Raw genomic sequence first — 106,413 nt, 5'->3', positions numbered from 1 at the left:
AACAGAAATGAGTTTGACAAGACCTGTTTAGCTTTGAACCGTGAAGCCCTTTCACTTGTAATTTGCGGATTTTGGTGAAACCCAGTGTCAAAACACCTGGCAAGCGTAGGCGCTGTAAGGCATTCGTCATGTATGTTAATAGTGGCCCGGTGACATGTACAAAGGCTCGCTGGATCCTTCGCAGCTGTATGTTGAGAGGGCACAGGAAATATTTACATTGAAGGCATCAAAGGAGTAACTGTTGAGTGATGGTTCAGCAGCTCCCGCTCAGTGAACGCCGCCATGTGTTCCTCTTCACTCACACATGTCTCAGAGGTAAAAGGACATCAGAGCTATTCCAGCCCTTCACATTCATCCTTCTGTGGCGTGCACATTAGGCACATGCCTCACACCTCTGGCTTTAGAGAGGCTTTGTTACAATAAAACTAATCCCTCAACAACCCTTGTCCATTCCTCTGGACTTTTATCAGTGGTATGCTTCTTGCATTTCCTGAATACCACAGCCACCTATCGTCAAAGCAGTTTCTGGGAACTGGCCTTCACTTTGCTGATAACACTGTAGCATAATGCCCCTATGTGATAGCAAGGAAATAAATCACTCACTATTGTGTTTTTAAGCATTTATATTTAGCTTTGTAAGCACACAAACAATTCCAAACACTATAATCAATTTAAGCTGAAATACTGGAGCAACAACATCACAAATCCTGAATTAAATAGATAAATATTGCCACCTTCTTTGACTTGCTATTTTTTTTATTATGCTAGGACACCATTCTTCTTAAAAGTAAGTGTATAATTCAATAATCCAGTGGTAGTCATCATACTAACACAACAGTAAGTATGACGGGATGATTCCAGAAGAGGAGAGATTTTTGTGATGTAGGGGAAACACAGAAAACATGCAGGAGACAAATCCATCTTCTTTCTTTCAGTCAGCAGCACAGACCTCTTTCTTCTTTTCCTCTTTAGGAACTTGAGCTGCAAGCCAGGAACACAATTTAAGATACAGAGGCCTCAATACGTTTTATAAAGAAAATACATATATTTGGCTCTTCAGCGGCAAAATGCATCACCATGTGCACCAGCAAGTCACTACATGTTTGTCTGCTGTTTCATGTAAAGGAGCTATATCGATTATAAAGACTTTGAAAATGTTATACTACATCAAAACAAGTACATTTAAACCTTACAAAAGTGTATCTCGATAGGATATGCTAAGAAGAGGTTGATATCAGAAAGTTGTCTTTACACGATGATTTGACAAATCCTTAAAGCTTTGAGTAACACAGCAGTGGGTGAGGTTTGGTCTTACGCATGATGAGACAAAACATCACGTCAGTAAAGTGTGAGAGTTAAAAGAAGGTGGGAGTAGCTCATTTAGACTAGATGGATCATCCTTTTCAGATCTAATTAAATCCTTAAAATGTGTTCATAAATATATGTCAATAATGCTAATATTGGGATTTTGAACAGTTTGTTGTTACCATAGATACTGTTGTATAATGTAGATTCCTATTCTTTTAACATTTCATCTTACAGGTCACTGATTTCCCAATATTTCCCTAGAATTTATCTCTGAAAGAACTACGTAATTGGCATTAGGAGACAGTGTTCAGCTAATACTCTAGAAGTTCTATATTTAGTACAAACTGAAAAAATATCCAATAAGATCGTCACGAAAGATTGGTGGTTGAAGATTTCATGAACAACCAATATCTCATATCTTACTTACATTTACACTAAGACATGTTTTCTTTATAACAGACTGACATTATTTTATATGGACTTGCATGATCTAATATATTTTCTGATGAAAAGGAGTGTGGGGAAAAGGATTTATTATTTAAGTGGGTCATGAAAAAAGGGCACATGCATTTCTGTTTCTGTATCACCGGCAGAATACTTACGGCGGACCTCCAGTTTACACTCCACTATATCTTCTCCGCTGTCGTTGACTGCTCTGCACATATACACCCCCCCGTCGAACGTGCAGGGCTTACGGATCTCCAGCGTCAGAACACCTTGTTTGCTGAGCATCCTGTACTTGGCTTCATTGGAGATGTCCATCTTGTTTTTGAACCAGGTCACTTTGGGCTAAGGAAGGAAAAAGTTACACTAACTAAAATATCAGATGATACGGTAACAATCACAATCGCTGGGTTTATCTGGTGGATACAGTTTCAATGAGGATACATTGTTAATTACTTGCTACTAAACCCAAACAATGAGGGGGGTGTGTGTTTGTTTATGTGTCAGATGGTGAAGGTATTGGTTTCTGTTGGTCTCAGTAAACTTCCCTTCGCTTTTACTTAGTAACTTTGTATTTTTTTATGATAAACATTTACAAGAGTTCAAAATGATTTCTTGGCTCTCAACTGTATGGTTGAAAAGTCCAAACAAAGCTGCTAGGTGGTCCTTGAGTTTAAGTAACCTTGGACAACTATTTCCAGCCCTGTTTTCATTTGACATGATTCTAGTTTATAAGTGTGATTAGATCTGTCATTTAATCTGATAACATACACCCATTGGTTATTTTGTGATGAGCTGACCGACCTTGGGTGAGCCTCTGACGGAGCAGCTGATGGTGGTGCTGTATCCTGCGATGATGGACCGGTTCACCAGCGGATGTGTGAACTTGGGAGCCTGCGAGAAGTCATGGTCCTTGTAGCTGGGCGGCTTGTACTCCATAGCTGAGTAGAGAGACAGACAATTTGGTATTGTTATCTTCACAATAAACAGTACAAACGTTAGTGCTTTAATTTAAAATAACATAACTCAATTGAACTGCTTTGTACTGATAATACATGTGCCGTCAGAGCGCACCTGTTTTCTGGATGTAAGCGCTGTCTGTCGTGTTGCACGGCTCCAGGCTGAGGCCCACCTGGTTGATAGCAAAGGCTCTGAAGACGTACTCATTCCCCATGATGAGGTCAGACGCAACGCAGTTGGTTCGCCTGTATTGCTCGTAGACTGTAAACCACTCCTTTATGTGAAAAAAAGGAGGGTTTAGTTTTTAAATTCTCAATATTTGTGTCATTAAATAACAGATGATGCAGATACAATGTAAAAACTGAGGATATTTGACAATTTGGCTGGCTTGTGCTGCAGTCACTTTAAACTAAATACAGTGTGATAAAAAAGAGTGAGAGTGATGTTGAGCTGAGTGGGGAGAAGTCAATAGGAAATAACATGTATCTATTTAGGTACACAGATGAAAAATGACATGGGTAGATTGAAACATCTAACAGGTACACAGTGCATCGTTATTGGTAACATGATAATCAGCATCCCAAAGCATGCAAGCTAAATTAATTTGATCTAATAATGACTACAGTGAAACATGAACCATCAGCTGAGCGGCCAGAGAACAAGGCCCCGCGTCACCCTACAGACAATCCGCTCCAGGTCAAGGCTGCGAGGATAAGATTAGGACATTCCTGTCCGACATCGTTCCTGGCAGCGCGAGGTGCAAGGCGGTGCCAGTTAGAAGTGTTGCCAACGGGCCCATAATGCACCTCTCCTGGCCCACAGAGAAGACTGTGTGCTCAGCATTGGCTGATTACTGTTTATGTGTCAGAAGGGCGGCGAAAATATCTCTCTGTGTCCGTGCAGCATTCATCCTCACACATGTACAGACACACACATTCATGTCAATGGAAAGGGAGGTTTGCAAATGTGGCTTCATGGAAACCAAGTGGTTGCGGTTGTCGAGTAAAACTAAAGGGCCAGCAATGGACCAGTGAACAAAATCATGAATAGCTTTTCTCCTGAGAAGACCTCTGCAAGTCATATTTTGCACTTGGTTTTTACAAACTATGACCTGACCTTAGACTGGAGTTATACTATGTTCATGTTACTTTTAATTTAGTCAGGTTGGGAACTGGCAATATGTCTTAAACCCAAAAGAACCATAGCGGATCATCTGTATCATTAACATGACTAAATAAATGTGCTTTTTCGGGAAACAAGTTAAAAAAAACATTACTAAGCACTCAAATGCTTATGCTCATTATTTGGATTTGATCTCTTAAAATTAGCAAAAAAGATTAAACTACATTGGGTTCAGGTATGTTTTAAATCCAATTTGGGTGTTGTTAAAAAAAACGTGTAAGCTTTGCTGCAAGCAAGCGAGGGTGTAGAGTCTCACCATGGTCTTCTTGTCAGCTTTCTGAATGGTGTAACCAGTGATTTCACAGTTACCGTTGTCCTTCGGGGGCTTCCACTCCAGGGCCACGTTGAAGCCCCAGACATCTGTGATCTTCAGAGCCTCCGGGGCCCCTGGGAGATCTACAGAGGAGATCATGAATTGTGAGTAACTGTCACCTACAGATTTTGTATGTATTCCCAATAACAAAACCCACAGACAGCTTTCCATGTGTTCAGTCCTGCTTACCCACAACCTGCAGTGTGATACTCGCTTTGTCTTCTACATTTTCAATCTGCACCTGGAGATCATACTTCCCCGAGTGTGTTCTCTCGGTCTTGCGGATGAAGAGGATGGTATCCACTTCGCTGTTCCTCACACTGGCGAATGTAGGACTCAGAGGCTCCCCGTCTTTGCTCCAAATGACCTTTGGCCTGGGCTTACCCTGTAAGACGAGAAGAACAGTCTTAATGTCCTCTTTTGGTTATTTTAAGTCAACCATCCCAAATACGATAAGATATCTTCTTGGCATCACATTTACAAACAAAGCCAAATTAAAGAAACACATTAAAACGTTATTTGTGCACCCACATCATTTAAGTTATTATATGCATATACATCATTTAGAATAAATTGCAAATAGCTGAATAACAAAAATACTTAGCAATACAGGATTTTTTCAAATGGTCTTTGCTTTTCTTAACGTTATAAGTAAAGCATCTTTCTATTTGAATGATGGTTTTGAGAAGGTTTATACTGCCTACTGCACCTGAAATTTGATCATAAGGTTAACAGTGTCTCCAACTGTCTTGACGAGAGTCTGACGCAGATTTCTGGGGATCATAATTCTAGGACGTTCTGAGAAAGAAGAAAACACAGCAAAATGTAAGGCAGGAATGAATAATGAAAGACGATCAAGACTCTAGGATGAGTTTAATTTAGGAAAGATATTTAGCTATATGATGCGTATTGGTAGACAGAAAGATGTCACAGTTACTCCTATCTAAAAACACTGACGCATTATCTCTCTGATGGTAACAGGCTGGGCCAGAGTGGAGGCAGCACTCGGCCCCGCCATGTTGAAGGCCCGCACACGGAACAGCAGCTTGTCTCCGGTGGTGAGATCTCTGATCATCAATGACGTCCGGTCAGTCAGACCCGGAATGGCTGGTATCCATTCATCCGCTGTGATAGAAAACAACGACAGAAAAAACTGTTCATAACAGCAAATGAAATCAACACCATTTATAACTTTAATACCAGTCATTACAAAGGTTAATGTGATCATATAATCATCCTGCTGTCGGACTAGAAGCATCCCTATAGCCAAATGAATTGCAAGAAAGTGGGCTTATCTATTAATCTAAACTGACATGTTAAAAGCAGCATGAAAACGTTAATGCCTCTTGCATTTATTTTTGCCTGACTGGTTGCTCTTAGCTAACAGATTCTGAAGTCTAACATTAATTAATTAATTAATTAACTTTGTTTACATGTTGCAAATAGACTAAACTGTCTGGAGGGGTGACTGGGGTTGTGTGAGAGGTTATGTGTTTTAATAAACTGATCCAGATTTATTTTTAAGTTTTATTTTTAGTTTAATTATTTAAAAGACATATTTTATGTATTATGTCTGTTCTTTATTAGGAACCTGTTGGTAAAGACACAGAGAGGGGTTTGACACAATGCTCCTTAACAATTAGATGTTATCCTTACTGACTATAGATTTTGCTAATCTGTCCTGTGTGGGCTGTTTCGACATTATACTGGGATTAATTGCTGGTGTATAAAAACTTTGATGATATAAAAAAAAGAACTCCTTATCAAAAGCATGCAGGTGGTTGGCTCCAGCACTTACTGCCCTCCTTGCAGTACTCAACCCCATAACCCTCGAGTTCAACGGAGCCGATCCTCTCAGGCGGACGCCACTTCAGCGAGATAGTAGTGTCACTGATGTCGTCCACGCACAGTCCGATGGGCTCACTTGTTGGTGCTGAGAGTCAGACAGAAGACAGATAAATGTCTCTGTTAGTCACTAACAGCATTAGGGAAATGCTTTCAGGATGAATTACTGAACAGGTGGACAAACCTGATTAGGAATGAGCAAATTATGTTAAGTAACAAAACATTTTGTGATGGCTTCTTAGTACTTACCTTCAGGCAACAGAAAAGATAATTGAAGTTTAACTTAGAGGGACGTAAATGAGGACAGATGAAATCTAACAATAGACTGCTAAATCTTGGCAACAGTCCTAATTCATATAAAAGCAGAGACGACATCAATTTCATTATCAGAGATGTGTGGTTGTGTTATCAGTCTAATAGCATGTAAGCCTGCGTACGTCATCCCGGGAAAGATGAGCTGTCTGACCGACCTGCAGTCCACAGCAGGGCCGAAGTCTGAGTGCCTGCTGCGCTTTCCGTCTCACAGTGGATAAATGACATGATTTAAGTTTACTTTGGTTTATCAGCCCAAGCATTGCTTTCACCAAAAAAGTGCCAAAAGCAAACAACCAGTGTCACAAAATAAGTTTGCTGCATATACTGAGATGCCTTGTTGTAAAGATATAAAAAGAAAATAAATCTATATATATATTATCACATTATTTAGCATTGGGATGTAGGACCAAGCTTAATTATGTGTATTGTGAAACTGTAGGGGGCAGCTGTAATTATGGAGGGGGAGAAAGGACATATAATTGCCTTCAAGAGATGAATTGTGGTTGTGGATTATTATTTATAATAATGAGAAACATTTCTACTAGTTTTAAATTAAGAAATAAATAAATAATTACTAATAAGATATTATACCAGTGATCAATCATATCAAACACAGTCCATGCAATGGGGCTACTTAAACTTCTGGTTTACCGGATTTCACCAATTTTGTTCAAAATGTCGCTGCCTGTGCCCAAGTTCACAATACCAACTACTAATGCTTGAAGTTTGATGATTCAGGGCAGGTAACAAACACGTACTACAACTAGTTGTGCATGGTGAAGGGTGCTAGTAAAGAATCCTCCAAAATTGCATCAGTTGGCAACACTTCCAAGGTAATATTTAGTCAACCACATATTTCCATGTTGTTGCAACAACTTGATGACAAGATGTGGTCTTACTGGAGGTGATGATTTCTAGTTGTGGACTTGTTTTGACCAAGGCCAGGACTTCATGTCACAGGGCACAGGTTAAGTATTCAGTGCCACCCAACGACGGGAACATCAATCAAAGGTCAAGTGTTTCCATGTTTGTTAAATTCACAAAAGGAGAGACTATTTTCAAAGTAGCTCAGGAAGGACAAAAGGTGCAGGGCAAAACAACTCATTCAGATATGTTTTTAAAGTAAATCATCAACAGCGTGATGACTATACCTGGCTTAACAATGTCAAACACATACACTGCTGAAAAATGAGGGGCTGGGATATGCATTTCCCATTGCTGTCACATGAAAACATTCCAAATGCTACATGAATATCTAAATCTCAGAGTAAATAATCCTACTACCAACAGGTTGCAGCTCTATCTCTGGCTCAGCAGCAGGAACAGGCTCCACAGGGGTCACCTCTGCCGGGGGAGCGCTCTCTGTTGGGGGGACACCCTCTGCTGATGGTGTCTCTTCCTCAGCTGCAGCTCCCGGTCCCCCGCTGGGCGCTGCCTCTGCGGGGGCTGCGGCTGGTTCACCATTGGCTTCCTCTTCCTGTTGGACCACAGGGGGTGCATGTGTCTCTGTCTCAGGCTTGCTGGCTTCCACCTCTGCCGATGCCTCCACTGGCTTCTCTTTTTCGTCAAGTTCCTTCACGGGCTTCTTCTCCGCTGTCTTTGGAAGTTTAGGCTTTGCCATCCTTTCCCAGTGTGTAGCAGTACTGCTGCTGAAGCCAGTAGTAGTGTGTGTGCCTCTTCTACCAGATGCCTCGCTCGTTAACCTATACTGTCTTTCTCTCTCGTGCACACATACCTTCTCCGTTCTCTATGTTGTAAGGACAACAATGCCTCCACAGTAGCGTGAACCTCTCTGTGTTAAGCAGCTGGTCAAGCAGAGCAGAGCGCTTCCAGGCCATTATTTATAGAGAGGGATGCCATGGATACCTTAGTAATAGGCTGTCTTACAAGCAAATGGCCATCTGGATAAAATGATGTTTCCTCTCCGATCAACAAGTAGAGTACAAGATGAGAGTTTAAAAGTCAGAAGGGGCAATCAAAACCTGAGCCTCATTACCTATTGGATGGATAAATTCCTCATCAAAAAGTTCTTAAAGCCATCAAAAATGATCTAACATTAAATATGAATCGCTTAATAAGCAAGAATGAATGTTTATTAAATATATTGATTCATTATTCCTTCTCTGATTACTTTAAGAGCGTGATTATCAAAAAGATGTCATGTGATAAGACCAATAAGGCTTTTTAGACTTAACATGATGCTATGCTGTGAATGCTATTGTAGATATGAACGGTTCTCTGGACTGCATACACAGCATTTGAACTTTTACAGTACCTCAAGTGCCATCATTCACTCAAGCACGCTCGAACACTGATGATAGTGAAGCGATCATAAAAGGTACTTAAAAGTGATCTCCACTCTTCACATAAATGTCTGCTTAGAGGTCTAGTAAAATGGTTCGGCATATGTGAGAAAAAGCTGTATAGAGCCTTTTGTGACTCCAAATGAAACTGTAAAGGTGGATCGCCTCAATTGTTGTCTATTGAGTCAACAACAGATAGGGATGAAGACAAAGTAAGAAGATATATATCATTTAAAGTTTGGAGATGTGTAGTTAGAAAAGAGTGAATGTTCCAGACCTCTGTGGCCCCTTCATTTGATGCTAGTCATTAAGATCTACATTAGCAGCTACTACTGCTAGCATAACCTGTGCACTGAAAATTACCACCAGTTCAGTCAGAGGCTGCCAATGCATGGTAATGTTTGAATGACCAACCCTGCTCTACCTGAGCAGCAGCCGCTCTTCAACAAGTTAACACTGTATGACTTTGTTGTGCTTTTTCCTCAACATCTGGTCCATGTGGTGACCTTTATATAAACATTCTATGTGACTGAAACACACAGCCGACATAACTCAGAAATGACCTGTGGATCACGGATGTGAAAGCTAGTGTATATGTGTTACACAGACAATCCACGGACGTCTTGGATTACAACAAACCTACAGCAAACATGACCCGGTCCTCTCATGGCCACAAATCAACCAGGCCCCATGACCAGAGTGAAACCTTAGACTGTGCGAAGCAGGCAACGTGACACAACCCAGAGTCACCAAGAGACACGTCAACTTCATCTCCGTCTAACAATGCAGCTCTTAATCATCATCTTCATGATACTGTAGTGTGACAGTTGTAAAAAAAAAAGTGTTTAAAATGTATTTTAATGTATTTATTTTAAAATAAGATCCTTCTTAGGAGATGTTGCCACCAACACTATCACCTAATTGTAATGTATAGTAAATTATTTATTTTTCATACTACTGATATTTTAATGTACCCAAGCCAGTTGAAGAACAAACCACTCAGCACTTTTATTAAGACTGCCACTTACAGTAGTCAAATGGAGATGCCATTTCCTTTTTTCGTGTGTGTATTAAAGGTAGGGTAGGTAAGTTTGAGAAACCGGCTCGAGATACACTTTTTGTTATATTCCATGGAATGCTCTTAACATCCCGATAGCAATGAATATCTTAAGTGCTTTGACAAAAAATCCATACAAAAATGTCATCTGTGGAAGCCGTAATACTGTAAAAAGTACGACCAATCATTTTAGCCGGCCCGGCTAAAATAACTGGATGGCCTACCTGCCTGTCAGCCTTCCATCGGGGAACAAACTTATCTTGTGCCCTCATTGGTCATGTGCGCGTTCGTGTGTGTTGGAGGAGGGGCTCTGTAAGGAAGTGGCAGATTTTTTCGGGCTGTGTATTTTCAAATTTTAGCTGGTTTCTCCAAAATTACCTACCCCACCTTTAATTGTGTGTGTGTTGAGTGTTATTTTACTTGCCAGTGCCAAAGACAAATTTCCGTTTATCTTTATTTAATTGACAATAAAGTATTCTGATTCTGAATTGAATCTACTGATACATGCATGATCTTTAGTATGGAACAGTTTGGGAAAATGATTAATTGACTCATTTCACGTGTGATAGGAGCTGGTATAAAACTAAAGACTTACCGACTGGCACGAAAGGCTGTGAGGCTGGACTGTGGCGAGACATGCCGATGCCGTTGACGGCATAGACTCGCATCTCGTACTCCATCCCCTCAATCATCCGCTTGGCTTCATAGGTAGTGTCAGGGTAAGGGTCAAAGTTCAGTCTCATCCACCTGTAGCTCTTCTTCTTCTTCCTCTCCAGCACATAGCCTGGTAATTAAAATGTTGATTCACTTATCTTTTCAGAACAAGACAAGGAGGAGAAGACTTCCCTATAATATGAACAATTAAACATTTTTTTACCAATAATTGGCTGTCCACCATCAAAAAGAGGGGGGTCCCACTGAACCACACAGGATTCCTCCCCCACGCTGAGGACTCTGGGAGTCTGGGGAGGGTCTGGAACATCTGGGGGAAACATGGCATGTGTTTAGAGAAAAGACACATATATTTACACACAAATCCAGCCAAAGAGATTTACAGTTGTTAATTATTTAAAGCCATTCTAGCTCTATGATTTCATGAAGTGATGCTGCTACTTTAATTTGTTTGTGTGGTAATTACATTACATTAGTACATGTCATTAGTTAGACGCTTTTATCCAAAGCGACTTACATACTCAATACTGTGGACAATCCCCACAGGAGCAATTTGGGGTGAAGTGTCTTGCCCAGGGACACAACGACATGCTGACTGCAGTGGGACTCGAACTTGCTACCACCTGATTCGAAGTCCAGCACACTACCCACTGAGCCACAGCCTCCCTATTAGCAGTGGGGTCAGTCTTACCGACAACTTTCACATTGATATCAGCAGTGTCCTCCCCGGCCGGGTTTCGAACCACAACAGAGTATAATCCCTCGTCCTGCCTCTCCGCCCCCTCGATGGTGAAGATACAGTGTCCTTTGGTGGTTTCAACATGGACCCTGCTGTCTCCCTCTGTGACGACCTGCCGTACACAATGACAACCAACGGACAGTTACTGGACTGAGAAACAGGAAACTGATCAATAGTAGCGTTGCAGGTTCTAGAGGTAAAGACGCTGGTAAACGACATGTAGTATATTAACATCATGCCACATTTTGAAGGATTTCAATACCGACTTTCTTGAGGTATCAAGGGAAGTGTTTGGTAGAAAAAACAAACAAATGATGTCCTCAAATGTATTGATTGATTGATGAAAACTAATATTGTTAATATTACATATATTTATCTGTTGACAGTAAATAGTCACTAAAATGAACTTTATAGAAACCATAAGCATGCAGGGAAAACCAATCACATTAAGATATGGTGGACTCCTCTCTACTGTCACTGTTGGATTTTGCCTCCTGGAAATGTAAAGTAATCTAGCACAACATCATCAATCTTTATTTGGTTAGTCAATGAAAGTAAAGATTGTTTCACATAGTCCCTTTCTATAGAAACATACTTACCCAGTTCCCTGTGACCTGTGTGTCCGTAGTGAGATTCAGAACAGGCTCTTACCTTATTGACATGGATAAATACTGACCCCATGCACTGTGTTTCTAAAGCTATGTGAAACTGACATGAATAGAAAAGGGCACTCATACATCCTTAAAGATGCTTGTGTGTATTTGTCTGGTTCTGTTTGTCGTTGTTACTGCTGCAGCCTCATCTTGCTCCGGGGTAGTAAGGCAGTAAATCAATTTAACCCACAACCTGTTCAGTCAAGTAGCCGCACCATCAATTATCTTGTGCCTTGAACTCAACTTGTTACACAGTTGCAAGTTTACATAAGGTCAAATGCTCTTGGCTATAGTTGTACATCCAATACACTATAAGCCCATCGTTTTCTTTAGGTACAAAGAGGTAGTAAACTACAGTCGGTGTCTTGTATTTCAGTCTAGTATGAACAGGCATATATTGATAGTGGACATGCACACTTACTTCCCCATGATTCAGGGTCCAAGAAGATGCCGGCCCTTCTGTCTCTTCTCCGTCAGGTTTTACAGAACTAGCCTATATTCAAGCAGAGCAAAGCGGTAAAAGCCAAAGGGAACAGAGAGGGTCGGTAACCCTCTCTGTTCTCTGTTAGTAGCATTGTACTTTATTTATTAGCAGCGAGGAATGCATTAGTAGCTAAATACCCAAACAGTTGTATTATCCTCAGCTTGCATTACAATATAATTCCATTGCACATTGTTTACATTTGCTCAGTTTAGGCTCAGTTTTCAGACTTACCTACTGGCTCTGGATAAACAGTAGATGTCAGATGAAGAGTGCAGCTGCCGAATAACATAAGTCTATCTGTCTGTTTTACCTTGTCTCCTTTGGTCCAGATCACTGTGGGAGCAGGGTCTCCAGTGATGGGGACATCCAGACGCAGTTTGTTGCCAGCGACCACCACGATGGTGGAATCGGCCGTGCGGCCCATACAGTCCAGGTGGATCTTAGGAGGATCTAATAGAGGAAGAGAGTAATGGTTAAAATGAACAGACCCTTGAATTGAAGTAAATTTGGTTTACTACATGAGAGTACGTTTGTCTTACCCTGGCGTGGCACAAAATCAATCTTCACGTCTAGGAAAGGAGAGAAATAAATTGTTCGAGAAAAATTAAGCTTGTGAAACTATGAATGATATTGATTTTGAATAGTAAATGCAAAACTATCAATATTACCCAAGAAATTGAGTTTAGCAGAAAGGTTGAAAGCGTGGCCATCTGGCACAAAAGTGTAGTCTCCCTCATCCTCTGGTTTGACGTCATCAATGGTCAGTTTGTGGTTCCTACATTTTTGTTCAGAAGTTTAGTTCATTTAAAATATTTAGCATTTTTAAAGCATTTGTATGAGAGTTCTCACCTGCCAATGTGCGTGATATTAACTCTGGCATCGGGTTTGACTTCCACACCGTTCTTGTACCAGGTTCCTTTCACTTTCTCATCCGACACCTCACACTTGAACACCGCTTGATCTTTTGCCTTCACTGTGAGGTCTGCAATGCTTTGGTAGACCTCCAGGTCCTTCTCTACACGGTCAGGGAAAAAAAACATAAACTCAGATTTCAGATAATAGAAAACTACGGAGGCCTTCCGATGAGGTGCTACAGTATCAGGAGGCGGAATAAGATGCAATAAGATGATGACGTGTGATGATAATGAGATAAAAAATCAGATGCAGCTATTGTATGTGAGGATAATTTAGTAATAATATGATCGAGTGGTGGGTGTTCATTATCTTTGTGTAGCCTTTTTGTGTTGTTTCTTAGCAACAGGCACAAGGGGAATAGTTAATTGGATTTAGGGTAGAAAATAAAGTGGGAGGATGTGAAGACCAGATGCAGGAGCAGCTCAATACTGTATATCTTAAGAAATAATGTATACAGGAGTTATTAAAGTTATCCCAGATAAATTGTTATCTGAGAGAGATAACTCACACCACGCTCCTTGTAAAGGTTACAGGAGTTTCACATCAGCTCGCTGCCAGTGATGGCACATAAGGTGAGAATGGTACTACAATGGGAGTTCAGCTGTGGACTGAGGTGTTGGACACACACACACACACATATCACACATACACATGAATATATATTCAAAAGTAAGAGTATATATATTCAATAAATAACCAGGACTAAATTATAGCGTCTACAAGGAAAGGTCAAGATGGCTGTCACGTGATGATTTCCCATTTATTCATAATGAAAATCTTTGTTCTATGAGATCATGGTACTAAGATGAAATGGTTACTGAATGGTAAAAAAAGAGGGTAAAACTAGCTGGGGTTTTATTTTGCCTACGTCCATGTACGGATGAGTTTGAACCGTCCCCATCCACCATTTTTAGATCATCTGTGAATTGAAATTAAGCATATTGATCCAACATAAACAACTGCAAACCATGCCACGTCTTTAATTCATTAACAACTTCACATTATTGTAAAAATAAAAAATAAGAGTCAGGGTACTATCAAAGAATCACACTCCAAAAAATGTGAGGGGCCCAGTGCAGATCCTTGACTTAGTTCGATAAGATAATCTATCATTTAATAATAAAACCTCAAGTCTTTATATAAAATAAAGACTTTAATTTTTCATACTTGTGGGAAATTTCCCTTGCAGGAAATGGAAGACTTTTGCAGCAAATGAAAGATAAGGTTGCTGCAACGGTTCACTGAGCATCATGACAGTGTAGCATTACAAGCGTCAACAAAGAGTTTGGTTTGACTTTCGATGATGATGATGCAGCTTTTGAATGAAGCTGTGTTGAATTAAATAAACACAACAACACACCAGAAAGAGAAACTTGGTCACCTGTGCCCTTCAGGTGAAATGTGGTCTACTTCTTCTAACTTTAGCTGGCATGTGGATTGACGTGGCTGCAGTAACCTTGGCAGAATAATGTGGCCAAGAGCCACTGTGTCCCAAAGATAGACAGCATGCCAGAAGAGGCAAAGTCACGCCACTATTGTATGAGAATGTACACTTGGAGCGTTCATCACTGACAAACGTGTCTTATACTCTGCACACATGACACTCACCCTGCACCAGCAGTTCAGCCATAGACTCGCCACCATTGGTTTTAACCTTGTAGTGTCCGCAGTCTTCTTTCGTGGCCTCATTAATGATCAGGACATGTTTGCAGCCGTCTTTCTTGAACCGGTACTTGAAAGACTCGTCTCTTGTCAATTCCACACCGTCCTTCTCCCTGCACAAAATGTCACACAGCAACCATGAGTAGTGTTCCTTATACTCGTAATTAAAGTTCCCTAATATAACTTTTGGTCAGGTCTTTAAAAAGCAGGTTAATACTTTAAATCTTTCACCCACATCTCATGTTGTTATGATATCCCGCCATACAGTAGATGACTACTTTTATGAGACAGAAACCCCGCTGTTAGGCGAAGTGATGACAACTAAAAAAGCTTATTTTTCAAATTGAAGTTATGTTTGGGTGAAAGCTTAGAAACCTAGCAACCCAATAAACATGACATGTAGCCAACATCATATCTTAATATCCTTGCAGAGACTAGAAATATCATTGTAATAATAATGATCAGAAGTGCTTTGTAACGATTATGAGCACATTACATTTTGACACTGTGCATAGATGCTTTGTCAATACAAGATGACACTTTCTGCAATGATAAATGTATGGCTTTTTCACCTTTAACATTTCAATTTTATTATTATAAATATTATGTTTATTATTTGGCACTCAAACCAGAGCCCCTTAAGCATTTGCAGCTACTTTCTCCTTTAGATAAAGGTCACATGGGACATATAGTACTACAATGCTCATGTGACCTTTTCATTGAGGTGATAATTTACAGCCTGCAGTCTGTCACAGAGACAGAGCTCTGTCTGTGGACATGACACACTCAAATGCCATCTGCTGGGTGTCTAAGAAATAAACAGTGTGTAAGGCTGACTGAACATTTGCTTTGAATTTAAATAAAGTTTGATTCTACTTTTTTCAATCCAGTCATGGCTCACTGACTTTATATCTTAGTATGTCAGTAACACCAGATTTAGCTTCAAGATTAATTATCTAATGGCGTGAAAATGTAACTCCAAACAGACTGTTGATTTGTGAGTGTAAAGAAAAATATCTAACCATTTCACATTGGCTCCTTCCTCTGAGACTTCACACATTAACTCCACCCGTTCACCATTCATCACCATCTGATCCTCCAGATTCTTCACGATCGTGATGGGAGGCTCTGCAGAAAGCAGATGAGCACAAGACATTGAACTGCATCCCTCAAACATGATATTATCGGGATTTGTTATTTCTCTAAACTTTCAATACCTTGAACAAAGAGCTCAGTGGTGCATTTCTCCTCCCCCACCACGCAGCTGTATGCTGCATCGTCTGCCAACGTGCAGTGGTTGATGGTGAGGTAGCGCATGTTGCCAACACTCTCAAAGATGTACCTTAACAAAGGCAAGGGAGATGGTTTCATAGTAAATACTTTTTCCCAGGGCCGTAACAGAGCTTGAACTATTATGATATTCGACACTTACTTGCTATGGATATAATGAAAGTTGATGTTAATCCAAGCCGAGACGTAGGAGAGAAAAGAGAATATAAATAAACATCATCAAACAGTGCTCCTATATTTGTTATTTGTGCATTTTGCAATGAGTTAAGGGGAATAGTTTCCATCATCAATATCTAACCTTCCAGTTGGTTGAAGGTCTACTCCATTCTTCAGCCATTTCACCTCAACATCTTGATTGGCAACCTCAATGGACAGTTTTATTTTATGTCCCTTTTTCACTTGGTAAGCAGGATCCAACTTTTTGGTGAAAGCTAAGTTTCAGAGGGAATGAGGAAATGCAAAAACCTGTTATTTGGGTCAACGCTTTACTGTTGTTTGTGCAGCCTATAAGGAACAACTCTGGACAAACCTGCACTTTTCTTCTCCTCTTTCTTCATCTTCTTCAGTCTCTTGAGCATCCCTCTCAGGTCGGTAATGCCATTCTCAAAAGCGATCTTCTCATACTCTGAAGAAGGAGCACTGCAGAGAATATTCCAGACGTCTGAGTCCGGCTCTGCGTTCACCTGCACGGCTCTGAAACACGTACAGCATACAGAAGAGGACTTTAAAATCAGTCACTTGGCACAGATGGAAAAAATGTATACTATGAATATAGAATAGAAGAAGTAGGCTTTAAAAGAGGTGCAGTAACATCGACATAATGGCTCATTAACATATTTCAATTTTCTTACTTTTTAGTTCAATATAAATTGATTTAATTCAATTTGAATTCATGGTTAACTATTAATGTCTTATTAAACTTCATTCTTTAACGTAAAAATGGGGGAATAAAGATGTTAACAAGGGTTTTCTATGAAAAATTATACTTTATTGCATGACAAAATAAGTGGTATGATGTAATGTTATTTCTAATGTGGCAATGAAGTTCCTTAAAAAATATACATGTCATGTAAATGTGTTTGTTAATCCCTAGTTTATTTAGAGTCTAATCCCAGTTAGTCTGAAATATGGACAGAAAAAGTGCAAGCACAAGGAACATAAGTTAGTCTCTCCTTCCTCCATCTACCCCATTTTATGTTTTTACCACACCTGTCCACTAGGTGGCCTCAGCCAATCACCTGAGATGCTCCCTTCCTGCCTGTGAAGCTGTGTTGTTACATTGTTGCTAAAAAATAATCCTGGCTAACCAAGTGAGTAAAATGCTGTTTAGTACTATTCTGAGCTCCTTGGTGCACCTATATAACAAATAATAACCATTAGTTAACTGACTGTTCAAAACAATGTATGTACACTATTTAATAAATACATGTTTTCCATTATATTTCTATTGTTTAATCATCAAATAATTGCTTCATCTTTAGCTGTTATAATGCAATAATACAATGAAATGTAAACTGTTTTCTCCTGTAGTAAATGAATGCATGCAACTTGAAAGGACTGAATCCCGACAGATGAATGCATGCAAAAACAACGTTTTCCAGCGACACTCAGTATGTCAGCAGCTTCTTACCGATTTGAGGATTTTAAGAAACTGCTGCTCATTCAAAGGTAGAACCCAAGAGGCAAAACAAACCAAACAAGTTAAACAAATAATTTAAACAGTAACACAACTATTAGAACATATGCCATTCAAACAAATTAAATAAAAGCAAGCATGCAGACATTAGGGCAAAATAGCATTATTCTTTAGTTGGGGCTGGACATGATGTCCAATGTTCTTCTGTACAGTATGGGGATAGAAAGTATCTGGTGATGGTGTGTGATGCACAGAGGTGATTTGTGATGTGTTGTGAAGGTGACTTATGTTTCCGAATGCAGACTATAAAGTTTGCATACCATAGTGGGACAACCATCAACAATAAGGGGGCAGAATAGCTGATTTTATTTTTGCCAGATTGAAAGATAAAATGCTTGTTTAGTTATAGTTATTGTGGTAAGAGAGGGTGGCAGCGAGGAAGCAATATTAGTGATCACAGGATGAATTGAGGATGAAATGAGTGTTATAATAAAAGTTAGATATGATAGGGTGACTAGTTTCTTTTTTAATATGGGAATTTGGAAAAGGTTGCATGTTTTAACATGGCAGTACATCTTATTTTCACTGGTATCGATATTTAAAATGTGAAAAAACTTAAAACTATGCCAAATTCATGGTCAAGTTAAATTCTGAGACAATCACCCTAACATATCATTGTGTTGGGTTATTTCCCTGCAGGTAAGTGTAATCAGGTGATCATTGCAACTCTTAGCTTGCAAATGCAGAAGTAGCTTACCCTCTGAAAATGCAGGATGATCCAGAAAGAATGACAATGAGACAGAAATAGATTATGAAAACTGGAGGAAAATGGAGCCGTTATCTAAAAAGTTTTAAATTAACTGTCATATGTTGTGCTTACCTCTTTTTTAATAAGGTACTGAAATCCAGCTCTCCTGAGTCCTCTTTTCCATCTGCACCACTGCAGAAACATCAGCCAACAGCAGCAGAACATCATCAACAGTAGGCAACAACATCAGTGTTAAATAAAAGTATATACATATTTTTAGGCCTTGATCAAATATGAATAATTTCCTGTTTACTCATGCTCAAATATGCAAGTATTTGTAAAGTACAGCACCATTCAGATATCTCTTTATACTGAATGGTACTGTGCTATACAAAACCTAAAATCAAGTAATCAAAAAAGAGAATTTGGAGTCGTTCTGAAGACTGAAAGGAAAAGAGTGAAATTATGGATAAAGGAAGTGCATGTACAGGCAGATGGTTTGCTGGAGAGACAGTTGTTGCTATGTTCAAAGAAACACTTTGGCACTTTGGGAAATACACTTGTTTATTAATACCACTATAATGGGGGTTTTAACTGCAACCAGAGCTGCGTGTTGATAAGTTTAGCATAAAGACTAGAAGCCATTTCTGATTCATCCCATAAATACCTGTTTCTTCCTTTTTAAGAATAAAATAATAAAGAAAGAAATGGAACAGAGGACCCCTGCAGGAATCAAACTGGGTATATAGTAGTTGTATCTACTGTCCACCTTTCGAACCGACGCTCCCGTTAGCTAGCCAAGCTATGTGTTAACCGCTGCCTCCAGGTTATCGCCTCCTGGCTCTGCCCTCAAACTAAACACGGTCATATGAAATGGATTCAATCTCATCTACTGTAAGTCCCAGATTCAGAATAACAGTGAATAAGCATGTTTCCCAAAATGCGAAATTGTTTCCTCAGGACATGAGCAGCAGCAGCCATCCGAGCAAGAACAATAGAAAACACTCAAGGTTAAATCAGTGGGATGAAAGATAAAGAAAGGGCGTAGACTTGACAGTGTGCTCGTCTCTTGCCTCTGATCCTACACGAGGATTAGCAGCTGAGTCTCTGGTTTATGCGGTGAAGTTACAACACACCATAGCTGCACTTCCTCTATGTGGCAAGTGGCAACCCTGTGGAAGAGCTCATTTACTGAAAAGCCTGTGTGTCTTAGCACATCCTGCCCTTTCAGTACGATCAAACCACCGTCAAAGCTCACTCTCCCGGGGAGCTGTTTGTGCAGCTGGCCCTGCTGTTTTGATCAAGGCTCAGGAGTAGATCAGAGAGAACTGATGGCTGCAACCAGCGCATGTTACTTAATAGTTTAATAAGCAAATCTTAACGTATAGAGATCTGCTGAGTCAAAGGTTAACACAATGACAGCTACTATAGTTAGTGACTACAGCCAGGAGCTATAATTTGACACCTGTCAGCTCTCTCATGGTCTCCGTCCTGTGGTCCTTCCCTCAAAACCCAGCAGCGCGGCTGGACACTGGTTCTGTTGGACGTGATTCAGAGAGGAAACAGGCCAGGAGAGACCGGCTCTGATCCTGGTCCTGGTTTCTCTGTGTTTTAACAACCAGAATTCTCAGGGTCTGAATATGAGCCTCCATTGCTGCGACAAACCCTCTTTGCTACCTTGATTGTTGTCCACTTCTCTTCTTACTGGCTTCGCTCCTAATAGGTTAGCATTTCCAAAATGATTCGTTACACAAACATGGTAAAATGAACACTAAATCCTCAATTGAGTCTGAAAACATACTAACTAATTACAGTTTTTCTCCAAATAAACTTACCTATCAACCATAAGCAAGTAAAATATGTTTAAACGTTATTAACAATACGTCTTTTTAGAACTAAAATGGCTTTTGAATTTGAACTTTAATAGCTTAATAATCCCTAAAAGATGCAAGTTTATCAAGTATTTCACTCTTAAAGTTAAAGGGGTGTGCCTATAAGTCCTGTAAGGAAAAGTAAAAGAAAAGGTTGACTTTTGCTGTGTTTCATGATTGATGAATTGTGTCCTGGGACCAGCCGTCACACGCTTAAAGAAACTAATATACAAAAGAAAATTGGTAATCAATAAGCCTATAATACCTTTTAATGTGACCAAAGGTATTTTGTGTTTCATGCAAAGAAATAAAGTGTTATGAAACTTACGTGCGCCTAAAGGCTGTTCGAATATCGAAACCTTCAGTTGCACAGGCCTCTGAAATGTCAAAGTGAAAAGATAGAATCTTATTAATGACTTAAATTAAGATATAAGTGACAATATTAATGATGCTACAAACAAAGAAGCAACAGGCCCACTCACCATGTACAGCCAGGTCAAAGTTACAGCTGTCAAACTTGTCCCTGGAAGCCACCTCACATCTGTACGCTCCAGCAAAGTTTGCCTTCGCTGCGATGATTTGCATTTCAAACGTGTATACCTGCAACCACAAGCATGCGGAGAGATGCGACAAGGATTACATGACACATAGGCTGACGTCTTTGCTTTGAAACATATGCTTGTGTACATATGCTTCATATCATATGTATAAAATGATAAGCCGGTTTCAGATTTGTGATCTTTCTTAAGTGTTCCACAGACTTTCCCTGCTCACTTTTCTTGTAAAAGTGTGTTTCTCCCACTTGTTTTGACATTTTCATGGGTAACATGTCTTGTAGTCTCTGCATAAAATTACCTCTGTGTGCCTGTGGTTCATAATGCTATCAGGATCAGTGACTGCGGCAAGAGCTTGCAAGGCTCAGCACTGAGACTTTCAAAACTAAAAAAGCTAATTGTTGCCTATTGCAATTTTTAACAGATTTAATGCCAAAATACATATCAAAGGCAATCGATCAACGGCTCTTTAAACGCAGCAATAAGATCCACATATTAACATTATGTGCCACAAGACATAAGAATATGACGTTTCTGTTTCAGTGCCTGCAGTATGAGTCTACCTTGGTGCTGCGGTCATACGTCTCCTTCAGCTGAAGGTGTTTTCCACACTTGCTGGCGAGGTCCATCCACTTCCCTTTGAACCATTTAATGGTGGGTTTCTTCAACAACGACTCAGCACAGACTTTAGCCACAAATGTGATGTCTTCACCTGCACCAAAGAGGCATTTTCATTTGTTTTAACACTTTATCCTTAACATTCTGATGTCCAATGCAATATGGAATTCATGCAATATGCATTGAACCAAAAATACATAATAATACACTTCATATTTCCAAAAAATATAACACCAACCTCTTATCATGTTGTTATCTTCCTGTAAGGTTTTATTGACACATATCTTAGGGTCATATGGGGCTGTCTTTGAAACCACTCACCTACAGTGACGTCCCCACCGGTGGGTTTCTCTGTAAAGAGTCCAGTCAGGTCCTGCCTGGTGTCTGGAGGCTGTGCATCTGAAAATCCAACAGGTTCAGAGCAGGAAGCAGCAGAATGGAGTTAAGGGATTCAAGTCCAACCAAATGTAATTCAAATGAACATCAGAGCAGCAAAACAAAATAAAATATAAAGTGTATAAAGGGGGAGGATATATGCAGAGCTTCCCTTTGTAATTGGGTTATTTTTTTATATTTTTAAAAGGTAACCAATTTGGTGCATGACACATCTTACACAGAAAGATGTGAGAGAAATCAAAGAAGAAACCAAGCAAACATATGGTATGGAGTGTATAGGTCAAAACTTGATGAAAGCTTAAAGGTGGGGTAGGTAAGTTTGAGAAACCGGCTCGAGATACACTTTTTGTTATATTCCATGGAATGCTCTTAACATCCCGATAGCAATGAATATCTTTAGTGCTTTGACAAAAAATCCATAAAAAAATGTCATCTGTGGAAGCCGTAATACTGTAAAAAGTACGACCAATCATTTTAGCCGGCCCGGCTAAAATAACTGGATGGCCTACCTGCCTGTCAGCCTTCCATCTTGTGCCCTCATTGGTCATGTGCGCGTTCGTGTGTGTTGGAGGAGGGACTCTATAAGGAAGTGGCAGATTTTCTCCGGTTGTGTATTTTCAAATTCTAGCGATCTCGAGCCGGTTTCTCAAATGTACCTACCCCACCTTTAATTCATGCCTTGTCTTTAAATCTTAATCTCTGTGGCATATCAAACAGTCTGTGATTTTTTGGGCCATTTTCAGAAAAGCTTTACTAAAATATGTTTGGTATGACTGTTAAACAGTTAGTACATTCATTTATGAACAAAAGCAAGACTGAGTATACTGACCCTCAGCTGGAGGAGCATCTTGTGCTGGGACCACGGGCTGCTCTCCTGTTGGTGCTGCTGCAGGTGGAGCAGGATCAGTGGGTGGAGCAGGATCAGAAGGTGGAGCAGGATCAGAAGGTGGAGCAGGATCAGAAGGTGGAGCAGGATCAGCGGGTGGAGCAGGTCCAGGATCAGCAGGGGCCTTTTCTGGTTCTACATCAGACTTCCCAGGAGCATCAGCAGGGGCCTGAACGGGAGCTCCTATGAAACCACGAAGATAATAAGTAACAAGTAGGTGGAATAAAAAAAAAAAATTCATTCCATTTTTATTGATTTTTTATTAAAACTTTGAGCAGGGGACTTTACATTTTGATATTTAAATATTTTACAATGTTATCTCTCTGATTTTCTCTCTTTGGCCAAGACAAATATTTTTCACACAAACATTTCTTCCGTCTTATCATCTTTGAATGGCTGAATGATTTTCCATGTGTTATCAGCTGCCTCTCATGGCTATCCTGAGCGCCAGTCAAGTGGTGGTTACTCATGAGGAAATAATGTGCTGGTGTGAGGGTCAAGGTCTCTGTGCAGACAGAGTAAGGGTGCCTATGATATGAGCCACAGACAGCTGTGGGACGTCTCTCGTAGCACGCTGGGCCATTAGTCTGCTGCCTTTCTTCAGGATTTGTTTCCACCTTATCAAGTCCAAACAAACAACCTCAGCGGGGTCACACTGACAGACTCATGGCACACAAGTTGCTCCGTGACACACTTTGCACACAGTTGTTGCGGCATACAGAACACAGTGCTCTATAGTTGTGAGAAAGTGCTGGGCAAAACGATTGTGATGAATGCAGTGATTGCAGTTATCCAGATCCTAAAGGAATAGTTTGACATCTTAGATGATCTAATGTCTGTATGATAAACATGAAGCGACCAGGGGACAATTAGCTTTGTGTAGCATAAAGACTGGAAGCAGGGGAAAATAGCTAGCCTAGCTCTGTCCAAAAGGGAATTAAACATATTGTCTTATGTCATTTAATGTAAGTCTAGTATAAAAACTAGAAAGATATGCCTGCATATTCGTGTTTCTCTTAGTGGCCCCATAGTCTTTACATTGGGATGAAGCCATGCACGTAAAAATGAATTTCTAACATTTATAATACAAAGGGAAAATACTTTGTTTGCATTTGGTGGTGTCCGTTCAACAGTTTAATGTAATTATGTGAAGGTAATGGTTATAATGGGGAGAATGCTATTTGGGATGATTTATTTCCATTGAAGCACCTTGAGTGGCATCTAAGGTACATCTGCAGGGAGGTTCAGTTGGATGCTGATCCATTATTACATCTACGGGTTGTATGTGGGACTGTAGTGACTTTCTGTTTTAAACTTCGAGATAAAACGTGTTTCATAGTGACCTTTAGAGTCGGTGGATTGGATCGCTTTTGTACAAGGACAGGCTTACTGTTTTCATACCTATAGGTCTTTATGCTTAACTATGCTAGCTGGCATACAGGGTAAATGACTGTTACCAAACATACAGATTTGTAGGGGAATTGGAAGAGGTTTGATTTGGAAGAGTTAGTTCCATTTTATCCCTGCACAAAAGCTAAGAAGCTTTTCTCCCTGAATGTCAAACTATTCCTTCAAGAGCCAACTTTCCCCGTGAATAGACAACACAAAGCCGTCTCAGGGACTTGTTGTGGAGCAGCTGTCAGAGTGAGCAGAATGTGAGTTCAATTGCATGCAGTGCATCACGTTTTTACTGCCTCAGTGCTTTCCTGCATTAAGTGCTATATTTGAGCTTTGTGCCTGGGGACAACACAGCCTGTAGTGGAACAAGCAGAGACCTCAAACGCACAACTGCAGCATGAAAGTCTCCCACCTGGCTTAGATACGACCTTCAGGTCAAACTTGACCTTTGACCCCCCAGCAATCACTGCATACACATTGGCATCTTCCTTGGTAATGGCTTTTATAGCGAGGGAATGCTTGTTTCCGGCAGCTGTGATCACATATTTGTCGCCAGTGGCAATGTCCTTTGAGTTGCACTGCCATTTTACTTTGGCATCAGGCTTCTCGGTCTCTGCTTCAAAGAGCACAGAGGACCCCTCCTCTGTCTCCTGAGTCTTTGGTTTCTTGGCAAATGCTGAAACTGAAGAGGGGGGGTGGGTTCAAATTCAAAGTAAGTCTTCTGAAGTTTCAATTAGACTTTGTTTGACAATTATCTTTTAAGGGGTCAAATCTTGAGGAGAAAACACACATGTTATAATTCCTGCTGAGAGGACATTTGATAATACTTATGTGAGAAAAACAAGTAACGGGTACCAGTAGGCTTATTATTTGCATCTTTCAAAAAGTAAATACTGATAATGATATATTATTTTGTGTTATTCCATTTTAAAACTAATGTCAAGCTTGAAGAGCAGCACATGTACAGCAAAAGAAGAAGGCTCTTCATCAAAAGAAGTACACTGTTATACAGTCTGCAGCACACTGGGTGGGGCTAGTTGAAAAACAATGAATTTGCCTGTTTCCACACCCTACAGAATGTCTCAAAACACCAGCAACTTCTTAAGTCTTATTTGTGCAGTCATATTCTCTTATATCATTGGAATGGTTATTAAGGCTACTGCACTGTCTGATAACAGAAGTTGATTAAGTATTAACCACTGTTATTTAAGCAAAAGTATCACTACCATATAAAGTCAAACGGCCTGCATTTATAACATAGAGGTATTATCAGCTACTGTAGATATACCTCAGTATTTAAAGGGAAATAAGTCATTATGCAGAATTGCCATTTCACACTGTATTTTTATTTAAATTATTTAATTATCGATGAAAAAACATAACAGCTGCATTTAAATGGTGTATCTTTTGTCAATACAACTAATTGTAAGTAATGTATGTAATGTAAATGTTGTAGTTTACTCTATACAATGGCTTTACACCATATACGCTGATATTACATTTTACTGTATATACATGTTAAACATTTATTTGCAAAGTAACTTTAGAGGCTGGAAAAGAATCACAGAATAATGAACTAAAACTTGTTTTTACACGTAAAAAATAAAGTAGAAGTACAAAATATGTACTTAAGTACAGCACTGAATTGATATCCTTCGTCATGACATAACACACAGAACATTGTTTTTCATTAATAAGCAATCAATCAAAACGTAAGCTTGTTTTGATGGGACGTCGGGTGAAATTAAAAAGGCCAACAGAGACACATCTGGATCTGTAACAAACTGAACAACATCACACAATAACCAAACCCTCGAAACATATCACAGTCATGGATCATGATCCTAAAGAAATGAATACATGATGTCTACAGTCAGTCTATTAATAGTGATAGGTTTTACACTCATTGTGTGTACCACCAGCTGTTGCCTTTGCTGCTGTGAAGAGATGTGTTGTTATCTTTGGAAAAGCTATAAAATGTGCAGAGAAATCTAATACAAACATAAAAATAGTGATAGTGACTGGCAGCCCTGAGTGTAGACATGTGTAACACCAGTTGTTTGGAATAATGAAATGCATGTGGGCGTGATTCAGATGCTTGGTCTCCTGGTTTGAGTCCTGAATAGTTCAACGTACAGGAAAAAAAAAAAAACCTCCATGTGTTGCAAGATGACCTTATGGGTGTATATATAGGATGCCTATGTACAGGACTAAAAACATGACGTTGGAGGGCTTCAGCGGCAGCGGGGGCGCAGGTATCAGAGTCGAGGGATTAACTGGACTCTATTTTTGTGACTCTGGAAGCACAGAATGAATAATGTGCCCTCGGTCTGTCTGCAGCCAGCGTCTCTGCTGTTACGACACCTCGACATGTTGTCAGTCACGCTGCCCCACATATCACACCTTTATCACATTTAAAGTAAAAAGACACTCCTAGTTTAAGTTAAAAGACGGACGTATCCAAGGAAATGTTTAGATAGTTCAACTACTTTGTTCAGAAAGGTTAGAAATTAAATAGTAACAATATAACACATAGTGTTGACATAGTTTATAGTAGCCATAAATAAGCATTGCAGACAGGCCATATTGTTATTTAGAGACTGTTGATCAGTTTATCTTTGTTTGTCTAAGTACATGAGGCTGTTGACAAGCTATACAGATAGCAACAGACTCCTTCATTGATTTATAACCCCAACATCTAAGTTGATATCTAACAAGGTTAAAGCTGATATTAATAATGTAGAGATGACTCGTGTGTTGTTTGGCCCAAAATACCTTCAGCAGTAAATCAAAGTCTGACCTTCTCGTGACTTTTCGTAGTTCTGAAGAATATAATATATATTTGTTTTTTCAAAATGTCAAATACTATTTCATTGTATTATTTACAAATGTCATCTAAAAATGATTGTTCATACGTGTTTCACTTAAGTTAGTTTAATTGTACTGTATATAAGTAGGCCTAACCTAAAATGTGTCCAAAAACTGCAAACTAATTTTATTGAACATTTTAGGACAGCAGAACAAATCTTTGAACACGACACTGACAAATCACCACCTTAAGTTGATGTTAAACTTGTTAGCAAAGCTTCATCATCTTTAAATCCAAAAGTTATCGAGCAACAAAAGCATTAATCTATAGTGATGTTCGTGGCCAACAAATAAATGTCAGTATGTTACCTCTCTATAGCTCTGTCTCCTAAAGAAAATATCTGGTTTTATGGCTTTTTAATAAAAAACGATGCCATGTGAGTGGTGAGACTGTATGGAAACAGTAGAGTTGTGGGTCAGGGAGCTAAACAGTGAGCTTGATCTCACTGAGCTGAGAAAAGCTGCAGATTCAGGTGATAATTCTCCGCAGGTTCATCACTACTAGCCCCTTCACATATTGGTCATGGGGGCTTTTACATTAACTGAACATTTGACGGAGCAAACCATGCTTATAGCAATACTTCAAAACAATCAAAAGCATCCTGTTTACTGTAGAGAGTTAATAATAGTTGATATTCATTCCGTGGTGGCAAGATGATCATAGCTTAATAAATCCACTACACTAAAGTCTTAGCACACACATGCTTGCCATTTGGGATGCAATGTGTCATTTGATATGTGATGTCGTGCCTCCAACTCCACAAACATCCATCCATCCCCCGAAGAGGGAACACACAGACACGTTTGTCAAGTTGGAATCCTGCAGAGCCTTTTTGGATCAGTTGTGCATTTTGTGAATGATGCTGGAATGTTTCCACCTGGATCAAGTGTTGTGTTCCCGAGTTCCCTGACACGACCAACAGAGGCTTAGAGAAAACACTTTTAACTAAGGATGGATTATTGCACGTATTATGTTGTGGCTACAGGAGCATTTGTACTAGGCCACGTTAAATGTGATATATTTGACAGTTACTTTACTGATCTACTGCTTTGTTATGACATGGAGGATTTTTACTTGTTCAGTATCATTTCTGTTTTAATAAACTTTATAATTAATATTCCTATTCTTGTATAAAGGATTTAGCAAATGTTTTGTAGTTTTATAATACCGAAATGTAACTTTCCTACCTCTACTGCAACTACAATTTTCCTGTTTTAAATATTTATTTCGGTATTTCATTTCTCTGCTTTAGATATGTTTTTGTCTGGAAACATAATAAATAATACAATTATTGTGGCATATATTTAAAATAACCTGGCAGATGGCAAAACATTGATTTTGATAGTGACAAAAATAACCAAAACAGTAACTTAATAAAAAGAACAATTCGGTTTCACAAATAACAAAAACATAAGGAGGACATTTTGCAATCACATTACTTAGCAAACAAAGAGAATACTTAATATCATGAGAACAACGTGCAGGTCTCACATGAGCCTCAGCTTGGTTGTGGTTTGCAGTTGCTTAAGAGAGGGGTGTGTTCCAGCACGGTATGTTTTCTCACACATATTGTAATTTCACATTGTCAGTTTCTTAGAAGAAGATTGTGCTTTTGAGAATTTTACATAAAGTATGTAAACTATACGACTACATATTGAACCGTTTTGTACGTTATGTACATGTATTATAAGCCGTTACATTTTAAGGTGTTAAAGAAACCTTTCCCTGTAGCTGAATGAATGCACTTACCTGTTTTTTTGACTGGCTCTGGCATCCTGAATGCTCTCTGTCCTCTACAGTGTGACTCACTGTTGCTACAGTCTGCCGTCTATCTGGACCCCGTGCCTTTAATACTGTGCTGCTGCCAAATCCCCCCCCCCCCCCCCCCCCCCCCCCCGCGCCGCTTCCATGAACCATCCCACCTCTCCTGCCTTCTTTTTCCTAGGCCCAACGCAATGTCCCAAAACACAACAACCACCCCCACATACTCCCCAGCCCACCCCTGCTTACGCCTGACCCAGGCTATATTTCAACCATCCTTTCCTCCAACACCTCGGCTGAATGATAGGCCTTGAGAGGGAGGGGAAGGGATGCAAGTTAAATTTAGAGCCCTGATTCCAAAAAAAGTCTCTTTGCTTTCCCCACATCTGTGCTGCACCCGGTCACCCTGTAAATCTAAAGGTATACGAGAGGATGTTGGAGAATACAAATCTATAGGTGTGTTTATCTGTGGGCAGAGATGAGTGTGTTTCCCTTTAAAGAGTCATTCTAATCCTTTAGCAGAGTTTAGGTTTATTTTGGTTTTCTTAGTAGTATTTATTTACATTTTTACCTTTCCCTATACAGGCAAGTCTGACTTATCATTTTTATCAATTTAAAAAGTGTTAAAGCTGCCAGGAACGCAAAACTAAACTAGAACTTTTTGTTATGGTACATACTATATTTTACAATATTATACTATACTAGACTATATTATTCTATACTGCATTATACTTGCTTTACTGCACAGTACTATACTATGCTGTGTATCTCTGTATTATAATCATACTGTACTATGTCATCATATAGTTTACTGTAGCTTGCTATAGAACAGTAAACTCAACTATGCTATGTTTACCTCAACTGTTTGTGCTATGCTATGATTTACAATACTATACCTGGTATAGTATACCATACTATATATAATATAATATATAAAATGTACACTATACTATACTATATCAAATACAATACTCTACTATAGATCACTTCACATCACTACTGTGCTATACTGTATATTGTACTGTGCTGTTGAACTATACTACAGTTTACTCAGTTTACTCAGTTTACTGTGGGAGGTTGTGGCTCAGTGGTAAGTGCGCTGATCTTCGGATCACGGGGGCACTGGTTCGAATCTCGCTGCAGTCAGCATGTCGTTGTGTCCTTGGACAAGACACTTCACCCCAAATTGTTCCTGTGGGGATTGCCCACAGTATTGAATGTATGTAAGTCGCTTTGGATAAAAGCGTCTAACAAGTGACATGTAATGTACTCTACTGCACCATGCTATGTTACGTTAATCAACTATCCTATGCAATATTTTACTTTCTTATTCTATGTTTTACTATAATCTACTATATTCTACTTACTGTATGTTTACTTTACTATACTAGACTACACTTATTTAACTATAGCAGCAAAACATACTACTGTATATCTACACTCAATAATAATCTTCCAAAAATATATCTTAAACATACATTTTTGACTGGTACAAAAAAAGCAAGAGACGATGAGAGGAAGAGGATCTCCATCCTCTCACAAGTGTTGAGGTGTTGCAGCCCTAATCTCAACCTTAACTGTTCTTGCTGAGATCTTAATCTGGAAACATGCACTGTACTAACTGCCGCCTGCAGCTCGTCCACTCTGACCACAGCAATGACAAGTTCTGTATTCTGAATCTATCTGAGAGCCACATGTGTTGCCTTTGTTGGTTTACCGCTGAGCCTTGTTGTTGATGTGGTCAATGACACTTACATCTGTAAATGAGTTTGTCCTTTTACGTTCTTTTCTGATAAGGTTTCCAACACACTTACATGTAAGTCATGTAAAAGTCATATTGATTATCTTGCTCTGGTGAAGTTACTCTATATTGTATTGTATAGTATTGTACTGTATGGTGGCTCTATTCTATTCTACTCTATTCAAGGACATTTATTTTCATCTTCTCACCTGTCATCTCTGGGCATCAATTATAACTCCACCATTGAGGGGAGCTGTTGGCTCTAGGGACACCATGTGTTGTAGTTTTTTTATATTTAGATACCCCCCGTTACATTTTTAGTTAACTTTTATTTTCTATGAGGTTTTAAGTGTTGTTTTATGTAATTGTATTGAACTGAATTTCATCTGCAGAAGTGGTTTTTAGATGTGTTATTGTAAAAGGGAAGTGTGATAGTAGAGGCATTGATAAGCATTTTCAAAAGCATCTCTATGTAAAGACTGCTTTGTCTAGGAAAACGGTTAATGAAACACTAACTATGATACCAACGCCAAAACAATATACAGAATGTTTTAACACAATTAAGCCACTCAAGAAAAGGCATTCGATGCAGAGAAAAACCTCCAGAGGAGCAGCTGCAGTACTTGTATAGACTATCAACCTATTAACTCCAGATGTGTCTCTCTGGGCTTTGCCTTAATGAGTGGAGAGCGGGCGCCTGCAGAGTGTCAGGATCACAGGCAGATATAAGGACTGGGTGACAGGCCACTTCACCCCCCGCCCCGCTCTGCATTCACCTCATAGTTCCTCATACTCAGCAGTTATCTTTGTAGCCTAAAGGAAATGTGAGCTAATTGTAAACCTATAACTATAGAAGTTTATGAAATGTTTACTTCCTCTTCTGCTTTGTATTTTACCCCTTGTGTGCGATGTTATCGCTCACAAACACTAACCCCAAATTCGGTATTTGCACATTGCTCAGCACTTTAAGCACTTTGTGACCTTCTTTTATATTGTTTTAATTTGTTTTTAATAACAGGGAGTTCCATCTTCCTTTCATTGTACTGCAAATAACTTCAATGACATTAGCATATCTTATCTTGTACTTTTATGAACATTTATTCATTACAAGCATTTTTTTAATATGAGATACAGAGTTTCATGTATTTTTACAAAACATTTGTCATGTAAGTAATCATAGTAATGGTTTTATAATGGTCCTCAAAGGTTAGTCTATCCCATTAATGACTTATTTGTGTCTCCTTACTGTTTTAAATATGAATTTGCAATTATATATACACACATAGAGTAGTACATAGAGTATTACCCTGAAAGAGAACTTAAGCCTGTCCAAAACAGGGAGAGTCAAACCCAGGCGGCAGAAGCCCTTCCTGACCTCATAGCTAAATTTATGACCTCATAGCTACATGTCATAAAACACAACTTGGACCCAGGTATTGAAAATGTATAAACAGACAGTTACTTAAAGAAATTCCAACGATTTGTATGTGCACCCACATTTAAAAATGCATACAGGGTATCACAGTAAACCCAGGGTCGAATATGCATACTGTGTAACCTTACATCTCTTCCCGTTTGAGCTGTCTGTACAAAATTATTGGTCCCACAGTAGACCAGTAATGTAACTATTCACAAAATGCAAAATAACACATTAGCAAGTTTGATTAAATGTCTTACATCAGAAACTACTCCTCAACATTTTCCACGAGTAAATCGTGACATTTGAGTACTCATCCTGCCTACATGAATTTTCTCTCCAGATGACTCTTCCCCAGCACCTCATCACTGAACTGGTAGGTCAGCTTCTTCTTGATCTTTTTCACCTCTCCAGTTTTGCCGTAGTTACGTAAGGCCCGGGCCATCTTCTGATAGGTCATTTTTTTGCGGTTTCCCTTCTGGAGCCCCCAGCGATGTGCCAGAGCCTCCTTGTGTTTGGAAGAAAACTGGAATGCACCCTTGTCTCTGTCCACCCACCAGATACTGTCCTTCATATCGCCATCTCTTAAAAGATCCAACAGGAACTGGTATAAACGAATCTTCTTTTTATTGCCTGTTCAAAAATATCAGAGAGTTGCACTGTTATTAAGTATAAACACACTTTAGACTAAATAAGAAAATAAAAAAAACCTTGTAATTCTAAAAAGACAGCTCAATTTATCTTTAATAAAAGGTAACTTCACAAGACAAGACAGTGATAACAGAAGGACATTCTAAAGAATACTATCAGATGCAATCCGACATGAGTCATTCTTTTAGTATTGTCCACATTGTCATGGTGCTACGTGATAACCGTAGTTGATGATAAATGAAATTATGAAGGTTATTAAATATTACGATTTTCACATCCCTTTATAAATGTCTGTCTACAAATGAAGAAGAAGTAATCAAACTGAACGTTTTCAGTTCTTACTTCAAAGACAGATTTAGAAACAAAATGAATGACACTGTACTTCATAACAACATAAACATTTTAGTTTTACAGAAAAGTAACTCCACAGTCAAGTTATCACAAGTCCCATTGACAGTAAGGTTTGTAACCAGTTCTCTGAGTCTGAAGACTTGCCCCACTACTTGTTTCATATGCTGGTGGTGTGCAGTTGGGGGGGGGAGGGTGCTCTTTAAGACACCTTTGGGTTGCCATTGCATAACTTGCAAATACATGATCATGTAAAGACCATGCATGTTGTTTGGAGCATGTCTGAGATGCCCTGAGCCATACAGATGGCGTCACAGTCGGAGAACCATGTTTACTTTTTGATTCGTGTGTTCTCTGTTGATCTCGCCATATTCCAAATGCAAAGGGATTTTGCAAGGTCATGTTCAGTTCAAAAGTGGTCTTACTTTAACAAAAATGCTAAATGCTGACTTGATGTGGGCAGGGTAAAATAAGTACAAGGGCTCACTGAGGTGCTTGATTAAAAACTGAGTTCATTTCCTTAAAACCATTCGGCTATAGGCCCTGGAGAAACCGTTTCAGAAACAGCTCAGGCTCTGCTGTAATATACTGGCCAAAAGAGGAAGTAGAGAGCGAGCATATGATCACAACGGGATGTGTCCCCCGCGTTCATGTGACACATGGAATTAGTTTTCCTCTCAAAACATTTCTATAATGAATATATATCATATAATCCTCCATATGGTCCGGCAGTGGCTCAGTCAGTAGGGGCTCGGACTGTGAGCTGTAGGGTCGCTGGTTCAAGTCCCCGACCAGACCTAAATATGGAGTGTGGACTGCTACTTGGAGAGGTCCCAGTACACCTCCTGCCCTGCAGTGGTGCCATTGAGCAAGGCACCGGACACCCCCCTTCCCCCCTCACTCCCACTGCTCCTACTAGTTAGGATGGGTTAAAGGCAGAGAACAAATATCACTGTGTGTGCTGTGTGCTCTGCATGTGTGACCATTAAAGAGGGTTTCATCCCTCCGATTCTATCTCTATATCCAGTGTTAAATTGTTGAAATGTCAACACAATATGTTTTCCATTTTCCTTTATAGAAAAATAATTTGTTAAACATATTCTGAAAAATAGACTGCACCAAGAAATGCTAAAGAAATATAAAGGTTTTTATGCAGACGAAGAAACCATACAATGCAAAGTTAATAAAGAAGAAAAAAATGTGTATTGCAAATAAAGTAACCTAGGATTTAAAAGAAATCCTCCCTAGCCCACTTGTGTGTGGGTGCACCAATTACTAACTTAAACACCCTGTTAAGAGTTATTCTTGTGCTCTTGTCATAATTTTCCATTCTCACTCTGTGAATTATGTAAATGGGTGACTGTTATAGCCTAGCCCTAGACGTTGCTCTTTTATTGCGCTGTTGCTCAACTTTGACGCAGTTATCTGATGAGTATATGTCAGTGTCACAGGCTGGAGGATGATCTGAGTTTCTCTCAGTCAGTTGTCATTTTTTTTAACCGTGTCTGTAGTTTGTGTGTCCGTACACCATGACGATATATTGTAAATGGTGTTCAGTCAATTGAGATAAGTCCAGAAAATCTCTAAAAAGGGGTTTCTCCTCTGAAGGCCCAACATGTAGTCATATAGTCTGACTTTCTTTCTTCACCTGCTGGATATTTTTCACGATTCAACAAACAAATCCAGCCTTGGACAACGAAAACATTTATAACCTTTTTTTTGCCCACTTGACCTAAAGATGCATAACCAGCAATGTCAAAGCTATTGTGCAACCATTAGCTCATCCTAAAAGTGCTTCTTAACTTGTCAGCAGAAAACAAAGCTGACTTGGCTTTTTCCAAACCTCCACCAGAAGACGACACTGACCTGCTGCAAACAATACTTTATTTTTTTTAAGACTGAAGAATCTAACGCGGATTATGACGATGACCTGGATGATTAAGAATCCTCACTAACCAGCACAGTTTGCCTTAAAGAACGTGTGTTCACTTCTCAGCAGAGGGCTTGAGAGTTCCCCTGCTGCACGCGTGAAATGTTTTGTAAATCTTTATCCTTACCCAGCTCTCCTGTAGTGACATACGGGACCCGATCTCTCAGACATTCCTCATCAGATACCTCCAGCACCAGGGGACTTCGTGCCCCATGCTCCTCATCATCAGAGCTGCGCTGCGACACATGTGGTGGATACACAGGCCGAGGGAAATATGCTACCTACAACACAGGAGTCAAAGTTAGTCCTAAATCAAAACTTCTGCAGGAGTTTAACCCAATTTCCTTCATGTTGCTCCAAGATTGTAGTAAACAATACTGTATGAGAATGCTACATATATTGATAACACACACACACAAAAGTGTGTACCCCTTAACAACATTTGTTTATCAGCTTTTATATACGGTTTTCCAGGTCAGGATTTTTTATATATAAACCATATGAGCACTAGAAAACATGATGCATAATCTAACAAACTCTTTGATGATTTAAGGTTGTTTTTTTGTATGGAATTTTGTACTGTTTTTAATTCAGAAATATTATTTTGAGATATACAGTATATTACTGTGCCTAACATCTGACGCACATATGTGGGTTTGCATTCAACACGAGTAGTGAGACTGAAATAAACATTTATAGAGTTTTAGTGCATGGGTTGATTTGTGTATTTAAGTGTATTTAGTTGTGCCCCATGCTTTAAGGAACACTGAAAACTGGAATATATGGTCTTAAAATGTAGGGAAGAAGTTTCAAATTTGAAAATGTTGACTTGGCTAGAGATACTGCACTTTGATGCAGTCCAGAACCAGATATCTCTGTTCTGGTTCACTGGTTCAAGACCGGAGGGGTGGAGCTTGCCATTGTGACACCGTTAGCGTTGCAAAGCCTTCAGACTCTATTAAAAGAAAAAAATGTTTTTACTGAAATAAAAAGAAGAAAAAACTAAATTAAAGTTTTTCTTGTAACTCAGAGATTCACTTCCTGATTTTTCTCCACAGGACCTTAAAAGGCCTTTGACTCCCTGAATGTCTTCTCTGATTTTAAACCCAACTTTGAGGACCTCTGCAGTGAACTAAAAGGATATTTGGTGATTGAGAGGTGTTAAAGAAGGTCATTAAGCATCAATCAACTTTTTTATGTTTGTGGAAGGAGTTTAGGAAACCCTTACTTAACTTGTGTCTTTAGTCATCTCCGTCTGTAATCATTGTCAACTTGACAGTTTAAGTTTTATGCATTTTAATCTGATGTAAATGTATATTTAATTTATGTTTTTTGCACATTGTGTGAGTGTGTGTGTGTGTGTGTGTGTGTGTGTGTGTGTGTGTGTGTGTGTGTGTGTGTGTGTGTGTGTGTGTGTGTGTGTGGTGTGTGTGTGTGTGTGTGTGTGTGTGTGTCTTGACTGCATGTGTTTGTTTTCTGACAGTGGGACTTACTGGCTGCTGTAACACGTGTGGATGTGCCCCAAGGTTTGGATCCTGCAGGTTTTCTGCGTCGTACCGTATGGCGTCGTGTCGTATGAGGCTGGGCACGTGGAGAGCGTGCACACTCTGCAGCTCTGTGAAGTTGGCCTCTTGGAGGTTTTCAAACTCTACGGAGTGAGGGTGAGGGTGAGGGTGAGGGTGGTATTCCCAGTGATCTGGGGAGAGAGAAAGAGAGATGAGAAAACAGCGTAATGGCTGCAGCTTCCTGTGGTTTCAAGAAACAGACAGACTGTTTGTCAAAAGAAGCAAAAAGAATCGTTATAAAATATCTAAGTTCAAACCAACTAGACTTGACAACTAGCTGCTTACTCATAGTGCTTTAGTTTGCATAAACCGGGTGAAAGAATAACAGAGAATACAGCATGAAGCTCTTTCCTGTTTGATGCCTCACTGGCGAGTGTTGCTACAGTCGTTACTTCAAATTTGTTGGCTTTTTCATGTTGTCAAAATTGATTCATAAATTAAATAACATGGACTTTTCAAGTTTTCTATGGTTCAAGTGTACTTATGGAAATAAAGGACAAACAATAGAGTCAGATAATAAGTTAATAAGTATTTAAAATGCAAACTACTGCTACTATACAACTGTATCTACTTTTAAAAAATTGAGTCAAGCTACATTATAAAGACACGTCAGATAGAAGTTGAAACACTGAAATTATATTACTCTATGTCAGTATATGTAGTGTTTGAATGTATATGTTTTAAGGATATAGTAAATGAGATATTTAAATATTAGAATAAGATATTTTTATCAAACGACAACTGGCACTTTCTCAGTGGTGGCGCCTTTTGTTATAAAGGTCAGGAAAAGTTCCCCCAATAATAATACATTGTTTTGGTGCAATATTCAAAACTGTTGATTAGAAGAGAAAGTAAAGCACCTCTCTTGAATCAACAAAACCCCATGGGGCGAAAGTTTGTTCTATGTCTGTAGGTTGTAGCGGCCGAAAGAAATGGCATCTGTTTCCTGTGTTCCATCCACCCAATGTGGTGCGCTCCAGCTGCACTCTTTATGCACAACGCACCAGAAATACAGTGTCACCGCATCAGGTCATGGTGACTGATTCCAAGGTTCAGAATAGAAAACTTAAATGACAGTATTTTCCTTTGAATTTTAAATAAAAGCAGTGTATTAAATGTACATCCTAGCCCCACAATCATCATCATTCATTTCCATCTTAAAATGTCTTTAATTGTAACATTACTCAATGTATTTTAATAGAACAAGCTGCCGTTCTCATTGCACATGAGACAAAATGTATTTTGAAGCAAAACTCACCTGTATGGATATCTGCGTCGAGGACATTACCATAATTATAATATTCTGCAATGTGATGTCTGTAGATCTCAGGGTCGTACATTTCTTCTGAGTGCTGCAAGAGCAAATAAAGACAGTTTCAGCCACAAAATCATGAAAGAAGATACCAGATACCACATTAAATCAATGTGAATCTGATCTTTGACTTTGATAAAGTTCACATTGTATCTAAATACATTTTCTTTTGTAAGTCAGAAGAAGCATTAGTAATATCTGTGCTATAATAATGACTTTTTTTTTCTAGCCCCTTCTCTTCTGAAACTCTCAAGAAGTCTTGAGTTTCATTTTCATGTTGCCCGTAGTATAAAAGACTCTTACAGTTTGTGTGCTCTATTCAAATTGTAGTAGACTCACATTAAGTCATCTAATCTGACATAACACACATTGTCCAACCTCTTGACTAATAAATGTGTTTCTGTTGAATGCTTATTATAAACAATTTAGTCAAGGTAGGCTTGATGCTTGAAAGTCTCCCCAGAGTTTATATAATAATACAAATGAAAGATACTTACAGGCGGGATGAGGTAGCTCTCCATTCTGTATGGATGCAACATGGAGACCTCTTCTTCAACGGTCCGACTCAGACGTTTTGCAGACAAAAATACTCTCACAGCCTTTCAAAACTTTTGCGGCACCATTGCACAATGTTTCAAAATTTCCTCTCACTCAACGAAAAACCCTACAATTTCTCTCTCTCTGATTGTATAGCAGACACTTACGACCTGAGCTTCTCTCGGAGGCCTTCAGCTGAGTCAAGTTAAATCAAATAAAGTAGGCCCGCAGTTTGACTGTAAAATGAAAAGGGAACTTTTGACTTCTGTAAAATGTATGTGGGTGGGGGCAATAGAGTGTGTCTGCTACAGGTTCCTGGCCATTGATGATTTGTCAGGGGAGACCATGAAACCTCACATTTATCAGGGTCTATATACTGTCCCCTCCCTCAGCAGCCAATCATCATAAAGCTTCTCCTCACTATCAGTTTCTCCCCCGATAAACAGGGTGCCATGAGCTGTAATATTTAAAGTGTTATTTTCGTTGTATTGGCATGGTTTGTTCTCAACAGCGCTACAGTTGTACTGTGCACACATGTGGTTATTGCAATACAGGGCATAATGTGTACCATTCAGCAAGTGTATGCTACACAGATAGACAGTAGAACATATTGATCCCCACAAATACATTAACTTGTCATAGATGATACATTAAAATCTACTGACAAGAGCAACTGTACATTAATACAGCTAAAGGTGGGACTCAACTAAATAATGGATACAATTGTTGTTAATTGTCCAGTCAAGTTTCAAATAAAGTCAAAATAATGAAGTACAGAGAGCAAGGTAATTCATTCAAAGAATTGCAACAGAGTAGTAATAGAGTAGAAAAAAGATAATTCTAGTTAAAAAGCATTTGTGATCATGTACAGTACACCTAAGTTGTCTGATTGACCTGCTATGCAGAGGAAAAACTAAATAAATCTAGTTTAAGAGCAGTATATTTCCTCAAATGATGAGGACAATGCAATATATGCTGTAGAAATGTAGTACCTACATATAAGGATAGGTATTTATAAATGTTTTCTCATCATAAATTGACAATATGGTAATAATATACATATTTCTTCATCAGATGAGGAAGTTTTGATTAATATTTAAAATAAATTAAAACAAAAATGTTCTTCTGTTTGTATTTGTTTGCTTATAAAAACTGTATGCTGTAAACATGTATATAATATAGAGCTTTGAAGCCAGTATTCAGTAAAATCAGCATCAAAATAAGCTTTTTAGATATGTTGGAGCAAACAATGATTTTGACTCTTATGTACAGTAGTGTTTAATGAACTCACAGTTCAAATAAAAAGCACTAGAAAGCTTAAAGATGTTTTTAAAATATATATATTTATTTAAAATATATGCTATAAATTACACCTCACATGTACAGCAAAGACAGGATTTACTGAGACACATATTATTTTTAATTATCAGCACCTTGTGTGTGAAGTGAAGTGTCTCACTGTAAACAGTATACATCCGGCTCTGAATGCAGACCTGAAAACTGACAGACTTATAATGTATCAAAAAGGACTATACATGTTAAGTTGGTGATGTAAACACGACGGAGGACAAATGTTGACAGTCATACCCACAGACACAATCACACCGACATGCAGCTGGAAGATAAGATAAATGTGCAGTGCAGTACCTGTGTTGAAACCACACTGGGGTTAAATGAAGATTATCACTACAGATAGATGAGATACTGTAGAAAAGCTCCTGGGGGGTCAGTGTGTCCCTCTGCGATTAGGAAACTCAAACAGTTGGTTTGCTTATGTAATATGCGTTTGTTATGCAATATACTTTATATATACTTTAAATTAGGGCAAAAATAAAAGTTAAATATTTAGTTTTTGGCAACTGAAACAACTCAAAATATTTCCCAGCTGCAGAGATAACTGTTAAATAGTAAAGCAACAGTGAAGCCCAAATCTGAGTGTTTATTGTTAGCGCTGTCTGTTTAAGAGGAAGACTGCAGCATTGTGATAAGGCAATGCGCTGAAAATATTACTTTCTGTAAGATTACATTACTGAGGTTAGTTGTTGATTCCCATGGGTGCTGAGATCTCAGATACACACTCAAACATGGTCAAAGCATATTTCAAATACTGCTTTCATATTTATTGCAACATAGTCCGATACATTCACAAGCACAGAATCAGAGGACATGATTGTTGGACAGCAGTACTTCAACTTCTTATCCATATATTTATGATACATGCTGTTTGAAAGAACTGTAGTTGGTTTACAGTAGATCATTCTGTCTTCATGTCTGTTGTTATTTCAATGGCTCTTCTGTTTTCCTTGCTTATGGATGATGATCAGAGTCTCATTTTGGGAGCTGTTAAAACCACACAGGCTGTGGGCAACCTCGACCGGCCCCATCTTAATCACAGCTGGCTGAACAAAACTGATGACATTTACAGTAGCATTTTACGAGAGTATTAATACACAAAGAGCTGCAGCACGCCAACCACTATTTCCATCACAACTGTTGAGAGAAGTCAAAGGATAACGTTTTTTTATTCATGCTGTGCAAGAAAATGATTGACAAGCAGCTGTTTAAAAACGTTTTCTTTGTTTAACTTTGACTATTTTAATGTGTTTTAAATGAATCCAACTTGCTGTAAAATCACAAGTTTGATCATCTAATTGATTAATGTGTTAACGTGGATGACATTATTAAATTGAAATGCTAGTTAACCTGTTAAGCCCGGTAGCCCACGCCGGCAGGGGCTATCACAACAATATTCACGAAACTGTGTCTCAGGGCTTCTTAACATTTAACAACCCATTAATGTGTCATACCCACTGAACGGGAAGACACTCAGCTAACTGACGATATGAAACATTTTTACCGAAACAAACACATGTCTAACGCCAAGCCTCTGAATTAGCACTAAGAGAAAGAGTGCTAACGCACTTGGCACATAACTGACGTTAGCGATCTTTTATACTTCATCGGATCTGCACAAACAAGATATCATCTGAAAGCTGAGATTCCACAGATTCCAATGGTATAGGTATCATCACTGATCGATCAAAACCCGCGGCAGCGAAAGCTGGCAAAGACAACACACAACTTCACTTTACTGGGCCAAAACGGCAAATATGTCTTACCTTTGCTGTTTTCTGATCAAAAGTTGTGTTCAATGGCAGTAAAACGCATATACACGCTGCTGAAGGTTAATCCAATGTCACTGTGTCACTTTGAAATGATTACTGATAATCCATCATAATATTTATGTCAATAAGCCTAGTTTTCAGTTTTCAGAGCGTAACATAGCTTTCGGTTTGGGCAAACTGCGTGCGCATCACTCTCAATCCAATGGTAACGTGTAGGTGGATTTAGGAACTTCCCCTCGATTCTATTGGCTCTAACGGTTCAAAAGAGGTGTCAATCATCAAAATCGACCAATGGGTTCCAGAGATATGGCAAATACACCCAAATGTTTTTTTTTCTTCTAAACCTCTCTAAAAAGGTCAAATGTCACTTGTTTTGCATCAATCTTGATACAGGGTACTTATTATATGTTATAGTTTGGATTCCTAAAGCTTTTTGTCTACTATCCCATCATTCAAGGGTGGTTTTCACTATAAGTAATGGGTTTTCTTTGGACGGAAACTATCATTTACATTTTTTTCTATGTTCAATCTGAATTTACTTTAAAATAAAAACATCTATATTGATTCTGACTCTTCTACATCCAACTCACAGGTGTATCATTGCTTTGAGAAAAAAGATTATTAATGTACCCCTTTTAGAAGTGAAGATATAGTCATTTGTTCTGGGCAGTGGCGTAACAAGGTTGTGATTGGCCCCGGTGCAAATATTGTTTTGGCAATGATGGTGGTGAGCTATCGTTAGCCTCCGGCTCCGGCTGCCGCTTCACGTCAACATTGCTAATGTTAGCGCTCGATTTCGAGGACGATGTATGACAAAATAAACTGTCTAATTTCGTCAGTTTAGCTGTTACATCTCCTTGTTCTCTCTTGTCCTTTCTCTTTTGAGCGCCGCTCTTGTGCTTTGGTTTGCTGTACATTATAAATGCAAGCTATTACATTTTTTATAATGCTGCCGAACTTGCTGCTGCTAGCTACAGTACAGTACAGGTTGATTAAACGGTTTGCTCGTCACGCAAGGTATCACATGACATGAAAGGGAGTAAGGTCATTGGACAGACAAATTACAAATTTATTTAGGTTGCTTGGTTACTTTGAAGACTGCGTGAACCGGTCAATGCCATTGGGGCCCCAAAAAATAAAAAGATAAAAAATATATATTAAAAAAATATTTTTTTATTTTGTATGGGCCCCTGGCCGGCTCTGGGCCCCGGTGCGTTCCACCGGCTGCACCGTCGATAGTTACGCCACTGGTTCTGGGCATGTCATTTTCGAGCCTGAGACCTGAAAAACAGGCTCAGGGCTTAACAGGTTAATGTATTGTATGTGGTGGAGAAAAAAACAAGTACCTCAAAGCTGTACTGAAGTTCAAATAAGAGGTAATTGCAATGCTGATCATTTTATATGAAACCTTTCAAAGAAACACTACTCAATCTTTGAATTTAAGCAAATGCAAGTCACAGCGCCCCATCAACTGCTGTGGTGACCGAGGAGAATACATACTCTTTTTCAGTCTTTTGTTCAAATGTGTGAACTATTTATATTTATCCTTCATTTATACTTAAAAATGCTTTGGTCCTCTGAACTTTTAACACAAGCAGCAACATTTATCCTAAAGTCAGCCTGCCTATAAGACTTTGGGGAGTGCAAGAACTTTAAATAACTAAATTAGGAAATAATGTAATACAACTGATCAGATTTGAACTCATAAAATCAGTTTGACAAGGTTTGTTAGGTTTCTCAACTCAAAGACCTTCCCACATTGAGTACAAAAACAAAACAGAGAAGTAAAAAAAAAAGTTACTTGAAAAATGCAATAAATAGTTCACAAAAGCTTTAAAGAAAGATTTAGTTGATGCCTTACTTTACCAGGCGTGAATCTGTAGAAGTATTGAATAAAGAAAATATTGTTTAAATTTGATCCCTGCTGCATCTGCTGAGTGTAATTTAAAACTGTACTGTATGTAATTGAAGTTCAGTTCAGTTGTTGCCGTTACTACCTAATTTCTCAGCTAAACATTAACTCAACATTAACTCGGTGGTTCTCTTCTTTGTGTCTCTGATAGCTTTTAAAGACTATACTCAGAACAGTACTAGTCTCAGGCTGTTTGTCTGTCTTATGGCCTGAAAGATTAAATACATTCAGAATAAAGGATATGCATTGATATACTGTATTATTAAATGAGGAACCAGGAATGTGCCTTTCAGATTCAGTTCCTTGAAGGTTGAATGGATCCATTTACGTGTCAGGATTATCCAGAGATCTGTACAGGTCTGTTGCTTTGTTAAAGGAAACTAAGTGTTGCATTGTGTCAAGGATCTTTCAAAATTATCAGACATTGGTAAACATTATGAATGTCAATGTGCAGTTTAAAAGATAGCTGCTGTATACACACATAATTACCAACTAAAAAGTGTGACAAATTAACATTATTTTGTAAGACCTATTAGAAACTACAACAGAAGAAGTTTGGGTTTAATTACAAGAAAATCATTTCTGTTCAAAAACTAACTACAGGTACTGTCACAAACCCATTCCTTTTTTAAATCCTTACAAACCAAAAGTAGAAAAAACCCTGATTCATTTATTTTAAGCGTTTTTGATAAATCCTTTAACTCGTCTGTTTCACTTTCTGCAGGCAGATTACAACATCATAAAAAGACCCTGAAAGATCATTCATTGTTTTAGTTAAAAGAAACGCACATTATTTGATATACTTTGGGCCTATAATACACTCAGTGACAACTTTATTAGGTCAAATTCAACATAATGTAATCCAATTAACACCACTACTACTCAATAACATTTCTTGAATTAAAACATTTATTAACAAAAAGTAAACATTATAATCTTCATAAATGTACAATTGGTGGCAGATCGGTTTGATTGCATGATACATGTACTGGTGTTTGAACTCCTTTAACCAAAGAAACAAGGATCCTGCTATATTAACTGTAATGTTTCAGTGGTGGACCCACTAACACTTGCTTAATATAGTTAAATCCACGTATTAGCCCTGAACAACATGTGACTCTTACAATGTCTCGTTTTAGCTAAGTCTGTGTTATTTAACCTCTGTTATTCATGCACCCACACTTGTTCACAGCTGATGAAATAACAGAAAAGCCTCACAATATAAGGTTAGCAGAGGTGGAATGTAACTAAGCACATTACTATATCTACTTAAAGAAATCTTAGATAAGTTTAGTTAATCAACAGCAACTGTCAATTGCAGCAATTTAGTGTCAATTGCTGCACATTGTAACACAACTGGAAATTAATCATAAAATTGACACTGGCTCAGTAATGTCAGTGAAACAGCAAAGCCTTTTATAATTTTGGTGACATTAGTTTACATTAGCCAACATAAAGGCTAGCAGAGGGGGGGATTACATGACTGTGTATGTATTGGCCAGTTGTAGCGGGTAAGTGAGCTTCTGAAGGCGCTGGTACACACATTTTGTCAACTTTGGACAGATGTTGTGGGAAGTAGCAACAATTGAAGAACCAGGAAAACCATACAACACACTGACTATAGCCTGAACTAAAGAGCTAATGCATTGGATTTCCTTATAATGAGCAGGTTTTTCAAGTGAATATGTCAACATGCAGGGACTGAATAGACTTCTTTCACTCTATAAAAACATCTACATAACAGTAAAACATTAAGTTGACAACATTGTTATATTTGTTCCGAAGTGTGAAGTTACATTATAGAGACCTGCAGTAGCTCCGAGTGTTGCTTTCTTGCACCTATACTGTAGCACCACAGTGTGTAACTGAGCCGTTTTCTGTCTGAATGCAGTCACGAGATACGCATCTTGATGGTCAAAACACGTAAACAGTTATATTGTCACCTCTTCATTTACGGTCACATAGTGTTCTTTGGCCCCTCGAGTGTATAGAGGTGTCAATGTTCTCATCACTATCTTCATATGCACTTCTATTAGGAGCCTAGTAATATTCTGGAGGAAGCACTGTAACTGCTACAGCCTACTTAACACTTTAAACACAGAGGTTATTCAATGAAAAATATCTGTTATTTACTGTAGTCTTTCTTACCAACTGCTAGCAAGAGAGACTAAAGTCAGTCATTTCTCAACAGGGTGCTTTTGTCGTGCTGTTTTACATATTTTTTGCTGACTTTCAGAGTTTTCTCAGACATGCGGAGTCTCCCTTGATTCAGTCTCATAAGATTGACAGCGCAGGGTCACGAGATTGTGCCAACACAGCCTTGCAGAGGGGAATGACACGCATGACCACGGACTGTGGAAAACAGGATACAGGCTACGTCGCAACAGGAAGTGTTGCACTCCTCCTCTGCAGAACATCAGTTTGACCAGAATGACTGCAGGTTGATGTCCACACTCTGTAACTCCTGTATTCACATTTCGAAATCGTCGTCGCTCACCATTTCTTCTGAGCTAGTTGAGTAATTCAGTTGAAAAAAAAGGTTTTGTCCAAAAAATAAAGATTCCCCGGGTAGGCTGTAGTAATATTTGTGGTGGTTCCATAGATACAAGAAATAACTTTGTTAATTGTGTTTAGCAAAGAACAAACAACATAAAAACAGCAAAGATGTAGAAAACGAAAAATGTAGTAGGATTTTATAATAAAGAAACATGAATACGTAAATAATTTCTTAGGTAACATTAAGCTGTCTTTGGCTCTTTTCTGCTGTAACAATATAAATGTCCCCTCTGTGGGACTAATAAAGGTATCCTGATTCTGATAACTACCCCTAAATGAGAAAATAATATGCTTTGTTGACTTTAGCTTCTCAAACACATGGTTAAGCACACAAAAAAGTTTAAAACATTTAACTTTCCTCATAAGAATTAAGTTAATGTGTCTATCTATCTATCTATCTATCTATATGTTTCAGTTGACCAGGCTATGAGTTAAAAACTAAAACGCTTAAAATCTTGAATAAAGTCTCACAAAATGTAAAAAAAGAAAGCACAGAAAAAAAGCGACTTTTCTAGAAAGAAGTAAATGCTGAAAGTACAATATATGTATGCCAGATGTATTAGCTCATAAACACAATAACAATTGATACCTACATTACACAAAGTATTACTAAAACCCCATCTCATCTCAGTGTGTTATATCGTCTATAAGGAAAGTCAGGAAACGCCCACAGTCTCACTCAGAGAACCGACTGCCCGGGTCTTACCGTCGCTCTCTGTAAAACTTCCAGTGATGAGCTGTAAAGGTGTCCACAGGAGAGTTGTTGGACTACTGGAAGCAAATTGCCAAAGGTGGTTGAAAAGCCGGCTTTCTATATATCTCTGAATTAGCAGGGGAACTAAAAACTTCCTTAATTCTACCAATTTAGGTTGGTAACATAAGGCTTCTTCTTCTTCTTCTTCTTCTTCTTCTCCTTCTTCTTCTTCTTCCTTATTAAAAACAAGAAGGTGACAAACTCTTCCTACAAAACAAGTGTTCGAGGCTGTGAATCTACTGTGAGCCCTGATGTTGATGAATTTAGTTAATTTTGACGTGAACCCTGTGATCCCTATTAAGACTATAAAAAGTGCAGAACCTCTTTTATTTTTATTTTTTATTTGCTGTTATTACCAAACACTCAAGGACACATTCAAATGTAATGTTTGGTGTTTAATGCAACAGCTTGTAAACATAATTAAACAGTAGTTTTGTCACACTCCAATGACTGGTTTATATACAAGCTAAAAAACACCTTCCCTTTAGTGTGCTAATTTCAAGGTACTTGTTATGAATTAGCAAATATATTTTAGAAAGCAGAGTGATAGAATATGAAAAAATGTGTCGGCATGTATTTACAGAACTATGTTTGTGAAATGTGGCATGCACTTCGACTAACATATTTCATTTGAATAATGGTGTGACAAGGAGTGTCGCTGTGATGTGCAAAACTAGAATCAATATCAACAATTCAAATCAGCTCATGCATTTTCATTTGATCTTACTAAATGAATGAGGGGGGCTCATTTTAAAAACAGAGCAGCCACTTCAGGGCCGTTTTGTGTCCAGAGCAGTTTATACCAAAAGAAAACCTGTCAATGTGCAAATACAGTTTTTAAGTTAAATGTATGTTTCTAAAGATAAATGCATATGTTGTAAGTTGTTTTATTCAACTATTCAGAAAAAAATGAGAGCTAGGTTTATTTTATGCTATTAATTGATCAAATCTGCTGTATATGCATTCGACATTGGCCAGTAAACAATGGACATAGCAGAATTACAGTGCAGATATAAATGCAAATGTAATCCAATTCAAAACAGAAATACATGTGTCACTTGATTTATTATCTATTGACACCCCTGCAGGCCTCATTACAGTGCGAGCCACACATTACCACGTTGACATGCAATGCAATGTTGTTATGAACGATTTGAGCTAAAAACAGGCACAACATCATCAGGGAGTCTGAAAAGCAATCCAGCAAGCATCCAAACTGATGTATTAAGACTAAAGTTGGATCCACGGAGTGAGCTTTTGACAAGTGCATTCACTAGAAGATTCTCATGAAATCCTAAAAATGGAGAAAATAATGCTAAATATTTCAGTTCTGTGTGTGGACGGTCCGCACAGAGGACCCATGCTTCCTGGCTAACAGTCAGCAGTGGTTTCGGTGGCCGTCATGTGTTTCACAATGACATGGAACGGTCGCTTGACATGCGTGCAAGGGGACATCCAGCCCTCTCACTTCTTATTCCTGATTCCTCATTTTCTCTGGACTCCACAAGATTCAACTATCAGACAAGGCTCTGGGTATTATTAGACAGGGGTGAATCACAAGGCAGATGGACATGCGCGCACACGCACAGTGACACACACACACACACACGCACGGAAAGCCACTTTTAAAATGAAAATATTACAGACCGCAGATAATAGGTCTAATCTGCTGTCTCACTCTGTCTTATAACATTTACGTTTTTGAGATCTCTTTAACAAACAACACACAAACACACACATTTACCTATACACCCATATAAGGCTTCGGGCCTCTATCCCACTAAACAATCAAGTTCCTCTTTCTTTATGTATTGCTCAAGTCAGACAAGGATGACTCAGTGCGGATATTAATCATGTTTTTTGTTATCTTCACATCTCACTCTGCTAAGTCCGCCTTTCAGAGCCACAGTTAGCAAGTCTATTTAAAAAAAAAGAGAACTTACAGATCAGTTAAACTTGTTATATCTTAAAAACAACGTCTCTAAAGAACATGTTGTCCATCTGACTCCGACAATGTGTTGTTAAAGTCAGGAGTTAAGACTGTTCATCATCATACTGTACACTTTTACATTTAAGTCATTTTATTGTATTTATCATTATATTTGCAAGTATACCTAAACATGTAGACCAATATCATTCATTCTTCAGCTCTTTGAAACATTTCAAGCTGTAATAAAGTAAGTTAACAAGCTTTTTTTTAAATGTATTTTAAAATGAAAAGGAAGGGAAACAAGGGTGGACAAGCATTTCTACTTTAAGAGACTGTTGAGTTGTGTTAAGTGCAAAACAAGCTTAAAAGCAGATAGAGTGTTATTGCTGTCATAATATAACGAGATTTGTCTCTTGGCAGTTGTCGGGGCACATGTCATACCATCATTTATGCAGTAAACTCCTGTCACATGCACCACCTGCTGGCCAGCGCTGTTTATTAAGAGCAGTACATCTTCTAGAGGTGAGGTTGTGATGCAGTGTTGACTACCTGTAGGGCCCTAAAGGAGCAAAATGCTTGCTGTGAACTCTGACAGGTGCTAAACACAAAACAGATCAAATACTTCCAATGACTCACTATTTTAAAAGAGAAAAACATATTTAGGCTTTTGAGATGGTTAAACTATCTAGCAACAAACTGTTCCACTATAAGTAAAAGTTCTGCATTCAAATCCAACAAACTCCAAAAAATTACAAAAGTGACAGCAAAATTATCTCATTCATGATCTCATATTGTAAGATTAACACTGATGCATGTACAGTATTTGTAAATAGCATGTTACTATTGTAGCTGCTTGAGCTGGAGCAAGTTTATTTACATTTTAATTGATTTAGCTCAGGATTTAGTCAAATTGAGTTAGTAAAAGACTACCAGGAGCTCAAACTTGACAATTCTTGTTTGTAATGGCTCACAAAGGGTGCCAACAACTAGATTATTCGATAACAAAGCATTTTCCCGTATAAGGTTATCATGTGTTTTATGTTAAGTCAAAGTAACTAGCACACCAACACTACAGGTGTCAGATATGTTAGGGGTGAAAACTACATGTATATTGTATTGGATATTTGCAGGCTACAAGATAACTACCCCTCCTGACAGAGACTGAGCTGTGTGTGAAACACACTTATTGATACACACAGGGTCTGTAATTTCTCTGTTGGACCCCTGCCTAGTTTCTGAACTGCACACATCTCATGTAGCTTGTGCAGTTTATTAATAAACCCCATTTGATCCATTTCAACTGATGGGGTGTATATTTATACCAGAAAGAACCTTGTTGCGAGGATGGTGTGGCTCTGAGTCTTACCAGTTAAACCTTCATATTGTTTTGCCTGGCTACTTGTTGTTTGTCTACTTGAAATAAACTATCTAAAGCTCATTACTGCAACAAATTCTCAATATGAAGCACTGTGAAACTTGAATGGTTTAGTTCCAGGGTTATAAATTGTTTGTTAGCTTGGGTTCAGAAACAAACAATGTAACAATCGGACTCTCTTCAAATCATATCCAAACCCACAGGCTGGATTTACCAGAAATTATTAATAAATGTCTTAATTAGAAATGATCCAAAATCTGAAGATTTAGGATATTAAATATGAGGTGTGTGATGAAGTATAAAAGAGAGTCAATTTGTGTTGAATAGTCATGTTCTTTAGTTATTTGAGTGTGGGCTCATGTAAGGTGGCAGTAAACTACTGAAACATTAATTTCTTTGAGGCTGTTATTTTATATATATTTTTTAAACTGTGAATTTTAAAGAAGGACAGAATCAATTAAATCAAATCCTGGCAAAACTCCAAATATATAGGACTGCATGTTGCACAGTTGTGACACTCTGGCGCTGAACAAACATGTCTACAGACAGACATATAAACACCCATCAAAGGTCTCAAAACAGCTTCTGTGATACACGAGCTACCGTGGGGAGTGTAATGGTGCAGGCCTACCATCAATGATGTTCTCAAGGGCCCCATCTGAGCAAAGCACTGTTGTCCATGTTCAGGCTGTACCTGTGGAAAATTATAAGAAAAAAGTTGTAGTGAAAGGTTAATCTATGTTAGGCTACTTTGTTAACATTAAAATAATATGGGGTGCATATGTTGAATCCTTCACACATCTGGAACATCTCCTAAAGGACTTGACTATAGCACTGTTTTGGTTTGGTTAAATGCTGTGATTTCAGATTCAATGTATTGGATTCTGTGACTGTGTGTAACTTAAATGTGCCTACATGTGAACATCACATTTCTTGCCAGCTAATGTAGCCTTTAGGCCTGAAAACTGCCAGATGAGTTCATGGGGTTTGATCATCTTAACTTTTTACAACACATCTGCTCCTGAATTCTGCTCCTGGGTGTGGAAAATGAATTAGTGTCCTTGGGGCAAAAAATAAAGTTACTTCCTGAAATGTTGAGTGGGGCGGGATCCATGTCCTGAGTCTCCTCTCCTGTTTATGGTGTTTTCCCCTCCAGGATCCTGACACGTGGCTGTTTTGGAGAGCCGTGGTGACTCCTGCAGCTCGCGGATCCTGCTCGGGAGAGTCAGCCTTCATCACACCGGCCTGGATGGCAGGGACACACTGGAGCACAGACTGCAGAAACAACAAGGTATTTAAAACCGAAAATGTCACAGTAACGTCGTTTTTTGATGCCTCTTTCGGCCCGTACTGTTATCACTAATTTACTCAAACTGATGTTACAAGAGATAGTGTTGTTTTGCAGAGATTGCGTCTGTCGCAGCTAATGTGTGCAGCAGGTCTCAGTGTTTACAGGCTAACGCTAGCCTGCTAACTTTTATCCACGGAGCTAACTCACTATGTCGTTCTCAAAAGCTTTCAATGCAATGTTTACTTCACGAGTTGTTAGTGGGTTTAGCTGTGTGGTGTTTTCTTGTACTGTTTAGTTCATATTGTGGAAATGTAACGTGTTTACTGTCTTATGGTCGAGTCGGTGCTGCTAACTCCACACACAGGAGCATGATGAGCAGCAGATGATTTTAAAACACTTATAAACATCTGTTGTTACTGTTGCTACCTTTCTGCTTCATATTAATACTTGTTTGCAAATAGTTTGCAGCTTAAACCTTTCCCTGTAACGGTACCTATGAGTGAGGCATGGCCAGGATTTCCACAGGCAGCTGCCAAAGGGAAGCAGTCTGGTATTTCTGGACTTTTCTTTTCCTGGCACAACTTTACTTTTATCACAGCATGGCCCAGCCTCTGGTCAGATTGACAACAATTTACATCCGGTTGAAAATTACAGAACATTTGTTTGGCAACAGTGCAAGTGAGCTGATTCCAGCTTTTTGATTGGGATGATTTTGGTTTAGTCAGGCATAGTAAACAAGCTATTTGAAGACCACCTTGGCTCTAGGATACTGTGACAGGACTTTCTTCTGACTTAACTTACCAAACCACACACGAAATGTATCGAGTATTGAACACAATTGTGAGTGCCTTAATAAAATGGCTATTTACAATGTTCGTGGATGTTAGATAAATTGCAGGAGATGCCTGTTTGTCTCAACTGTCACCTCTGTGTTTGTCCTCTTGCAGCATTACTCGTTGCAAGTGCTTTCTGGACCGTGGGACGGATGAAAGGTGTAAGCTGTAAAAAGCCCAGCTGGGCTGTAGCTGCTCTGTTGATCCCAGTCACCCTGCTGGTGCTGACCTCCAGGGGGGCCTTAAGTAGCCACAAGATGACACAAACAGCTATGGCTCAGGCCACAGCCTCGGTTGCTGGACCGGGCTTCGGCCTGACAGACGGACTCCCAGGCTACCGTGAAATATCGAACTTCTTATCCAGCGAACAGGCTCATGTCTGGCTCCTGTCCCTCGTGGGCTCTGTTGCTGTCGGCCTCACTGGGATTTTACCTATTCTGGTGATTCCCATTGAAGCTGGAGCAGCCCTCAAATCAGAAGGTAAGATGGTAGCAGGTAAACATATAATACTATCAATATTTTCGCCTAATTCAATAATGATAATGATATACTAGGTTTAGTATTTCAATATATGCATGTCAAATGAACACAGATAACGCCATGCATCTGTTAAACACCTCTCAAACTTAGAAAAGACTGCAGTGGTGAAAGCAGAAGAGTTCAAGGTTCAAATATCTGCAGTTAAAGAGAGAAATTGTTGCGCCTCATTAACCCATCAACTATATATACGTCAAATACCAGCTCTTTAGTGGCTCGATTGTAAATATTTGCCCTCTACACCCTTTAACAAGTGGAAGTAACCTCAGTGGCATCAACAAGAAGTTGTTCTTGGTCTTTGTCAGCCAGTCTTGAACCAGCTCCACTCTCTTGATGGTATAAAATTGTAGATGGTGTACATTTTTAAAGATCCTATGAAATCGGCACTCCAAGTACTTGAAAAACTGAATGCATTTTTCTTTGCATAACCATGTCCTTATATTGAAGTATATAAAAGACGGTAAAGACTTTAAAACGGTAAGTTAGGTACATTTACAGTAAACGTTTCTTCCAATTAAATAAAAAAATCAGTAGCAAGAATTTTTTTTTGTTCTTAATAGTAATATTGTCCGGCTGCCAGTTCAACATCAACTAACTTGAATGGAAAAATACACAGTGGAGAAAAATAAAGTCTATGAAGGCAGGTTGCTCTCTGATTAAAGTCATTAGGATTATACATTGTCTGTTGGGGAAGCAAAAGTGTCCATTACATGTTGAAGATGTTGAGATATCATGAAAATGGTTACCTGCTAGCGGCACTAGATGAGACGTCTAGTAGTCAACCACCAAAGTTTGTGAGTTTCTTCCTTTGACATCAAGGTTTTCCTTGATGTCAAAGGAAGAAACTCTACAACATTTCAATAACCAGGCCTCTGTTAGTATAGGTCAACCTGTGGCCTCTTGAGTGGCCCCACCCACAAGAATGTGGCATTCATGATTTATTTTAGGCTGGTGGGTTTGAAGTGCAGTCCTGAGCGGAGGTTAGTCATTACTGAGGAAACTCCTAAAGCAGAAAGAAAATCCTGTTAAAAAAATAAAAAATGATGTGTAGTAAAGCTGCCTTCTAAATGGAGGAGAAAGAAACTGTGAAGCTGTAAATAAAGTTATTGTTACGTTTTTATTAAAAGCATCATGTAGCCTAATTGCTACCTTTTTTCTAATGTGTTTTCTCAGCTGGTGGTCAGAAGCTGAAGCAGTTGTTGAGCTTTGCTATTGGTGGTCTCCTTGGTGATGTATTCCTTCACCTCCTTCCTGAAGCGTGGGCGCTCCCTGGCTCTTCAGGTGGGTCTCCTCTCCACCAATACCAACACCAGCCACAGACCTGTTATTTATTTGACTGCTATTAAGTTAGGATAACTGTCAAACTGTTAAACTGTCTTTACTAGTACTGTAGGAATGTAACGTTCCTTTTCAGACCTCAGCTTTTTGTGTGTTTGCGGGCGGGGTTAATTTGAAACATTTGCACAGAGGCATTTTGTCTTCAGGTTGTCCTTCTGTCACATTGTCCTTTTTCAGGGACGGCTGGAGGCAATTACTTCCAATTTGGGGCAAACAACCACTAAAACTCAAGGAAAACTGATAAGCATTTGGTGACTGTGATCTCACAAAACATGTTTTCGGCAATCAGTCAGGAATTCATATGCTAGTTATGACATTTCACACAAATTGAACTGCAGTCCTGTTTTAGCAGGAATCCAGAGAAGTCCAGTTCGTAGAACGACTGCCTTTGGGCAGGGGTAGACATTAAGGGTCAAATTCCACTGGCCCGGTTCATTATCACTGGCCCCACCATTGTAACCACTGGCCCAAGAGCATTCTTCCAAAAAAATTGACTAATAATGAAGAAAATGAACACATTTGTTGCAATAGTAATTTATGCACAAACTACATTACTACTTGTACTACAACATTTGAATCATCAGTTCTTCCTCATTTTCCTCAATTGTTAATATTTGGTTTATTAAAATAATTATATTGTGGTCATTGTTAAAAAAAGAATGTCTGCTATTATCATTATTATGAGTATTATTATTTGTATAATGTGCTTTCTGCCTTCCTGTCATTATCAGGAGTTAGAAAAATGTAATAGCCTAGATTAGAACGTTCATTATCCTAAACTGCTGGGACATTTCCCTATAGCGAATATACCTATGTCGGGATTGATGTACAGAGCCGACAAAAGACCTTGTTTATATCATCATATTGAAGCCAACTCCATCGATCAAGCCATTGTGGCTGAAACTTTCTCTCCCTCTTCTTCTCATACTCCCTGTCACTCCTTTAACTCCTCCGGTGACTTTCTTTTATTTGAAGATTGTTTTTTGCCCGGCGCTTGGCCGGGGTATTAAAAGCATTTTGGCGAATGGTTAGGTGGCGAGAAAGTCTGTAGTGAACGAGTGCGCTCCCGCGCACGGGAGCCTGCTCGCGCTGCGCTACTCCGCAGCAAACAGCGACAACCGCCTCACGAAACGCTATGTTGTAGCGTTAATAAACAAAATAATTTAACAAAATTGCTTGTCAAAATACCAATACCACAGGAAATGTTTGTGTTTAAAGCAATATGTTTAGTGGCCCGAGCGGGCAAGTGGAAAGTACGTTATGCTGGCCCGGGGTGTCTAAATAGTGCTTCCGGGCCAGCGGGCCATTTATAATGTTGAGCCCTGCTTTGGGGCATGAAGGGCTCTATTGTGCCACAAGTTTAGGTCCCAATTATGTCAGAATCAATACACCTCTAATTATAATTACTCCGCTTTAAAGGTCACCTATTAGGCAAATTCCAAGTGTTTATGTCTTTTATACATAATCATGTGTCCCTCTGTGTAACGAAGTTCTGAAATGTTCAGGAAAAAAGATTTGCTCTCTTTCTGTCCTGATCCAAACCATATATAAAAACCTGTCTGAAAATGAGCTGATCAGATTGTGGCCACTTTATGATGTCATAACGATTTTTTGGCTTGTGTAACCATTAGCCAATAACAAACCAAGGTAACCCCCCCCACCTTATCACCTGAATCTCCTCCTAGAGCACCATTGTGTTCTTTTTAACCAAATATCTTGCAGAGGGGCGTGGGGAGTGGCTCCTTATAGAGTGGCGAAGTCCCTCCCCTTCCGGTTGAGCCCCATGGGACCTTATTTCGGAAAAGTTATGCATTGAAGTCGATGGAGAGAGAAAGATTATCTTTCGATCCCGTTTGAATTGTGCCACGAATTACACATATGATGTTTGTCAATTTAAAAGATAATTTTGCAAGTCAAAAAAATTAAAATGTGTCGTAAAACTGTGAAGTAACACATTTGTTTGTGTGAAAGGCTCAATGAACTACATCTCTGGTCAACCACACACGTCACCAAGATGGCCGTCACTACTGTCTTGTCAACAAACGATTGACTATCACCACAATGAAACACGTCCTGAAGAATGTCATGCAAAGCCTGCCTTCCTTTGATTCTCTCTGAACTGCCTGGTCGTTTTAATGTTTAATGTCAACCATTTGTGCAGATAGCATGAAGTAGAAAAGATCGCCGATGCTAACGTTAGCGTTAGCATTTCTCCCCCGGAATTAAATGGTGTATTATAGAATGATCACACCGGTGACAGTACTATTCAAAGGGTTCACGAAATATGACTACTACTCTTACTGTTTAACATTTTGGGTTACTTAATGTTACTTCATGTTAAGGCTAATAAAAATGACAAGGCTGTAATGCTAACTAACGTGCTAGCTACTAGCTAGGTAGCTAACTTGATCAAGCCACTCCTGGTCGTTTCATCAGACGGGAAGCAAAAGAACGAGCAAGACCCATTGCTGGTATAATAACAACCTGGTACTAAGCACACAGGCATCTTGTTAAAGTTATCTTATCTTAGCCAGCGCCATATAGATAGATTATATCTATATTGCGCTGATCTTAGGTATCTGAATGGTGGAGGTAAACAATTGTGACATCACTTACGCGACTCTGGGATTTGTAGTCTTTCTAGTTACGTATTTTTCATAGTCTTATATTTCAACAGTTTTACGACAAACTGTGACTTTTTTGACATGGAAATGATTTTTTAAGATTGACAAACATCATATGTGTAATTCATGGCACAATTCAAACGGGATCGAAAGATAAGTTTTCTCTCCCCATTGACTTCAATGCATAACTTTTCCGGAATAAGGTCCCATACCCCGGAAGTAAGTGGGAGGGACTTCGCCACTCTATTGTCATCTGAAGTAAAAGACAGAGAATCAGCACATTTGAAACAGGGCTGAAACAGAGGGGATTATGGGATGCTACAATGCATGATTTGTTTGGTATTTTGAGCCAAACACTTCAGAGACATGTTTCGTATATATCTGAGACCTATAATATATTGATGAAAAACAGTATAATAGGGAACCTTTAAACCTACTTAAACACATTAAAGTTTGGTATTGCCAGTGAACGTCATTTCGGAACAGTCGCTCTTCAGATATATTACTTTGAGTTGTAATGAGATTGTATTAATTTATCTTTAAGTTAACATTTTAGTTGCAACTCTCGGTTTCAGTTGTAACTACATACACTGATTCTCATGTACAATCTCTCTGCTTCCATCCTAGCTGGTAAACACAACCACTACATGACCCAGGGCTTGTGGGTAATCGCTGGCCTTTTGGCTTTCCTTATCCTGGAGAAGATGTTCCCAGACCAAGACAGCAAGGAAGAAGAGGAGGAGGAGCCCACTTCCAACTCAGACCTGAACTCTAACAATGCTGTAAGTATTTTAAGCTGAAATGATTACAGAAGAATATGCTCAATGCTTCCACAGGAGCTCACTGAGCACAGACGTGTCGTTACAAGCCTTCACTTATCCGTTGTCATAGGTATGCTTGCCCTGTTAGTGCTTGATCTGCATATTTCTATTCAGTGTTTGGGTTATTGTAGCATCAGATGACCTATTCTGCACCCGGGCTATCAGTAATATCCTCTAGCAGTTAGATGAGAAGATCAATACTTCTCTATTGTGTTGTCGTCAGTGTGAGGATGCCTTGCAGCCACTGGAAATTCGGAGCACATTTTTTTTCTTTTTAACAGAACATCCTCTTCTAGTATGAATTGTACAATACGATAACTTTAATGGTCAGATCAAGTCTGAAATATGACTTGCGTCACAGCCTCTCCATTTGCAACATTAAAGGTCTCCCATCATGCAAAAGGCACTTTTTGATGTCTTTTATACATAAATATGTGTCCCCGGTGTGTCAGGGAACTCACAAAGTGTCAGGAAACAAAACCCTCTCTCTTTTCCTTCGTACCCAAATCTCTAAAAACAGCTGATCCAGATTTGCGTCCGATATGACGTAATATCGGAAATGTGGGCTTTATGCCCACGGCCCTATCAGGAGCCTCGTCATCTCACCACGGGCAAACAATAATATTTACAGTGCTAATAGTTCACTGTATTATTACTGTTTAATATTACTGCTATAACAATCACACATTGAGTTCATTGTTGTGCAATGATAAAATCAGACCGTTGTTTTTTTAAATAGTCTGAGACAGGATCTAACTATATCCAGAATAGGTTTGATTGGATCCAGGCTAGAAACATGTTTATTTATTTAAAGCTGTATGCGCTCCGCAGCAGTAGCCCCGCTGCGAGGAAAACGATAACGATAACGGGTCCCAAGGTGGGTAGATCTGCAAACGAAACGCTCTGGGGGGGCAAGCGGCTCCGTGTTTACGCCTATACGATCATGTCCTGGGGCCTTATTTATAACGCCTTGCGTAGGATTGACGTAGGAAGGTTGCTTACGTAGTACAAAGCACAAAAATAGGTACATACATTTTCCGCCATTTTCCGATTCACAAAACATTGCGTACCGGCGAGGGAAGTGCGTACGGCACTTCCTACGCCTGTTTCCCTTTATAAATCACAATCGACTCGTAACGCCCATATTTGCCTATAAATAGTCAAAGAAACGCTCATTCATTCATTTTGACTGACTGCATGAAGAAGATCGCAGGAAATGATGATAGAACAGCTAAAAAAGACATCTCACACCGTGTCAGATTTTGGTTATTTTGGGGAGGTCGAGATAAATCAAATTGTTTGGTGGATGCAGTTTGAACCAGAGTAGCAGCATGGAGGTCGGATCGTCACCAAAATAAATAAATAAGTGGTCCGAAAAAAGTTAATGACAAAAAAAATACACATAACCTTCCTCAGGCAGTGTGTTTGTCCCGGGGACAGGAGACACCCCCTTGATGAGAAACTGTAAGAAATGATCGGGGAATCCCTCCGGAGTGGAGTCATGACGACTGGATCTGAATTATTTTTGTTGTATTTGGTGGTTTGTGTTCCAGCTGTCGATCAGCAACTATATATCCATAATCCACCAGTTAAAGGAAATACAACTAATGGATTGTGTTATATTAGCTGTACAATTTACCACATATGGTGTTCTTAGTTTCCATACCTCCTGTGTTTTACGAGCTACTTATCAAGTCTTGGCAAACGGCATAAAACACGATTAAACGTGATAGTATATAAAACCATGCTCGTATCTACAACCTATAGAAATGCAAAACGGCGTCAGTTTAGACGTTATTCTGTCCTCCTGCTTACCGCATCATTTATGAGAAAACATTTCATAACATTAACACAACATATTCGAGGTGGTTTTAAATAACATATCCGTATTTATTTATTTCTCCAAGTTATGTTTTTGTGTGCACTGAGGAGTTTCAAACAGGCGTTTGTTTAATCATTTAAAGATTGGCTTTAATCAATGTTTGAAAATGAATTATTCATATTTGATAAATGAGAGGTAACATTTTATTTATGGTATTATTTCCACATATTTCTCTCCATTCTTCCTTCTGCCAACGGTGTCGCAGTTTCTCGTCTCTCCCGTTTGTGTGCTTAGTGCGTACGCATGGGTTAGAGTTTGCGTGGAGGACAGCACATTTTCCCGTCAAGTTAGTATTTTATAAATCGCAAACATTGCGTAGAAACTGGCGTACGGCATTTTTGGAGCGTATATCCCTTTATAAATGAGGCCCCAGATAACGATGACGCAATAGCCCCGCCTCTCCCCACCTCTCCTGCTCAGAGATCAGCTGCTGGGCTCTCAGAAGAGGGGGAGGAAAAGAGAGGCTCGGTTTTTTATTCTTATATTATTATACAGAGTTGTTATTCATTTGTTTCAAAGCTCAATAAATAACAAAGAAGACCTTTGACTGGCACTTTTCTAATTTTGTCCGGAAGATTTAAACTTTAACGGACATGTTGCCCGGCGAAAAAAAATCGAACTGAAACTCTGCCGCACGGTCCCCTCGTCCCTTGGAAGAGGCGGAGAGGTGGGTGTTTTTCATCTGCTGGTGGACTAACCGGAGAGATTTACAGCAGGACCAAACGCTTGCCTCGGGGAGGGAGAAAAAGAGCCAGAGCGTCCACAGCGGAGAATAAACAGAAGGGCAACCATGGCAACCATGCGCGGGAAGATTTTCGACTTTGTTTAGAGCAGTGATCTGTCTCTTCCTCTGCAGCAGAGAGCTGAGCGCTGTCAGACCGGACCATGGCTGTAAAGGCAGAGGGGCGTCTCTAGTTCCCCCTCGACACATAGACTGATCCTTTTTTTGGTCCATGTCTGATTGGCTTAGAGCTTTCGCGACTGCAAACATTTTTAAACAAACATTGACCATGTACCGTTCACCACCCCCCACCCCCCGACAGCTCCCTTTAGGTGTTCAACGCAGGGCTGTGACTCTCTTTGTTTCAAATCTAGTAATGGGCCATCGGAATGTGACAAAACTCTCCCATCCCCCCTCTGTTCTCCAGCATTGCCGGTGTAGGTACCATATGTGTTCGGCCTACCAGATGTGTTCGGGGTCCGTTACGCTTACCAATGACGTCACGCATTGGCTGTACGGTAACCCAAGAGGACATTTTACACGGTCAAATTCCGAATGTATTGAAACTCCAGACTCAACGTAAGAGCTTGAGCCTCTTCGGGGGGTGCTAACATTTAAACATACACTTCATTCTTTACTTTGTCCGTTATTATATGTAGAAGATATTACTTTTTTCTCCGTCATGTTGTTTCCATAGCAACAACTTCAAAATAAAAGCATCTAAATAGATTTGTGTTCTACACACCAAAATACGTTATTTGAACACCCCTCTCGATCGATTTACAAGAAAAATTAGTATGGCCCGCCCTAATACACCAACGCAGTTTTTAAAGATATACATTTTTCAACACAGAATCATTTGCCAAATTACACCATATCCAATCATTTTACGAGTCAGAAAATGCTATCTGTTCATTGCAGTTATTGTTTATTGAATTAGATTACCATGAGCTCAACATAATTATGTAGAGTACAAGTCCACAGCCAAGAAAATGTTATTTGCATATCATTTTATTTATGAATATGGAATTATGGAATTCTAACACTGGAATTTGTTATTATTTACTATAACTTTATTATATTATTCGGGTACAGCCCTACTGTACCAAAATATCCGAATATTCGTTCGTTGGAGTACTATTCGGGTTTCAATTTCGTTATTCAGATATTCGTTTTTGTTTTTTTTTCCCCGTTTTTTTTTTCAAATTGAATTTATTGAAATCTCCAATATCAACGTAAGAGCTTGTGCCTCTTCGGGGGGTGCTAACACTTAACCATAAACGTTATCGTTTACTTTCTCCGTCTTTATATGTAGATATTACTTTTCTCCGTTAATCTCTGTCACGTTGTTTCCAAAGCAACAACAACTTCCTGTCAACTGCGCTAACTCTCCTTCAAAATAAAAGCATGTCCATAAATAGGACATGCCAAATTACACTTAACACATAGCCTATACAACTGCAACGAATGTAACAAACACAATGCGATATCCTTTTCAATTTCAAAGAACACAAATTGGGTTACATTAACAAATAACTATAAAACAATAATACTGTAGAATAACAAAATGAATGCCGTGAATACACGTGTTGAAGCGGTTCGCTGCTGATTACTACGATTCCGTACAGCCAATCACAATGGGTGACGTCATTGGTAAGCGACGGACCCCGAACACATATGGTAGGGCGAACACATATGGTACTGACACCGGTCTGAAAGGGTCTGTGGAAATATCCAACATTTAATTAAAGTTTGAAAAACATTGACAGGGTCCAAAATTAGAGCTGGACGAAGTATTCCGATTATTTACCTAGGTAAAAATACGTGTTGGAAGTAAATGTCCTGCATTCAAAAATGTCAATTGCCCAAGTGAAAAGTATTATCATCTGAAAGTAAAATTAATCATTATGTTATTAGTATTAAATACATATAAGTATTTTTACAACTTATATTTAGAAATACTCCGTTGTAATTATTGATGCATAAATGTGTTCATCCATTCAATGTGGCATCTGCTATAATGGGGTTAATGTATGATATTACTTAATAATACAACACAATAGGGCTGTGCGATTATGGCAAAAATCCTAATCACGATTATTTTGGTCAATAATTGATATCACGATTATTAAAAACGATTATCCATTTACTTTGAAAACATCCATTTATTGAAACAAAAATGTGAACAGTATGTTTTTAATAGTTGATTACCCTGAACTTTAAGTATAATTCAACTGAAAAACCAATAAAAAAATAAAATAAAAAAAAATAATAATTACATTTTTTTTTTTTTTTAATAAAAATAATAATCGTTTTATTTCGATTACGTTGTTTTCGTAATCGTTGCAAGCCAAAATCGTAATCGAGATTAAAATACGATTAATTGCACAGCCCTACAACACAATATAATACATGATAATGTATACGTTGATTTACTTCGATCTACTGTACTGTGTAAAAACACCACAACAATAGTATAAGTTTCATCACTGTGCGATCAAAACTCACTATTAACCCTGTGTTCTAGTATGATAAATAAAAGAACATTGTCCCTTGAAAATCAATGCATTCTAATAGCGGGTCAATTTGACCCGTTGGCGGTTTTAGGTATACAGCGACCCCTGGCAGTTCTAGTGTTAAGAAGGACAGATATTAGGACACAATACACTTAAGCGTGCATTTTAACTGGGTTTTAGTGAGGCGCGGTGCGTAGCCGAGCAGCACACTTCTGGGGGAAAAGTTGGTTAATCAATGAGCAAATTAAAACATATAAGACATATCTACTCTGTACTGGGTTGAAACGGCTGTTCAAATACACTAGTTAACTAGTGTCAAAGGGAGAGTTTATTGCTTGGTAATGCTATTATAAATGTGACGCTTTATTAATGCTCGGTTTCTTTGTAGACATGAATGGCTGGTTGCAGAGTGTTTGTGCAGGCTGTCTCTTCCCTCTCTTGTATTTGTATTTCCAGTGAGGGAGAAGATTTGCATCCACGGCTCAGCTCCTCCACTGGTGTCTATTTATAGTGCCGGGGTGAAGCAGCTCTTTTAGCCATTTTACTGTCCACAGGAGAGCACTCAGCTTACAGAGAGAGGCAAGAATAAAGTGTGGCAGTGCGAGAGACAGACAGGTTAAAAATATGTCTTCCTCCTAAAATATGTGGTTAGGAAAATCTAACCAAAGAGTGTTTCTGATGGATATGTGTGGAGAGCTACAATGCTTGGTATGAAATGTGAAGAGGAGTTTTAATCACCTTTTTTTATGTCTAGGTCATTTAAATTGGGCGTATTGAAGAGATCATTTTGCTCCAATCTCAGCCCGGAAACGCTTTATTACTTCCTAATGCTTCAATCATAGACATGGAGCAAAAATGTCCCCGCCGCGACCAGAAGACAGCAGGCTATTTCCTTTCATTTAATTTGCCTATCAGTCTAAATGGCAACATAAGTGGTTTCTGAAAGAGGGAACAAGGAAGTTGTCTGTTCTCGGAAAACAGAGGCTTTATCCTGAAATGAATCCGTCCCTCCTTTTTATATTCATCATATATATTTAAATGTTGAGTGGTGTTTAAAGGTCATCTGTTAGGTCTGAAAAATGCAGCAAAAGTACAAATGACTGTTATTCCTGAACATGTCGGAAGTTAGAGAAATAATCAGGACTTTCTTCAACAGCTGTTCTGCCAGCAGGAGTTACAAGCCTTTCTCACACAGTGGGAGCAACAATAAAATCCATGTTTATTGCGCTGTTAAATCTAGGCTAGCATTGACTGTCTGTTTTCAGTATGACTGGTGCTAGTGGCAAAGGTGGTTTCCTTAGGGGAAAGGAATGGGAATAGTACTGATGGTGGACACTGATGGGCAATGCTAACATAAGGATTATTTATTTAAAACATACTATATATAAAAAAGAGGCTGGGACGATAGTGCAGGTTGGGACTATATGTTTATTTTTGCCTTGTTTGTCTTCCTCTTTCCTCCACAGCTGCGGTCTGATGCAGCTTCCCATGGAAAGGCAGCGGCATCACTCAGAAACAGGCACCCTGCTGAGTCATGGAAATCCTCTAAGCATCAGAGTCTGCAGGGAAGATCAGAGAAGATCAAGGTACTTCTGACAACCAAAACATTCCCAGTTAACACATTTAAAAAATAAAAATAATAGACACCGCTAAGGGTAAATACTTGGGTTGTGTATGTAAGAAAGCTCTTTTTGCTTCATTAATAATCCAACCCGATTCCTTTAGTTTATTTCAGAACCAGCAAATTGGACGGCTTAATGAAACCAACAAGACTGTTAAACTTAACAATGCCTTTATTACTGAAGGTCTTTAGAAACCCTGAATATTCACAGCCTAATACCTCATAAATATATATATTTCTAATACTTTATCTTGGAATATTTCTCATGCTTATTTTCAGAACTAGTCCTTTAGTGCTGCTGCAGGACAACCCTTACCTTTCTCATATCACCAAAGTGTGCAAATAAACCCTGGAATCCTTTACACTGTATCTGACTTGTGAACGAACACATGTCATAACAAAATAACATGAACATAAAAGTACATTTAAATTCACTCACGTAGTACATCTCAGTGTGGTTTAGTACCAATATGAAATCAATTATAAAAATGTCCAATCAGAAAGAGAACACTTTCAAAATCTGTGAGTAAATGAAGAGGTTGAAACTAACCTTGATGTTTTTTTAATAGACATTCACAAAAAGAAACATATTATGGAGAAATGTCCTGCATTGGCCCATCCCTTTCTTTAGTTTTTCCCAGCACAGACTGGGTGTGAGGACAGACTCAATTGAACATGTTAATACTACACCAACTATTTGCCCGAGGTATTGTGGCACATAATCAGCAGCTTCCTTTTGTTTCCTGCAAGGAACGGATCATTTACAGCCTTTTTTTTTTTGTATAAATGGGTCAGACTGCAAAACTGGGAGTAACTTAACCTGAAACCAACAACGTTCAGGATATCAAATATTGGGTGTTGAAATAGGCCTGATTTGAAATTAACCACACTTGTATTTTATCGAAGGATCTAATGTGTTTTTAAACGGATCAGAAATAGAACTAGTCTCCCAGTTCAAGTATCTTGGAGTCATACTGGACTCGAACTTTTAAGAAACATTAAAAGTTGATATGTCGATAAAACTGTCGATGCTGCAAAGTCATACCTCCACTGTATGATTCTATCCCACATTGAATTCTGTTTTACAAACTGGTCGTTTGCTTGTGCCACAAACCTTAAATCGATAGAACAGCTGTACAAGAGAGCTATCAAGGTGTTTGACAGAAAGCCAAATTCATACCACCACTGTACCATCCTTGAAAAACACAATTTCTTGAGTTTTGACCATTTTAAGTCTTTTAAACGTATGTGTTTTATTTATAAATGTTTACATGGACTGCCCCCCCTCCCGTAGGGGAATTCATCCACAAAAACACTCTGGACGCTGCACTAGGTCAGAAACCAGAGGGCAGCTCTTTGTGGAATAGCCTCCCAACTGAGATACGGGATTGTGCCACTCTCAATAGCTTCAAAGGTCAACTCAAAGAATGGATGAGAAACACACAGACGTGTTATCACTACTAAATGCACTTTATTACAGGGGTATCTCTTCTTGCACTTTAGGTAGCTCTTGTATCTTCTCTTGCACTTTACATGTCGTTGCTGCTATATTGTATTACCATGTCATAAATACTTGTGTATGCTGCTCTTGCTCTCTTGCGCTTTTTGCATAACATGTATTTTGTTTTTACAATGTCTGTAAAATGTAAATTTCTTAAATGTTTTTATGAGGGACTGTGGATGGAAATGAGCTGAAAGCTAAATCTGGCACTGTTACGCTTGACACATTTTAATGTTTTAAGTGTTCATTACCGTGCATTGTCCCTGCGAAATAAACGATTAAATAAGATGAGTCTGTGACAGATAAAAAAAAACGACTTTCCAGTAAACCATACTTCTTGTAGTTTTCACCTTTTTGAGTGTCATTTTTATTTTGTGTCTCACAGACGAGTGGATACCTAAACCTGCTGGCCAACTGCATCGACAACTTCACCCACGGACTGGCAGTAGCAGGAAGTTTTATGGTTAGCAAAAAGGTAAGAGGCTGTGATCATTTTAACAAATACATATTACATATTTCTAATTCAAATGTGTTTTAGGCACACACAAAGAAGTTGCTCAGATGCTTTGTCTCCATCTTTCTCTTGGGTATAGATTTAGCCTTTGCCTTGTAAATATTACAATAAAGATTTGACAATCTCAAATGAAAGCATTTCTAACTCGAGGTTAGTATGACATGCCGTCAGCCCTTGAAACATAAGTCTCCATAGTACATTTCATAGTGAAATGTCTTTAACTAAAAACAAATCCAGCAGGAAATTGAGTTGAAAAACAGCTATGGGCCTCAGGCTTCAGTCATCAGCAGTGTGTTAGCAGGGTCTTGTGCTCATGATGTGTACCTTTCTAATCACACCGGTCTAACAAATGACTCGTATGTGAGAATGTGATTACATTCACATTAAGTCCTCAGCATGCATATTTATTATACATGAGCTCCTTGTCTCATAAAGTATAATTGCAGTTGAAATAGCTCCCCGGGGTCTCAGACCAAATGAGCTCATTATCATGAACTGACAATCATGGCTGATAAATAAATTGCTTAAACTGACATGCAGCTGTCTGTCATGTCACTGTGTAGGATGATTAAGATTATATTACAAATATAGACCTTTAAGTGCTAGTTATTGTCAGTATGGATTGACCCCTTAATTATTACTCATTCCTGGCCAACAGCCTAGAAAACTACAAATATTACTCTGTGGGTAATGATAGAAAGAGTAATGTGATCATTTTTGGATTTGTGAACATATCACATGAAAATAATTGGTTTTGGTACTCAAAGCCTGCCTCCAAATAATTAAAGACTAGTTGTTAAAGGTCCATTCTGAGTAAATATGAGTCTATACTTTGGCTTGTTTGCGCTTCAGAGATCAACTGTAATGCAAGAGAACTGCAAAATAGCCAGGGAGGAGCGCAGTAATACTGAATAAAAGAGAAGAGAGGAAATGGATCTGGGTAATTTGGCAGTGTGTGCAGCAGACCTGTTGTATCAGCAGAGCTACAGTCCTGAAAGTGGACAATCACTACAGGACAGCAAACGTTTTCATTTAAAAACTTTTCTTTGTTTAATTATCGTACAGGCTAGATCAAAAAAGGTGCACTCTAAACTGCAGTAACATGCGTTAGGCTGGCTTCGGTAGGTTACTGTGTATTTGTATCTTTTATAAGAAGAGAGTCCAGCTGGAGGGACATAAGGCTAGCAGCATGAACCGCACATCGCCGTGCCAGAGAGGAAGTTAACGAGGTGTCTGAAACGTACATATACAAGACATCTCACCGGTGCTTTCTGTTCACTCTCAAGCACATTTATCACACTGTGACTTTGCCACAATGTAATGCTGCAATACAAATAATCTGTATCAATGCAGTTTAATTAAACATGAAGATGTTCACAGTTTTTAATTCTGAATTACTGTTGAACATTTAAAAAATATATATTTGTATCAGTTATTAACACTTAAAGGTGGGGTAGGTAAGTTTGAGAAACGGGCTCGAGATACACTTTTTGTTATATTCCATGGAATGCTCTTAACCTCCCGATAGCAATGAATATCTTAAGTGCTTTGACAAAAAATCCATTAAAAAAATTCATCTGTGGAAGCCGTGGCGCTGTAAAAAGCACGACCAATCATTTTAGCCGGCCCGGCTAAAATAACTGGATGGCCTACCTGCCTGTCAGCCTTCCATCTGTGCACAAACTTATCTCGTGCCCTCATTGGTCATGTGTGCGTTCGTGTGTGTTGGAGGAGGGGCTCTGTAAGGTAGTGACAGATTTTTTCCGGTTGTGTATTTTCAAATTCTAGCGATCTCGAGCTGGTTTCTCCAAAATGACCTACCCCACCTTTAAGTGTTATACTTAAAGGGAGCTGTTCAAAATTGTACTAGGGCTTTATTTAATTTTTCAAATTGTATTATTGGCTCAACTACAAACCACATTACATCATTCAGCTATGTTAACATTTTTGGCCCACCTGAAAAAAGCAAATGGTATTACCCGGATAAACGTTGCTTCTGGTACTCAATGTAATTTTAACCAATGTTTATATATTAAGAGTTTCATAAATGTTTTTAATTTCCTACAATGAGATCTTTTGCCATAATGTCCTTAACAATTTTTAAGAAATTCCAAGAAAGAAGGTTTCTTTTCTATCTTGTGGCTTTTTTTCTCTTATTGTCTAACTCTAACAAGTTTTCATCCTTGAAATGATTTATTTTGTCAACCTGCAGGTATTCAATAGCCTCTTACCTAGATGTGACGTGTGTGTGTGTATAAGTACACTTTCTCACAACTGATATCTCATCATCCTCTTCATGTGGAATTATAAAAGACTTTAAGCTGTCACAGCTTTGCAGCTCTTTGAGCAGCTCTTCTACATTTCCCTTCGTTGCACTATGCACCGCTCGCTGAACACATAGAGCTTAGAACTCTACTCAACGGGTGCTTTCAAGAATACAGTTCCCTATTAATAATACCGGGCACATTGTTAATGAATCTTTTCTTGCAGGTTGGATACCTTACCACCTTTGCCATCCTGCTCCATGAAATCCCCCATGAGGTGAGATTACAGAATCTTTGGTTCCATTCTACAACCTGAGGCTTTTATGTTTAAATAGCAGAAAATACTAGAAAACAACAGACTGCTACAGTGGTTGTAAACACGCTGACTGTAATGCCATTTGTCTGCTGTGGGACTTGTCCTTATCTGCAGGTGGGGGACTTTGCCATCCTGCTGAGGGCCGGGTTCGACCGGTGGAGTGCGGCCTGCATGCAGCTGTCCACGGCGCTGGTTGGTGTTTTGGGAGCTTGCTTCGCTCTGTGCGCTCAGTCGCCAAAAGGCACAGGTAAGATTCTAAGTATTCAAGCAATCAAATACATTTTTGTCACCTGGATACTGTTTTATAGAAGTATTTCCTTCCCTTCCTAGAAAATGCCACTGCCTGGATACTGCCTTTCACCTCGGGAGGCTTCCTCTACATAGCTATGGTGAACGTGGTGCCTGATCTGCTGGAGGAGTCCAGTTTATGGTATGGGTTATGTGCCTGTTCGCATCAGAAACACAAAGAGGACCTACTTATGACCAAGCAGGCTGCTCTGGGTCTGAAAAATAACCCTTTCACAGTGGGTTTTCACATTATGAAGTTGATTAAAAAATGTTGATCGCCTAAAAATGTGTTGATCAATATTCTTTGTCCCTTCTTATAAACAATCTATGCTTTTAACATATATAATATGGTTCCATAGCACTACGGCTGGGTTTTCTGAATGAGTTTTTGGTTAGATGCGTGAAATTCAGTCTGTGTTTAAAATACGTTTATGAGAGTTTGTTCATAACATAAAATACTGCGTGTCAGTAAATACTCCACTCTGGAATTTCTGAAACTTCTTTGTCTTAAATAGATCGGTAGCTAAATGAGACATAAAAACATATAAGTGCTGTTAATATGTGGAGATTATCTTGCGGAACTAAATAAGTACCAGACATGTTTGTTTGTTAAGGATCTATTTTCCAAATATCCAAAATTCTGTTGGCTTTTTGTTATGTGCTATACAAACGGGTCAGCCTTCAGAAATACATCATCCCTGCAGCACTCTGCAGAAAGATATTTACAAACAACACATTGTATAACTTGTTCTGTGGTGTTGAAACGGGAATATTTATTTTATGTCCTTGAATCTGTCTGAATCCGTAACCTTTGTTTGCTTTCACAGGCAGTCCCTCCTGCATGTCCTGCTCATCTTCTGTGGCATGGCTGTCATGGCTGTGCTCTCTGCCATTGTTGACTGAACACGGAGGAAATCCCCCTCTCGCCTTAACCAAACACAAAAGCTCTCAACCAACCCCTCATATCTGGTACCTCTCATTCCTAGAAACTTAACATCATGTTACACTACAAAGAAAAACATCTGATAGAAGAACGGCACTTTTTGGACGGACGACCCAAAGGAAAGCTTTTTTGATCTGCTGACAGGACATTTTATTTGGACACTAGTCAAATGTGCCAATCTTAAACATCCATGAAGTGAAGAGGGTTTGTATGAATATTTTATGAAATTGTCTTCTATTGGTGATCAGACAATCATGTTGTTTTGCACATACATTTACACAGGTACAGCTGATGTGCCGGTATAACAGAACAGGTATTATTAGACAGCTACAAGGACAACCTCCTTTAAAAAGTATTCAAACCTAAATTGCTTAAACTTTGTATGTATTGTTACTGTTACTTTTAATGTATCTGCTGAATATTTATTGAAAATAAGACAAGTTAAATATAGTTTATTCAGACGTGCACCCCCACATTACATATGTTTGTATTGAGAAATAAGTCAGGATGGCCTGTTACAATAATGTCAGCTCTACTCCAAACTAGTTTTTTGTCTGTTTTTGTATTTTTCTCACACGAGTGGTCTGCACATTTCTGATCTTTTACTGAATGAATAATTGTGATCAAGTTAAAATAAATAAAATACAATTATATACTTATACTTGTTGCCTCGCATCCTTTGAAACCAGGGACTGATAACCATACAGGATTGTTTAAAGCACTGCATTGCAGCTGTTGGTGAAGGTTTCAACACCTAAGGAAATAAACAAAATGTTCAGACCTTTTTTAAACAAAAAACAGCTGTTTATTAATAATAACCATAACCACACTAGCAGGTGATTATTATGAATATTCAATGGGCTGTTATAATGATCTCAGTGGGTGTAGGGCATCCTGGTATTGATTGGTAGAGCTGTGTGAAGACGCTGAGGCAGCCCAGTGTGTTTTGACCTCGCTGCACAAAAACGTGTCGACCAGGACAGATATTTTTACTGCAAAGGTCCTGTGCCTAAAATGGGAGTGGAGGGAGGGGGGCTTTGATTGTGCACTCACACTCGTCCAATATCAACACAGTCTGTTTGACAAGCTTCTGTTGCCATAACGACTACGCGGCGGGTTGCCTTCCTTAGTCATCAGCCTGCGAGCTGCCTATTGTCTGTGGGAGCCTTCCTCGCAGCACAGAAGGACAACAAACAGCCACTGTGTACACGGCAGTGCAAACACTTGAGTGGCACATTTTTCATTGATACTCCGCTGTGTTCTCATAACTTTATAGTCCAAGTGGTACATTCCAGGAGTCTGGATTAGAATATCTGGTTGGTCTTGTGGACAAATATTACAGTTTGCTCAGTTGTTTTACGGTTCTGCTTATAAAGTCCTAAAATGTTTTATCAGCGTTTTGATTTAATGCCTGTAGTCAACATGTCAAACACCAAAACTTTGAATTTGGATTTCTCCAACACAACAAGGGAATTTATGACTTACAACTTGAAGTTAAAAAGAACTTGAAAACAATCGTATCGCTGTAACGTTATCCTGTACTATCAGGAATCAATTCCAATAATCTAGGTAACAGATGGTCTATCTATCGACTGAGACTTATTTTAGTGTGACCCATTAATATGCAACTAAAGATACCTGTGTATGCAAGAGTTAGTACGTTTTTGGTAAATTTAGGAATTGATTTAATCCAACCATTTTTTAATTACATAATAAGTTAAAAGCAGTATTGCCCAAGTGTGTTGTGCAAGGTTTACAATGTTACTGCAATTGACCTTGCAAAAAAAGGCATTCAAATGCCAAATAACCAAATGTATTTGACACACTTTAAAATATTTACAAATTGCAACAGATCTTATCCGCCATGTTGTATTCAAATATATGTATTGCTTGTGTGATGCCCTTTCTTTACCTGTCTTCTTTAAACTTAAGTTTAATGTGCCTTTCCTAATATTGGATTTTTGCCGATTTACAAAAGGTTTCCATGCAATAGTCCACTGCTCTCATTGCATCACCGTACATGGATGAAAGCTTTGAATTAATAGTTTGTAATGGTGAGAACCATTAAGGTTAATATGCTTATGTAAGTTAATATGCTGACCCGAAGTGTATAGTATTGCGTGTTAAATGATTAATGTATTCATTTTCTAAAATAACGTTTAATATTACAAAATAATGTATAGGAAGGTTTTTTAAACTGGTTCTTATGTTCCACAACTACATTTTGGAAATGTTGAAAACGGCGTAATAAAGTCTCCTATGTTATTAGAACTCGTGTTTTTATAGAAATGACTTTGTTCTGCTGCTGTTCATGTTTTCAAGGTAGGAATACAAATATTACTTTAAATATAATCTCCATATAAAACCCCCCCCGCACTTGCATCTGTTACTTTACATGTTTACCAAATCCAAAAGGTGTCCATTGAAGCTTCACAAATGACCACTCCCCCACAGCAGAGCAGCTGTCCTCCCCATCCCGCAGCAACCTGCAGGAGAGAGCGCGCTACTACATCCCTGCCCTGCCTCCTCCTCATCCTCCTCCTCACAGCGTTGGTCGCCATCCATCCCCTCTCCTCCTGTACCATAACAGATGGTGGGAACAACATTGCATCCGCCGGGTACCACAACAATAGACCGCAGCATCCAGTCCGGACAACGCTGGCCTTGCACCATCATGCTCCTAGTGCAGGACTGCGTGAGGCTGTGAGTGCCGTCGTGATTCATTTCACGCGGTACCACCACCACCACGGCCACGGAGGAACCTTCTTGCGACTGTTTGGGCTCTCCATCGAGCGGGGAAGATGGCCGCTATGAAAATATTAACAGGCACAGGGCTCTTCTTGGCTTTCTGTGCGCTCGGGCTGCTCGCCATGGCCATTTGCACCGATAACTGGTACGAAACTGACGCGCGGAGACATCGAGAGAGGTGTAAAAACTATGCCAACAAGCGAAACGACCCGGGGTACATCTACATTTCCAACCACAACCTCCCCCTCCAGATGCCTCCTAAGAGCCTGGAGAGGAAAGGTAACGGCCCAGATGCTGGAGCTCTCATCCGGGGGAAGCGCCACTTTCTGGCCGCAGCGTCTGCCATGGAGTCTCACTGCAGTCGGCAGTTTAACTCCACCATCTCCGGGCTTTGGAGGAAGTGTCACCGGGAGGGATTCGACCTGGAGACCGAGGACCTTATTCACAAAGGTAAACACGAGCGGTCTGGCTTTCCCTGTGTGCAGCAGGCCGTGATGCTCAGCGATGAGCTCACACCTAGCCTGACACAAACAGGATGGTACAGAGGCCCTCTCCCCTCTCTCATTAATATCTGTCTGCGTTTTATATTTGAAGGTTACAAGACGAGATAAGCATGTGTTTTTTTTTTAAGGTTATTCTTTATTGGTACATTTCGCTGTCCAAGGTGCTGAGTGATCCCCCTTTTACTGAGTCTCTCTCTAATGGCTGCTCCTCTATTTTCTGAACCCGTTTTTCATCTAGACCAAACAACATATTTTAAAGGTTAATGTTACCCTTTTTTCTTTCCTACAAAACGATCTGAATCATTGATACATTTCGTTTGAGTTTTAAGCCCCAGCATAGAGAACATAATGCACTGCCCTCATTATTGAACAACAATGAGCAGCCATATTCCAGGCCTCACTCATTTATGGTACACCTAATCCAGACAGATCCTAAAACTGAGCAGACACACAGAGGGAAACCATTCTGTGTAGAAACACGGGTGGGACAAGCTGTTGTAGTGATTTCAGCTGTCAAATGACACCTAAAAGCATACCAGGGACAGTTTTCTCTCCTAAGCATTGTCCCTGAAGAATGACAAATATTGTTTTAAAATCCTTATATGTTTCGCCATCAACATTTTATTGAGCTAAACAACAATGACATTTTTGATAGGTTTCATCATTAAAATGTCCAATTTATGTAACATTTAAATCACATTAAAGACAATAACAACACAAAGGCTGTGGTTAGGATGATCTACTAATAGTTCTGGTTTCAAAGATCGTGATATATTGTCAAAAGTTCATGGTAAAGAGTAAACAATGTATTTGATCTCTCATATATTGTACATAATGAGAACACAGTTGTGTTTAGTTGACTGTAGACGTTGTAGTATACCCATTAACCCAATGCAACCTTTTTGATATTGTTGTTGACATTCTCAGACAGGTGTTGATTTAATCCTGTTTTACATTTGAGAGGTTGTGCTTTGTCCTGTTATTTAACAGGATTACATGTAGTTCAAACTAGTTTAAACATTACATTTTACAATCTCCTACAAACACATATACTTGTGTAAATATATTTACAAGCTTAACCAAGTTGATATTTGTCTCTACTGTATTGGTTATGAATTGGACATGTGTGCCTGATTATATCTACACTTTGTACTTTATGTGGTGATAAACTACTCACAAATGATTGTGTTCACATTTCTACAATATCTTATTAACTATTAGTGTTAGTAGCCCCAGATATACTTATATGTAACCTAATGCAAGTGAATCAGAATCAGAATACCTTTATCGTCCCACAGAGGGGAAATGGCTAGTTACAGCAAAATAACACATGATAAATCTAAGGGGTTTACTTAGCATTGTCTGATTCTTGTGATCATATTTGCTCTTTAGATAATAATGTTTAGGATAAATATTGGTGTCATTACCTGAGCAATTTTTATAACACTTTTATTATTTATTATTTATAATTGCTAATGACTGATCAATTCAGAAAACTTATCATTTTATAGGTTAGGGGGAAAAGGCAGCTTTCTTTTTTTCAGGTTGTCTATGTCATTTTCATGTTCATATATAATAGATACATGCACACAATTGCATTGAACACATGTCGAAGTGATTCGACATCTTAAACACAATCATGAACGTACAGTCACAGAACCAAACTCATCTGTTTAACCCTCCTGTTGTCTTCGGGTCAAATCTGACCGATTTACTACTTTCATCAATCATAACTTGTTTGTTTTACATTCGATTGCATTAAGGCTTTATGATATCCTTCACAGTAGACATTTGAACATATAAAATTGCTGATCACCACTTTCATTGAATTTTGGATGATTTAGTCAACTTTGTAACACCCATGGTGTTCCCGGTCAAAAATGACCGCCATAAAGAAAAGGAATTAATAACCATCCGGATCAGATACAACACCCACACAAACACCCACACCCACACAAACACATACTCTAGATGTGTGTTTCCCCCCCCCCCCCCCCCCGTATGTGCCCAATCCCCCCATATGAATCACACCTGGCACTCACAAACACACACACACACACAGAACAATTTGACACATTTCCCGCTCTTATGTGCCCATCCCCCCACATGGATCACACCTGGCACACGCAATGCATGTTCAGTGTCTATTCTTTGTATATTTACTGCAGTTTTTCATGTATACCAGTAGTCTGATACAATATTTACAGTTTGAAAGGGTGTTAAATGAAATTTGGTGATGATTAATGGTTTTTGTGTTAATGTAATAGCAGTTAAAACAGGACCGGTCAAATTTGACCGCAAACACCAAAGTAAGGGGGGGGAGGGGGAAACGAAGACAATAGGAGGGTTAAAAGATGTCCACAATTTAACACATAACCAAGATCAGATTTCAACAGATTCATACAATTTCAAACAATTCATAAATAGCCTTTAAGTGATGCAATTAGTTGAGAAACTAATGTCTTGTGTAGTTTAATAGTGCACAGGTATAAATGTGTCTGATGTTGTCCAACCATTAGTATACAGGCTTTGTGATCTCAGTGTTTTGACAGCAGGGAAATTAATAACTCTTCTCTCTAACGGTTAAATGATCACTTAAAGGTTTTTAAACACATGTTCCACGTCTGTATATAAGAGTCTACAGTCTCAGTGTTGATCTTTGAGCAGCATTTTATTAGGCCTTTCAAACCCACACAGGTGTTCAATCAATGTACCAATAACAATTATAAATGTCATCTTTGTCCCGCCCCAAAAGGAGCAACAAAGCAGGCAGGAGTACAGGAAGATGTCAATCAAACACAGTCTGTTTCTTCCCACACTAATCAGACACATAATTAAAATCTGTGTAGATCTACTGTCAGTTTGCAGGGCATTCAAAGTTCATCCAACATGTAGTTAGCTAAATTAAAGTAATTAAACAAACACATTTATTTATGAATCAATCAACTCCAGAACATAAGATGTGTGTCATTACTACTGTATTGAAAGCTTCTGATTGACTAATGTCATGTCAACAGTATATGGTGTTAAGCATGCAGCGGTTTCCATTTTACACATTAGTTTTCATTATTGTATTAGCTTTAGATGTACAACAAAGTAACAAACATGCTGAGGCTCAAATTTGGTATCACAGGTTTGCTTTTATTTACATGACACTTAAGTCTGAATTGAAATGCATGAAATATTAGGACAGAAATGCTGCGATGAAATATGCTTTTTTTTTTTAAAGTAGCCTTGGGTGCCTCAACAAAGAGCATTCAGATCAAAGCCTAGACGATCACAAACCTGACTATGCAAAGGAAAGGCTAAAAATTGGACATTAACAATGTTTGACAAACGTGATCAGCATTTAAAATTGTTTGATCAAACCATTAAGTTCCAAATAAAACAAACATGTCAGCAATGCTTCTATGCATAGTACTGTATACATAACATGTCTTTCCTCAACAATGGAAAATTAAGTGAAGATGCATTTGAAAAATTGAAATCTAAAGTAAATGTGTGTCTTTACATATTGAATGGGAGCTGAGGCCAAAATACTTGCACTTATATTTTGAATATATCCAATTATGTATGGTTATTTTGAACACCATTAAATGCACTGACTATCCAGTCAATATGGAGCGATTCACTTGGAATGAGAACAATTATGCTTCCTTATGTAGCCTTCTGTAGAATAACACATATTGTTTTCTGATCCCTCCTTAATAACAATGTAGTAGTTGTTGGGAACACGATGTTAATAAGGCCATCTCAGTCAATTAAAGCTAAGTGAGGGTGTGAAAATGAATATGAATCTTTTAGTTGTGTGTTGAATGAGATTTTGACTAAATTGTGTTCTTTGTTAACTCCCTCTTCTTGTATTAAATGTATTTGTGCTCCAGTTATAGTTTTCTCCATCTCCTCTCCTGCAGGAATAATTCAAAGATGTACCGCAGTCAAGTATCACTACTCTTCGTCCATCCTACCACGAAATGTACCCATCAACATCACAAAGACCATACGACAGGATGAGTGGCATGCACTCCGTAAGTCTCAAAGTCTTGTCTGTTATATCCTCCTGGGACCCGAGGAAAAAAAGTGTCTTCCAATTTCCTTTTTTGTGTGATTTCCTACCTATTTAGGATTAAAAAAAACATGTGCCAAATTTAGACTTTTTTAATTTAATTTAATTTTTAAATGTTACAGTATGTCCACTGTAGAGGACGTCGGGACCATTTTAGTTTGAAAAGACAGCCAAAATTAACAGATAGACTATGTAACGGATTATGGTTATAGAGTGATATTAATAAAAGAATACATTCACCTTTATTTAAAACATACATAAGTAATTGATCTGAACATTGCTGTTTATTTGGTCACTAAAAAACTAGTTTGGTTTTTGGTGAATCTTTCCAGATCTTCAAAGACTTTGTAGTCAGTAGTGGGAAAAGTACCTCATTGACTCCAGTCGGCACGGGCTGTAGGGTCATCTTGACTAGTTTTATGGATGTGGTCTCCATTTGACCATGCTCATAGAAACAAAGCTTGCATTCCTGAGGCAATTCTCATTTGTCATGGCTCCACTTAAAATAAAAACAACAATAAGACATACGTGCTTCTCTTGGCCCACAGAGGGCCATGTCTTTCCAGCTCGTCCCTATCTGTCTCTATATCTGTATCTGTGCGCTCATGGAGCCTGCTGCATCTTTCCCCCCGTTTCTTCTTGACCCTCTTCTATCCCAGGTGTGAAATCCTCATCTCTCTCATCATCTGAGAGCTCAAAATCTTAATCTCCCTTAACTATCTGATACAGAAAATGTCTGCTTCAGTTCCGTCTCCTGCAACAATATTGAGTCATTAAGTCCATGAAGACGGTCCTGACGTCCACTAGAATGGACATTTATAAAAGAGCTGTTATTTGAAAACTTGAATTATTGAATTGCTTTCAGAACTAATTATATAGTTCCTCACATGTTAATAAACAAGAACATATATGATTTAATGGAAAAGATTACAATTATTCAACAATATTTGACTTCTCCTCCTGCTTCTATAACATTTTGTTTTTGGTATGCCAGCCATTTTGGATGAAAAGAAAGAGGAACTTCCCAGCATGCAATTTTAACCAATGACATATCACTGGAAAGACCAGGATGTCCTCTGTACAGTACATCAGGGATTGATAGATGCATGTTAACAAGATTTCCACTACAGTGGACATTTGCAATGGGCTGGGTCCCAGGAGGATATAGAGGTGGTGGAATTAAATTAGCCACTGATTATCTGTTTTTAAAAATGTTTGTAGTTATCCACAGCAATTGTTCTGGTTTCTGTTTTGACTGTTTTTAACTAACAATTCACTTAATTGACTTTTTAAGCGTTAAAAAAAAGTTTACGGTAACCATGAACAAACATCTCATCGTTCAATACTTAATTAGATATGACACACATATCACCTAATACATATTTAGTTACCATTTCCAATGTTATCCTCTTGCCACTTGCATTCAGGGCTTTAGTCGACTTAAATCTAGCGTTCCTCAAGGCATGGTTTTTGGCCCCGTCTTATTTTTATTCTACATGTTCCTCCTAATCACATTGTGTGCAAACTCGGCTCTAACAGAGGTACATTTTTAGATTAAATCAAAATAGTTGTTTTTTTACATTTCAAAGACATTTACAAAACAGCCTTCTTTTTTGTTTGTTTTCTTTTTTTTACAGATATAATGTGAAATAAATGAATGCTGTTTTCTTCCTCTGCTGCCATTCCCTTCAGATATTTCCAATCGTTCATCTACAGATGCAGCAGCAAGGTTAACTTTAACTAGCACAAGAATAAAAGTCTCTTTACATTAATTACATGTTAAGGATAGTTTGAATGATTACACTGCCCCTCGCTCCTGAATATATCACTGACTTTTTAAACCCTTCTCTTCCACGACTACACTCATGACCAGAGGTTATCATATCATCTTTAGTAGGAAGCCGTCAGCTTCACAGTGGCTTATCTGAGGACAATAGGTCTGACTGATCAGTGTCTTTAAAATCTCCTCTTGAAACACTTGGACACTTTTGTCTTTCTTACTTGATAACCCTGTCCAAATACATATTGATGAAGGTGGTTGAGCTTTGGTTTCAGCAGTATGATTTCCTGCTATGATGTGTTTTGTTTAAAACATGCTGTACCAAAGCCTTAGCTAAGTCAATATTTGTATTCTTGTTCCTATTTTCGTTTATTAGCATTCATGCAAACCCAAACTATATACTCTCTATGCTTATTACTGTATATATAATTTGCATCCATTACAATTGTACCCTCCTTTTTTTTTAAATATTTTTGAGGTCAAGCTAACTAGTACTGGTTCTGGCTATAGTGGGAACAGAGACAGTGTTTTTTTTCATTAAACACAAGCTAATTGTTGAAAATAATATAGACATTTTTTTAATTAGTGACCAGTGGGTCAGTTAAATATGGAAACATCTGAAATGTATCCCCAGTTAAGTAAACATTTTAGCAAACATAACGATTAGAGAATTAGTATTTGCAAGGGTTTCATTTGATTTCTTTTTTCTCAAAGATCTTACAAATTCCTTTTCTGTTTCCTAGTACATTTTCAAGAAAATGTGCAAGGAAATGTTGATATTGATAGAGTGATGGATGCTTTTCCATCAGCTCTGGAGTTTGACGGCAACAGACTCCAGCTTTACCACAATGCAAAATCAGTTGTAGAAAAAAGTCTTCAGTTTCACTCGTCAGTGGTGACATTTTGTCTGCCTGCAGATCTAAGAAGAATGACGGCGGGCTTTGTGGGAATGGCCGTGTCCATCATTCTCTTTGGCTGGATCATCGGAGTGCTGGGATGCTGCCAGCAGCATGACCTCATGCAATATGTAGCTGGGCTACTCTTTCTCATGGGAGGTACTGTCAGAGCACATATGCACACATCCACACACACATATGCATACAAAATCCAATTCTATTCAATTTCTGTTGTTATTTTTTGACAGCTAGGAGCGTCTTTGGTCTAGCATGAGGTAGTAGATCAATGACCTGCAGTAACCTGATTCCTGTCCTGTAGTAAGATGTACAGCACATGTAAGGATCAAGTATTCAAACTGAAACCCTTTTAAATCACTGCTTGTCTCTTCTGCTCACACAGGAACATGCTGCATCATCTCCTTATGCACATGTGTGGCAGGAATCAACTTTGAGTTATCCCGCTACCCCCGCTACATGTACGGCCTGCCTGAGGACATTAGCCATGGCTATGGCTGGTCCATGTTTTGTGCCTGGGGGGGTCTGGGCCTCACATTGCTGGCTGGCTTCCTCTGCACCTTGGCCCCTTCCCTGAGCACGCCCACTCGCACAACACCCCACAAGCCGAGGCAGGAGAATGGAACCGTGTGACAGAGGCGTCGTGCAGCGTCTGACCCACCGAACGCACAAAACCACACCCTTCCAACCTTGATGTTAACTCTGAGACCCTTTTTGTCTGATCACCATCTCACACCACCCTCGACATTGCCATCTCCTTTCAGTGTTCAGTGTGCCTGAGTTATGACCGAAGGAGCAAACGAACAACAAACTTCACACACCTAATCTTAAAAATCCCAGAGGGACCTCCAGGAACACCAAGACTAACACCCACAGTAACGTAAGACTGGAGCAACGCTCTCTTAGCACAAATAAGACTTTTTTTTGGTTCAGATGATTGACTTGCTGACTTCATGGCAATCTAAAGGTGACTGTTTTCCCTGAAGAATATTTGTCTTAAAATGGTGCTCTCTTTAAACATAAAGCCACAAACACTCCCATGCAACACACACACACACACACACACACACACACACACACACACACACACACACACACACACACACACACACACACACACACACACACCAGAACATACTTTTCCACACACACACACACACACCAGAACATACTTTTCCACACATACTCAATTACTCTGGATGAATCATGGAAGAAATCCTCCATATGGAAAAAAAGAAACACACATCAGGCCTGAGCGTCTTGTCAGAATTCCTCTTTCAGTCGAGTGATGTGTGCTGTGTTATTGTTCGTAATGAAAAAAAAATCGGCCGTTGACTGCCCATTGCTTATCTTTGGTGTAGCACACTAACTGATATCAAACATGAGCCCCGGAGTTGACGTCTGCAGCCTCTGCAGAGCACAGAATGGATCTAACAGCGTGTCAGTTACATAAAATACACTAAAGTAAATCTTCATTGAAAAGAAAATAATTTGATGCTTCTTTAAAGAGTCTATATGTACAAAGGCATCTCTATGTAGATCCAGATCATTGTTTGTGTAGATTTTGAATAAGAAAGGTTGTTTTCTGTTTGTTTCGAGGTGATGGCATACAGTGAGGAGAGGATAAAGAGTCACAGGCCGGTGGTTTGAGGATTAATCCATTATTGGATTCAGTAGTATTTTGTGGTACCAAACTGACAGACGCAACCCATTTGTTTGCTGATGGAGCAAAGCAAGAAACCAAACTGTAAAGGAAGTATTTCATTGCTCCATTATTTGCTTTCAATTTTGGTCAGCCTTTAAAGGGTAATACAAGCAAGTTAAGCCATTTTAGAGGGAAAAATGCAACTTCATCGATGTCGCTAAAAACAGAAGCACAATCTGTGTTGCAAATCCTCCTCTGCACTCGTAGTAACATCACACATTGGTAGAGGGCCAAAGTGTCCTCATATATTGGCCACAATTTGGGTCACTACTCGCTACAAAATTGAACAAGCTGAATATATTGACCTTACTGCAATGAGCGCTAGAAATGGAGGAGCTTTATACGAAAAAGTACATGGGCATAATGAAACATGAAATGTTTGATTTTGAGCTTAAGATTGACCAGGCAATCTAAATTCCCAATTTGATTGATGTGTGGAACACATCTTGTATCGTTTCTTCAGCATTAAGTATTGAATGTGTACTCACTTACTAAATTGTGAAGTGTATATTATGTACTATGCATACTACTTGTGATTCAAAGGTTGGATAAAAAATACTTCCCAAATTAATGTCGAAAAAGCACAAATAGTCATTTAGAGAGGACTGAAGTTATGTAACTGAAAAGCTGTATTCCAAATACTTAATTGGGGTGCGCTGTCACAGGGAAAACAAGAAAATGAAGTGTTTATAATGATATGACTCGATTTCAAGTGTTGTGTTAATGTACAACATTTAGAAAACAACAAACTAACAAGTGGAAAGTGCCATTTTCATTAACAGGGCTGAGGTGTGGCGAACAAATTGTGTGTGATGAGTACAAATCAGTAAAACACACCTATTATTGTATACTAACTTACAAAAGTGTGCACTTCATAGTATGGGGTATGGATGAGGCCACAGAGTAAAGCATGTAAACTGTGTTAAATGGAAAGGTAACAATTCTCTCGGTGACACTTGTGGATGATGATAACTCACAGCAGCCAGTTTTCTGTTAGGCAAATATTATTTCCCCCCCCCAGTCATTAGAAGTCATTTATTTTTCAGTTTTCAAACTCACTACAAGTTAACAAGAATATTACAGCCATGTGTGATGATGTTTTTATAAACTGCTGAAGACGAGTCATGAGATATTCTATCAGCTATTAACTTTCTTAGAAAAAAAGGTGTTCAAATGTGTGTTAATAACACTGTGTGTGATGTTCAGTCCTTTCACCATCACCATTAACCTCCTCACGAGGCTACCACTCTTCAGAAGTCGAGGAAATTACCTGAGGCATGATTGAAAAATGTATCTACAGTGTCTTGTTGAATCTTTGCACTTTGCTGGGTCTCATAAAAGCCTGTACACCTAAAGTCTGAGCAGGTTGAGTTATACATTATATGTTTGCTAGGTCACAAACAGGAGCTAAAGATGATCAGAGCATGTAATAAGCACCCTGTTGTGTCTTTTACAAAGAGTTTGGGTTCATACAATGTTGTGTGTTTAGGGTCAGTTGGTCTAGGCTCTTATTGTGAAAATATGTATGCCAGAAACAAGGACATACCATAAATATAATAATATTTATATTTGTGGACATTACACTAACAACTGAGTCAGTGTACTTTCTGGCATCCTGCGACTCACAGAATGCAATGCTATTTGGTGTTTTGGTTTTATAAAGTTGTAAGTTCACACCCAAACTGATGCGCAGTAATCTAAGTATTACTGTAAGCAGTAACATGTAATGTATAAGTACATGGTGCAAGTATAATGTGTTTAGGACTAAAGCACAATTGCACACAACTCTTACTCTAACTTTTTGTGTATTATAGTTGGAAATCTGACATTTCCAGTACAGTGCCACCACTGCACATGTGCAGGAAGAATATTACGAGAAAAAAAATTAAAGCATATGTTTACGCCCCCCCCATATCTAAAATGGTACAATTCAAGTAAACCAACATCATTTAAATGTCTGTATTTCAAGAAAAAAAATTGCAATTGATTTGAGTTACATTACAGAATAACAGAAGCACACAGTAGCAAGATTGACATAACATTACAAAATGATGCTTTAAAGAACAAATGAGGTAAGCACAGTGTAACAATGTATTTCAAATTGTTGTAAAATCCCTTTCAAGTGGCAATTTCCGTCTGTTCTGTTTTACATGAGGAACATAGAAATGTACTCTGTGCGATGAGCGATGCCCTGTGAAAACGCCTCCGTTCAGAGTGGCACTTGTTTCAGTAGCACAGCTATTATTTTCTACAAGTCATTTATACTGGTTCAATCCACAGATGTTATGTGGGAACTAAAAAGACATTACAGTCTTGCATGATCTCATTACAGTTAGTTTCTTTCAATATATTAAAACTTGTGTCCATTTTTGATTAATTTATTTTACTGAAATAAAACATGTAATTACTAAAGTGTGGTTTTCTGCAGTTTCAGCTCTCCAAAGTTGTACACTTGCTTGTGAATCTTCCCCACTAACTGTCCTTTAATCTTGAAACATTGAATATGTGACTCTCCAAATCGTGCTGATGAGACATCGATTTGTTTAGTGCTGTACTATCTGTGGGCATGAGGTAGTTTATGGGACTGAAAACCGATTTCCAGTCTACATAAGAGATTAATGTCCCAGGGATGACAGCGCCCTCCTCCAGATGAACATGGAGGCGAGGCTTGGCCTTTTGTCACTTAGGACATGGTGCCATCTAGAGGGAGGACTTGATGTTTGTGTCTTTACCTCTTAAAGCCTGAGGAAAGGAAATGTATGCTACACGCTCATAATGTAAAAGTGACAAGAAATACACAATAACGTTTTGTATCCATTAAATGTTGGAGAATATTAAATTCATGACATAGCATGATGAATTCAAAAATAAATGTTATGAGCTGTAATTTAAGACAAACAAGAATTAGTATCTTCCAAACACCAAAGATCCATGTTTTTAAAGTTTATTTGTAACACAGGTTTTATCCAGTAAAATACACAAACATACCTCCACATAGAATACAAAAAAATCACTACTCAACGACTACTACTCAAACTGCTGCGAGAACAAAATACAAAAGCTCAGAAATAAAAAATATATACTACAGTACCATAAACACATATTTTATAAACTGAACGACAAATGTCTTATTTAACTCATATTGACATTATTGTAAACGTCCTGTATAGTTCAGCAGCGGAAAATTAGTTTCATGATTGATAAATATTTCATAATATTCTCAATTTCATATTAGTCTTATAAATGTCAGAAAATAGTGAAGAATTGTCTCAGCCCTGAGTCATCTATTTAGATTGCTTTTATTCAACAATACTTCCCACCCAACGATATAGTGTTTATTATCATATAAGTCTCAACAAAGGGGAAGCACTCACTCTTTTTCTTGACTTAGACGATTAAAAGAGAATTCAAATAGATACCAATTAATTTACTTTAACGACTCATAATGCAATAATGCAGCTTCACTGCCAAGTTGTTACAGTAGGTTGGGTAACTCATACAGATCAAATGAGATAAGGACATCATATCTCGCATATTCAATAGAAAAAGTTGGATTTTCTTTTAAACTTGAATTAAAAAACGATCATTGACCATGTACAGTTTGGTTTGACTACAGTAAGTGAAATGTTCGCGGCTACTAAAGTGAGAGTGAGTTTGAGAGTCTACTTCTTGTTACGGCAGTGGACCCCCACCACCATGTAGCTGTCAGGTGAGATGTTCAGATTGGGGGGCTTGGCTTTGACCCTGCAGACCCTGACCTCAGGTCTGCCCACCGGTCCTCTGCAGGGGTCATGTTTCTGCAGGTAACTTATGAAGGTCTCCCAGCCCCCGCCTACACGTACCATCACATGGCGCTCATTCAGCATCTGCCAAGGTGACACAAGACAGCACAGTCAAGAAGGGAACGCTGGAGACATTTGTGTTTGCATATATTTACTTCCAGGATGTGTTTATGAATAGAATTCTCAATTAAATGAAAAGCAGATCCCCCCTCTCCACACGCACACACTCCAATCTAATATTTACAAGCCTCTGTAGCTCTGGTTATGAAAGGCAAATTATGTCTCGGATAGCTTTGTCAAAATCTCATTAAAGCAAATGAAACAACACCTCATGGCACCAGCTGAGCACACACGCAGGACAAATCCACATACGAACATACGCACACATGCAGTGACGCACAAAGGCACACCCACACAGATCTGCAACACAAACCACCTGATAAACAGTATTTTGAATTTAAAAAATGACGACTGTAAAGTATATATTTTAGCAGTCAGCAGAAAGGTCAGCTGCATCTGATTCAACACATCCTTCAAAGACAGCCGCCCTTACAGCTGAAAACCAACCGCTGCTATGGCAACTACAGCCACAATATAAAGCCTGGAGAAAAAAAAAATGAAAGGAGAAATTGAGATGAGTTCAGCACAGACCCTCAACTCCCAGTAGGCATTAACATTCCCAGGAGGCCTTGCAAAGCCATCCGTTGTCCTGTCAGCAACGGCTCACCCCCTCCTGCCTTATCGCCAATAAACCCTTCATTATGGAGCCATTAAGAATGTGATAATACAAGCAGATCTACTCTGCTTGTGGGGAGGTGTGTGTCACGTGTGGGATGAAAAAGCCATGGTACAAGCATTGACACACACACGACACATGCAGCTACAGAGGAAACCCAGACGCGCTCCGTCTCAGCTGTCATCCTGCAGATTAAAATGTTGAGGTTGCACGAGGTCAAGTCTGACATCTATAATAAAACACTTTCCTGTCAGACGTGCAGGCAATGTAATCCTGACTTCATCCTCAAAAATGCACTCTCCAGGCAAAGCTGCCTTTTAAGAAATAAAATATGAATGAACACAGCTTTCTACAACAGTGTCAGTTAAATGTAAATATTTTCTTTGCACAAACTCACCTTTTTTTTTTTTACCCACCTCCTTTTAAAAAATAGAGTTATGCCTTTATAGTTAAATAAGGTTGCTTGATTATTTGAAATTGAATATTTTAATAATGTGTGCTTTTCTGACTGTTTCTGGTTCTCAGGTCTCGTAACTGATTAAATAAAGCTACAATATTAAATGTTTTTTGATGATTTGAATGTTTCTATAGCTATATTTAACTGTATTATGTACATCACAACTAGTGCCTAAACCTCTTTCTGCACTGTAATATTCAACACAAGCCCTCTTTGTCAGGCAGACTCCTTTATTTCTGTCTCTACAACTCCCCCCTCCCCCGTCGGGTTTCCGTACAGAGTGTGCTACGTCTGCAGCCCATAAACTACCGTCTGGATTCCCCTGTGTCCTCCCTGGCAGCTCCATTGATTCCATCTCTGCTTTTCTGCTGAAAGATGCATGAGCATAGAGGAATAGTCATTCAAACACCGGCCAGTAGGAGGCAGGCTTTAGCCACATGCACTGCTCTAGTTGGTTCTTTTTAAAATGTTGTAAGGAGACAGAACATGCATCATTTCACTTTATGAGCATCTTATTTATTATCTAAGATTCTATTCCTGCTGCAGTATGCGAAACAAAAAGTATATTTTGAATACTGCATACTGTATGTGGGCTACTGTGTGTTAAAAGGACATTAGTCTGTAGACAAACCATTGCTATATCTGAAAGTAAAAGTGATTCATTATTGACGTTTTTTTACTTGTTCTTTCCTGTTAGAGAGTGTTAAGGGTTGTGAGCGGTGTGAGGCAAGTTGTTTTTTACAGAAAAGTTACAGATTGGTGTTTTTGGGTGAAATGTCGTAAAATATTATGTATAATATAACAGACATTCATGTTACCCTCAGGATGAATTGAAATAACTGAAGTGAATTATTTATATAATGACAAAATACCTGCCAAATGACTTTCTATAAGCATAAGCTGTCTTTAGTGAGTTCTAGTTAGCATAATTTAGCATGATACACCAAACAAATATTGAGAAGATGGCAAATGTTATACCTGCTCATCATTATGAGAGCATTACCACTATTATGCATTTAGTTTAAAGGACCAATATGCCTAATTGCAGTCTCACTCTATTGTAAGGTCAAAAGCCAAGGTGCCTAACGAAGACACTGGGTCTTCTGTGGAGTAAATGTCTGACTTAAGAATGCCTAATGAAGGAAGATGATAAAGGACCAAAATGCAAACGATTTCCTCATTTTGGTCCAGATTTTGCCTCCAGTCTTCACAACATGATGGTTTTCAGTTCATCTATCGCATGATAAACAAAGAATGTATGCAGCATGATATTGTGAGGTGTTCTAATGTCTTTTTCTTCCATTCACACAATCAGACAGGCTCGCTGCTACAAAGCCGAAGGAGAGCCTAATTGGGCGCGCAGAAGAAAGAAAAGCCTTCCTCTTTTTTAGCACCAAAGAATGGTGGAGCACTCCAGGGCCAGCGGGATTGAATAGACTCCAGAGGGAATAGAGGGATGGGGGGGGGGGTTACACGTGATGAGGGGCGGTCATGCTCTGCCGCACATTAACAAGCTTACTGATTAAACCCCTCACTAATGACTTTGTCTCGGTAATCAATAGTATCTGCTCTTTAAAAAGGTCTGTACACATTGAATGGCACGCTCTCCTAGGAGCTGCCGGAGGTTATCGTGCTATATGGTAATTGAGGTTTATGCCGTGTTTCCCTGCACACGTAGGCAGCTCAAGGTATATGGATGGAGTCAGGGTCGATGGGCTGCAGCGCTCCATTCACAGCTGAGGTGTGTCCGAGAAAAGGGAAGAGAGCAGTGCAAGTAGTCTCTACAAACTAGTAATTATGCCGTAAAACTGACAGATGGACACAGAGTTATGGGGAAACCTTTTACCTGCATAGAGAAGGTGAGCACAAAAGGTCGATATTTGAGACAGGGTGGGAAAACAAATAGCTGAGATATTGAAATGTGAAAAAAAGACGATTAGATTTTTCTTGCATTCTGCTGGACCTGACCCTCATATATTCCTACAGTATTATCACGCTTTAGTTGTCACTTATTTGAGCCTTTCTTTGATCTGGTCTTCAAACATATGCTTTCATGGTTGACAGGTCTGCTTTGGAAAACAGGTGTTGTGTGACCTAAAGACGGCATTATTTCCTGAATAGGATGTAAATACATGTTGTCTGTCAGCCAGTCAGAAATGTAGCTGTCACTCTGTTGTTAGCAAACAGATGCTGACAGCATTGATTACCAGTTTAGAAAGTGTTGGGTCAATACAGTTAACAAACCATTACATGGGTTTCAACTCCTGACCAATTAGCCACCAAGGCTGTGATACACCTCTGTGTGACTTGTGTAATCTAGATGTATACATTGTGACATTGTGTGCTATATCAAAACAAAATAAAAATGTTTTGTTTTACAGCATGTACTTTTTTAATGGATTTATGTATAATGCCTGAACTTATAGGTTACAAATACTAAATACTCTTTAAGGCTGTAATACTGTCCTTGTATAGATGGATGGGTGGAGAGTGAACCTAAACCTTCCTCTTGTTTTAAAAACCCTCCACACATGAGTGGGCTGCCATTAAATCTGCACACCACGGTCATATTTTTGCATCCTGAAAGAGACGTGTGTTTTCTTCAGGTTTGAACTCTTTGCTGAAGGTCTACGTACTGAATAAAATCCTGTCAGCCCTGTATTATCCTGACCATTGGTTGCCAAGCAACCCTGCCTCCCCGAAGGCCATTCCTCGAGCCTTTGTACAGACGCACAAGGGTGGTGCACGACTCAGGGAGGCTGAAAGCCTCTGACGTCTCCATCCCAAAGATTGCTAATCAGTGGCTCTGACACTGCACTTGTCGCTGACTCAGCTGTTGATTAATAACCTGGGGGACTCAGCACCCACATCTCATTTTGTGTTGTAGCCTCTGACGCATCTTCACTTGGTGAGCCATCAGAGTTTACATTTCTGCTGGTATCAAAGTATCATGTTATAATTCCAAACATTAGATTAACCAGACCAATGTGTCTAATCTCCCATAGCCTATGTTTTAAAGTAATTTACAGCTAAATATACCTTGTGTATCAATGTATCACCAATAATTGGCTCTGAACAAACCTTGAAAAGATGTTCATACACAAAACTCACTATTTCAAATAAAATATTATCACGGCAGCATACTGTTTCTCTTAAAATTATAAACACAATTTTTAAGGGAACGGTTAAGCATTACAATACTCACCCTTATATAGAGAACTTTATCTCCAACACGGTAGCAGCCTTTAGGTTGCTTCTCAACGAGGAACCTGGTTAGACAGCTGCAGGGGGGATTCTCGATAATGTTTTTCACCTGAGGTTAGACAGAGAGAGGAAAAATGATACACCTTTAACATCTGGTAGCTCAAATAAGGTTACTTTCACTGGAAACAAAATACGTACAATATCATCCAAAATGTCGTTGGTGCCTGTGCTCCTCCTGCTCTTCGTTCTGCTAGAGGAGGAACGAGGAGGTGGGGAGTTGATGGGGGGTGTAGCTTTGGGAGTGTGGTTGTTCACTGTGGTGAAGAAGACTTTGGGAGTGGAAAGCAGGCTTTGTCCCGGCGAAGGAGCTAACAATGGAGCTGAAGCAGATGTTTGAGTGGTGCAGGATGAAGAGAACAAAGGCGTTTGTGTTGAGGCTGTGGTTGTACAAGGGTCAGAGGCTGAGAGGGAGGACTGACATGTAGCTGCTGGGTTTGTTGTGGCTGATGGAAGATCACAGGCGAGGGGTTCACACACACAGGTTGTGCTGGGAGTGAGGGGCGCAGGTGCAGGAGGAGAAGGTGGAGGAGAGGGAGCAGGGGGTGGGGACGATTGTGATGGTGAATAGAAAGATGCAGGAGGAAAAAAAGACAGGGGCAGAGGGGATGATGGAGATAAGCACCCCGCCTCCTCCCGCTCTATCTCTCGCTCTATCTTCACCAGCCCGGGAGGCTCCACTTCGTACCTAAGAGAGAGATTCAACAAATATATCAGCAATCGTAAGGACAAATCAGCACCAAACCACACCAAACAGGGATGTTTCTACTTGATACTCCTGCAAGCAACATGCATCACAAGAAAAGACTAATGAGCTTAAGTATTTAACATCGTGATATGGGATGTATCGGCTATCGGCTTGCTACTCCGTCACTGGTGGGAACAAGGTACCGCTAAAAAAAACACCTGTTTGCTATGCTGGCATATCTACCACCACAAACTGAAAACACATCTATTTCGACTGTACCAATTAAGTGATTGCTGAAAAAACGTATACAAAATTGTAGGCCTTGTAACTGATTCACCAGCACTTACTATGGTACGATCTAGCTTGAAGTGAATTCATCTGCACTTCCCTTGTTGTTCAGAGTTAGATTATTTATGGTTTTGCACTTATTAGGTCACGTTGGATGAAAGCCTCAGCGAAATGATATGTAATATGTAATGTCATGGATATTGTGATTGTTTGTGCTGGGAAAGTTTCCTGCTCAGTGTGATTGAATTTTCAATGTTTTTTTATCAGGATCTGAACCACGGGTAGGGCAGTTACCTGGCTGCAATCCGGCCCAGCTCCATCAGGCACAGGCACACCTCTCGAGGCTGCTTGTGGAGGACTTCAAATAGCACAGGCAGGAAAAACAAACAGAGAGGGTGGAGGGGTAGAAGTAAAAAAAAAAAGGTCACTCATCTGAAAGGAAAGATGTTTTCAGAGATAGACTTTTGTCTGTGTCAAAGGAAAGTAGAAGCCGCAGTCTGAACAGAGAGGGCAGGAGCTGTTCCGTCTCTATTGTGCATCACTGTCTTTGAAGCTGAGCAGGAATTCCTGTGGAGGTGCAGCTGAGGGCATGAGGGCACGAGAGCTTCATAAACAAGTCAACCTTTCCTGCCTCCTGCTCTCTACTGTCTACTGTCTGTATATTGAAAAGGGGGCTCTACGTCCTAGTTAGGTGATTTGTTTAAGGTTAAGCATGCATAAAATGAGGTACAGTTTAACATATCAACAACACACAAAACAACAGAAAACAAAACATCTAAAAAAATATATGAGCTGAGACTGTCACTACCACTATAATTATATGTTATATTCATTCACCTGTATTTGACATCCACCATTACCCTCATCATCATGGCTGCAGCAAGAAAAAGAGATAAGAGGAGAGAAAAAAATAATAATCATCCCTGCCTTCATATCATTGAGGCAGAAAACTGAAGCCTGTCAGAGTCCTGTAAGTGTATTCTAGCCGTCACTCAATTAGTCACGTACAGAAGGTGAGTCTGTCTGCAGGGGGAGGGGGGGGGGGGGTTAACCTGTATATTATCATTCTCACGCATTGGCCGCCCTGCGTAGACATGCCCAATAAGAAGTGCATATAGAGGGGTCTTACAGAACGACGTTAGCATTTTGAAGGGTTTTATGTTCTCTGGCACATGAAGCATCATATACACAAAGGTGTAAGAAAGAAAAGGCAGGGAGTCTGAAAGCATAGAAATGTTCAATCATCACTTTTAAAATGTCACAGCCCATATCATAGGTGGATCAAATGTCCCTGTATTGAGTTATTTGAGTTTTAGAAGTAAAACCTTTGTAATTGACCAATAACACCAATTAATCAGAAAATTAAAAAATGCTCACAAATGATTTGATTTAAAACTAATTGCTGGTCCAAGCAAATTTAAATGAATGCATTTATGTATTTTATCAGTAAGGAACGATCCGCAATATAATATATTTTGACATATAAGATAAGTTATGCTAAGTGTATTACATTTATTCTGACAGAGGGTCGGAGGTGAAAAAGAGAGAAGACAGTTACAGGATTTGTCCCTTAAAATATAAGCACTATACTTAAGGAAGGACTTGAAAGATTGAAGAAGACACATAAAGAACAGGAAGTTCTCACACAATAATAAGGCTACAGTAGACACAAACACTGAGATGCCTAGAAACAGCCCTTTCTACTTCTTTTATCATTTATACCTCTGTGAGATTAAACTAAAAGTCTAAGGGTTTCAGTTTAATTAAGTATTGCATGACATGATGCACTTTAGAGCACAATTAAATCCCTAATGTTTGGCCTAATCTCCAGTCTTAACTCACCCAAATCCTCTGACTCAAAAAGGTAAGCCTCATCCATGCCAATCTTTCGACACCAGTAGAGGAAATTGGCAGTGTTGTCTCGGGCGAAGAATGATCCAGAAGTTGCATCTGCTCGCCAGTGGATCACTCTTCTAATTAAAGGCTGTAATTGTTTTCAACAACATTTGATTTAAAATGTTTTTGCACGTCATATCAGGAACATGATCTTTCAAAGACCTATTGTACGTATCCAGTGAGTGTGTGCGTGCGTTTGTGTTGTTGCAGCACCTTGCCATTGTTGGTGTGCATCATCTTGTCCTGGACCAGCTGTGCCAGCTGACAGAGAACAACGCCGTTATCTAACCTCTCCATCAGACTGTCTGCTATGAGGTCTTCACCTGAGGATACACACACACACACACACACACACACACACACACACACACACACACACACACACACACACACACACACACACACACACACACACACACACACACACACACACACACACACACACACACATACACACACACACACACACACACACACACACACACACACACGCATTATGTACAGTGATTCATACAGTAACTCAAGACAAATTTTACTTCCAAATATCTAAATCTTTCAAAGGAGTTTTTTAAATAATATTTAACCCACACTTCATAATACATGCATGACATTAAAGGTCCCATGTCATGCTTTTCCGGTTATTACCCGTCCCCTTGTGTGTTATGTAGCTTTTTATGCATGTAAACCAGGGGTGCCCACACTTTTTCAGCTTGGGAGCTACTTTTAAAATGACCAAGCCCAAATGATCTACCTACAGGGCCGCCCCTGCCCAATCTGTGTCGCAAGCGCGCGGGGGTGCTAGTGGACTAAACGGCGGACAATAATTGCGCCGCATAAGCGCATCATAGTGCGGCGCACTTCTTTTTTTTTTTAAATGCCATGCGACCGGTCGATCGTAAAACTCTAACACAGAAAAGACCTGTCTATGCTGCCCCAGAACACCTCGTTGGAGATTTTTCTTTTTCCATTTTTTTCTTCCTGAGTAAAGTGACGTAAACGGGCATAGTGACGTAACGGCTCCTCACACACACACACTCACGCAGACCCCACGCAGCAACCAGGAAACGACCCCAGTAATCCAGCTCACACTGTCCGCTCCTCGCAGCATCGAATCCCCGCAACGTCCCGCCAACATGGCACCCAGACCCCACGCAGCATTCTCATCTGTTTGTCATTACTGGTGTCATGTCCTGGTTGCTAACAAACGCTATTGTAACACATAATCACTGATGTTCCGCTGTAACGGTGGTGGACTCATCAGAACAGAGTGGGCGAGCTGACCAATCAGAGCACAGTGGGCTCATAGGGAGGGGGGGGGGGGGGGGGCAGGAGCCGTACTACAAACAAACACATTTAAACAAAGTAAACAGGGTCTTCTTGATATCAAGAGGAAGACAACATTGTTACTATTTAAATGTATTTTTAATTAATGGATTTACAAAATATCAAGTTACCAAAAGCACTTTTCTGAAAATGAATCTGTATATCTTTTTGGCCCACAAGCTTTTTTTGTTGTAGTATCAGTCATAAACTCATCCTGACAGGGGCTTTTCACTTTACAGACACTTTCCAACAGGTTGTGGCATGTGCTACCTTTATGTTTTCTCTCACAATGCAGTAAAGTGGAGGATACATCCCTTACCCTGGAGTCACACCCCCATGGAGAGGTATTTCAAGGATTTGGGTTAATAAGTAGGTTAATTTGCCTCTGTGTTTAATGTTTTTTAACCTGTTCTTTAAAATAAAAGCCCATACTCATACTATCAAGAGGTATTCATCAGTAGAGCAGGGAGGAATACAATTATTGAACAGGAATCTTTCCACTATGTATCCATTCTGGGTGGTTATCATGAGTTTTGCATGAGGATCAATGAAGGAAATCTATCTCACCGGTGATAGTGTTGAGCCAGAGGGCCAGGTCCTCTTTCATGGGCATCAGGCTGGCGTCGTGGCGGTAAGGTAGCCACTGGTTGTACTCCTGAGGACTGGTGAGGCCCGGCCCAGAGTGACGGTACTTTTGACCAAGAAGACAGGTCATCCCCAGCCCAGTCAGGTGCATCGGGCTGTCAAGGCTGCTGTTCCCTGTTTCCACTTCACTGTCCATGACGTCTGTCGGTCTTTGAGGGACCCTAGACCAAATTAAAGATCACAATTTGGAGAGTTTAAGATTTGGCTAGCAATCAAGAATTTAAATCAACTGAGCTGAAATCTGCATTGCATGTCTGAGTTTCTTAATTCTGCGCGAGTCCTATGGTGAACAGTCAATGGTGAATCTAGTCAATGGTGAACTTAGTCCAACCTGGTTTGTCTTTTAAGAGACCTTGGTACCACATTAAGAAACAGACCATTACAAATCACAAGTGAGACAACATGTAAGGATCTAACACATGGGAGGCTTTCAATTAATAGAAAGTGATAAAAAAAAGTGAAGGAGAAATTGTACCACAAATACAATTAAAATAAAACACAAGTTCATCATGTAAATCTTAATGCTTTGCTTGATGCTTCTTATGACATTTTGTAAACATTTAATGCACTAGTGAGCTGCCTCAACTTAAAGGATACGTGCACATTTTTATAATTTTCTATCTGAAGACATTATACTGACATGCCCATATCCCCAAAAAAAGGTTAGTTGTTGTTATGATTATACTTTTCATACTGTCTGTAAATGGATTTATGGACACAATACAAATGCATCAGTGCAAAAAAGGTGGATATTTTCTAAAGTCATTTAGGGCAAAAGTCCCTCTTTTCTGTTTCAGACATGTTCAGCTGTTAACAACCAAAAGGGAAAATTGACTTGTAAAGATGTGCTTCTATCCTTTAAGATAACAATAAATAATCAAGGCATAATGGTTTTTGAGAGTAAGAATGATGGATTATTTTAAGTTAAATATACAGAGCTGTCATGCACTAAAGCAAGAATACAAGCCAAATGCATACCCTGGGTTCCATGCACATACACTACACTCACAACAACACACAGTCATTAATCAAATGGATTAAACTGACTGACTGCAGGTTTAATAATATGTTCAACTACAGCCCTGAGCCAGTCTCCCGGTGCCGCTATATGGCTCATTTGTCCTGTTCCCAGAGCAGCCTCCATCATAAAGCTCAGCCCCATGCAGAGACATGCTCCGACTGCCAGTAATACTCGCTGTTAATCAGCTGGAATTAAGAAAACAACACATGCAGCAGGACACTGGATCTGCTGAGTAATATATACAGTGGAGACAGAGGCTTGGTTTGTGCCAGATAATTGACTTTAAAGTTAGAGTAACAAGACTGAGCGGGAATTGAGACCGAAAACAATGCAATGGGCTGCAATTTTGGTTTCAAAGAAAGTGCCAGTAGGGTTCTCTGATGCCAACAAGAAAGAGGAACTTCAAGAAAGTTGTTACGGCAGCAACTATTTTACCTTTCATTGTGTTGTAAGGTACAGCTTGGCTTTGAGGAAAATGCTAACATGAGTAACAATTATGTTGTTTTCCATCCAAATACTATGTAGTTTAGCTATAACCCAAATGTACAAACATGTTCATTCACTGATGAGGGAAAATGTATAACAATTCCTCATGAAGGGAACAGGGTATTGTCTGTCTGTGTTAAATGTTGATGGCAAAGCATCCAGTGAACAGGCCCACTGAGGTACAACGCCACATTGCCATCAATTGAGCTGCTAGCATTTATAATGGAAGTCTTATCTCTAACAAAGACTTTATTTTTGTAGAACAGTCAAGTAAAATAACATCTGGAGGGCAGATGTTTGGGACCTAGACAGGTAGCATCACAGCTGGCTTTCGGAGCTCATTTAGTTGTATACCACCTGTGTTTTTGCAGCAAAGTACCTGTAGCTCAATGTTGTAGAATGTCATTACAAGTTCAAATATAGTTTGTTGTATTGTTGCCTTATAACAGCGCAGAGCAGGTGACAAATCCCTTGCACAAGATAACAGAGGAAATACGTCAGTGAATTATGTCCTTAGGTTGTGTTGGGATGTTGTAGACACACAGTTCTGACTGGACATAGTGAAAAGGCTCCTTTGTAAACAAAACATGTAGACGTTGGACAGAGTATATTGTAGAGGGGGCTGCCTGCCAAGTTTGAGGCTGGTTTACAGGTTGACCAGCAGGGCATGAGAGCTCCTGTCTCTAACAAAACATCCAGGTGCAATAATCACACCTCTGCTACAGGACGGCTCTGCAGGGAAGGGGAAGGCAAAGGTCAGCATCAGGGCCTAGCTGTCAGACACTAGAAGCCTTTATACTCCTGATATACTGAGGGTAAGTCTGTAAACACCAGGACCCACACACACACACACACACACACACACACACACACACACACACACACACACACACACACACACACTCACACACACACACACACACACACACACACACACACACACACACTCACACACACACACACACACACACACACACACACAGGCCCATGCATGTATAAATGTTTCTATTTCACTGCGATTACTTTGCACAGCCTTTAAATTAGATTTGCATCAGTGGTATTTTTTACAGCCTCTAATTGTGTTTTTTAAAAGCAAACATCTTCACTGTAAAAACAGTTGTTGGGGGGGAAAACCGTTTCAATTACAAACCAGTGTGCAAAAATATGTGCAAAATGACAGATCTGAGCTGAGGCATTGGCTTAAATACCTGAACACGCACTGTAAAATGACACAGTGATTTATGATTTGGTTTCATGTGGCCTTCAGCATAACTCAGAAGAATGAAATCAGAGCTCATGTCTGGTAAACAACTAACTTCACAACTAGTTAACAACATTCAGTTTTTCTTACATGATTGGCAGGGCCTTAATGTTTACTTAGGAAATAAAGAAGCAAATCTGTCCCTGAAAGAATAATCTCTTCAGTCTGGAACATGTCTTGCTGTTTCTACAAACATATTTCAGTCAAAGCAATGTTAATGTATTGCCTTGCAGGCTAGTGCATTATGCTTTTGTCTTCAAAGCCTCAGTATCTCTCTGATAGTATTTCTCACTCTGTTGAAAAAACTATTCATAAAATATCATTAATAACTTCCAGTCGATGTCCAACAGCACTGCTGGCAGCTGTAGCTTTTCCATCAGCTGTCTCAGGTGTCACTTTGTAGTACAGCTTAAAGAGGTAATGTAAAACTAGTGAATGAATAAAGAGTATTGAATGAGTAGAATAGGTTTCAGCTATAGCTCTGTTCTCACCATCTCACCCTGTGCTTTCCTTCAGCTGCTGCTAGACTAAATAAACTTCATATCAACACAGGATGGAAAGGTCGACCACCCGCTGCTCCCTGAACACTGGAGCCTTACTGTGCTCCAGGTCCAGTAAAACACAATAAAATACCATTTTGGCACAAGATTTAAAAAAGTAAAAGCCTTTTTGATTGATTGTTTCAGTGTGAGGTTGATGAAATAAACAATGATCACCTCTGAACAGTCTGCTCATTGAGAGAGCTCTGACTCAGTGACGCTGACTACATTTTCTTTCGTTTTTTTGCTACTGAGGCCAGACCTCATGCACATGTTGGAGGATTCATTTCTGTGTTTATATACTGTGCGCTAAAGTGATGATAACTCACATTCAAACACACTTTTATGACTGAATGTTGTTTTTTTTAAACTACTTATTTTAGAAAATATTAACTGTAAGAAAAAGGGAAAAATAAAACATTAACAGTGCTTTAGATCCTGTAAATGTAAAGCTAAACAGTTCTGTGAGGAACTTTTCAATAATGTTAGACCAATTATGTTGAATCTGACATTTATGTTATTCCTGTTATACACAATAATACATTTTAAACTATCATTTACATTTAGAAAAAGTTGGTAGAAACTGTGAGAAAATCTGTATAGATATTTGATTGACATTACTATGTGTTTTTTTTTTTATAACATCATAATTGCCAACAGGTGCAACAATCATAACTTCATAACAAAAAGCGTAAATGTACTTACTGGATGATAAAAGTAACAGCCGGTTTCTTCAAAAGATTTGCTTTTCATGAAAATGTCCCCGCAGTATGTTCTCCACCACAGTTTTCCTCTCACACACATACACACATCACTCTCTGCCAGATGTGCATCGCCCCCAGGTCCTCCACATGTAAGTACAGACAACACTGTAACAAGGTGCAAGCTGCCGTCACTTTTAACACACACTCTGTACACGCCTGCTGCAAGACTGTGGTGTCAGCTTACAAGGTAGACTGCTGGAGACACGTTAGAATAGGTGGAACAAAATCAACACAAACAACCGGTTTGGTGGGTTTTCTTTGTAACGTTTTGAGCAAAAAGGTTTAAATAGAAAAAGTTGTCGGAGGTGTTGTATACTGTACTATGAAGAACTATGACAGTTGGCTCAAGTTGAACTTTATTGGTGTGGTAAAGTAAACTTGGTTTCCGTAGCAACACAGCTGAAATCCAACTTTCCATAGTAGGAACATGAAAAGATTTACAAGCAGGTCAAACACTGTTCATACTCCACACTGAATCTGCGTGGTCTCCTTAATTCAATAGTTTATTTTAGTACTCTTTTAATTAAAATATATGATGTCCGTCTGGAGACTTCACAATGTTGGTTTTTTGAAAAGTGTTTTATCGAGAAGAAAAAAAGAGCATTAGGCCCTATATGTCTTTCAATTTTTGTGAAACATCGTAGATTGCGGACCCAAAAGCAGTATAAATAAGAAGGCAGGTAAGGGGATGTAAATTAAAGCAAGCTTTTAATAAAATTAAAAGCTGTTACAATACAAAAAAACAACAGGAGGTCAGGCAAGGGGGAACAAAAGAGAAAGTAACAAACAATCTTCTAGAGATAAAGCTCTCATTAGCTGTAATTACAAGTATATGTATTGTAATACTTCTTGCTCATTAATATTTTGATTACTGCTGCCAGGATCGTGTGGGTTTAATTACATTGCCTCCAGTTCATTTTTAGTAGCAGAAGCAGCATCATTCTTACCTCCACGTACGTGTGTACGTGTGTGTGTGTGTGTGTGTGTGTGTGTGTGTGTGTGTGTGTGTGTGTGTGTGTGTGTGTGTGTGTGTGTGTGTGTGTGTTGGGGGGGGGGGTCCCAGGTGTGGCTGCTGGTTCATTTGCCGCCCTCTCCCAGGAGACGGGTCCCTCATGTCACCACATCTCTCAGACACTCCCCTCTCCCTCCATCAGTACACTCCGCTGCCTCCCCCCTGCTCATTTGCACTGGTTAACATTCATTCTGACCTATGCTTTTGTGAATATGAATGACTGTGTGTATTCATTCTTTAGTCTTGCTTCATGCTACATGCATTTAAGATTAGATATTATCAAAAAATGTTATACTTGTTGAACTACACCCCCTGAAATAGAAAACACAGTCACGCCATTCGAGTGAATTGTTGTTGGCGAGAAGCTTCTGAAACTGTTAGTGCTAAACTGGATGTGAATCACATCCTGCCTCTCTTAAAGAAGCAATGTGCCTTTGAGCAGGTATTGTATAGCGGATATACTGATGATGTTTTAAAGACCTGTTAAACCGATTTAATAATGACTCAGAAGCACCCACAGAGTTAATACATAGTCCCTCAGCATCTGGAACGCAGCCTAGATTTTAAAAGAAGGCCAACAAATCTCAACCATTATCTAATCAGCTGCTGGCTATAGTCGTTTACTGAACGTACAGAGATGATCATATTAACCATTTTTAACTCTTAGCAAGAGAGTAAAGAAGTGTTTTTCCCTTAATGTCAAATCTTTGTTTTAAAGAATCTACAGTCGCTCAGTTTTGTGTTTTAAAGCCCTTTATGTTATAAAACACAACAGTTTTAACTCCATCTAATAACTCAACCCTGCTTGGTAAATACATGCTGACAGGAGGTTCTGTTTGAGAAGGCCTGCCTGGCAGTGAGAAAATGATTTAATTAAAAACAATGTCTCAGCTACACGATGTGCATCAGCACACACATGACAGATGGCATCTCAGGTTGCCAAGACAACTGAACCCTAATCCGCCTTCCTCTTATCCCCACTGCTATGGTGGCGGAGGTGGGGGGGGTCGATAATACAGCACAGGGCACCATGTGCTGTGTACCACTCAAATTGGTCCCCTGGGTCATGAGGACCCGAGGCCCATCAGATGGGGACACACTTATCAGAGACACACAAGTGTTTTATCATTCTGTCAGATTAAGGCAGATCTTATTTTGAGGTGAAATGAGCTGCGTTCAGGTAATTGATTATGTTTCTTGTGTGTGCTGCTGTGAGCCAGATGTATGCATTCATTTATTTTCTGTTGAGGTTTCAAATATTTTGTTGTTGCTTTTTAGAAAATGTCCCCTGTGGAAAATGTGAAGTCAAAGCACATGCTGATGTTCTCACATTACCAGTTCAAAAAAATATATATATTTTTACTTTTTAACCTGACATTTGATATTCGACAATGCATATTTTATAGTCAATACACAATAGATATTTTATATTCATATTAACATTTGTCCCTTTTTGGTCCTACTAGGACAATGCGATTCTGAAATGTAAACAATAGCCATTTAGAAATAAGCCCAATGACCAGACTCAATTGCAATTTTGTTACACTTTATCTACTTTATTTATTTAGAAATCACCAAAAAGCTGAATAAATCAGAGGTGTGAATTGCCATGTATTCAATCCTCTTGGTCTTACATAAAATGCGTTTTAACATGAATTTTTTTTTAATATAGTGTGTTAAATATATTCATAATGGTAAAGGGCTTTCTCTTTGTGTCTTATAAAATGTGCCCCATCATGATGTTTTGAGGAATAATACTTAATTCTGCCTTATTTCACCTCAGAGGTATGCAATCCAGATGTGATGATGTATATCATGTCATAGCTTTGTCATAATTACCACTGATTATCCCTACAAAACACTAAAAACCTGTCTCACTGTCACAGCAGTTGGCTGTGAGGCGTTCATATAAATGACTAATAAATAATATGTCAGCCACTCGTGCACATGACAAATGAATACTGGTTACCTCGGCTGAGTCTGGCAGGCCAGGCGGTCAGTAGCTGCAGGGCAGACCTTTTCTTTAATTAAACTACCTGTCACAGAGTGGAGCTGGTCTGGAATCAGGGAATGACTGTTCTTTACTTGTAAGTCTACACCAGCAATGTAGGGATAAGGAAGCCTAAAACAGATTTACCTATGCTTATTTTTTGCTTTTATTTGTACATGTTCTATGTTCTCTACACTAGAAAATACAAACAAACAGCAATATCCCTATACAGCAAAACGGTGAAAAAGGGTATTGAGAAAGGGCCACCAGAGGGCAGCATAGCAACTTAATGAAAAGCCCTTGACGCTACATTAAAAGGAAAAAGGGGAGCCATCTTTACTTTTAATGGAGCTGGCCCTGTCATTGTGTAGTGTTTTCATGTATCTGCTTTTAAGTTTTAAAAAAATTGAAAATGTGCAGGTCCTTCACTTCTTTCTAAAACTGCAAATCGCAGTAAATGGACATGTCTTTGATAGGAACCAGAAAGGGAATACCTGCATCTAAACGTGCATTTCAGGACCTGTATGCCTATGCAGCTCCATGGTTACATGACAAAAGCTTAATGCACTTCAAAACATTCAGCCAGGCGCAGAGAGCCTGGGCTCCACGGGCGGCTGCCTCGCTGTCATTCGTCTCTCTGTCACTGCGATTCCAATCACTGAGATTTTAACAAGATTACCGGGAGCGAGTGGAAGCAATGGAGTACCAGTGTAATGTAATTATCAAGTGATGGAGTGCCTGAAACAGCTGTATTATCACTGGCCAGTCGCTTAACCCCTGTCAACACATAAAGGATCACACCATCATTCTCTGTGTGATGGTAAACAAAGGTATACCAGCATTTATGAGCATAATTATGGGTTATTTATTTTTTATTTTACAAACACAAACAACAGATGGGTGACTGTCTTTGTGAATACATCCCTGTGGGTTTGTGTGACATATAGACTTAAAAGAGAAGAAATAGTGATGGCAGGCTTCCTCACTGTGAAGAAAAACCTGAACATTAAGACCACAGACACACATGTAGGCCTACACATACATATGCATTATGTACTCAAACTCAGGCTTTTTCGGAAAGTAAGAGTGTCACCACACCTGTAACACCCGTGCATTACCACGTGGTCTCCTGACAGCCACATTTCTCTCTCTTGCCACTTCCTTCTCACACAAGTATCTCAGTCCCCATAGCAACTCATTTCATTTCTAGAAACATGGACAAAAGACAGAGGGAGAAAAATAAAAATTGGCAAGGACATACACAAATAATAGATGTTGACGTACATTAATCAATAGAACATGCACACAACTGCACACACAAAGAGGTGCACTGATAACCTCCACACCTACACCTTTCATCATTGAAAAAAGGTTAGAGAAATAACGCTCTGAATTCGAACAATGTTTCATATTATATTGTCATTTAATTCCTATATTGTCCTTGAACCAGAGGGATCTCATCAACGTCGACATGTGGTACATAAATATAAACTGCATGTAAATGCTCAATAGGTGGACTTAGGGTATAGAGTTACCCATAAGCAATAGAATAACAGTTTAACATTTATTTTCCATTCAAACCAGAACAGCAGGTAGATCAGAGCATCAGCCATTGTTAAGCGTACCGTTTCCATTGCAAATCAATTAGGTTTTGTTAGCTTACTTGCCGCAAATCACAGACTTACTGGGGCGAGGTTTGCAGTAGTACGATGTTGGTCAGATTTCAGATGACTTTTGACCATTGGCTCAGGGAACACACCAGGACACACAGATTTAGATAATTATGAATGTGATAACAGGTTTCGGAGAACATCAACAAGAGACCGACTAAAGGAAAATGTCGGCTTAGTCTGGACGGAAGGCCAAACTATTGAGTGTGACACATTTGATGTTGTTATTGACAGCTGCTTCCACCATAACCCTTAACAAAAATCACCATTTTATTGAGATATAATCATGACAATGGCAACCAGTTCAATGTGTGTTCTATCTTTATTCTATTTTCTACGGTGGTGCACTTTGATGATGTATAGTTGATTGAAAGGTAGAATGATTTACCTGCTTTATAAACTGTCATGCAGTTAAGGTAACAAGTATGTTAGAGAAAGTACCTGAAAATCAAACAGTGCTCAAGTCTATGTACCTGGTCACTTTCCACCACTTATTGGAGAGAGTTGTTGAGCTTGACTGAATGGTTAAAGCCCCTGAAACAAAGACTATGCATGTTTTTATATGGTGTGTTTGTTGGTGCAGAGAGTAGGGTGTGTGAGTGGTTGAAAACTCTCCCTTTGAGCAGAAGGGAGACATACTGACAGATGGACAGAGAGAGAGCGAGGGAATGAAGAAAAACCTTGCCCCTCCGTGGAACAGCTGATTGACAGATTTACTGTGTGTGTACAGGTTTGTTGTGTAGCAGCGGTCTGGGCGTTTCGAAGGGAACACCATTAAAATCAGCTTGTTTGTTTAGTCAGGAGGGAAAGTGCAGAGGAGAGTTTGAAAAAAAGTGTTTGATACGTCCATCATGGCAGCTCACTGTCTCTGCTTCTGCTGGAGTTAGAGTGGATAGAAGAATGCAGAGTCTTTCAGAGGTTTTATCCTGCCAATGTGTGTTTGTGCAGCGTTTGAGAACTTGTAGGTGTAAAGAAAAACTTTTCAGAGATGGACAGAGTCCGATGGTGTGTGACTCATCCCATATACCATTCAAATGTAGCATCTCTGCAGTGTCTGAGTCACCATGCAGCAGTGACAGGGAGGAAGAGGGAGGGAGAGAGAGCAAAGGGAGAAGAGCAGATAACAAAGGAGGCTGATATGATGAAAGAAAGATCGTAGCATTATCTTATTCTTTTCATCTGACTCCTTTCTGCAGCCTTCACTTAGCTTACTTGAGTCTGTCAGATGTTATCTAATCGTACAAGTGTTATTGTGTCAATCTAAAGCTCACATGAGGAACATTTTGTGGGTGCCTATATAAAAATACTATATTTTCAACATCTGGCTCAAATAAAACTGCACATTTCCCCTATGGTCAATGATATATGACATTTAAAGATGGATCATATGGCATTTATTTGGCAGCTTAACAGAGGTAAGAATATTACATTTCCACAAGAAGTGTAATGCCAATGATGCACAGAAAACAATGTAATGTATGGACCTAGTTGATCATTTTATAGTATTCTACAACTTTGTGTAAGTCACATTTAATCATTAATCATCTTGACATTTATATTTAATAACTGTAAAAAGAAAGAAAAGAAAAACAATACAAAACAACATTAAAATTGTACAAGTGTAATTGTACAAGTTATGATATAAATCTAATGGAATTTGTAGCTTTAGCTCTCTGTTTTCATGTCCACTATAAAGCTGCACATTTTCCATCATCTTTCCAAAGCAAATGTCAGAGGCAGAGTCTCCTGTGTGTTTTATCCTATTTGTTTATTGTCTGTCCCTTTCTCCCACGCACACTCGTCCCAAGGTGTCGCCTCTCGCAGGCTCAGCTCTTAAAGGCACCGTGCATCAATATTTCATCACTCAGTGACACAAAACTAAATCCATAAGCAATTTAATGTGTTTGTTAAAAATGGCTACAGAAAGTCACCACAAAACATTTGAATCAGCAATACCAAGCTGATTTGTCCTTCAAATTGAGAAGCTTAAGTGTGTTGTAGAAAATGTGAATGGGGAGTAATTGCCTGCAATTGCAAAGCAATTTCTTCCTCTAATGGGTAAATTGCAGGGTGTAAAAGTGGCTTGTTGTGGACCCATTCATACTGCAATTACAGCAAATGGTTTAACATGAGATAATAAAAGGCCTGTTTTTAAGATAAGATTGTTTAACACATGTTTTTGTCAGGGTTGTCTTTATCTAACACAAGTGAAAATTGGTATGAAATTGATTCATCATGGTCACCTCGGCAGTGAGGAGTGTGTGCTGATCTCTCTCTCTCTAAACGCGGAACAAAAGACCAGACGGTGATAATGTTGTCGCTCCGCTTTGAGACCTCTCTATCAGATGTGTCTCATCACTGTAACTAATGAAATCGGATTAACAACTATAGTCCACGAAAATCAATAAAGCTTCAAAGGAAATGTGTGGCTGTGAGTGTGCAAGCTTTACATGTGTTGTATGGAGTCTGTGTATGTTTGTATAATATATAAACAAGATATAAATGATGTATGAATATCAAAAAAGGAACAAGATGACAAAAGGGGAATGTAGTATTTGAGATACTCATATAACACATTCAAATTGGGCTTGTTGCTATTATATATTTCATCCAGTCCCATTAGACATGAAAGCCCTCCCCCATCTTTCACTTTTAATGAGATTTGGAGAGTGTGTCACCCCACTGTGAAGCCATCGGTGACAGGCAAGAGGACAAAGGAGGCCTGATGCTGGGTTTTGGGAAATACCCCCCCTACTAACCAGACACACACATGCAAACACACACACACACATACACACACACACACACACACACACACACAGCTAGCTCCCATCTGGCG

General features: G+C 39.1%; 5 protein-coding genes and 1 long non-coding RNA gene across 7 annotated transcripts; 2 read left to right on the top strand and 4 right to left on the bottom strand.

The window, feature by feature from the left end:
- Window positions 1–608: 608 nt before the first annotated feature.
- mybpc3 (myosin binding protein C3) lies at window positions 609–28,921 on the bottom strand. 2 transcript variants are annotated; one of them, XM_034117095.1, is made up of 32 exons: window positions 28,868–28,921; window positions 24,662–24,931; window positions 22,795–23,034; window positions 21,891–21,968; window positions 21,515–21,663; window positions 20,880–20,997; window positions 20,726–20,774; window positions 18,659–18,718; window positions 18,536–18,538; window positions 16,672–16,835; window positions 16,441–16,573; window positions 16,285–16,287; window positions 16,070–16,194; window positions 15,875–15,980; window positions 14,799–14,965; window positions 13,125–13,290; window positions 12,944–13,050; window positions 12,815–12,844; window positions 12,586–12,725; window positions 12,213–12,284; window positions 11,091–11,250; window positions 10,605–10,709; window positions 10,323–10,511; window positions 6,006–6,140; window positions 5,165–5,332; window positions 4,917–5,005; window positions 4,397–4,592; window positions 4,151–4,290; window positions 2,827–2,986; window positions 2,557–2,693; window positions 1,911–2,097; window positions 609–981 (listed from the first exon to the last, which is right to left on the bottom strand). In XM_034117095.1, exons 1-32 carry the CDS (start codon window positions 28,890–28,892, stop codon window positions 932–934), a joined length of 3,921 nt encoding a protein of 1,306 aa, XP_033972986.1. In that variant the 5' UTR covers window positions 28,893–28,921; the 3' UTR covers window positions 609–931. The 2 variants fall into 2 exon arrangements, with proteins under 2 accessions (XP_033972986.1, XP_033972984.1); XM_034117093.1 differs by lacking the exon at window positions 18,536–18,538 and adding an exon at window positions 17,773–17,796.
- Window positions 28,922–31,690: 2,769 nt separating this feature from the next.
- spi1b (Spi-1 proto-oncogene b) lies at window positions 31,691–38,721 on the bottom strand. Its single transcript, XM_034117097.1, has 5 exons — window positions 38,341–38,721; window positions 37,790–37,883; window positions 36,460–36,662; window positions 35,094–35,247; window positions 31,691–32,670 (listed from the first exon to the last, which is right to left on the bottom strand). Exons 1-5 carry the CDS (start codon window positions 38,380–38,382, stop codon window positions 32,360–32,362), a joined length of 804 nt encoding a protein of 267 aa, XP_033972988.1. The 5' UTR covers window positions 38,383–38,721; the 3' UTR covers window positions 31,691–32,359.
- Window positions 38,722–44,303: 5,582 nt separating this feature from the next.
- Window positions 44,304–46,754, bottom strand: LOC117471851. The gene is made up of 2 exons (XR_004554814.1): window positions 46,680–46,754; window positions 44,304–45,990 (listed from the first exon to the last, which is right to left on the bottom strand). It is a non-coding gene; the product is annotated as an uncharacterized LOC117471851 (long non-coding RNA).
- Window positions 46,755–51,160: 4,406 nt separating this feature from the next.
- On the top strand, window positions 51,161–70,703 carry slc39a13 (solute carrier family 39 member 13). The gene is made up of 10 exons (XM_034117135.1): window positions 51,161–51,323; window positions 52,271–52,636; window positions 53,867–53,974; window positions 57,283–57,437; window positions 64,062–64,181; window positions 66,103–66,192; window positions 68,722–68,772; window positions 68,926–69,058; window positions 69,142–69,241; window positions 69,927–70,703. The coding sequence occupies exons 2-10, from the start codon at window positions 52,309–52,311 to the stop codon at window positions 70,000–70,002; spliced, it is 1,161 nt and encodes a 386-aa protein (XP_033973026.1). The 5' UTR covers window positions 51,161–51,323; window positions 52,271–52,308; the 3' UTR covers window positions 70,003–70,703.
- A 1,895-nt stretch (window positions 70,704–72,598) lies between these two features.
- si:ch211-150g13.3 (transmembrane protein 178B) lies at window positions 72,599–81,105 on the top strand. Its single transcript, XM_034115958.1, has 4 exons — window positions 72,599–73,240; window positions 77,208–77,321; window positions 80,057–80,194; window positions 80,436–81,105. Exons 1-4 carry the CDS (start codon window positions 72,844–72,846, stop codon window positions 80,681–80,683), a joined length of 897 nt encoding a protein of 298 aa, XP_033971849.1. The 5' UTR covers window positions 72,599–72,843; the 3' UTR covers window positions 80,684–81,105.
- Window positions 81,106–84,732: 3,627 nt separating this feature from the next.
- gas2b (growth arrest-specific 2b) lies at window positions 84,733–98,930 on the bottom strand. Its single transcript, XM_034116835.1, has 8 exons — window positions 98,844–98,930; window positions 94,754–94,992; window positions 93,077–93,186; window positions 92,810–92,951; window positions 91,262–91,325; window positions 90,133–90,679; window positions 89,936–90,043; window positions 84,733–85,621 (listed from the first exon to the last, which is right to left on the bottom strand). The coding sequence occupies exons 2-8, from the start codon at window positions 94,965–94,967 to the stop codon at window positions 85,418–85,420; spliced, it is 1,389 nt and encodes a 462-aa protein (XP_033972726.1). The 5' UTR covers window positions 94,968–94,992; window positions 98,844–98,930; the 3' UTR covers window positions 84,733–85,417.
- Between the last annotated feature and the right edge of the window lie 7,483 nt (window positions 98,931–106,413).

The sequence above is a fragment of the Trematomus bernacchii genome, unplaced genomic scaffold (genome assembly GCF_902827165.1).
Source record: "Trematomus bernacchii unplaced genomic scaffold, fTreBer1.1, whole genome shotgun sequence".
In the NCBI taxonomy this organism is placed as follows: domain Eukaryota; kingdom Metazoa; phylum Chordata; class Actinopteri; order Perciformes; family Nototheniidae; genus Trematomus; species Trematomus bernacchii.
The sequence above is the reverse complement of the archived record's forward strand: the minus strand, read 5'-3'. Positions and strand labels throughout refer to the sequence as shown.

What these genes read in the sequence shown, in the direction of transcription:
- mybpc3 (XM_034117093.1), bottom strand. Translation starts at nt 28,892, where the DNA reads ATGCCAGAGCCAGTCAAAAAAACAG. An exon ending in TGATTTTGTGCCACGCCAGG is followed by an intron (nt 12,726 to 12,814) that starts GTAAGACAAACG and finishes TTCCTCTATTAG; the next exon opens with ATCCTCCTAAGATCCACCTG. An exon ending in TATCACACTGCAGGTTGTGG is followed by an intron (nt 4,291 to 4,396) that starts GTAAGCAGGACT and finishes TCTCCTCTGTAG; the next exon opens with ATCTCCCAGGGGCCCCGGAG.
- spi1b (XM_034117097.1), bottom strand. Translation starts at nt 38,382, where the DNA reads ATGTTGCATCCATACAGAATGGAGAGCTACCTCATCCCGCCT. An exon ending in AGAGCTACCTCATCCCGCCT is followed by an intron (nt 37,884 to 38,340) that starts GTAAGTATCTTT and finishes TTGCTCTTGCAG; the next exon opens with CACTCAGAAGAAATGTACGA. An exon ending in CGACGCAGATATCCATACAG is followed by an intron (nt 36,663 to 37,789) that starts GTGAGTTTTGCT and finishes CTCTCTCCCCAG; the next exon opens with ATCACTGGGAATACCACCCT.
- slc39a13 (XM_034117135.1), top strand. Translation starts at nt 52,309, where the DNA reads ATGAAAGGTGTAAGCTGTAAAAAGCCCAGCTGGGCTGTAGCTGCTCTG. An exon ending in GAAGATCAGAGAAGATCAAG is followed by an intron (nt 64,182 to 66,102) that starts GTACTTCTGACA and finishes TGTGTCTCACAG; the next exon opens with ACGAGTGGATACCTAAACCT. An exon ending in TCCATGAAATCCCCCATGAG is followed by an intron (nt 68,773 to 68,925) that starts GTGAGATTACAG and finishes CCTTATCTGCAG; the next exon opens with GTGGGGGACTTTGCCATCCT.
- si:ch211-150g13.3 (XM_034115958.1), top strand. Translation starts at nt 72,844, where the DNA reads ATGGCCGCTATGAAAATATTAACAGGCACAGGGCTCTTCTTGGCTTTC. An exon ending in CGAGGACCTTATTCACAAAG is followed by an intron (nt 73,241 to 77,207) that starts GTAAACACGAGC and finishes CCTCTCCTGCAG; the next exon opens with GAATAATTCAAAGATGTACC. An exon ending in GGATGAGTGGCATGCACTCC is followed by an intron (nt 77,322 to 80,056) that starts GTAAGTCTCAAA and finishes GTCTGCCTGCAG; the next exon opens with ATCTAAGAAGAATGACGGCG.
- gas2b (XM_034116835.1), bottom strand. Translation starts at nt 94,967, where the DNA reads ATGGACAGTGAAGTGGAAACAGGGAACAGCAGCCTTGACAGCCCGATG. An exon ending in ACGACATTTTGGATGATATT is followed by an intron (nt 90,044 to 90,132) that starts GTACGTATTTTG and finishes GTCTAACCTCAG; the next exon opens with GTGAAAAACATTATCGAGAA. An exon ending in ATAAAGTTCTCTATATAAGG is followed by an intron (nt 85,622 to 89,935) that starts GTGAGTATTGTA and finishes TCACCTTGGCAG; the next exon opens with ATGCTGAATGAGCGCCATGT.